This window comes from Bos mutus, chromosome 13 (assembly GCF_027580195.1).
Source record: "Bos mutus isolate GX-2022 chromosome 13, NWIPB_WYAK_1.1, whole genome shotgun sequence".
NCBI classification, from domain to species: Eukaryota; Metazoa; Chordata; class Mammalia; order Artiodactyla; family Bovidae; genus Bos; species Bos mutus.
The window spans coordinates 4,736,465-4,869,036 of record NC_091629.1 but is presented as its reverse complement, the minus strand read 5'-3'; the positions used below and the strand labels follow the sequence as shown (position 1 = coordinate 4,869,036).

Genomic DNA, 132,572 nt, shown 5'->3' with positions numbered 1-132,572 from the left:
TTAAAAAAGTGTGTGTGTGTGTGTGTGTGTACATAACAGAGTCAATTTGCTGTACATTAGAAACTAACACAACACTGTAAACCAGCTATACTTCGCTTTAAGAAAGGAACAATCTGAAATCTGGCTCTTGTTTTATATTTTGAAATACAGAGATACGGACACATTCTTTCAGAGTCTCTTATCTGCAAGGAGAATCCATTTCAGTACGTGTCTGTAAACAGGGGCAGTTGTGGGCCAGGATCTGTTAATGGGCAAAGCTGGACCTTTCCATCCAGTCTGTTTGAACTGATAAATCTCCCCTGAGCAGACACCAGAGCCACGAAGCGTCACAACAGGGAGTGAGACACTGTAGGCTCGTCAATCAGAAGCGACGGTGTCTCAGCCCCACGGCAGCAGTGGCTCTGCTCGCTTTGCGTGTCGGTGAGATTTTCATGAATCGTATGGGGCCCCAGGATGTGTTGTACAAGCTCTTTGGCAGGGCCTGCCTTCCTGTTTATCTGCCTCGGTGGGCTCTCCTAGAACACGTGATTCCAACCACAAGTGGACGTCTCGTCCATTACAGTGGGGGAAGGAGAGAGGAGGACGAATTGAGAGAGTGGCGTTGACATACTTACACTGCCCTGTGCAGAATAGATGGCCAGTGGGGTGCTGCCGTGCAGCACAGGGAACTCAGCTCAGTGCTGTGATGGCCTGGAGGGGTGGGCTGGCTGGGGCAGGGATGAAGGCTCTGGAAGGCGCAGGGGATGTGTCTATACTTGGAGCTGATTCACTTCATTGTACAGCAGGGACGGATGCTACATTGTAAAGCAACTATCATCTGATTAAAAACTAAAATAACAAACACAAAACCAGACATGACCAGAATATTTTAATTAGGGGGAAAATAAAGAGCACAGCAGCTCTGGAAGGTGTATTTCCCTAGCCCCTTTCCTCTGAAGGCTTCGATGTAGCACAGTGACGGGAAAACTCAGCCTCACCCCCCAAGAAAAGGGGGGATGTGAACCCAGCTACTTGGTGGTCCACTCCACCCCTCAAAGAAATGAAACCGCAAAGCTGTCCTTCACCAGATGCCCAGGCACTGACAGAGAACTGCATGACCAGAGTTTCATGGCCATCCCCTCGGGGTGTGATTTAAACCAAGAAATCTGTCGTTGGGAGGCAAGTGGGGACCTGCTCCAGGGACAGCTCAGAAATGGTGGCGAAGCATTTCTGTCTCCCTCTCAACCCTGTAAAACTAAGTGAAACTGATCTCCGACTGATTATTAAACACTTTCCATTAATAGCTGGGGGATATTCTGCTCGTTAAATCCATGATTTTCAGCAGAGCTATTTCTGCCAGATTTTATCATTTCGGGGGTGGTGGTGTGCGGGGAGGGAGTGACGGATAATGAGGAGGAAGTAGTGGTGTAGAGTTGGCAAAACTCCAGGGAAGTTTGAAAAAAACTTCTGTCAGTAACATCACCCGCAAAATGAATGCCATTCTTTTTGATGTTAAGGAACCAGGTGAACAAATACCAGTCAGCACCTTTCCTATGGAATGCAGTTCCTCACTAAGGGGTGCAGAATAGCCTGTGATGGAATTGTTTCCTTCTCAGAAGAGGCAGATATACAGGACAAAATTCCTCATTTACTTTATGTGGATTTTTTGGATTAATACTAATTAAGGTTAATGTGTTTCTCTTTGTTTTGGTTATCAATTATAATTATTTCTGGCATCATTTGTTTCTGCCTTTTAGAAGATTTTGCCCACATCAGTGCCTATACCATGATATTTAATATAAGGGCGGATCCCTTGGTTTCCTATAGCACAGATGTTGGGGCTCAGTAGTGAGAGTTTAGGTGTCAGCAGGATGCCTTTATTTTCTAGATGTGTTTTCTTTTCCATTCGCATGTTTTTTATTTTTTTCCCCCCACGTTACTTAAAATCACATCATCTTTTATCTATCTTGGGATAAAAGATAATTATCTTTTTGTTCAGAATCCACTAAACTAATACAGTTATTCTGCTGTTGCTAAGCAACAGAGCTGGGTTACCTAGAAGAACCTCACGCGGCGCTGTCAGACCTGTTTTCCCTTTTTGACAATTGACCAAGGAGAGAGTGTGCTGGTGGAAAGAAAGAGCTTGTCATCTAGAGGCTTGAGAAACTGAAAAAATTAACTGTCTCAAGTTTTACAAAAAAGAGCTTCAATCTTAGATAAACAAATTACAGTGTATTCATGCCGTGGGATGCGTGTGCATGTACATGCTAAGTCGCTTCAGTCGTGTCTAACTCTTCGTGACCCCACGGACCTTAGCGCACCAGGCTCCTCTGTCCATGGGATTCTCCAGGCAAGAATACTGGAGTGGGTAGCCATGCCCTCCTCCAGGGGATCTTCCTGACCCAGAGATCAAACCCATGTCTCTTACATCTCCTGCATTGGCAGGTGGGTTCTTTACCACTAGCGCCCCCTGGGAATCCCTCCTACTGTGGGACAGTCTTCAGTAATAAAAGGAACGGGCTATTGAGGCATGAAACAGCAACACACATTAAATGCATCAGAAGGAAGCCAGACACAAGAGTACATACTGTGTGTATGTCACTTTGTGTCTATGAAACTCTGGAAGAGACAAACCTAACGTGACAGAAAGTGGGCAGTGGTTACCTGGAGCTTCAGGTAGCAGTTGTCTGAGACGGAGCCCATTAGGTGTGATGGAAATGCCCGTTATCTTGATCGCACTAGAAGTTGCACAGATACAAATCAAATGAAGTTTAAATGGGTGTATTTTATTGTATGTATGTATTACCTCAACAAAGACACCATAGCTATTAGCATAGTTATTAAGCTTAGATTTAGTTGTGTTATTTTTGGCACTAGGAATATCTTTTTCTATTGAGACTCTTCTACAGGGGAAGGATATTCATGTCACATAAGGAAAGTGCAACTTAATTTAAGAAAGAGTTTTCATTTTTTAAAAACAATCTTTGCTTGAGAAGTATTATAATTAATATTTCTCCCCTGATGCTTTTTCCCTTTCATTTTTATTAAAGTTATGCATGTAAATAACTTGAAGAGTCTCCTGCTCCACACAAACAATGACTTTCAACAGTTTCTCTTAGAATTAATTTCGCATTTCCAGAAAAATCATGAAGCAGCAGTGTGAGCATTTTGCTTCTTGGCTTCTCTAAATGCTGGCTTAGAATCTTAGATCTGTACTTCTTTCTACCGAAGAGATACCTTCTACTTCCAGCTTGCAAATTCCCCCTCCATTGCCTCTCCTTCTGTTCTCCTTATCTGTGTGGATTTATATTTTATGATGATCGTTTGCTTTTTCATAACCTTCTTTGAGTTGCTTGAAGTTTTAGGAGAGACTAGAGATGCATGCTGGAGAAGGCAATGGCACCACACTCCAGTACTCTTGCATGGAAAATCCCATGGACGGAGGAGCCTGGTAGGCTCCAGTCTATGCGGTCGCTAAGAGTCGGGCACAACTGAGCGACTTCACTTTCACTTTTCACTTTCATGCATTGAAGAAGAAAATGGCAACCCACTCCAGTATTCTTGCTTGGAGAATCCCAGGGACAGAGGAGCCTAGTGGGCTGCCGTCTATGGGGTCGCACAGAGTTGGACACGACTGAAGCGACTTAGCAGCAGCAGCAGCAGCAGCAGCAGCAGCAGAGATACGTGCATGAAATTCACCTGCCATCTTTAACTAGAAAAAATAATTTTAAAAAAGGATTTTAGTTGTACATTTTGGATCAGTAATAGAACAAAAGGAGTTAGAAACAAGTACGTGTGGAGACAAGCTAGATATGGAAAAACACACAGATAGAAGGAGAAAAAGTTGACCAAGTAAGACATACAACAAAGCAGGACAGGGAGATCAATGAAAAGACAGAGACAAGGGACTCCCCTGGTGGTCCAGTGGTTAAGATTCCGTGCTTCCAATGCAGGAGGTACGGGTTTGATCCCTGGTCAGGGAACTGAAATCCCACATGCTGTGAAGCATGGCCAAAAAATAAAAAAAGAAAGCCACATTTACAAATATGAGATAGCAAGTGGTAGAATATTATTGCTGGTCATGTAATGTCCCAGTTCCATGACGGAGGATATCAGGGATGAAGATGAAGGTCTTTATGTAACTGACTCTAGCTATCAAACAGAGACCACGGTAGGATGATTCCTTGTTACACATAAGGACTGTGGACTTAAGCCTTCCATGTGATTGGCTTTGACCCCTAATAAGGTAACCCTTCTTGCTCCCACATGCTTGCCCCCCATAACCAAAGGGAAGAGACCCTGCTGGTTACCAAGAACGTGAAGTTCTAGGTCCAAAAGGCCCACAGGATCCAAGGTGACCCTGCTATCTTTGGGTTTTATTTCCTCTATTATATTTTCACATTCAAAAATAAAATATGGATAAACAGTGCTTAGGAAAAAATTTTAAAGACAGAAAGAAGGAAAAAAGGAGTCTGATCCACACAGAACTCATAAAAAATTACAAAACAAGTATTTACTGACGCAAAGATTAATAAATGAAAATTGGATTAATAAAGACCTCTTTCATTTTATATTTGAAGTGGAAAAATGTTAAGCACTTAATTGCATTTTCCCCCTTGAGGCAATGCAAGGTGGACCCTGCTGTCTTTGGACTGAAGAATTTATCAGCTATGAGATAGTTTGGTCTAAATATTACTTACAAAAATGAAATCACCCCAAACAATAAAATATCCAATATTGGAGGGACAACTTACAAGATGTTATATTTTTGCACTTTAGATCTTAAACTTCCCAACAAAACAGCAAGATTGATATTTGCATCACCATCTTAGAAATGACAAAACTAAGGCTCAAAGAGGTAAGGTGATTCTCCCAAAGACATTTAAATTTACTTCCCAAGTCAAGTACTTATTTCCTTATATCATGCTGCAAGAGACGTAAGGCACGCTGTTCGGACCTCCTCTTCTGGGAGTGTGTGTTTTTGTTCCTCGAGCTGATTTAAACTCAGCAGGAATGTCTTAATTATTACAAACCAGGGAAGCAAGAAATTGCCAGGTTCTAAAGCTTCACCAGCCAGCGAGAAGCATTTCAAACAGGCGAGGGGGCAGCTACTTAGAAAACCACTGAGCTGCTGACACTGTCAGAATTTCCAGGCCTGTGAGTTACAGAGGAAAATAGCACAAATCTATTGGCAAGTAGCCAATGGTTCTATCTGCCCTCCTAGCGCTAGATTTGCAGGACTCTGTGCCCTTGACTGATGGAAGCCCTGCAGAATACCTTCTATGTATCACTATTTTGGAACTTGAGAGGACTACAGAAAGAGTCAGAGGGTTCTTTCTCAAGCGAAGTTTCCAGATACCACAGAAAACATAAACGCCCAGATGCGGGGATTTCCTATTTAAAAAGTGTAGTGTGTAGCCTAGCTGAGGCTCAGTGAAAGAGACTTGTTTTCACAAGTTTGCTTTGAAATCAGCCTCGCATGAATGGAAACCAAGATGAGAGAGCCTACAGAAGACCTGGTCATTATCCTTCTGTGTTTCTGCAGCAAAGGCTGCAGTCTTCTGCAAACCACGTGAGCAGGCCTTTGAAGGAGAGCCCTCACTTTGCAGAAGATGAAAAAAAAATTAGCCGTCCTTTGCCAAGTTATCTGCATTATCAGTGATAAGCCAGAAATGAAGATTTCACAGCTTTATTTCACCACAATTCTAAAAATAAGTCACAGTGAAATGTAAGCTACTGAAAAATACATTATGAGGCCACCCTCTCACAGCCATGTGCTTTTAACCTGGAGACAAGGGAGGGAAACGGAAGGCCAAGATGTCCAGGATCTTGGAGCAGGAAAGGACCCAAAGATGATTGGCCCCCATTTCCTCATTTATTGAGACCTGGGCATAAAGATGCAAGTGACTTTCTGGTGTTAGAACTCAAATTCCGAAATTCTAGTTCTGAGTTCCATCCACTTTGCCAGGTTCTCTCTTTCTTTGTGGGGGGCTTTGTAACAGAGGGACTCCCTGTGGATCCACAGGACTGGACAACTGACTATGCATCTGCTCAGGGCAAGCCCTCCACGAATCCCGGGTTTTATTCGGTGGGTGAGGTAGGGACAGGGTGGTGACAAGTCTCAGAGAGACATCCAACACAGAAACGTTTTCTGAAGACCATGACCTTCCACGCAATCTTGCACAAGGTGGTAAATAGAAAAGGCCGTAAAAACAAGTCTTTATTTGTTACAGTAGTGCTTCTGTTTTATGTTTTGGTTTTTTGGGCCACAAAGCATGTGGGATCTAAGCTCCCCAACCATTGAAACAGCACCCCCTACATTGGAAGGCAAAGTCTTAACCAGTGGACCGCCAGAGAAGTCCAAGAAAGGCCCTTCTGAAGTAGCATTTTGGCTGTAAGGACCTTGATCTGTGGGCACAAGAAAACACTTCCTTGCAGCGTTATTACACACTCCTTTCTGGAGTCTTAGATCTCTAACCCTCACTGTCCCATGCGGAAGGTATGCCTGTGCCCTGGGGTCTGAGTGACTCCCTCTCCACGCAGGTGGATGGCAAAAGGGGCGTTTTGCAAAACAGCCAGCCCTGAGGATCCTCCTCCCGGCTACACCCCTCTCCTCATAGCCTTCACTATGACCCCACCCTGCAGCTGCAATAGTGAAGTGCTTTGGGACCATCTGGGGTCCCCTTACAAGCCCTCCTGTCTGTAGGCACCTCCAGCAACCTTGACATGTAAATGCAGAGTTCTGGTTTATCTTCCTTGGGAGGCCTGGTACTTTAAACCCAAATTCAGAAAATCGGTCTGTGAGTTTATTCTGAGTCCCAACTCAGACTTGGCTGTTGGCAACCATGTTCCCAAGTTGTAGGAGCTCTTGGCCAGATTTGCTTTAGGATTAGGGTGACAGTTGCGTGATAGCAGGATGGGCAGTGTTGGGGTGCTATTTCGCAAGTTTCCCTTGGTTCAAAGGATAAAGAACCTGTGGATGGTGAGAAAATGCTTGGACTTGCAGGATTCCATCAAAAGAAAGGGTTAAACCAAAAGCCTCCCTTCATCAAGTATTCTGAGTCCATCACTTGGTTTGTGATGTGAATGAAGAAACGGATGCTTGGAAAGTTTACTACAAAAAACCACAGACTCACAATCTCTGGGTCAGTCCATGATTTCCTCTTGAGAGAGGAGAGCTTTCCAGTTCGACCAGGATGAATAGATCTGATTACACTTGTTGTTGCAAGTGTTCACGTCTCTTGTTCTTAGTCCTGTGATTTTCTAGGTCAATAATATGACATCCCAAGCTGTGAATAAAAGCCAGCTTTTAAAAAATGGGATTGAATGCCTATGGCTTAATATACCCTATTCTACTGAATTATGGCTATTGAGTTCCATCTGAGAGAATGAGAAAAGTCAGAAGTGATTTTTGTTCTTTGCAGGCTGAATACATGGCAAATTATTGACCAGATCTCAGTCACGACTTTGCAAGATTAACTTGGTCTTAAGGTCTGAAATGGAAGGAAATGGTCCAATGATTAGAAGTTAACTCTGTCCTGTTATTTCTTCGGGGTGGGGGAGAGAAAGCTAGACTCCAGGGCCCCAGTAATGAGGCAAAAGCAAGAGGCTATAAATACTTGGGCTGACAGAGCAGCAGATGGTTGGGTTGGATGGGGATGGTGGGGAGGGAAATGTGCTAAGTAGGATTGGCATATGTTTCCTCAAGTCTTTGACCTGCTTGTTACTCTAAAGACGTTATTAAAGTCTTGAAATATAGATGGAAAGTTGTGACAGCAAAGGAAAGTTGGAAAAGAAAAGGGGGGGAGAAAAGAAAGATTCCCCGAGGCATGAGATGCTCTCTCCCCTAAGTGATTGATTTGTATTATAAGTAATTGTTTTATCCATTTTGAAAGATGTCAAAGCACCACCCCCCAATTTCCCCTCCCCCTCCCCGGGTCATCATCCCAGTGGCACTAGATTGCAAAGCAGAAAATCAAGAGAGCAGTTGGGCTGTAGACCTGCCTGAGGGCTGGTGCACAGCTGGTTTGCGCCCATAGGAATTTCCTGTTGACTGTTGCCTTGGGACCCTCCACGGGGTATCCTTAAGCAGCTCTGCCCTGTGGGTGAGAATGGCCCTTTAGTTCTGAGCCCTTTATTCAGTGAAGTAATTCAGTTCCAAAGTGTGATACCAGTTCTGCTCATGTTAGACCAAGACTTGGGTTTCTGTTTGTCTCAAGTCAGTGTTTCCTTTGACTGAGACGTTACCCATTGACCTTTTTTGTTTGTTTTTATTTTATATTGAATCATAGCTGATGAACAATATTGTGTTAGTTTCCATAACAATGTTGTGCTATGACTTACTCTTTTTTAAGAGTTTTTTTCATGTGGACCATTTTTAAAGTCTTACTGAATTTGTTACAATGTTTCTTCTGTTTTATGTTTTGGTGTTCTGGCCATAAAGCATGTGGGATCTTAGCTCTCTGACCAGGGATCAAACCCACCTCCCCTGCTTTGTAAGGCAATGTTTTAACCCCTGGACTGCCAGGGAAGTCCCCTATAATTTATCCTTGGTTCATTACATTGTCAAGTCTCTGAGGGCAGGACCTCCTCTTCCCTGCATGGAGCATCAGGCTTCTGGCTCAGGGCAGAAGATGCTCCTTCATCGTCCAATCACATTGTTTGTAAAAGTCTCACTAGATGACACATTCTCTGATGGCACAAGTCACGTCTTCTCTTGCTGTAAGGCTCCAGGGCAGCTGGCAAGGCTCGCTGTGCTCACATCCCACTAAATGTGGAATCGGATCATCTGTGGGGCATGAGGCATTCCCTGCTCTCCACCAGGGAAGAGAGGATGGAAGATGGGCAGTGCTGGATTCACTTGTACCTGCCCGGTATACCAGGCCCAGGGTGCAGAGGGTCAGACTGTGAAGCCCGTGTCCATCTCTCTGTAAGGCGCAGGTGGAGGAACCCTAACACCTGTACTCATGAGCCCGAGGCTGTGTGGAAATAAGAAGCCCACATCTCCTGAGCAGAGTCTCGGGGCCTGTGGGGCAGGTCAGGGTCCTCGGAGTCCGCAGGGTGCCAAAGACAGGAGTGAGGCAGTATAGGGACCCCGAGGAGTGATGAGATCCCCGTCTTCCTTCTCCAGGCCACTTGCCCCCACCCTGGAGGTTTGGTCCTACCTAGAAGAGCTGAGCTTTGGACCGGCTGCAGGATAAGAGAGCAACAGAGGATGAGACGGTTGGATAGCATCACCAACTCAGTGGACATGAATCTGAGCAAACTCTGGGAGATAATGAAGGACAGGGAACCCTGGCATGCTGCAGTCCATGGGGTTGCAGTTGGACGCAACTTAGCAACTGAACAACTGGAGTGTTGCTTTCGATATAAAGTGGGCATCTGAAGCCCCACTAGCAACACCCCAGGCCTCCTGTTGGTAGCCTTTGGGTGCTGAAAATCTGTGTCTTCCTTCGTGTTTATTTGTCATAGCCTTAGATTTTGTGGTGGTGTAAGGATCTCAGAGAAATTCAACCAGTAAAATCTGGCAATGAGAGAAGTTTGAGCTGCAAAATAGAAAATATAAGTACAAAAATATCTTGAAACAAAAATAAAAACATACACTGAAATTTACTGTACTGAGTGAATTTAAAGCAATTTTGTGCTAAGTCACTCAGTTGTGTCCGACATTTTATGACCCATTGGGCTTCTCTGTTCATGGGGATTCTCAAGGCAAGAATACTGGAGTGGGTGGTCATTTCCTCCTCCAGAGAATCTTCTCGACCCAGGAATCAAACCGTATCTCCTGCGTCTCCTGCATTACAGGCAGATTCTTTACCTGCTGAGCCATCAGGGAAGTCTTGTGTGTATATTTACATATGTATATATATGTGTATGTGTATATATACCAGGAAATTAACTCTTGCATTTCTTCATGTTTTTCTATTCTGCAGTAATGACATAAATTAGCACAATTATCATAGTATGTTAACATTTAAGTTTTCTCTTATTAGATGCCATTCATTTATTTATGAATTTTTAATAAGTTTGGTAGAGAATAGTGAACAAGACTGAGCTGGACTCCATTCTCAAAACCTGCTTAAAGGATGCTGCTAATATAAAAACGTATTTGAAATGGTTATCTCTTCAGACACCATGTCCAACAATTAAAAGCAAATGGTTTTCCCTCCTCTCCATTGTTGGCTGGGTGTTCAGCATGTCCCCAGACTGTTCAATACAATGTCTTGTTTCTTACTGCTGATAAATACACCTCTTTTTAAATATCATGTTATTAGAACCTTAGAGATCTCCACCATCAACAATGTAACTTGTTTTTTTCCCCCACTAGCCAGGGCCCAGATCAATAAAGTAAAAGCATAATGACTTTCCCTGCTTTATTTTAGTAGGTTATCTGATACTATTTGCTTTCTTAGTCTTAGTCAATATTGTTGTCTCCTGGGAGGCAGAGATGCTATCTGTTCACTCCACCCATTTTTCCACCATCCTAATAAGAAGCCAGACAGGACAATGGATACGGAATCGTGCTGGTAATTTTTTAAGTGATTCTCAAGCAAATGAGAGCTCAGCCTACTTTCTATCCTTTTCGTTTCCTTTGCTAAGACTGTGAGCCATGGTGGCCACGCCTTTCACCTTGAGTCCCTTTAAAGATCAAGGTTCGGGACTCTGTTTTGCAATAGGGCAGCGCGGCCACACAGCTCAGCGGAGGCGCTGTGCACATCACTGACCTCTCAGCAGCTCATTTCAGAGCTCAGGCACGACTGTGCTGCCTTACCCAACAGGAGGGAAGAAAGTCATCTCCTGCCCACAGTCCTGTTTTCTCAGGCTGTAGGGAGTTTAGAACACTGTGGGGGCACCTCTCCTCTCCTTTCTTTTCTTAAAGTGTTTATTTATTTGGCTGTGCTGAGCCTTAGTTGAGGCATGTGAGATCTAGTTCCCTGATCAGGAATCGAACCCAGGCCCCCTGCATTGGGAGCTGGGAATCTTAGCCTCTGGGCCACCAGGCAAGTCCTTCCCTCCTTGTTTCTTTTTTTTTTTTAGTTCCTATTTTTTTGTAATTTTATTTTATTTAACTTTACAATATTGTATTGGTTTTGCCATATATCAAAATGAATCTGCCACAGGTATACATGTGTTCCCCATCCTGAACCCTCCTCCCTCCTCCCTCCCCATACCATCCCTCTGGGTCGTCCCAGTGCACCAGCCCCAAGCATCCAGTATCGTGCATCGAACCTGGACTGGCAACTCGTTTCATATATGATATTATACATATTTCAATGCCATTCTCCCAAATCATCCCACCCTCTCCCTCTCCCACAGAGTCCAAAATACTGTTCTATACATTCTTCTCCTCCCTTCTGAGTGCTTTTATGGTTCCTTTCAAATGATTAACACCCTCAAAGACAAGATTTGGAGATGCCTGTTATGATTAAGAAAATGAGATTCTACACAGAATAATTATCTTCAGAGCCTCGGGCTTTTAAGCTTAATTCTGCCTCAAAGGAGCCACATTTGTGGGGCCATTTCTCCTTCCAAACTGAACTTTCATATCAACTGTGACCATGGTACCCAAGAGAACTGGTCAATAATTCCTCATCTAAAACGTGAAAAATTGCTCGCCAAGAAGCATCAGAGTATTTTTGTATACATTCACCTCATGCTGTAACTGTAGTACTTGTCTGGGCTCTCATTTTGTCTATGGGTAAAGTATGTTCAAGCTGGATTTGGAAAAGGGAGAGGAACCAGAGATCAAAATGCCAACATCCACTGGATCATCGAAAAAGCAAAAGAGTTCCAGGAAAACATCTACTTCTGCTTTATTGACTACACAAAGCCTTTGACTGTGTGGATCACAACAAACTAGGAAATTCTTCAAGAGATGGGAATACCAGACCACCTGACCTGCCTCTTGAGAGACCTGTATGCAGGTCAAGAAGCAACAGTTAGAACTCGATTAGTTCCAAAATGGGAAAGGAGTACGTCAAGGCTGTATATTGTCACTGTGCTTATTTAATTTATATCCAGAGTACATCATGAGAAACACTGGGCTGGGTGAAGCACAAGCTGGAATCAAGATTGCCAGGAGAAACATCAATAACCTCAGATATACAGATGACACCACCCTTATGGCAGAAAGCGAAGAAGAACTAAAGAGCCTCTTGATGAAAGCGAAGAGGAGAGTGAAAAAGTTGGCTTAAAACTCAACATTCAGAAAACTAAGATCACGGCATCTGGTCCCATCACTTCATGGCAAATAGATGGGGAAACAGTGGAAACAGTGAGAGACTTAATTTTGGGGGGCTCCAAAATTCCTGTAGATGATGACTGTAGCCATGAAATTAAAAGACGCTTGGTCCTAGGAAGAAAAGCTATGACCAACCTAGAAAGCATATTTAAAAGCAGAGACATTACTTTGCCAACAAAGGTCCGTTTAGTCAAAACTATGGTTTTTCCAGTAGTCAGATATGGATATGAGAGTTGGACCATAAAGAAAGCTGAACGCCAAAAATTGATGCTTTTGAACTGTGGTGTTGGAAAAGACTCTTGAGAGTCCCTTGGACTGCAAGGAGATCCAACCTGTCAATCCTAAAGGAAATCAGTCCTGAATGTTCATTGGAAGGACTGATGCTGAAGCTGAAATTCCAATACTTTGGCCACCTGATGGGAAGAACTGACTCATTGGAAAAGACCCTAATGCTGGGAAAGATTGAAGGCAGGAGGAGAAGGGGACGACAGAGGATAAGATGGTTGGATGGCATCACCAACTCTATGGACATGAGTTTGAGTAAGCCCCGGAAGTTGGTAATGGGCAGGGAAGCCTACAGTCCATGGGGTCACAAAGAGTTGGACATAACTGAGCTACTGAACTGAGCTGAGGCACAAAGCAATGAAGGGTTTTTTCAACTTTTATTGAAGTATAGTTTCTTTTCCATTATATAACATGTTATTACAAGCTATTGAGTATAGTTCCCTGTGCTACACAGTAGGACCTTGTTGGTTATCTATTTTAAATATAGTAGTCTGTATCTATTAATCCCAAACTCCTAATTTGTCCCTCCCCCCATCTTTTCCCCTTTGGTAACTGTAAGTTTGTTTTCTATATCTGTGAGTCTATTTCTGTTTAGTAAGTTATTTGCATCATATTTTCGATTCCACATATATGTTATATCATATGTTGTTCGCCTTTCTGTTTCTGACTTACTTAGTCTGACCATCTCTGGGTGGATCCATGTTGCTGCAAATGGCATTATTTCATTCTTTTTTTATAGCTGAGCAGTATTCCTCTGTACCATCCTTAGGCTCACAAAGAGTCGGAGATGGCTGAAGCTACATTGAGATGGCTGAAGCTACATTGTAATTTGTAACAGGGGAAAATATATAGGCTGAGGAGATTTGTAAGGAAAAAAGTGGGAGTCACCAGTAAACTGTAGCTCTTCAAACTTTATATTTCATGCCTTTCCTACGTGGGGAGTGTTACCCCTTGATTTGTCTCATATAAGGGATGAAGAGGGTCATTTTCTGAAGTTCCATTTTTTTTTTAAGCAATAGTGGTTCCAAATTTTCAAGCTGATTTTTCTAAAACATTGAGCATAAAGTGTTAAATTCAAAGCTGCTTAGTTTTCTCTTCAATGTTTATGAGATACATACTCCATTCATTTGTTCTGCTTCAAACATCAAATTATTTTATCCACTCAAAGATGAAAATTTTGCACACAAGTCCTAGAATAAATATATTGCATTAAATGCATTTTGCTTTGCATGAAACCTTACCACTCTTTATTTGTAATCAACTCCTGATATATTTTAAACAACAGAATGAAATATGAATTCCTTTGCTGTCTTCTTTCTGGATATTTCTTGATGAGCATTTTGTAACCTGGAGAGAATGGACTCCACTTAAGGAGCTTTCCCTTCAGAATAGTATAAAATGGTTCTAAATCCTCTGAATAGTGTTAAAAAGACTCCGTGTGTCTGTCTATGAAACTGAAAAAGTGAAAGTGTTAGTCACTCTTTGTGACCTCATGGACTGTATCCCCCAGGCTCTTCTATCTATGGAATTCTCCAGGCGAGAATACCGGAGTGGGCAGTCTTTCCCTTCTCCAGGGGATCTTCCCAACCCAGGAATCGAATCCAGGTCTCCTGCATTGCAGGCAGATTCTTTACTGTCTGAGCCATGTCTGTCTATACTTGTAACTTTTGTTAACCTGTGGGAAAATATCAGAGTTTTCATCTCATTATTAAAAGGAAGCCAGAATTCCAAAAGGATAAGAGTCACTGCACTAAATATTAATTTAAAAGATTTGACTTGTTGACAATATAAGAGTTTGTTTGTTTTTCCACTTTCTTAGCTGATAGTAGCTAGATGACTTGAATTAAACTAAGGCCTTCATTTGAAATAGTGAGCACCCAGGTTTTTAAAATACTCAAATTTCTGAACCGTCACCTTTGTAGATCAAAACCTCTACCAGTCTGATGTGCGCACTGCTATATTTTAAATGGACAATCACCTACTATATAGCACAGGAGACTCTGCTCAATGTTATGTGGCAGCCTGGATGGGAGGGGAGTTTGGGGGAGAATGGATATGTGTATATGTATGTACAGCTGAGTCCCTTTGCTGTCCACCTGAAACTATCACATTTTTTGTTATTTGGCTATACCCCAGTATAAAATAAAAAGTTAAAAAAAAATTTTCTACCAGTCTGGGGAGATGGAGACATCAACCTACCTGCTCTCTTCCTGAACATCTCTTTGTGACTCCTTCGGTACAGAATTAACATGCTACATTTATTGGTCTTAAGAAAATCCTTTTGTGAAATGAATTTACACATAATCATGAATATCCTGGGGCCTGCAATCTTTTAAAAATTGCTTCTCTTTGGGGAAGGTGATTATAGGTCTCTTTTTTTCTCTGTTATAAACCCTCTTTTTGCTCTACAAATAAAATCAGATGGACCTTATAAACCCTCTTTTTTTCCCTTTCTGTTCACCAGTTTTGAATCTTTTTTTTTTTTTCCAACTCAGGGCGCCTTTCTGGCCAGGCGTCAGCCCTGCTGACCCAGGAGCCAAGTCACCCCGCTGGGGACGCCTTGCGCCGGCAAATCAGGTGGACCTGCGTGCCAACCTTTCCGGGAAGACGCCGAACGGAGACCACCACACCTTGCTCCCCTTTTCCTCCTTTTTCCCTTTCTGTTCACCAGTTTTGAATCTTGACTGAGATTAAGTGTATAAAATGTCTCCAGGAAAAATACTGGCAGAAATTGAATAAATACAGAGATTGAGTACATCTGACCTGTAGAAAATAAGGCAAATTATAGTATATGCTGAAAAGTTTCCTTTTGTCTCCCCCATCTGCAAAATGAATCACATTACTATAGCTGCAGTAGTCACTGAATCATACCCAATTAAATGGACTCCAGCTGCACACGGCAATCTAAAGTAACAAATCCACAGGAAAAAAATCAAGGTCTTCTTGTAGTGGTAGAAACTTCAATCCTGTTTAATTAATGTATTTACTGGTCACCTCCTGAATGACCAATACTGGGGGAACATTTTGGCCAATCCTACAGTTTGGTGGTTCCTCAAAACATCAAAAATAGAACTACCACATGACCCTGCAAACCTATTTCCAGATACAGAGCCAAAAGAATTGAAAGCAATGTCTTCTTTTTCCTGATTCTCTTGCTAATTTTTTTTGATTGAAGTAGAGCTGATGTACAATGTTGTGTTCATTTCTGCTGTACAGCAAAGTAATTCATTTATGAATATATTTTCATTTATGAATTTATAAATTCATTTATGAATATATATTCTTTTTAATATTCTTTTCGATAAGGCTTATCACAGGATATTGAGTATGAAAACACAGTCTTGAACAGATATTTGTACACATTATCCAGGCAATAGATGGAAGCAACCCAGATGTCTGTCAACAGATAAATGGGTGGACAAAACGTGGTTTATCCATACCATGGAATATGATTCAGTCTTAGAAAGGAAAGAAGATCTGATACCTCTTACAACACAGATGAATCTTGAAATAAGTGAAATAAGACAGTGACAAGAACACAAAAACAAATGCTGCATGCTTCCATTCACATGCAGTTCCTAGCGCATCACCAATTCAATGGACATGAACTTGGCAAACTCCGGGAGATAGCGAAGGACAGGGAAGCCTGATCTGCTGCAGTCCATGGGGTCACAAAGAGTCAGACATGACTTGGTGATTGAAAACAACAACAGCAGAGTCAGCTTCAGAGACTGAAAGTACCATGGTGGTGGCCAGGGGCTGGGGAGGAGGATGAGGAGTTGTGTTTCAACGGGGAAGAGTTTCAGTTTTGCAAGGTGATAGCCTTCTTGAGAAGGATGGTGGTGATGACTGTACAACATGATGAATGTACTTATTGCCGCTGAAATAAGTCAAAAAAGGTTAAGATGGCAAATTTCCCGTTATGTCCATTTTACCACCATAAAAAACAACTGAAAGGAAAAAAAAAAGGTCTGGCCTAAAATGACTAATGTTGCCTGAAGCCCCACCGAGCAGAAGCACCCCCTTCCCGCCCCCCTCCCCCCCCCGTGCAGTCTCTCGGAGTCTGATTCCTGGACCAAGTAGCTCATCAGATGCCCTGGGAAGCAGTTAATTATTTCCCTTTGATACTGGCTTTTTCATCTTGATACAGCAGTTTTACGGTCTCTGATAATTACTGTGTCTTGATAACTCTTTTTAATCTAATGAGGTGTGGCCAGCTCTGCTTCACAAGGCGATGCGTCATTACCTTCTGTGTCATGCTGTGCCCTCCATCACTGCATCGCCAGTCAGGTGCTAACCGGCCACTTGCCATTGGCAGATCACTCAGCACTGGAGCTTAATCGCCTTCCAGGACCACTTACAATCCTGTATTTTATCCCACCCACAAACCAGGTTGAGGGAACCTCTCAGACAAATCCTTTTTCCACTAACCAGACAATAAGATCTTTAGGGGAGCTCCTGGGCTTCCCTGGTGGCTCAGACAGTAAAGAATCTGCCTGCAGTGCAGGAGACCCAGGTTCAATCCCTAGGTTGGGAAGATCCCCTGGAGAAGGGATTGGCTACCCACTCCAGTATTCTTGCCTGGAAAATCCCATGGACGGAGGAGCCTGGTAGGCTGCAGTCCATGGGGTTTCGAAGAGTCGGACACGACTGAGCGACTTCCCTTTCACTTTTCACTTTCATGCATTGGAGAAGGAAATGGAAACCCACTCCAGTGTTCTTGCCTGTAAAGTTTCATGGACAGAGGAGCCTGGCGGGCTATAGTCCGTTGGATCGAAAAGAGTCGGACATGACTGAGTGACTAACACTTTCAACTTTATCATGCTCTGCTCCCAGGAAGTATAATGTTTTATCTCAAAAGCCTCCGAAGGGTATTCCCTGGCAGTCAAGTGGTTAGGATTCTGTGCTCTCACTGCTGAGGGTGAGGAGCTCAGTGCCTGGACTAGGAACTAAGATCCCACTAGCTCTGAGGCGTGGCCAAAAAAAAAAAAAAGCCCCTGAAAGTAACAGGGAGAAGTCTTGCTGAGCTGGTGCCAAGTGACTTCAGGCAAACACTTTAACCTCTCTAATTCCTTATCCCGAATAACATACTGCTGTGGGTTGTCTCCAAAACTACATGAGTTCATCGGTACACATGTTGCCAAGCCACATCAGCCTGGAAGAAAAAAGTAAGATAGCTCCCTTCAGTCTACTTTTGAAATGAGTCAGGGCATAAATTCATAGAGTCGAGGTGCTATCAAAATCTACTTCTTTAGGTTGCCTTTCAGCCCCAGACCAAGCTTCCACTGTTATCACTGTCAAATCATCTGGGGGTGAGAAAGTGGGCCTTGGGGCTCTGTTTATTTATTCTCTTTGGAGCTCATTCTGAGTCTGCTTCTATAAATGAACTTCAGAGGCAACATCTCAGGCAAGACTTTCCATCTTGTCAGGGTTATTTCTGTGATTTGGAAATGAATCTCAGACACACACCTTGAATAGAAGGTCGATTTTCATCCGGGCACATGGATTTCTCTTATTTTCGGGAAGACACAAAAATCAAGTCATTGGTCACAGGTATTTTCCAAGTTATGGTCTTAGGAATTTGATCAGTTTATAATGTCAATAAAAACATGATGAACTCTGCTTCTGTGCTTCCAAGTCTGGAAAGACCACTGCACTGTTACTTTCAAAAATCCTTTCTTAGACCAAAGGAGAGACCACAGGGTCTGTGTCAGGAGCGTGGACCCTTTCTCTGCTCTCCAGCCTCCCACGTCCCCCGTGGTAATGATGGAGAAGGTTAGAATTGGCTGTTTCCTAGTTTTGTAACAAGTGGATTAAAGTCTACTGGAGCTATTCACGTCACCTTACTGAGACAACGGGCTGTACTGTGAGTCCTCGTCTTTTATGGAGAGAAGTTGTACCTATAAATGATCTGAAGAATATAACTGTACCTCAGAGAAATGAAATGGGAAATCTATTCACAGTGAAAAAATACAGCCATGAGTGTCATCTTCTGCCATGAGAGAAAATACATCATCCTTTCTTCCTCTTTGTTGGTTGTAGTTCAGTCGCTAAGCCGCATCCGACTTGTTGCGAACCCATGGACTGCAGCACTCCAGGCTTCCCTGTCCTTCACCATCTCCCAGAGCCTGCTCAAATTCATATCCATTGAGTTAGTGATGCCATCCAACCATCTCATCCTCTGTCACCCCTTTCTTCTCCTGCCTTCAATCTTTCCCAGCTTCAGGGTGTTTTCCAATGAGTCAGCTCTTTGCATCAGGTGGCTAAAGGAGTACAGCTTCAACTTCAGCATCATTCCTTCCAATAAATATTCAGGGTTCATTTATTTTTGGATTGACTGGTTTGATCTCCTTGCAGTCCAAGTAACTCTCAAGAATCTTCTCCAACACCACAGTTCAAAAGTATCAGTTCTTTGGTGCTCAACCTTCTTTATGATCCAACTCGCACATCCATACACGACTGCTGGAAAAACCATAGCTTTGACTATATGGACCTTTGTTGGCAAAGTGATGTCTCTGCTTTTTAATACACTGTCTAGGTTTGTCATAAATTTTCTTCTAAGGAGCAAGCATCTTTTAATTTCATGGCTGCGGTCACCATCAGCAGTGATCTTGGAGCCAAAGAAAATAGTCTGTCGCTACTTCCTCCTCTTATACTACATTTTTCCTTGGAGTCAGGGAGCCTCATGACAGTCATCCACTAGATGGCCCCATCCGTCTGTTTATCCAACAGCCTGCAGCCCTTCCAGGGGTTGAATCCAGTTTTGAGACTAGAAAGCTAGAGGGCAAGATTTCCTTAGAAACACTGTATTTATTAAAAAGTAAATTAAATAAAGATCACTTTGACTATAAAGTGCCTATGAAGGTCCCAATCTCCTAGCTGCAAGGCTCAGTGTGCTAAGCAACCGATATGAGGGGATTTTGTAACAAAGCCCAGACAATGCAAATGGACAGAAGGCACCAAGGAGGGGAAAGTGCGTGGGACATGGGACACTCTCTCTCATATTCAATAAATACTGCAGTTGCCTGTAAAGCGAGGCCTAGTGTTTACTTCCCCTCACTGCCCACGAGGCCTGCAGGGTTGGGTTCCCATGCTGGGTGAGAGCAGTGACTGCTCCTGTGAGCCTGTCCTCATCTGGAAGTCATCAAGCCACGTTGAGAAACATTTTATGTCTTGCCTGTGAACGGCGCTCACGTTTCCAGGTCTTTCGCTGGGTTTGAGCTCCGAGGGCACGTTGGCATGTGGAACAGACATTTCCATGCAGGGTGTCTTGGCAGCTCCAACAGCAGGCTGAGCTGGGCCTTCTGTCCGGTCCCCGCCTTGACCTTGGGTGCCCGGCTCTTGCCTCGCGTCTCTTTTGCTTCCTTCTGTCCCCTTCTCTAATTAGGCTCCGGTTTTTCTGTGACCAAGGACCAGAACAGTCTGCTACTTAATTTCTCTTTTTTTTCTTTTCAAAGTTTCATCTCACAGTTTTTTTTTAAATTTATTTTTAATTGAAGGATAATTGCTTTACAATGTGGGTTTGATTTCTGCCTAAAAGTTTATTATTAAAATAATGATCTGATTATTCCAGATTCACAAAGAACCAGACTTGTCCTTGGCGGGCTCTGATTACCTCTGAGCTCAGGACCACCTCTCCACCTGGAGGTGGGGGCGGGGGTCCCCGAGGTGGGGAGGGGGGCTCCCTGCTACTGGACCACCGGGCTGATGAGATGCGGGGCGACAGCTCTGCCCAGACCACCCCGTGGTGCGTCCACTTGCATTAACATCAACATTACGACCCGTCACCTCTTAGCTTCTCAGGAAGGCGCCTGGGACACATTTGGGGAAGAATTCAGACAAACAGGCCGCTGCCCCCGGCCCGTTCAGACTCACAGCGTTAGTCCGCTGCCTGGGGCTCCCTTCTCTGCTCCCCGCCTTCCTGCATCCAAGGTGCCTTTACCGTATTTGTTATTTGTTGGGCAGACTTGGTCCAAGCTGTCTAAATGCACTCATCCAGGGTGCTTTCCAAAACTGATTTAATTTTTGAAGTTGAAGGAGGGGGAAGGGTGTGGGGAGGTGGGGGTGAGATTTCTACCCTCTGTGGCATCATTGGAAGAGTTGACAGTGTCCATTTTATTTAACCAAAGAGGTGAAAAAGAGACAGGGAGAGAGAGAGATGATTGATATTAATAGATCAGGGAGGATCCCTGCAGGAGGGCATGGCACCCCACTGCAGTATTCTTGCCTGGAGAATCCCACAGACAGGAGAGCCTGAGGGGCTACAATCCACAGGGTTGCAAAAGAGTAGGAAACAAGTGAGCACACACACACAGCAGATTAGATGGATGGATGGACGGACTATGGACACAGAGATCAGGAGAGAGATGATAGATACGACTGGTGGGTGGGTAGATAAGCGGAAGACGGTTGCTGCTGCTAAGCTGCTAATTCGCCTCAGTCGTGTCCAACTCTGTGCGATCCCATAGACGGCAGCCCACCAGGCTCCTCTGTCCCTGGGATTCTCCAGGCAAGAACACTGGAGTGGGTTGCCATCTCCTTCTCCAATGCATGAAAGTGAAAGGTGAAAGTGAAGTCGCTCAGTAGTGTCCGATTCTTAGTGACCCCATGGACTGCAGCCTACCAGGCTCCTCCGTCCATGGGATTTTCCAAGCAAGAGTACTGGAGTGGGGTGCCATTGCCTTCTCCGGGAAGACGGTTAGACAGATTTTATACTTCAGTTTACTTTACCTTATTACAAAGGTAATCCAAAGGAAAGGCACAAGTAATTTTTTAATTGACATCATAGAGAAATCCTATTTGCATATTTTTGGTGAAGTGAGATGTGGATCCTCCTCTGGTTTGGGATGCCCTGGCTGGATACTGCAGAAACACATCAGAGTTTGGACAGCTGTGAGCTCCGTCCACAGAGAAGGTGGGCAGCATTGGGGGAGCAGGAGGGCCTTTCTCTGCAGCAACAAAGCCGAGTAAGAATTCAGAAGCACAAGAATAAACACAGTGCTTATCCTGCCTGGAAATGGCTGAGATCTTGGGGCACTTCCTCGGGGTGCGGAGCTGGTGTGGTCCTGTGAGCACTGTTCTCTGACCCAATCATGCTCTGCAGGGTGAACTCTTGGAGGAAGACAGGCTACTTTGATGGGAGGGCATAACTGATAGTGTTTTGGCCCTTCCATCCATAAATTAAAATATTCAACTTGAGGTCACAGTAGAAAATGCTCTTGTCTTCTCTAGAGGTCTTAGATATATAGTCAGTGACTTATGCAACCCTCAAGTCTGCCTAAGTGCCCTGAAGAAGCCACTTTAAAAATGAGAATGATTAATTAAGACCAGGTCCATCTAGTGCTTCTGCTTTTAAAAAAGATTCCACCAAACAACAGCTTTGTTGTTTTATGGACCGCTGTACATACAATGGGCTCGCTTGATTACAATGCCACATGCTTCAAATATTTTTGCTGAAACTGATCAGGCCCCAGGGGGACCCTCAGTGCCCGGGGAGGTTTATGCAAATACCCCTCGGGGGAGATGTGGAGATGGCTTCAAAGGTTTAGGTCTCATGATTGATAGCAATAAGAAAAAAGACTTCATACAGTTACAGGGTAGGCTCAGGTCTCTCTTTTTCATATCCTTGTTTACAACTTTTCCCATCTTGGTGAATCTGAAAATATTGTGGTGGAATTCTGATTTTTCTTCTGCCTTCACTTCTAGTGGAACACTTTAAGGAACCAAAGGATGAAAGACACTCTTGGAGATTCTGGTCTGATCTGACCACTTTTAATGTCTATCTAAAGAACGTGGAAGCTCCCAGTGCCCATAGAGTTTTCCCTAGTGTTAACTTGTCATCATGCTGCTTTTTTCTCCTGGATATTCCAAACAGGACCCATTTGGGGGTATTTTTTCTCAGTTTATATAATAACCTCCTGCACAAAATATGTTATTATTCCTTTTACCTACCACACATGAGAGTCAAATGAGATAAACCTAAACATTTACCCAAAAAGCATAAAATTACTTCAGAAATACATTTGACTTTCTTTAACTTCAGCTTATTTCGAAAACGCCATTGGTTTGGGTATACAGATGTTTTCTGGATTTCTTGTTTATCCAACTGATTAGTCTGAAGATGTTTCTTAAAGTCTCCATAATTTCCTCCTTATGCAAAAATCAAGTGGATACCTTATGGTCAGAGTTATTGTGAACATAAATAAAATATTAATGCTGTCACTTAATTCTTTCATTGAAGTAATTGGGGCAAACATTATAATGTATAAAGAACTGTAAATATTTGTATTTCATGTCCATCTCATTCATTTCTAAAATTCACCCACGTGAATAGCATAGAAGCAAATACATTTGCAAAGTACAGAGAAACAGTACAGAGTAGACTATAATCATACAATAAATGGTAACGCATAAAGAAACCTGTTCCTCTGTTCTGTGAAACATGAAAACAAATAATAGGAGCTTTTTTCATGTACCTCACCAACATCTCCCTGTGACATCTTGTAGAACAAGACCCTAATCTCTGTACCCATACAGGGTGCTCTAAAATGTGCCATTGTCTTTGCAACCGTAATTAACTGGATTTTGTCTACAAATAAATATGCATAACGCACGTAATCATCACAAATTGCTGCACACCTGAAATGGGCTCTGGTTGGCAATGAGCCATGCTGAGTGACTCTAGGATGGACATTGTTTTTCTGAGCCAATCAGGGCACTTTTTCGGCAGGAAAACCTGATGTCATGATGATGAGCGTCTCCTTTTCTTCCATCCTCGTTTCTTCTACTGATAGCATTTCATATTCAATGAACACGTCTTTGGGAAAACAGCTCAATTCATTTTTACTGGATAGGCTGCATCGCATTTTGCCTCTGATCTATGACAGTGGGTTGGTCAGTTTCTTTGAAAACTGTTGGAGAGACCGTGGTTGTCAGAAATGAGACAGGGTAGCACAGCAGCCCTTGATTGGACTGATCACTGCCTGGTGTCTATCACTGCCCACGAGACCCTGTGCTGGGGCTGGAGCCGAACAGACGTTCTTTAGTCTCTGCCCTTGGCTGACGGATTTCTGAGAAACACAGACAGCTGGATCTCCTGCCGTGTTGGACGCAAGCTCCCCTCCTTTTCTGTTTGTCCCTAAGCGTATCACTGGCTTGGCCCTCTCTCTTTTTAAGTGCATTCATTTATTCGCTTGTTTCTTTCGACACATCTCTCTCTGCCTAGTCTCTACCACGTGCAGGCACTGCGCCGGGGCCTGGGAATAGAAAAGAAAGAAAGAAAGTGAAGTCACTCAGTCGTGTCCGACTCTTTGCGACCCCATGGATAGTAGCCTGCACCAGGCTCCTCTGTCCACGGGATTTTCTAGGCAAGAGTACTGGAGTGGGTTGCCATAGAACAAGCTGCAATGCCCTCTCTGATTCCTGTTGGTGGAGCTCACACCTTATCAGGGAAGAACAATGTCCAGCAAAGAATCATCCACAAGGGCAGAGACCAAGCTTCTGTCACCTGGAAAGGGTGGTGTTTGTGTTTTTTAGCCAAAGAACTGTGGGAAAAAGCAGGATCATTTCAATAAAATGGGATTGCCATAGCAGAACTGGCCGTGGATATAAAGCCTTGGATTTTTTTTTAGGCCAGTGAAAGGAAAGCCGTGTTTCCCACCTATGGGCCTTTCGTGATGGTCAGCGCCTACAGAGTGGGCTTTAGCACCTCCTGTTTCCTTTCCTTTCCTCTTTGCTTAATTACCCAGTAAATTTTGTCTTAGGGGCCACTGTGGGAATGCAACTCATAGGGGCTAGAGTGAAATTAGTGTCCTGGCTAGTGGGATATCAGGATTATTCCTACTGACGTTTGGAGAACACAATGAGAAACAGAAGAAATCCAGCTCAGGAGGGTTTAGTCCCTGCAACAGAGAAAGAGACACTGGGGTCAGCTTGCTCTTTGCTCAGAGCTTCTTTTCTCTCCTACTGTGGGTCTTCACAGAAAGTTCTCTGTGGGATCCCTGAGACTCCAGTGTCCCATTAACAGCAGGAGTTTGGAGAGTTTCCACATTGGACAGGGTTCCCTGGCAAAGAACAAAGTATGCTCTGGTGAGTTTAAGCAGAGGGTTTATCACTAGGTTACATGACTCCCAGCATCCTCAATGGGACTGAAGAAATTGAAGAAGTTCTAGGCTGAACTGACATTGAAGAAACCCTAGGAACTTCTCCCAAAGTCACAGTGCAGAAATGACCACCGAGGCACTGCAGGGCTGTCATCATCAGAAAGCCACCTGCCATCTCGGCGGGGAGTCCGCGAGTTCAGCTCTGTCCACCATAGCACGAGGTGTGTGTTGCACCCTGCTCTCCCCCTACGTCAGCCTGGTCCTTCTTTGTGATAAGATTTGCACTAAGAGAGACGAATCTATTTTTAATTTTACTCCGTATGACGGGAGCACTTTTTAGACAGCATTTCCAGCTTTATCCCTGACCAGAGCTTGGCTAATTTGTGGTCGTCTCCCTGAGCTCAATGGATACCCACTCAGACTTTGTCACACTGGTTCAACTGGCTGTGAAAGTGGCCTTCTAGAAAGTTATAAAGACTTGGGAAAATGCCACACCACCTCCCCTGCCTTTCTGAAAGCTTGTGTACCCTCTCAATCACCGACAGACCCCTGCACAGACTTGCCTCGTGATAAGCTGATGCCCCCGTGTGTGCATGTACCTCTCAACGACATACACGCACTGTGGCACCTCTTACACTGAGGAACACAGAGCGGGCATGCAACAACTGGTCCTTGGCTAGATTATACATTTATTAGCTCACTCCAAAGTTGGTCTCCATGGGCTACACACGACATGGAAGAAAACCGCAGCCCCATGACCTATTGAAAAATGTGACATCTCGTCTGAGTGCTGGGTTGTTCTTCAAAGAAAGAAAACAAATGTTAAATTTGTCTTCTAGCTTCTCTGATTTTTGTGTTGTCCTGGCTTTGTACTTTGGGGGCTGGGAAGTCTGATGTTTCACGACTGCTTAGAATTAAGCATGAAAAGCGCTAGGCGTGTAATTCTGGGGGTGGTAGAAAGAAGCTGGGAGGGGTCAGAATTAATGGAATCTGGGGGCGGGTTGGGGGGGCAGCACTCCTCACTGACTCCCTTTGTGCAGGAGGAGACCAGATGGCGAGAGGGTGGAAGAAATGACTACTTCAAGTTGCTCCCAAAACTGGGAGTGGGTGGGATTCGAGTCACTGTCAGGTCACGTGCACGCTGGTTGGACTTGGGGAAGTCAGTGACGGTGAGCCTCGGCATTCTAAAGAGCCTTCTCCTTAGAAGTTTAAAATTCTTCCAGCAACATCCTCCAGCTCCACCTGAGGCCAAGCCTATGAACTTTCACAAGTAATTTCCAAGGACTTATTGAGGCTTAGTTTTTTCTACCAATGGGAGGCTATGCATCATTCTTAATCTGAAAGCCCAAGGGGAGAGAATTTATGTTTGTTCTCCTCCCATCTCTTTGCTTAATAACCCTGGTCCCAGCTGTCTTCAGTAACATTCTTGGCAGAGGGGCAGGCAGGACCGCCCTCCTTGGGACCCGGAGGGTGTGTCCTGGTTAGAAGTGAGATGTGTCTGTTTCTCCCATGATAGGCACCCTGGAGGCAAGAAGTTGGGGGTGGGGGCGTCTCGAATGAGTTGTATAGCATGGAGTGATCACGCTACTTACCCAACAGTGGATCGTCCACAATTCAGCTCTTTCTGGCTTGGAATATCCTGCGTTGCTTTTGTGTCGGTCGGTTCACTGTCCCGATCACTTGTTTAATCAGGACAAGTATTTGTCTAATTCCACAATGTCTCTGTATTGCCTGAAGCACATGCCAGTTTGCAGCAGGGAAATTTGTCCTGGAAGCACATTAGGTTCACAGATGATGCAAGTTTATACCAACTATCTATTCATGGATAGCATTTTTTTTTTTTTTTTTTTGCATCCTTAGTTGACAATTATCAGCTATGTGATTGATTAAACAGTGAGAAACTGTTTATGCTAGTAGGCTAGACAACCATTTCACTCCCTCTATATTTTTTAAAGCAAATATTGAAGTTCACTTTTGAGGATAACACCTGAGTGCTGAGACAGTTGCTCTCTTGGGAGAGACCCACATGGCGTGTCCTACGACCCCGTGCAAATAGTGTGTGCGTGGGTAGCTGGTGGTGAGCACTCAATAAGACCATATAGAAAGAACAGGATGAAAGTCTGACATAAATTCTCCCCCTTGTGTAAGGATAAAACTGTATATTATATTCAGATGCAGGCTGAACTGAATCAAGTCTTATTTCTTTGTGGCCCATGATTATCTCTGTAGATACGGCCCTTGGGGTTGCAGTTGTTCATCATCCAAAGGCCATGGAGACTTAATTCCTCCCTAAAATAAGATTGATTCTGAATATGGCTGGTCCTCTGCCCTCCTGTCTTAGACACACATCCTGCCGGCCACGGAGGCAGGCGTGGAGGATGCTGTCCATTCCGTTACCATGACACCAGGCAGTGTTTCCATAACACAGTCTTCCTGCTTTCTGGGCAAGCCGATTTGGATGGTTTTCCCTGCATGATGCTAGTCAGGCTGGAGAGGGCTCAAGGGCCCTTGGGGATTGCTATGCTGAGCTTTGTGTGTGAAAGTTTAACTCCGGCTCAAGCCAGGCTTGTACAGAAGCACAGGCTCAAGATCGAAAGGAGACGATCATGGAGAAAGACATGGGGTTGAACGGAAGGTATTGAATGCATTGACTCTCTCCCTTCTTTCCTTTTCTTTGTGGGGAGGGCTGAGTGTCTCAGCTGCAGGGGTTGCATGTCCATGAGATCCAGGCAGCTGCAGAGAGCAGGGTGAGAAAACGAAAGATGAGAAGCAGACAGGGAGCTGATGACTAGACGGCAGGCAATGGCTAACTTCCACAGCTCAAGGTCTGAGGCTTTTCTACCAAAGAACAAAAAAGATTTCAGGAACATAATTTGTTCTTTAATTTTATTACTGTTTCTATTCATTTAATTGGAGGATAATTGCTTTACAGTGTTGTGTTAACACCTGCTGTACAGCCACAGGAATCAGCTATATGTATACATATGTCTCCTCCGGCTTGAGCCTCCCTCCCACCCACCCTGATCCCACTTCTCTAGGTCATCACAGGGCACCAAGCTGTCCCACTAGCTATCTGTTTTACACAGGGAGGTATAAGGGAACATAATCCAAACTCAAGTTTAAGGAGAGCTTTCTGTTTCTTGGCAATGGCAAAACACCGCCATCTGAGGCTTGTCTATGTCACTGAAAAGAGGATTCCTCCTGTCGTAATTGGAGCATGGCGAGGCAGCTTGGAATCTGCATGTGGGCTCAGACCTTACTTAAATCACCAGTTTTATCAGAGTAGCAAGTATCCAGGCAACAAAACTCACTAACTGCATTTACTCAGAACCAGAAACAACATTGCCTTGGGCTGAGAGGGGCCTTCCTGCTGGTGACTCAGCAGACCAAGGGGCGTCTGTGAAGACAGGTCACCCCGCGGCCACTTCCCCGCTGCTCTCACGGGCTGTGCTTAGTCGCTCAGTCCTGTCCGACTCTTTGTGACCTCATGGACTGCAGGGCGCCAGGCTCCTCTGTCCATGGGATTCTCTAGGCCAGAATACTGAGTGGGTTGCCATGCCCTCCTCCAGGGGATCTTCCCGACCCAGGGATCAAACCCAGGTCTCCCGCATTGCAGGTGGATTCTTTACCAGCTGAGCCACCAAGGACAGGCACCCCCTTCTCAGGCTGTTTTTGAGGAGCCTCCATACTGTTTTTCGTAGAGGCTATTCCATATTGCCACACAACTCCGGGAGTTGGTGATGGACAGGGAGGCCTGGCGTGCTGCGATTCATGGGGTCGTAAAGAGTCGGACACGACTGAGCGACTGATCTGATCTGATACCATATTGCGTTCCCACTTGTGTGTGAGGGTCCAATCCTCCGCACCCCTGCCAACACTTGCTTTTTGTTGTGGTGGGGGTTGTTGTTTTGCTAATAGCCATCCCAATAAGTGTGAGACAGTCTCTCACTGTGGTTCTGTTTAAGATACTTTTTTAATTTGGATCCTTTTCTAAAGTCTTTAATGAATTTGTTGCGATACTGCTTCTGTTTTATGTTTTGGTTTTTTGGCTGTGATGCGTTTGGGATCTTATAGCTCCCTGACCAGGGAACAAACCCACACCCCCTGCATCGGAAGGCAAAGTCTTAACCACGGGACCGCCAGGAAGTCCCTGGATTTGCAACCATGTATGATGGACATGTTTTTGTTCTTTTGACATGGTGGCTTATTCCTGTGCCTTCAGGATATGTTTTGATAACCTGCAAATCCAATTCAGAAGAAATAGATTGTGAACATTCCCATTTTTCACAATAGTTTTTGAGATAAAATTCAATATCTTGATACCAAAAGGGCCAAGTCAGTAACTATTATCAGCAGTGAGTATTCTCCTACTTTCCTGAAAGTCTGAGCCCCCTGTCACCCCACTGCTCACTTCAGGGCCTTCAACGCTGAGATCCTACAAAGAGTTTTGCATTTCAGTCGCCATATCGCCTTTTATTAATTGAGGAAGGTTTATAAAGCTTAAAGGAAATCAGTCCTGAATATTCACTGGAAGGCCTGATGCTGAAGCTGAAGCTCCAATACTTTGACCATCTGATGAGAAGAGCCAGCCCTTTGGAAAAGACCCTGATGCCAGGAAAAGTTGAAGGCAAGAGGAGAAGGGGGCGACAGACAATGAGATGGTTGGATGGCATCACTGACTCAATGGACACGAGTTTGAGCAAGCTCTGGGCGATGGTGAAGGATAGGAAAGCCTGGCGTGCTGCCGTCCATGGGGTTGCAAAGAGTCGGTCTTGACTTAGCAACTGAGCAACAACAAGAATAAAGCTTAGAGGAGTGCTGTTGGTAATTCATAAAGTCCATCCACTCATTGCACTAAAGACTTCATTTATGCAAAATAAGTCTTTCTTCCTTGGTTTAGCACGATCTCAATTGCTTTTTAAGGATTGTTGGTGAAACTGGAGAGAAAGTTCCAGTGCCAGATTCCATTTCACTGAAGCAAAGAAAATCAGATTAAAATAATGAATGACACTCCAGGAACTGTGAGGCTTCCTGGGGCAGCGAGTGACTGTCCATAGGGTCTTAGCCTGAGACCCCTCTGTGGCATAAATAGGGGATGCATTTCATCGCAGCTAAGCGTCAGGAAATATGCTTTTAATTATCACTTAAGATGTAACCTGTCAGAGGTCTTAGTATCACTTGTTTTTAATGAGAATTGATTTTCAGATTGCATTACCCCGAAAGCCAAGGATAATGGAAACCCCTGGTTCTTTCCTGAGACCTTTAGTCACCACATGTTCCTCTGTCGATCTCGCCGGCATCGCCAGCCCCTAGACATCTGATCTGCCCACACGGGGCCCGGGCAGAGGGGCCAGCTTGTTAGCCTTAAAGTGATTCTGATGAATGAGATTCTACAAAGCTGAGCCTGGCTCACGAGTCTTGCTGCAAAGTGAGTGAGCCCCAGGGAAAACTAAAGAGGGGTTGAATTTTTCACTGTGGTCCACAGGCTGGCCTCGCTGATGCAAGATGCTGGGCAGAAATCATGTATTGATGGGGAACTTGTTCGTCTGAGTGAGGCCCACCTCTGCATAGACCTTCCCACTGGTATCCTAACCTTTTCGGAAATGGCTGAGCAAGCCCTGAAAGGCACACCAGGAGGATGTGCAGAAAGGCAGCAAGAGGAAGGACGAGATACCTGGTTATCTGGTTCCCAAACCTAAGTCATGCCCATAACATCTACCACCGTCCTGTTTTTCTTGCCATAAACTGGTACTGTCTTTACAATGATTTACTTAATGTTTTCCCTTAAGTTGACTCAGAAAACTTTATGGACTTAATTTGCGAAGAACATCAACATTGAAAACAGATTAGTCTTCCGCGTTTGGCAATAGAACTTTTTCAGCTACTAAAGGATATTATTGCCTGCTGTTGGTTTTCCTTGTGATGGTTGCTTGTGATTTCTTTGTTAACATGGATATTTGAGAGGTGTTAATGGCAGCGTAATGTGATCTAGTTCCTTCTCTTTTTCATTGTCAGAATCAAAAAGATTGGAAGAGAATCGGATGGGGAGTAACTTTCTCACCCTTCAACACTGCATTATTGCTTTATGTGTATAAGACCTAAAAGAATGGCGGCATGTGTCCGTCTGTTTGGGAAACGATGGTAGAATGCATTCATGATTATGTGCAGATCAGGTGGGAAGATGATGCGGAGGGAAACTGGAGGAAGGGCGGAAGAAAGGAGACAAAAAAAAGCAAAAGCAAGCAGGCTCTGGCTTCTTTCCACTAATGGAGAAAATAGTAATGAAAAGAAAAATGATCAGATTTAACATCAGTCTTACCCACAGTCTCTCTGTGTTCTTTCACTCAATCCATGTGTATTAATCACCTCCCACATACCGTAAGTCACCGTGCCGTGTACTCTGGAGCCATGAGGACAAAACCCGGTGTCATGCGGGATTCAGTTCCACAGAAAACAGGTGCGTGCAGAGCTGTGGCAGCTACTAGGAAGCCACCTGCCTCAGATTCTGGGGACCAGCAACAGCAATGGGGAGAAGGAGGTCCCTGGCATGTCGCCCTGATGGAGTATTCTAACATCGAGGGGTAGAGAAAGTAATCCCAGCCAAACCAGAGCATTTGGGAAAATAGAATGCAATGCCACGGCCGCTTAGGCCTCCTGACTTTCTGGGTCAGTGGGAAGGTATTGTTCCTGCTGCACTGTGGTTTGCTGACTGTAGAAGGGGGAATATCGGTGTTGAACACCAGGTGGCACTGGCCATTAAATTTCCAAAGCTCAGAAGCAGTGATGGCTCAGTCATCTGCAGAGACGTGGATGGACTTAGAAACTGTCATACAGAATGAAATAAGTCAAGAAGACAAAAACAAATTCGTATATTAGCGCATAGAGTCGGACACGACTGAGCGACTGAACTGAACTGAATGGAAACTAAAAAAATGGTATAGATGAACCTATTTGCAAAGCAGAAATAGAGATACAGAGAACAAACGAATGGACAACAACAGGGGAGGGGTGGGATGAACTGGGAGACTGGGATGACACATACTGGTTATTGTTCAGTAGCTCAGTCGTGTCCGACTCTTTGCGACCCCATGAACAGCATCACACCAGGCCTCCCTGTCCATCACCAACTCCTGGAGTTCACCCAAACTCACGTCCATTGAGTCGGTGATGCCATCCATCCATCTCATCCTCTGTCATCCCCTTCTCCTCCTGCCTGCAATCTTTTCCAGCATCAGGTTCTTGTCCAATGAGTCAGCTCTTTGCATCAGGTGGCCAAAGTATTGGAGGTTCAGCTTCAGCATCAGTCCTTCCAATGAACACCCAGGACTGATCTCCTTTAGGATGGACTGGCTGGATCTCCTTGCAGTCCAAGGGACTCTCAAGAGTCTTCTCCAACACCACAACTCAAAAACTCAATTCTTCAGCGTTCAGTCTTTTGACAACATGTGGTCCACTGGAGAAGGGAATGGCAAACCACTTCAGTATTCTTGCCTTGCGAACGCCATGAACAGTATGAAAAGGCAAAAAGGTACGACACTACAGACACTATGTATAAAATAGATAACTAATGAGAACACAGTGTATAACACAGGGAACTCTACTCGACACTTCGTGGTGATCTACATGGGAAGGACACCCAGAAAAGAGGGAATGTATAGGGAATATATGTGCACATATATTAATAGCTAATTCACGTCACTGAACAGCAGGAACTAACACAGTATTGTAAAGCAACTGTACTCCAATTTAAAAAAGAAAAAGTTGAACTTAGGACTCACCAAAAGTTTTGCTGAACAGCCTGCCCAGTGTGATTCCTGCGGATGTCTCCTGGGTGGGTATTAGTGGCTCCCGTTGGGCTCATCCTGTCCTTCAGGTGACTCTCTCTGAGCCAGGCTTGCTGACCGTGGTGTCTGAGCAGGTGGCCACCAGCCTGGTTCTACTCTTCCTGGGCTGGACCAAGGTAAGAATTTGGGGGACATTCCTGGCAGTTCTGTGGGGGTGCTGTTCACAGGAGTGGCGAGGTCAGGAGCCAGGGTCAGGTTTTGGTCTGGCCAACTCTAGGCTGTTCAAGAACTGATGATAGTTGTCCAACCTGCCTCTCACACCTGAGCCATTTCTCTGGTCCTCCAGGGGAACAGAACCTGGCCCTCTGCTTGCATCTTAAAACAGCTTTGGCCAAACACTTATTGGGCAGAAAATAAACCTCAGCAGAGTCCCCTTGAGGCTGGGAGGATTTTACAGATTCATGACTTAGCTCTGTGATCTCCACTTGAAAAATTGAGAGTTGATTTCAAGCAACTGTCCCCAGAGTGTCCCTCCTCCCTTGGCCATATATTATTGTGTGTATGTGCTCAGTCATGTCCAATTATTTGCGACCCCATGAACTGTAGCCTGTAGCCAGGCTCCTCTGTCCATGGGGATTTTCCAGGCAAGGACACTGGAGTGGGTTGCCATGCCCTCCTCCAGGGGATCTTCCCAACCCAGGAATCAAACCGGAGTCTCCTGCATTCCAGGCTGACTCTTTACCATCTGAGCTACCAGGGAAGCCCATATAATTGTCAACCATATGCTAATAATGATTTTTCCTTCATGTTTCCCAATAGTGAGGAAACACAAGTGGGTCTCCAGTGTTCAGGAGCTGCCCAAACTAAGTTCACAGCTCTGCGGGAAAAGCCAGGTCACCTTGATGCTCATTTCCTGGCTCTTGACCAAGGCTTGCTTAGAGTTCTGACCACTTCATAAGGTACTCCCCCAGGTGACTCAGTACTAGAGTCCAGTGCAAGAAACGAAGAAGATGAGGGTTTGATCCCTGGGGTGGGAAGATCCCTGGAGAAGGAAATGGCAACCCACTCCAATATTCTTACTTGGGAAATTCCATGGACAAAGGAGACTGGCAGGCTACAGTCCATGGGGTTGTAAAGAGTCAGATATGACTGAGCATGTACGCATCCCTCTTAACAAACAGGGTCAAACCTTAACAGTGTTGTCAGCTTGTAGAACTCTTAAAACATTAATTGCTGCACTAGTGGTATCCATCCAAGGTTAAGGAAATCTAGTGGAACCTGTGTCTAAGACCTGCCTAAAGGTTTTCTAGTTTTTGTGGACAAGACAGGAACCCAAGCTTCCTCATTCTTTCCTGAAGACTTTCTTCCCATGGTTAGTTGCCTAGAATGTTGTCTGATTACCTTTTCATTAATGGCATGGATCTAGGAATGTAGACACTAAGTTATAACAACATGCAATAGACTCAATTGTGTCTGCACAGATTTCCAGTGCTGAAGCCCTCACCTCCAGCCTCTGAAGTAAAAAAGGATTTCATGTCATGAGGCTGGAGCCTTGATTTAATTGGATTAACGCCCTAAAAAGGGTGACACCAGAGAGGTCTCTCTCACTCTCTGTCCTTCATATGAAGACATAGCAACGAGGTTGCAGTCTGCAAGCCAGGAAGTGGGTGTTCACTAGGGTCCAAATTGGCCAGCATCTAGATCTGGGAGCCCCAGCCTCCAGAACTGTGAGAAATAAGTGCCTGCTGGTTAAGCCCCTTAGTCTACTGTAGTTTGTAATGATGGCCAGAGCTGTCAAAGACACCATACAACAAAATCAGGAAGTCTCAGGGCTGCATATGAGAAATAAGCAGGGGTTTTGTGGAGGCATTACAACTATAAGAACAGGGACTTCCCTGGTGGCTCAGGGGTAAAGAATCCCACTCCAATATTCTTACCTGGGAAATCTCATGGACAGAGGAGCCTGGCAGGCTACAGTCCATGGGGTCTCAAAAGAATTGGACACAACTCAGCGACTAAATCACCAGCACCATAAGAACAAAACCGAGACAGATGTTCAGTGTCGTTGCTTATATGATAGAAAGGGTGAGGTCAGTGGCAAGTTCAGCGCAGGTAGCAGGGGTCCTATCCATTCCACTCTTGTCAGTTACAGCGTCAGAGGGGATTGGTTTCAGCCGCCGATTAGCAGACAAAGGGTCAGCTCAGTCCTGTTAACCGCACTCTTGTTTTCTCCGGCTGGCAGGAGTCGCCTTTTGAACAATGTGTGGGGATAAAGTGTCTGCCCTAGAATTCAGGGCAGGAGTGCAGTATTCACTCTCATCCTTGGAGAGGCGCCTTCTAACTCTCTGGCATATAGTCCAGGGCATTGCACACTTTTTACTCCCAGCAGAGCAGAAAGATAGAAACATGATGAGATTTCCCACATACCCTGCAAAGCCCAAGAGTCTCATGGCAACCAGGCAGGCTCATGGCATCAGAAGCCAAGTAAACAGGAAAAAAAAGATCACTTAGGAGACAGCTGGCCACTCCCTGTGTGTGTGTTAGTCCCTCAGTCATGTCCAACTCTTTGCGACCCCATGAACTGTAGCCTGCCAGGCTCCTCTGTCCATGGGATTCTCCAGTCAAGAACACTGGAGTGGATTGCCATTCCCTTCTCCAGAGGATCTTCCCGACCTAGGGATTGAACCCTGGTCTCCTGAATCACAGGCAGATTTTTTACCATTTGAGCTACAGAGAAGTCCTAACTGTCCTAAGGCCACTTCTTGGGTAAACCCAAGTCTTTCTTGTCTTATTTATAAAAACTAGTGTCAGAACCAGTATTCTAACTTTGTTGTCATTGTTCAGTCACTAAGTCGTGTCTGACATTTTGCAACCCCATGAACTGCAGCATGCCAGGCTCCCATGTCCTTCATCATCTCCCAGAGTTTGCTCAAATTCATGTTTATTGAGTCAGTGATGATATTCTAACCATTTCATCCTCTGTCGTCCCCTTGTCCTCCCGCCCTCAGTCTTTCCCAGCATCTGGGTCTTTTCCGATGAGTTGGTGCTTTGCATCAGGTGGCCAAAATATCGGAGCTTCAGCATCATAATTTCAAGGGGGGTTGCTTTGTAGAAAAATCCAGTTTCTTGGCTATCTATTGGATATGTAACTATCTTTTTTGAATATTTAGTATATGCCGCCTACAGCCCCAGATTCTCTCTGTGCATCAGCTCCTTGACTCTTCTCAACCACTGGGAGGCAGTCACTAAGATCTCCATTTTACCCAGGAGGAAACTTTAGAGGATCTTTGTGGATCTTCCTGAGGCCACGTGGTCAGTTACAGCCCAGAGGTCTTTTGGTGTGCACTGATTGCTCTTCTCAATTTGTCACCTCGTCTTTCTTGAGGGTCAGAGAGACATTCATAGAAGAGGGACAGGATCCCTCCCACACTTTGTCACAACCAAAAAAATCCAATAATACAGGACTATGGAGACCCAATCCTTTTTCTCAATTTTGGCTAAAGAGCCTGAATCTTACTTCAGATAATACACTTTCCTGTTGTTTACTGGCATGGCTTACCTAAAGTGTCAGAAGAGGTGTTTTATTCCTTCTAGATAAACTCCTGGGAAAAAAATCTCTTTTGAAAGTATTTTCCCCTTAAAGGACCCCAAAAAGATTTTAAAAATCAAAAAGAAATGGATCCTTTGTGGTCTTATTTTCCAAGGTATTCTCTCTTCTTTTCTTTTTTTAACAGTGAATGTGTATTATTTTGCAATCAGATAACAGTTGTGCTTTGTTTGTAATTGAAAATGGAGGACTTCCAGCCCAAAGGCCAATGGGAACACAGAGGGGCATTTTGCACTATGTCCTCTCAAATCTCTCCCCCATCCCATTCCTCCTCTTGGAGAACTTGTATCATGGAATGTTCCTTTCGATGCTCTTCCAGTGAGGAAGTTAATGCAATGTCTCCCAAAGAACAAAGCACTTTTACATGCATTATCTATTGCCAGCTACCCACAAGTGAAGCAAAGTCCTTCTCAACAGTTGGCAACTTTAATAAAAGACTAGAAAGCTGAATATATTTGCATTTATTTTATTTTGTTTATGGGCCATATCATGCAGCATGTAGGATCTTAGTTCCCTGACTAGGAATCTAACTCATGCCCTCTGGACTGGAAGCTCGGAGTCTTAGCCACTGGACAACCAGGGATGTCCCTTGCAATAATTTTAGAAGTAATTTTGGAGTGTTCTACTACTTATCTCACAAACCCACCTCAACCTAGTAACTTCCTCCTTCTTTGAAAAAAAAAAATGATGTAAAATTGTTGAAGCAATGGTATGAACAGTGGTCCATTTTGATTACTTTGAATTACAATAAATTCTGGTCATTTTAAAAAGGTTTCTGTCTTCAGGGTTTACCTTTGCCGTGAGAGAGGCCAGTAAGTGTCCTGGGTGTGTAGATGGGAAAAGGAGGTGATGGACACAGCGCCTGCCTTGCGTCAACACAGTCCATCCTGCGATCAGTCACATGCTCCCTGGAGTGTGTCAACCTGAGCATGTCTTCAGGTAGGAAATTAAATATATGTGTGTATATATTTAATTTATATATGTGCTGTATGGCTTATGTATAAACACTTTTGTGACATGAAACATGGGAGCAGATATAAAGGATGCATGTGGTGAATAGCAGGAGGAGGAGAAGAAGAGGTAGAAGAAGGAGGAAGAGGGAAGGAAAAAAGGAGGGAAGAGAGAGGAATCAGTTGACCACATCCCACCCTACAGAGAAGCTAGGTGTTTCTTTTTATAATTAAAACTAACATATTTTAGGCTCTGAATTCCATTTGTGCTTTTTCTCTTCGCTTCCTTCTTTTCAAGAATCTTTTCGTTGGTACCCAACCCTCTTGTTGGTGCCGAAGGCTCCTGTCCTGAGGGACATGGGCTACCTTTTCACCTGCAGATATTTGCCAGTGATTGGCTGAGCTAAACCCTGAGTCACAGACATCTAGGAGCCTGTGAGCCCCCGGGCCTCACCCCGTCCCCAGCCGGCTGTGCCGCTAACCAGGATCCAGCGCATCCTGGCGCCCGTCTGGGACGTCCCACAGTCGTGGCCTGGCCTTGATGCCCAGCCGGCCTCCCCTCTTTGGAGCCCCACAGGGTTTTGTTCTTCAGGTTGGAAAGTAAACCACTCAAGGCTGGTTTTTTTTTAATTGTGGTAAAGTACAGAGAACGTAACATTTACCATTTGGTTTGTATGTTATTCTTTTAACGTAGTTAGAGTCTCTTAGCCAACATTATTGAAAAGTTTTACATCCATGTCCACAAATGTTTTGTCTACAATTCTCTCATTGGGCAATTTGTCAGGTTTTTCTATCAATGTTGTGCTCACTATTTTTTTTTTAATTGCAGCAAAAACGACGCAGCACTTTGGGTGACGATATTTGGTGAGGGGTCATCAGTTGTAACAAGTGTCCCGCTCTGGTGGGGGCGCTGATTGGTGGGGGAGGCGATGGTATAGGGGGCAGCAAGTCTGTGGGGAAACCCTGAACCTTCTCTCCACTTGGCTGTGAACCTAAAATTGCTCTAAGTCTAGCCTATTAAAAAAACACATGACATGAAATTGGCCACATTAGTCACCTTTAAGTGTGCAGTTCCGCGCCGTTGAATACAGGTCAGTGTTGTGATGCCTATCTCCAGGGCTTTCTGTACACACTAGGACACTCTGGACGCATTAAACAGCAGTCCCCGCCCCTCTTCCCCTTTCCCAGACCCTGGTAATCACCAAGCTACTTTCTCTTCCTATGATTTTATTTTCCATACGTCATATAAGTGGACTCTACAGTATTTGTCTTCTCGTGGCTGTTTTATTTCACTCGGCCTAAGGTCCTCAATGGCAACCCACTCCAGTACTCTTGCCTGGAAAATGCCATGGACCGAGGAGCTGGGTAGGCTGCAGTCCATGGGGTCGCTAAGAGTCAGATACGACTGAGCGACTTCCCTTTCACTTTTCACTTTCATGCACTGGAGAAGGAAATGGCAACCCACTCCAGTGTTCTTGTCTGGAGAGTCCCAGGGACGGGGGAGCCTGGAGGGCTGCCGTCTATGGGTCGCACAGAGTCGGACACGACTGAAGCGACTTAGCAGCAGCAGCAGCAGGGTCCTCAAGGTTCATCCCTGTTGCAGCCAGTATCAGGATGTCCTTTTCAAAGGCTGAATCTTATTCTAGGAAATGGGCGGGCCACTCATCCATTCATCCATCAATGAACACTCTGGTGGCTGCCATCTCTGGTTTATTGTAAATAATGCTTTAGAGTACTAATATCTCTTCAGGTCTCTGTTTTGATCACTTTTTAGCACAAATTTTACTTTTCAGCAAATTTCAATTATATGATACAATGTTATCAACTATAGTCACCATTTTACACATTAGATCCTCAGACTTTATTCATCTTATAGCTGAAAATTTGTACCTTTACCAAACTTTCCCAATTTCCTGCCTCCGGCCCCCAGCTACCTCTGTCCCTGGCAACCACTTTTCTACTTTCTGTTTCTATGAAAACTTTTTTTTCGATTCCACATGTAAATAATACCATGCAGTATTTGTCTTTCTTTGCCTGGCTCATTTCACTTAGCTCTCCAGGTTTGACCATGTTGTTGCAAATACAAGATTTCCTTCTTGTTCAGGGCAGAAGAATAATCCTGTGTGTGTGTGTGTGTGTGTGTGAGTACCACATTTTATTTATCTATTCACCACTACAAACCCAGAAGTGGGATTTCTGGATAACTTGGTAGTTCTTCTACATTTGCCCATTTTTAAATGTATAATTCAGTGGTATTAGGTACAGTCACCTTGTTGTGCATGGATACTGAAGACTTGGGGATCAAGCACACAAGTACTGCTTTTACCCAGCAGGGCGGCGCCCCATCTCCAGGCCTAGAAAAAGAACCCTGGGGTGTTTCTTAGGCGGGCTTCTCACTGGCCTCCCTTCCAGCCTCTGGTCACCTACTGTGGTTCCAGCGCAGCCCTTCTGGACTCCGGCCCTTCTGCTCCCCCTCCAGCAGGGTCCCTCCTGGCCATGCGCTCTCCCCACACCCCCACCAGCCCCGCAGACCCCATTTGTCACCAGACCAGCGCTGAGCAGCCTGACCTGAGCACAGTCAGCCTCTCGCTGCCCCTCTGGAAGTGCAGAAAGCCCCTCCCTGGACCCCCAGCAGCCTGCCTCGCCCATCCCTCCGGCTGTCTGCTCTCCCTGTGATGCTAAAGTTTCCGGGCCAGGCGGGGAGCAGGCGGGGGTGGGGAAAGTGCCCGGGGTTTATCAGGGTTCATCTGACTGTCTCACAGCAGGCGCCGCGCTGCCAGCATCCGTGCGACTTGGGTTTCAACCGTTTGCTCCGCTGGACACCTCGCCACCCCCTCGTCTCCGCGCATAATAAGCCTCATTCTTTCCACAGCAGCGGCCCCCGGGACCTCCCGCGCGGGGACCCCGGCTCTGCGGGACCTGCTCGCGGCTCTTCTCGCCTTTCTGCAGTCAGTTCAGCGGAAACCCGAGCCGTCGGGCAGGGGAGCCCAGCCTGGCTCCTGCCGGGGGTGAGAACGCCGCCGGGCCTCCCAGACTCTGTGGCCAAGGGCGGGTCGGCGGGTCTCAGCTTCCACCGTGACCCCAGAAGCAAGAAAGAACAGGCTCCCCTCTCTTGACCTTGCAGAGAGGGCTTGGGAACCTTTAGTCTAAATGTGAAAGTCCCACGGAGGAAAGGAGTTGCAGAGCTGGTGGGAAAACACAATTCTAAGTATTTTTCTTTGTTTGTTTTTGTTTTTTTTCTTTGATATTTTTATTTATTCAATTTATTTTTAGCCAGTTATGACATTAGCAAGGAGATCAAACCAGTCCGTCCTAAAGGAAATCAACCCTGAATATTCACTGGAAGGACTGATGCTGAAGCTGAAGCTCCAATAGTTGGGCCACCTGATGCGAAGATCCAACTCATTGGAAAAGGCCCTGATGCTGGGAAGGATTGAAGGCAGGAGGAGAAGGGGGCAACAGAGGATGAGATGGTTGGATGGCATCAGTGAGTCAGTGGACATGAGTTTGAGCAAGCTCTGGGAGGTAGTGAAGGACAGGGAAGCTTGGCGTGCTGCAGTTCATGGGGTGGCAGAGTCGGAGATGACTTAGCGACTGAACAACAACTTAACATTGTAGATAAAAGAGAATACAACAAAAGGGTCTGTAAGTACAATTTGACATTCAAAATCCTTAATATCCATTATTTATCAGTCTCTTCAATGCCCACCCCCGCCCACAGCAGGGGTTTGTCATACTGGCGCATCTTGGCTCAATATTAACTCCGACTAATAAACAGTAACTGCTGTTAACCAGAAAAATGAAAGACTTTTCATAATATAAAAATTGGATTTTGTGATTCAAAACTTATATTGTCTCCTTTGAGCATCAGTAGTTATATTTGATACTTTTTTTTTCTCTAGAATTAAGCACTGCTCCCTCAAAGGGACCGGCAGTTGGGAGCAGACCAGGGTAGGGAGGGTCATTTAAGGACCCGTCCTGGATGAATCAGGGTGAAATCAGAGCACCAGGCACTCAGGCTTGACTGGAGTTTGACACTTGCACGTGACTGCAAGCGGCCTTCTGCTTTGAAGAGCTTTAGTAAAACATTAACCTAGAAGTGAGCTTCTTTTTTTTTGGAGAGGGGGAGGGAAACAGATTTCATATTTTATTTTTCCTATTTGATCACGTGCTCAGAAGTGCCCTTGACTCCAAAGATGTTAAACATGAAGGTGTTGTGATCTGTAGGCTTATTCTGTACAGGCTATTGATCCACTTAGTTTTTAATTGCATGTATGTTAGACAGCTTTCTATGTGAATATACATGACATAATACATCACTTGTTTCATTAATAACAGCTGTAAACTGAGGTATTAATTAATATGCCCTTGGTGGCTGTTTTCTTTTTTTAGGTCTTTTTTTTTCCCCCAATGTGGACCATTTTAAAAGTCTGTATTGAATTTCTTACAGTATTGCTTGTTTTATGTTTTGGTTTTTGACCTCGAGGCATGTGGGATCTTAGCTTCCCGACCAGGGATTGAACCCGTACCCTCTGCACTGAAAAGCAAAGTCTCAAGCCACTGAAAGTCCTCTGATGGTCCTTTGCTGCTGCTGCTACTGCTAAGTTGCTTCAGTCGTGTCCGACTCTGCGCAACCCCATAGATGGCAGCCCACCAGGCTCCCCCGTCCGTGGGATTCTCCAGGCAAGAACACTGGAGTGGGTTGCCATTTCCTTCTCCAATGCATGAAAGTGAAAAGTGAAAGTGAAGTCGCTCAGTCGTGTCCGACTCTTCTCGACCCCATGGACTGCAGCCTACCAGGCTCCTCCGTCCATGATGGTTCTTTAGTAGTATCTAAAGAAAAGATGGCCAGTTCTTAGTATCTATTGTTATTAGTAACAATAGATATTGTTACTAATAATCTATTGTACTATGTATTATCTATTGTTACTAATTATCTATTGTTATTAGTAACAATATATTGTTACTAATTATCTATTGTTTCTTAGTATCTTTATTGTTATTAGAAAGCGGTAACATCCTGTACATGCAACTTCGAATTTCTGTGAATGCTGCTGCTGCTGCTGCTAAGTCGCATTACTCGTGTCCAACTCTGTGCGACCCCATAGACGGCAGCCCACCAGGCTCCCCATCCCTGGGATTCTCCAGGCAAGAACACTGGAGTGGGTTGCCATTTTCTTAAATTCATAAAAGTAAAATGAAAGAAAAATCTAGCTGTTGTGACCTGTCAAGAGGCTTTTGGTTCTCTAATGAGTGGCAAGTTGCAGCCACACTTCTCCAGCCTTTCCCCACTCGTCCTCCTGACTCTAGGACAGAGGTGCCCGTAGCAGAAACAGCTATGGGTGACGATGGGCACAGGCAAGCGGATCAGGCAGTGGCGATAGGACCTAAATGCCCTCATGGGTCTCAGGCCGTGTGGTGGGGGTGGGGGGGAGTAACCCAGGCAACGGGCAGAGAAGCAAGAGGGGCGAGGTGGAAAGAGAAGCCAGCGCTTGCCAGCAGGACCTGCGGAGAGCCTCATCCAATTGTGCATGGCCCACGTGATCCGCCCAATGAAGGATGTGCACGTGAGGTTGGGCAGGGACCTGGGAGACTTCCTTCCCAGGTCTTTGACCTCCGGGCTGGGGGAGTACTCCCAGCAGAGCACCTCCCACAGTCCGCTTCTCCAGCCACAGACTCTGATCTGAGTCTGTGTCGGCTCTTTGGTTTCTTCCTCTCTGCGTGTCAGCCTTGCTTATCGCCTCTGTGGGCATGCCGCTGAGTGTCTGACAGAGAAAAGGGAGGTTTCCGGTGCTTCCACCGCCTCAGCCTGAGTCTCTGTCCACCAGGTGCGGCCAGAGGCTCATTAATCACGTCAAGGGCTGCATTGTCTGCGCCTCTCCCAAGGAAGACGAGTGACATTTAACAGCCACCAGATGTATACATGAGTCCTGTCTCCATTTCTGTCAATTTAAGTGGCTGGGGGGTGGGGTGGGACCCCCTCTCCAGAGGGCTCTCCTCGCCCCAACTCCCCAGATGTGTGTCTATGACCTTCCCACAGAGGGCAATTTGTTTCAGGGAGCTACTTGACTGCGAGATATTTTCTAAGATGTCGTTTCTAAAGAACAGAGAGAAAGATGAACTTGGAGCAACCCTGTATCTCCAGCCCATATAATTCCCAGCCCACTTCAAGCCCAGACCGGCGGCAAAAGCCGTGAAAAGCCCTTTCCATGAAAGGGACCCTGGCTTTTAGAGAGAAAAAGCAATCTTGAAACCAGTGCATTCAGAGACATGTAGAAGAGCCCCCCTTCCCCAGCCTTACTTCTTGCCCTGTGATGCTCAGCCGATACACACAGGTGGGATCCTGCTCCCGTGGTCCAGCATCCCGGCGGTCTGTGGAAGCTGCTCCCGATTGGTCCAGAGCATCTCAGGATCATGAGAAGAGCAGAGTTCCTGCATCCAGACTAAGCCCAGATATTAGCACTGTGATGAGGGCTGGTCAGGCCATCTCCCTGAAATTTTAGTTCCTTTACACAATTTATTTCCTTGCCTTTATAATGTTTTTATTATGAATGTTATTGTATAAAATACTCCTAGACGTTTCCCCCTTCTTTCCTCACCTGTTCTGTACAACCCAGATCGAATGCCAGCACCTCTTCTACCCAGGTGTCTTCTTTTTAAAACCCCTTCCCACCCGCATTTTTTCCCTGAATCTTTTAAGGGCAGACTGCTGCCTGTGTTTGTAACTAATTACATACAAAGTTATCTCTAGGGCAGGCTAGGGAGGGTCCTCTGTCCCCTCCATATGGTTAGCGCCCACTTCCATGAGTCCAACGAATGAATAAGTGAATGTACTTGCTTTGAAGCATTTTCTCTTCTGGGAAATTTTCAGGAACAATTTAAAGTGTTATTGTCTTTCAATAATATACACAATTTTATCCTATATTTTCACCACAAGGTCTTAAAGTCTTATTAAATTTTCTAGGCCAGGCCAATGAAGAGAGCAAAAGGATAAATAGTTACTTCCAACTTAGGAGAACATTTAGTTTATAGAATATTCCTAGAATCCAGCCTTTTCCAAAAGCAAATACACTTTAGGTTGGAGCTGAGCCTTCAGACATACTGTTTCTGCTTTCCCCTGGAAAGTTTGTTTCCTTTATAACATTCCATAACAGGTAGATGGGTTATGTTATCTTCAGGAGGAAGGATCCTAGCGCCTGAGAAGACTTTGGGCAGGAAATGTCCCAGATGGAGCAGTGTGTGTCTACCATACAGACATTTATTCACACTCAAGTTATCTGCAATGCTGTATTTTCTACATCACCCCATACATTTCAAACAAAGTGTATTCATCTCAAAAAATCATACACATTTAGGATGCATTTTATACTTATACTACAATGAATTGACTTAATTGATGCACTGATAAACTTAGGACCTGCGATTTTCATCTTTTTATATGTAGACATTCCCAGTGAGCAATCAGGACATGGAGTCTTCTCTTACACAAACACAGCTGTTGTTTTGAAAAAATAATATGGTTAACAGAGAATTTTCAGGAAGAACTCTGTGTCAATAAAAATAAATGTTGAATTGGTCTAGGAAATGTACCAAAGACACACACACACACACACACACACATGAACACACATAGACCTTTCCACCTTTATTTGCAACAATCAAAATTTAAAAATATTGTGCCAGAACTTCTTCCCGTCCTTCCAAATCTCAAATCTCTCTAATATATATACAGACACTTTGAATATGGCTTCCTTGATGGCCCAGTTGGTAAAGAATCTGCCTGCAATGCAGATGTGGGTTCAATCTCTGGGTTGGGAAGCTCCCTTGGAGGAGGAAATGGCAACCCACTCAAGTATTCTTGCCTGGGAAATCCCATGGACGGAGGAGCCTGGTGAGCTACAGTCCATCATGTTGAAAAGAGTCAGATAAGACTTAGTGACTAAACCACCAACCACTTTGAACATGGAAAGTTTGTTTTTACTCCTGAATTTGAGCTGATGCCAGAATAACAGAAGGGAAGTGTTCTCAATTTCCACGTCAGGTCAGATGCTGAGACCAAGAAGTGAGACTGTGAAGGGGGAGTGGGGACTATAAAGGACCAGTATGGGGACTTGCCTGGTGGTCCTGGGGTTAGGACTCTGCACGTCCACTGCAGGGCCACTGCACAGGGTCTGATTGCTGGTCAGAGAAAGCCACATGGCTTGGCCAAAAAACAGAAAAAAAAATTAAAAAGGACCAGTATGACCTTGGGGAACATCCACAGGTTGGTAGGAGGAAAGACAAGTAGCAAAGGAGACTAGGAAGAAATTCTAATCAGCTAAGAGGAACAATGGGATCTAACATTTTAAAAAAGAGGAAGAGGTCGACATGGTCACATGGTAGAGTCTGGAGATACCCATCACAGGAACTGGACATCAGAAGCAGTAACGTGACATGTAAGACAAGGTTTAATGAATGTGGTGAAGACAGAAGCTAAATTTGATGACAAGCAACAGACTGCTGCTGCTGCTGCTAAGTCGCTTCAGTCGTGTCCAAATCTGTGCGACCCCAGAGATGGCAGCCCACCAGGCTCCCCCGTCCCTGGGATTCTCCAGGCAAGAACACTGGAGTGGGTTGCCATTTCCTTCTCCGATGCATGAAAGTGAAAAGTGAAAGGGAACTCCAGGAGGTGTAAAAACGAGGGTTCAGGACTTCCCAGTGGTCCAATGGTTAAGACCTCGTCTTCCAACACAGGGGTGCAGGTTGGATCCCTGGTCGGAGGGCTAAGATCCCACAATGCCTCGTGGCCAAAAAACCAAAACACAAAACAGAAGTAATATTGTAACAAATTAAAAAAAAATCTTAATAAAAGAGGATTCAAACACTGACCTCTAGCACAAGCTTGACAGTGAAATAAGAGACCAGCAGGAAGCCCCGCGGAGCCCGGCCAGCGACAAGCACTGGAGGAGACTTCTGGAAGGGTGCCCAAGAGGGAAGAGCCTCTGGGAGTAAGAGTCTAGAGATTCTAGAAAGACAAGGAGTCACTGAGACAAGTGCGCGGAGGGAGCGAGAAGAATGGAGCCCAGAAGAAGGCGGACCATTACACGGGGAGATGGAGATGTGATGAGACACAGCAATAACGGAGGGAGCGCCTGCTACAGTTTCCTTGGCATAAAAGGGGGCAAATTTCTGTGGAGAACTGTGGAGTGAGGAAGTCTAGAAAGCTGAAGCAGAACACAGGAGCCATGGAGGCCGATGCGCTTCAAGGAAAACAGATTAAGTTTTGCTAAAGGCCAGCAGGAACCGGCTGGTTGAAGGGACCTATGGCAGAACTCTGTGATTTCCCGGTGCATCGATACCTGGGGCCACAAGTGAAGGATGCGGGGCTGGAGACAGACCCAGTCGGGGTGCAGGGAGAGAGGAGTCTGCAGGTTCACCCAGCATCATCCACCATGGGGTCTCAGTAACCCCCGAATCTACAGGGCACCAGTCAAAACTGACTGAAACTGAACGGAGTATGAAGATGACTTCAGGTCATAAGCTGTCCCCAGCTGCTTAACATTACAGAAGAGATATTTCCTGTGGGAGCCTCTGAATATGCACTTCTTCCTTGCGGCTGAATACACTCCATCTTTGGAATGTTTTCCCCACCTCCTTCCTCCCTTCACAACTGGGCCTCTGCAGAGTTCTCTGGCAGGATTTCCAAGCCGTCAGAAGATAAAGATTATGGGATCTGAGCATGTTACCTTGTTCAGTCCCTTCATTAGAGACGAAGCCGGAGCCAAAGCCGGGAGAGGTTGATTTCATGCGCTTGAGATAAGGAGTTGGCTGGTTTTCTGTTTAACACAGCCTCCCAGTGATGTCTCACTCCTTCGGTAGGTCTGCTCTGGTTCTGATTCAGAATCTAACATCTAAGCAAGATCTGGCAGGACCTCAGGAACTGGAGGTAGCAATGCCAGAACCACAATCGACAAATGCCCTGAGCCAGTGTTAGAAGTACTGAGCAAGGTGATGGGCAATTTGGGCAGGCGAATGACCCAAGAAGGCGATAAAAGGGTTGGGATGCCCACACCCCTAGAAGGTAAGGGACTGACGCTTAAGGCACTTCTCTATGAATTTGACTGTTTTATAAAAGGTCAGAGATGGCTGATATACATTGGCTGTTCCATATAGCAGGTTGCCCTGTTTCCACATGATTCTTCCAGCGTCAAGTCACTTGCTCGATTTACATATATTTCTATGGAATTCAGAAATTCTTACAAACAGTGTGGTTAGAATCAACAAGTTTTATTCTCTCTAGTCATTTCCCCTCAAAACAAATACACCAGGGTGTTGTTTGTTTTTAGATGTTATAATTTTACAAATTTTTTGTGGAAGGAAAATGCTTCTTGAAGGTGAACTAGCTCGTGCCCTACTTGTTATTTCAAACTGAACAGAATAAATATTTAAAGTCACAATTCTAAGTGTTTGCTTAGCTGTGTTATTTTATTTGCTGTTTACTTTAGTTGGATCGTGCATGAATGGTTCCAAGAGTCCTGTGGATTTAGTAATAACATTGTTTGTATACATTCAGGGCAGCTTGAAGGAAAGAAAAGGAATTCGCATCTTAAATGAGTCAGCGTCTCAGTCAGCTCAGGTTGCTCTATCAAGAACACCATAGGGGCTTCCCTAGTGGTTGAAGATCCACCTGCCAATGCAGGTGACACGGTCCGATCCCCGAGCTGGGAAGATCCCACATGCCTCAGAGCAACGAAGCCCATGCACCGAAACTACTGAGCCTGTGCTCTAGAGCTCCCAAGCTGCAGCTACTGAAGCCCACACGCCCCAGACCCTGTGCTCCGCAACAAGAGAAACCACCACGGTGAGAAGCCCGCACACCACAGTGAAGGGAGACCCCGCTTGCCACAGCTAGAGAAAGCCTGCTCGCAGCAATGAAGAACATGCACAGCCAAAAATAAACAAATACATCTTAAAAAAAAAAAAAAAAGAATGCCATAGACAATGTGGCTTAGACAACTGACATTTATTTCTCCCAATTTTGGAGGCTGGGAAATCCAAGATCAAGGTGCCAGCTGACTCGGTGTCTGATGAGAGCCCAGTTCTTGATTTTAGAAGGTGTTCCTTCTAGTGCTCACAGGGTGGAGAACAGAAAAATCATCTCATGTCTCACTAATCCCGTCACAAAGGGCTTCCCTGGTGGCTCTGGTAAAAAATCTGTCTTCAATGCAAGAGACTCAGGTTCGATCCCTGGCCCGGGAAGATCCCCTGGAGAAGGAAATGGCAACCCACTCCAGTACCCTTGGCTGGAGAATCCCATGGACAGAGGAGCCTGGTGGGCTACAGTCCATGGGATCACAAGGGTCGGGCGCAACTGAGAGACTAAACCACCAGCCACCAATCCCATCACAAGGGCCCCGTCCTCCCGCCCTCCAGCATCTCCCCTTCCTTCCCCAGCACCCCACCTCCTAGTGCCATCACCCTGGGGTTTGATTTAGGCTTCAGCATATGAATTTAGAGGGACACAGACTTTCTGCCCATAGCATTCAGCACAGTCAAGATTCAAATGTAAAGAAAACGAAACCTGTCCCTAGTCCACCTGCGGGGACACATGATTCAACTAAGGATCTAATGTTTCATCTGATAGAAACAGAGATGATCTCTCCCATTCCAGAGACCAGCACTAACACTCCCCAGGGTGATGGAGGTTCAGGAAGGGTTGTCCTCCTGACACATATGCCCTGGATCCTAAACTAGTAAACCAGCGAAAAGGCAAACAGAAGAAAAAGCATCTAATGAGTACAGAACTTCAGTCCGTTTTATTCAGGGAATGTGAAACTACATCTACTACTACTACTAAGTCGCTTCAGTCGTGTCCGACTCTGTGCGACCCCAAGGACTGCAGCCTACCAGGCTTCTCCATCCATGAGATTCTCCAGGCAAGAATACTGGAGTGGGTTGCCATTTCCTTCTCCAATGCAAGTGGAAAGTGAAAGTGAAGTCACTCAGTCGTGTTCGACTCTTAGCGACCCCATGGACTGCAGCCTACCAGACTCCTCCATCCATGGGATTTTTCGGGCAACAGTACTGGAGACCCTTAAAGACAACACATGGAGATGCCTCTCTTTTTCAGATGAGGGTGGGGATTAGGAACCCAGGGGTGGATACTTTCTAGAGAGCCCAGCCTAGCAACAGTTAGAACTCATGGACATTAGTGATGTCGTAACTTGAGGTTTAAACCCTCATTATCACAACAGACTTCTCAAGCTCATTGAACTGCTCATTGAGTATCCCTGACCCCAACTTATTTTTACATGCTCAAGGACAATAAATGATTGTCCATACAACGATATTGTGTCAAAGCTAATGAATGCATTCTGGAGACTCAGCCTGGTCCTGCTCTAGGTCTTGTATGATGTGGGGGAAACCGCCCACCTGCCTCCATGTCCCCCCCCAGAACAGAATCCCTCCTTGCCACTGCATTTACAGTAAGTCCTCTACATACAGACCTGCAAGTTATGAGCTTGTGTGCCTTCAAAGATTCACACGTGCTTCTGTATGCCAGCTGTACTACTGTGCTTTTCGAGGTACTATTCTGTAAGATTAAAAATGTCTCATTTCTTTAAAAATTAGTTTTAAAATTAATTTTATTGGAGTATAGTTGCTTTATTTTTTGTGTTTGTTTTTTATGTATTATTTGCATGAAAAGCATTATAAATCTATTACAGTACAGTCCTATACAGCCGACTATGTAGGTTGGGTACCTGGGCTAACTTTGTTGGACTCACCTGGACTGATGAACAAACTGGACTTACAAATGCCCTCTCAGGATGGAACTCGTTTGTACATAGGGGGCTTAAGTTTATTTGAAAAGATCTTGCTCTTCACGACACACCTGACCAACAGAAAATATGACATTTTTTCAATCAAGTTTAAAAGAAAAAAAAACCTGAAGTATGACTTTGGTGTGGAGTTTGGGGCCCACAAATCTCATAGTCTCTGGCTGAAACAGAAAATGTCCTGGTACATACTTTTTGCAAAAAAAAAAAAAAAAATATACAATGGAAGAGAAGAAAGAAAAGTGGGATGTGTCTAAAGTAAAAATGTTAAAATGAAAGTTTAACCTAATACTTTTACAAAATGGATTTTTTTCCCCCTGAATAGGAGAGTAAGGGAGGGGCGTCTCACTGTAGTAGCTAGTCCTGTAGGAATAGCTTCTCGTCTTGTCTGCAGCTGAGGCCACGCCTGGAACACAGAGCCTGGAACACAACCCCGGGGCCACAGGGTCGTCTGCCCAGCTGGGGCTGAGGTCTACAGAACAGGAAGGACCCTGCAGAGCCTGCCCAGGCCCCTGCTGGCCCGCCTCCTGCTCCTTCTCTCCCTGTGAAATATGGAATCAGCTGTCGGCAGCCTGGACTGGTGCGCTCACACCGCGGACACGACAATAGGCAGCTGAGTTGAGTCAAAAATAACAGCTGCCTGCTCTGGTCTGGTGGGTTCCCAGAGTGGAGAGGCACGGAGACTCTGAGACACAACCGACCACCGCCCCCAGCCCCCAGCCCCCGGCTCAGCCCGGCACTACCTTCACCTCCTGCAGTCGCCTGGTCCACAGAAACACGGGCAGGTCAATTTGCTGCTCACATGTTTCCCACGGGAGGGCCAAGATGATAAACAATTTTCTTAACTCTGATTTCTCTCCAAGTGCTTCCGGCTTCCACATGGCACGGAAGTTCTAGAGTCACTCCCTCCTGGACAGGACCTCCATGAAACCAGCACAAAAGCCTTTATTCTATTCAGTCTGCCATTAAGATATTCCATTTCTCTGACCCAAGTCTTTCCTCCCTCGCTGTTGGCTGGCGGGCCCTCTGTGTCCATGTGTGCTCCAACTGCTGTGAGGGTCAGACTTACAGGATGACCTCTGTGGTCCAGAGAAGACCAAGCAGAGCACAAGCTGGGGGCAAGAAAAGAGATCCCAAGACCACTACCCACCTCCCAGCCCCTTGATGACGCAGCAGGCTTCACAGCTCCCCTGAGGAGGGTGACGTCACTGACTTCTGAGATCACCCCCGACCCCTGATTGTAACCTGTCCTGACAGAATCAGATCTGTCCCCAGCCCCTCGCTCATACTGACTTCCAGCCTCTCGGTCTGGGATGTGGGCCCCTTAGATCTGTAAGTCCATCGTCCATGCTTCCTGCTGAGAGGTTGATCCCTGTAGGTCGGCTCTGTGCTGATCCAATCCCTCCCCCTCCCAGTTCTGCCGGAGCCTGCCTCATCACCTCCTGGGGACCTCGAGCGAACCAGGCTGGAAGCAGGACCAGGCTGGAAGAGCCAAGTGGAAGATTCATCATGCAGCTGGCCGGCACTCCAGCTCTGAGATGGGCCAGTGAAATACTCCCACGTGGGCTGCGCTGTGTATTATCAGCTTTCCGGAATAAATAGAATCTCACCAGCAAAAGACAAGGGGTTTACAGAGCCTGTTAGAGGAATGTTGGTATCTGGAATGCAGCGTTTCTATTTTGAATTGATTTTTTTTTTAAATGAAAACAAATTTTCAAGAGCAAGACATCACGGCAGAAGAAAATCCTCTGCTAAAGCCAGGTCAAGTGGTTTACAATGATTCGGTCTGCGTGCTGTGTGCAATACCAGGGGGTGGTGAGGCCAGGGAAAGGCTCCCCTGAGGCAGAGGTTGGCCACATGTCTGGAGGATGCAGCCAGGCTAGGAGGAGAGATCCCTAAGCATTAGTATGAGGCGCAGAGAAGAATGCCCGAACTTGGCCATTTCCACAAAGAAAACAGACCAGACCTTCCTTCATCAGTCACCTTAGGGTCAGCGGTGAGATGGACAAGCCAGCTGGGACAAGACAGAGACTTGCTTTTAGCTGTGACTGGTCCCTTGGTGCCACCATCTTTCACTACTGGAGATGAGGGAGGGGGAGGAGAGGGGGAAAATCCCATCCTCCCTTCAAGGTCCTGACCCCACTCTCATTTCAAGCAGACGGCAGACCTCCCCGCCACTAGGGCTGAGGTCAGGGTGCTGGCTACCAGCCAAGAACCAGACCACGGGGTCCCCTGCCATGCACTCCTGCGTCACGGCTGCTGCTGTCAGAGTCCCCGGGAGAGGCCCGGGCCGAAGGCGGTCTCGGAGTCGAAAGGATGGGCCGCCAGGTAGCCCTTGTACTCCCCGTCGATCAGGCCGGCAGCGTTGTTCCGGGCAAACCAGCAGTCCACCTGCTCCTCCCGTTGTAGATCCTCCTCTGCTTCCAGACCACCGGGACCTGGCGACCTTTCACCTCAAGGACGGCCTCAGACCTCTCTCCTGCCTCGGGAACCGGAGGATGGGCAGGGCTCTTGCTGAGCCCTATGAGTCTGGCCTCCTGGTTCAGGAATTGACCTGAGAGGGCACAAAAGACATCAGGTCTAGGTCAAGCGCAAGCAATGCGGTTGAACAACATCTAATTTCGATTTGGGGGCTGGTGACCGACATATGCCCAGGTGTGACCCAGAGGAAGGAGATTATGACATCATTGTCAAGGTGATGCCTGCGATCCTGGGCTGGACCCCCCCAGAGGCACCTGCACCAGTGTCCGGAGGGGTGTAGGGAGGAGAGACCTGAGGCTCATCTCAGCCTCCACTTCTGGGAGCCAACACAGGAAAGATGCCCCGCCTGCAAACAGATTCCCGGGGGGCGGGGGGCATCCCTGGAGGTCTAGCAGCTAAGACTCCGCACTCCCAATGCAGGGAGCCTGGGTTCGATCCCTGGTCAGGGAACTAGATCCCAAATGCTGCCATTAAGACCTGGTGCAGCTAAATAAATATTTAAATAAACAAAACCAGGGGCTTCCCTGGTGGCTCAGTGGTAAAGAATCCGCCTGCCGATGCAGGAGACATTGGTTTAATCCCGGATCCAGGAAGATCCCACATACCTCGGACCAAGTAAGCCTGTGCTCCACAACTATTGAGCCTGTGCTCTAAAGCCTGGGAGCCGCAACTCCCGTAGCCCACTCTCCCTACAGCCTGTGCTCGGCCACAAGGGAAACCATTGCAATCAGAAGCCTGAGCACTGCAACTAGTGAGTAGCCCCTGCTCACTGTAACTAGAGAAAAGCCCAAGCAGCAACGAAGACCCAACGCAGCCAAAAATAAACATTTAAAAATTATAAAATAAAAACACAGATATCCAGTCTCCTACTGAGGCAGGAGGACGAGATGGGGGTGAACAAATAGAGAAGGAGGGTCCAGTCTTCCCCGCCCTCCTCCCGCCTGGGGACCTCATCTGTGCGTGCACTTAGTGGGTGTGGGAAGCAGTGTCAGAATTCTCCAGGTTAAGCTAGGACATCACAAAGGCCGAGGGACCCGAGCTCTGCGTCCATGAGAGGAGCTCACACTTGGCAGGCAGGCTGCACTGAGACACCCAGCTCGAGCGCCAGGAAATCCTGCTTTCTAAACCCAGCCCTGGCAGCGGCTCCCTCCTTACTTGTGGGCAAAGGGCCCACATGAAATGGCACGTGGAGGGAAGCCAGGCAGAGCGGGCCCACCGGGTGCTGGGCCGTGGGCTGCCCTGTGTTTGCATGGTCTCCCTGAGAGTAAAGAACCAGAGAAGGATGAAGAGAAGGATGCCCCATTTCTTTGCTCCTTTTCCCTGAAGGTGCGTGAAAATTAGTAAAGTTCATTCCTACTCTAGAAAGTAGTCATGAAGCAAGAAATGCACTTTTCACACTAATTTGAAGAGATACGTGCACCCCAAAGTTCACAGCAGTACTATTTACAACTGCCAAGATAGAGAAGCAGCCTGAGTGTCCATCACCTGATGGATGGATAAAGAAGATGTATGTATAATAGAATGGGGTGTATATACAATGGAATGCTACTCAGCCATGAAAAAGAACGAAATTTTGCCATTTGCGGCAACTCTGTCCATGGAATTCTCCAGGTGAGACTACTGGAGTGGGAAGCCACTGCCTTCTCCAGGGGATCTTCTCAATCCAGGGACTGAACCTGGGTCTCCTGCATTGCAGGCAGATTCTTTACTGTCTGAGCCACCAGGCAAGTCACAAAAAAACTGTTAAAAAAAAAAAAAAAGAGAGAGAGAAAGAAATAGGCTTTTCATAAGCTACATAAAGACCACATTCCTGGACTTCCCTAGCGCTCCAGCGGTTAAAAATCCTCCTGCCAACGCAGGCGACACGGGTTTGATCCGTGGTCTGGGAAGATCCCACACGCCTCGGTGCAACCAAGTCCATGTGCGACAACTACTGAAGCCCACGTGCCCAGGGCCCGTGCTCCACGGTGAGGGAAGTCACCACAGTGAGAAGCCTGAGCAACGCCGCAACTGGAGAGCAGCGTCCGCTTGCCACTAGAGAAAAGCCCAAAGACCCAGCACAGCCAAAATATAAATTTAAAAAGGAGACCACATTTCTGTGGAATTTCTCAGCCAAGTCAAGGCGTGGACAGCATCAGGTTCACCTTGGGAAACCGAACTGTGACGGGCATGGGAATCAGCCACCTACCTAACAGGCCATGGCAGTTGCTGGAGAGGCCTTGGCCGTTGGCGATGTAGAAGCCCAGGTGGTTGCGCTGGTAAGGGGCTGGCTTTTTGTAGAGGTGGAGGAGGACGACAAAGGTCACGGTGCCCTGGATGCTGACGGTGACACTGGCATTGGCAGACACGGACACCTCCAGCCCCCGGCGCCCCACAACCGCGCTCTGGTTGCAGGGGAGGACCAGCCTGTCCCCACCATCCACAATGACCCTGCTGGGTGTGATCTCCAGGTAAGATCTCTCCGGCTTGTTGACGAGGATGGTGATGGTACGGAAGTACGTGCGCTGTTTCTTGTGGCCGTTTGGAGGAGCAGGGGCCCCAGTCAACTCTCCGTTCACCGTCACACCTCAAAGGCAGAGGGGAAGAGAGCAGCGGTTAGACAAACTGCCCCCCACTGCCACATGAAGGGATCTAGTTAGAATTTCCTTCTCCTGTGTTTCTAGAACCAAGAACTTCTGCTCTCATGCAGGGACCACTCAGTGCGTAGTGAATGAATGAACACATGCATGAAGGTGTAACTGATTTTTGACCAATGTCCTGGGTAGAAGAAGCTGATGTAAAATATACACACTACTATATATAAAACAGATAATCAACAAGGACCTATTGCAGAGCACAGGGACAGGGAACTTTGCTCAATAATCTGTAATGACCTATATGGGAAACAGAAGCCCAAAGTAGGCTAGGCACCAAAGAATTGATGCTTTTGAACTGTGGTGCTGGAGAAGACTCTTGAGAGTCCCTTGGACTGCAAGGAGATCCAACCAGTCAAACAGAAAGCAGATCAACCCTGAATATTCATCGGAAGGACTGCTACTAAAGCTGAAGCTCCAATACTTTGGCCACCTGATGGGAAGAGCTGACTCATTGGAAAAGGCCCTGATGCTGGGAAAGATTGAGGGCAGGAGGAGAAGGGGATGACAGAGGATGAGATGGTTGGATGGCGTTACCAACTCAGTGAATATGAGTTTGAGCAAGCTCTGGGAGATAATGAAGGACAGGCACGACTTAGTGACTGAACAACAAAATATGGGAAAAGCATCTAAAAGAGAAAAAGAGTGGATATATGTATATGTAGAACTGATTCATGTTGCTGTACACTTGAAACTAAAACAGCATTGTAAATCAACTATACTCTGATAAAAATTTAAAAGTGAAAAAAAAGTTAAAAAATAGAAAATAAAAGGGGGTTGACATGTTTGTCCGCTTTTGTTCCAAAAACTCTCATGTGGCCCTGACACAGTATTTCTGATCCACTAGTTTCCACTACTCCTGATTTGAAGACCCCGGGACACCATGAGCAGTGGGGTAAAATGCAAAGATTCGGTTCAGTTCAGTCACTCAGTCGTGTCCGACTCTTTGCGACTGCATGGACTGCAGCATGCCAGGCCTCCCTGTCCATCACCAACTCCCAGAGTTTACTCAAACTCATGTTCATTGAGTCAGTGATGCCATCCAACCATCTCATCCTCTGTCGTCCCCTTCTCCTCCTGCCCTCAATCTTTCCCAGCATCAGGGTCTTTTCCAATGAGTCGGCTCTTCCCATCAGGTGGCCAAAGTATTGGAGTTTCAGCTTCAGCATCAGTCCTTCCAATGAATATTCAGGACTCAATTCCTTTAGGATGGACTGGTTTTATCTCCTTGCCGTCCAAGGGACTCTCAAGAGTCTTCTCCAACACCACAGTTCAAAAGCATCAATTCTTTGGTGCTCAGCTTTCTTTATAGTCCAATTCTCGCATCCATACATGGCTACTGGAAAAACCATAGCTTTGACTAGACAGACCTTTGTTGGCAAAATAACGTCTCTGCTTTTTAATATACTGTCTTGGTTGGTCGTAGCTTTTCTTCCAAGGAGCAAGCGTCTTTTAATTTCATGGCCACAGTCACCAGCTGTGGTGATTTGGGAGCCCCCAAACAAAGTTTGTCACTGTTTCCACTGTTTCCCCATGTATTTGCCATGAAGTGATGGGACCAGATGCCATGACACCATGAGGAGTGGGGTAAAATGCAAATATTAGGATTTATTTATTTCTAGCCCACAAACGCAAGATCTTCTACTTTCTAGGCAGAACTCACCAGAGTCCGCGTGATCGGAGACCAGCCTCAGGATGTGCCCGGGTCCTCCATCGATGTTGAAACAGACGGTGAGGTTGCTCAAGGGGAAATCCACGACAAAGTGGGGGTCTCCATCCGCTGCCAGGCCAGGGCAAGAACGGGAGAGAAAAAGAAAGAAGAGACATTTATTGGGCACCTTCCCTGTGTAAGCATTCTTTTCGTATTTTCTCTTGTGTTGTTGACTTACTCCGTGTCAACACGAGGAAGATGCCTGGGAGATGAAGCGATGCAGCGGTTACACAGGTAGCTTGTGGAAAGTAAATATTTGAATGCAGGTCCCCTAAATTCAAATCCAACGCTCCTGTGATGACACTGCAGTCAACTGAGCTGCAGGGGTAAGCGGGGCCTCAGCCTACACCCCCACGACGACTGAGTCCACATTCTTCAATTCCCTCTGTGGCTGCTCCTAACCCCTTCTGTCACGCTTAGGCCAGCCTAGTTAAGTGATGTGGATAAGAACTTCCTGTCCTGTCTCTGGAGAGCCACGGCCCTAGAGACGTTCCCAGCGCCAGTCGGACACAGCCCTTGCGTGAGTGGCAATGACTGAGCCCAGTTTAGAGCTGGAGACAAGTGAAGGGCACAGTCAGCAGGAGGCCAGTCAGCAGTGACCATGCCAACTCCTCCTCTGGGTCCCACTGACTTTACTGCTCTCAAAATTCTGTCCACAGATAAGACCACAAAGCTTGGCTGGCCCTTGCTCCTCGCCTGTTCCCCTCATTTTCACCTCTGCTAAAGACGGACGGTCTTGCCTCTCACTGTACAAACTATTTCCCAAGAGTCTACATCAGTTCTCTTTTCCCACAAGAGTGGAGGGTTCGTTTCTCTCTCTACACCAAACACAACACGTTTCCAAATTCCCCTCTACTTCACGTGTACACGCGTATGCATGTACAGGACTGAGTTTCCTGTATACGTATATATTCCACCATTCGTATATGGTGAGGGGTGGTGGACCAGGATTTCAGTGTTTTCAAGCTATGAGCCAGTTAAGGGTCTTGGAGGAGCTGCTGAGAAACCCCTTCTGTTCCCAGCCTGACTTAGAGGGGCCTCTGAAAGAATCTGGTTGATCTCACTGTAAACTGCCTTAAGCATCGAGTGAAGGACAATGTAATAAAGACATACAAGGTACTGGTCTTCTGTAGATGAGAAGATGACAACCAGTGGAGATAAAAGTGCATACTTTTGGTGCTCTGTGGGCACGCATATAACTACGTGACAGTTCTCTGAGAGCGTCTTGTGCTCACACCACATCATTTGTACTCAAATCTTCCAAATTCCTTTACAAGGGAAGATGTTGCTTGCTCCAAAAGAAGAGAGGAGAGGTCTGGAAGTCATTACTCTGCTCAGTATCCAAGAGGAAAGTTTTCTTGCATTCCATAACGCGTGTGTGCTCAAAGGAATGACACCCTACCCACCGGGGACGATGTGTTTCCTCTACCCAGAGCTAATCTCCAGACTCCCTCGCTCTGCGAACCTGCATGCCCAGTACATCAGCAGCAAGGCAATAAGGAAGGCTTACAAAGGCAGATGTGTACATTTGAAGAATAAAACCCAGCCAGTGGGTCATTATTCCATCCAGATTTTTATTATAATCCCAGAAAGCTGGCCAAGGGAAATTTTATGGTATCGTTATCTGCTCTTCCCTTCTAAAGCCAAGGATTATGAAAATAATAGAATAATAATGTTTAAAAAGTGTGCACTGTGGCAGATAACTGTAACACCAGAAGCTGGAAGCGAGCATACTTCAGATCTCTAAAAACAAATGTCTTTTCAACTCAGTCATGATGAACACGTGCCTCTGTCCAATCCATCCTTCTACCAGGGCTCCTGCTAGGGTCCTAAGGACTGTGTTATCTGTGAAGTTTAGGTGATGGTGTAATGACAATTGGGATTTTGAGAACTGCCCCAAGGCTGCAGACTTGACCTATAAATATAGGTCCTCACATCTTGTTCTATGAGCTGATCTAACTGGCTTCAGGGAATTCCTGGTCATCTTAGTCCTAAATATCTCAACTCTCAATCACACACAAGCTTATTCTTTCCTTTACCTGATGTTTTGGAGATTTTAATCCTTGGGTTGTATGGTTTCTTGACAGCAGGTCCTAGAGAGGAGAAAGAAGAGACCCACCATTGTTATTTATTAAAGAGGAGGAAGTGAGAGGTATAGAGAGTTGAGATGAGTCAAATACAACTTTCAGATACATTTGTGACCATTTAAAAACATTGGTTTTACAGGAGGAGCTTGGCCTCCCAACACAGAGGGAAGGTGTAACATAAGGAGGGGAAACTATTTTATTTCTTTATAAATTAAATAATATTCTTCTTGCCTGTGATTTCTGTGCATATGATAGGAAAAAAATGCAGAAAATATTCTATAGTTATGGGGGAAGGGGAAAGTAGAATTGTTTAATGAGGACAGAGTTTTAGATTTGCAAGATGAAAAAGTTCTGGAGATCTGTCTCACAATGATGTGAATATACTGGACACTACTGAGCTGTACACTTAAAAATGGTTACAATGTAGAGGCCAGAATGGGGGGTGCCAAGAGGGAGGGGGTCGGGGGAGGGATGGTGGGAGGTTGGGGTCAGCAAATGTAAGCTTTTACAAATAAAATGGAAAAGCAACAAGGCTCTACCGAATAGCACAGAGAACTATATTCAATATCCTATAATAAACCATCACGGAAAAGACTAAAAATAAAGAATGTATATGTGCGACTGAACTGGATTGAACTATGTGTAACCGAATCACTTTGCTGTTCAGCAGAAAGCAACCCCACATTGTAAATCAAATACACTTCAATTTAAAAAAAGAATGGAAAAATGGTTATGATGGTAACTTTTATTTAACTTTTTTTTTTTTTTATAAAATAGCACTTTACAACAACCAAAAGGATACAAAAATGTAAAAGAAAAAGATATCATGGCAATCCAGGTCTAGAGCCGTGAGTGTAAACACAATTCACAAAGCAGCAGCAAAAATAAATATTAAAAAATAACCCAAAAGTAAATTACTTTCTGTCAACAAAATAAAATTAATATCTTGTTTCAAGCTGTCTGTATTAACAAGATTATGCTCCTCTGATGCTTGTGTTTCATTGATCTTTGCACCCAGAAAATGAAGATCACAGTATCTGAATGTTTCTAAGCGCTCCCTTCTCTAACTGACCCCTCATAAGCAGGACATGGGCAGAATCAGGTCAACCACACGGGAGAAATGACATCTCAGTCTGGATGCCTGCTTTGGGAGCCTTAAACTGTCATGGACACTCAAAAAAAATCTTAAAATTAAAAAATCATCAGAGCTTTAAACAAAAGGAGGAAATTGTCTGAGTACTAACTGATGCTTCAGGAAAATTTTACATCTAACGAGCCTTTTGCTCAATCAGTTGGTTATTCCTCATCTGTGTTCTTGGCTCTCTGAGTCCTGTGTCGTTTATGAGTTTGCTATCTCCCGAAGCTGCAGAAATTTGGGTTACTAACGTCAAATCAAGATGTTACTCAAACCCATTTTCCCTGGATGTGGCACAGATCTTGAGGCATGAACTCACAGCACCATGCAACCTACTTATTCATCCTTTTCACCAGAATGAATATTGTCCTAGGTTTGCCAAGACAAGCTCCACTCTTTCTAAAAACGCAATGCAGCATTTTTCACTTCTACATCAGGCTCTGCGCTTTTCGATAAATTTCTAGTTCTGCACTCCTCATGGGAGAGGGTATCTAACAAGTGTAGAACCCTCATTCTGTACTTAAGATGCTGCACATTAATCCTTGCAACAGCCCTTCAGGAAAGACACCACTATCTACATTTTACAGGTGAGAGAACAGAAGCTCAGAGAGGTTCAGAAGCCTGCCCCAGGCCACAACTGGCGAGGAGGAGCCACGAGCTGAAATGGTCTGGATCCTAAGGTTGTGCTCTCTCCACGACGCCCAGGTGATTCTCAGAGTTTAGAATCTGAGGATCGCGCGAGGCCGGGTTCACGTCAGTTCCCTCACCTCAGGACATGTGAACCTGGCAGGAAGCTAATAAAAACGTCACATATGAAAAGAGTGCTGTTTTCCACAAGCAGATATTACTGAAATATAACCCTTTGCTTTGGTTGAATTACTTTTCCTGCCGTTTTCCCATTCTTTTTTTTTTTTTGGCTGCACCTCGAGGCATGTTGGAATCTTAGTTTCCTGATCAGGGATTGAACCTGTGCTCTTCGCATGGAAAGCGGATTTTTAATCACTGGAGCACCAGGGAAGTCCCTCTCGTTCTTGTTTCTACTAATTTCCCCTGAAAAATGGCACTGGGACAGATAATAAAAAATTTCTGTTTCAACTCTGGATTCTCTTATACAGAAGAACTTAATTTCTCCTGTATAATTTAAATAATATCTATAATAAAATAAAATTTCATTTATTTCATTGTAAACAAAATCATTAAAATTTTAAAAATACAATTTTAATAAAAACATGAGAAGTAACATTCATAAAATATACAAGACACGGGCTATGATAAACCTAGACAATGTATTAAAAAGCAGACTTCACTTTGTTGAAAAAGGTCTGTATAGTCAAAGCTATTGTTTTTCCAGTAGTTGTGTATAGGTGAGAGAGTTGGACCATAAAGAAGGCTGAGTGCCAAAGAATTGATGCTTTCAAATTGTGGTGTTGGAGAAGACTCTTGAGAGTCCCCTGGACAGCAAAGAGATCAAACCAGTCAATCCTAAAGGAAATCAACCCTGAACATTCATTGGAAGGACTGATGCTGAAGCTCCAATACTTTGGCCACCTGATAAGAAGAGCTGACTCATTGGAAAAGACCCTGATGCTGGGAAAGATTGAGGGCAGGAGGAGAAGGGGTGGCAGAGGATGAGATGGTTGGCTGGCATCACCGGCTCAATGAACATGAGTTTGAGCAAACTCTGGGAGATAGTGAAGGACAGGGAAGCCTGGCATGCTGCAGTCTATGGGCTCACAAAGAGCTGGGCACAACTGAGTGACTAAACAATAAAATACAATATATAGTAAAATTTCATTTTATTTTACCTATAAAATTTTATCATACAACTTATTTTTATCTATATAAAATCAAGCATATGCATCAAATTACATAACTGAAGTATTTAAAAATATAGAAAGGTGGGCTTCCCTGGTGGTCCCCTGGATAAAAATTAGACTTGAAATGCAGGGGAAACCGCTTTGAGCCCTGATTGGGAAGGATCCCCCAGGCCGTGGAGCAACTAAGTTCATGTGCTAAACTCCTGAGCCTGTGCTCCAGAGCCCAGGAGCCACAACTACTGAGCCCACGTGTGGCAAGTACTGAAGGCTATGTGCCCTAGAGCCTGTGCTCCCCAAGAGAAACCACTGCAAACAAGCCTGCACGCTGCAGCTGGAGAGGAGCCCCCACTCTCCCCAACTAGAGAAAACCCACGTGCAGCAATGGTTTTCTGGGAAAACCCAGAAGAAGTTGTGGTGGGAAGACCCACCACAGCCCAAAAAATAAAATAAATAAAATCTTTTAAAAATATATAGAAAGGCACTTAAAAATGAATATTTGTTTACTTGTCTGTTCCTTCCTGTAGGCACTCAATATTGATGATTTATCGATAGACTGACTTTACCTTCTTGAATTCTATAGTGATCCACGGTTTATAACAACACACACACAAGCTAATCCACTGTTGGCTAGGAGCTGCAGGAATAGAACATTGTTTATAAAAATTACGACACAAGAAAATAAAAGAGATGACCTTGGCCTGAAAAAGCAGCCAGAAAGGGCCATGCGGGTCCCCACACTGAGCCCCACATGCGCTCACCTGGCTGCAGGTGTGTGCCCCGCAGGCTCTGCATCACCGTTTCGGGTCCAGTGGCCATGGACGTGCTGGACATGCCGTAAGCGGCCTCTGGGGCCTCTGTCCGCGGTGCTGACTTTAGTGTCATGGATGTGAAAGGGATGAGGAAGTGGTGGTTCACGGCCAGAGCCTGGGCCTCCTGCCTCAGCCGCTCCCTTTCTGGCTCCTCAATGCTCTGCAGCCAGGCACTCAGCAGCTCCTTCAGGGTCAGGTAGCTCCAGAGACGTTCCAGGTGGTTGGGCTCCTCCTGGCCGCGCCCCCTGGGCCTGGGGCTCTGCGGGACGTCGATCCCCACCTTCCGGGGCTCCACGGGCACGTCCTTCTTGAGCACCACAAACTTCTTACTGTTGCTGGCCGTGACCTCCACGTGCAGCCGGTCCATTGCCCTGTCCACCAGCTTCCCTGCGATTACGATCTCCGAGCCGTTGAAATAGTTGGGGAACAGTGTCCTGGTGGCATGCTCCACCAAGCTGGGAGGATAATCCACGCGGATGTCGGAGAGGAGTGGGGTCCTGATCTCATCGTAGAACCTGGAGAGGAGGAATGGAGGGGGAGAATCAGGGACTGCCCAGGCGGCAAGCAGGACAGGGCTTAGAGGAAACCATGGGCTGTTGGGGAGGCAGTTCTGATCTTAGAAGCAGCCAAGTCCAACATTCCACCCAGAACATTTCAGACAGGAGGCCATGCAGCAGAGGCTTGAATACCACTGGTGATGGGGAACTCACTACTCCACAAGCTCCTTCGTCTCTTGTCCACTGCTCTGAGGAGGACCAGGGAGCTTCTGGCAGTAAACCACAATTTTCCTTTCTGCAAGTTCCACCCACTGGTCTCAGTTTTGCTTCTGGAGTAACACAGTGTGAATGAGGGTAATCCACCTTCAGTATTTAGATGCTGGAAGACACTGACCTTCAGACGGGTATAGACACTGCTGCATATTCCGTGAATATGCATACTCCTTACCTAGCCTAATCCATCTTAACAAGTCTCCACAGAATATAATTTTAAGAATCCCTAACAGTCCTGCCAATACGTCACGTGGTTTTTCTCATTAAATTCTATCATCCGGCCAGAATCCTCCTGTCACAGGAGAGAAGGCTGAGGCACAGAGGGTCTTAAGGCCTGAAGTCATGAGGCAGGGCCAGAATGTGAACCCAGATCAGCCTGATTTTAAGACGCATAGATCAGATTCGGGGTCCAGCCTCACGTCCAGGCCTCCCGCTGAGCCTACCCCTGCCCTCCCCTCGCCCTGAGGACACAGGCAGACCACGGACCCGATGAGCTGGGCGCGGGCGTCGTGGTCTTCGTGGACTCGCCGCGTGAGCCCGCAGTTCTCCAGGGACAGCTTCTCCAGCAGCTTGAAGTCCACGTCGGCCCCAATGCCCACGGTGAAGATGCAGACCCGGCCCCGGGCGGCCTCCCGGGTGTTGTTGAGGATCTTGAGGGTGTGGGTCTCCCCGACGGTGGGCTTCCCGTCCGTCAGGAAGACCACGAGGGACACACTGCGGTCCTCGATGTCGTTGTGGGCCACGTAGTCGTTGAGCAGCTGGATGCCCCTCTGCAGGGCCCCGTTGATGTCCGTGCCTGCGGGACACAGAACACGATGCTGGAGGCTCGCTGCCTCCCTCACCTGGACACATCTTCACACCCCTCCCATGCACCTGCAGGGCTGACAGGTGGGGACAGCAGCCCCCTGCACTGACTCCAGGCCACACAGGCAGCCTAGAAACTCCGCAGATGCACAGGAAAGGTGCAGAGTTATATAACCTCGTCCTGAAGGTGTCTGATGGGCGTCCCAGGTGGCTCAGTGGGTAAAGAATCCGCCTGCACACTCTTTATAATAGCCGGGACACGGAAGCAACCTAGATGTCCATCAGCAGACAAATGGATAAGAAAGCTGTGGTACATATACACCATGGAATATTACTCAGCCATTAAAAAGAATGCATTTGAATCAGTTCTAATGAGGTGGATGAAACTGGAGCCTATTATACAGAGTGAAGTAAGTCAGAAAGAAAAATACCAAGACAGTATATTAACACATATTTATGGAATTTAGAAAGATGGTAATGATGACCCTATACATGAAACAGCAAAGAGACACAGATGTAAAGAACAGACTTTTGGACTCTGTGGGAGAAAGCGAGGGTGGGATGATTTGAGAGAGTGGCACTGAAACATGTATATTATAATATGTGAAACAGATCGCCAGTCCAGGTTCGATGCATGAGACAGGGTGCTCAGGGCCGGTGCACTGAGATTACCCTGACGGGTGGGACGGGGAGAGAGGTGGGAGGGGGGTTCAGGATGGGGAACACATGTACACCCATGGCTGATTCATGTCGGTGTATGGCAAAACCACTACAATATTGTAGAGTAATTAGCCTCCAATTAAAATTAAAAAAAAAAAAAAGAATCTGCCTGCAATGCAGGAGACATGGGTTTGATCCCTGATTCAGGAAGATCCCCTAAAGGAGGAAACGGCAACCCACTCCAGTATTCTTGCCTGGAGAACTCCATGGAAAGAGGAGCCTGGTGGGCTACAGTCCACGGGGTCACAGAGCAGGACAAAGACTGAGTGACTGAGCACACATGAGGGTCTCTGATGGTGCCTCAGCTTAGGGGTCTCCATTCCCTTAGCATGGCCGACCTGCACCTCTTTCGGAGAATTGCTTTGCAAAGGCAGGAGGGTGTTGGGTGCAGGGACTTGGAGAAAGAATGCACCCCAGAGGGAAGCAGGGAGCACCGAGTGTGGAGGTGGGAATACGGAGACATTCGCGGGGATGTCACGTATGGCCTGGGGCTGGAGGACGAGGATTAGAGGACTCACTCATTTTTTTCTTATTGCTGGCATCGCCTTTCTGGCTTTCTGCCTCTTCAGGGTCTCCCCTGTCCACAAGGACCCCACCAAGCGAAGGCTGTCCAGTTTATGCCTCCCACCACCGCTGCCATTTCTAATTCAGACATGCTTGTCACTAGCAGCTCTGATTAAAGTCAGGGGACACTGCCTGCAGCGGGTGCTGGACAGGTTTTTTGCTTGGGGTAAGGTGAGATGGATGGCGTGTGGAAGTTAAATCTCCCAGCCAACACGAAGCTTCTAGATCCTAAGAGTTTCGTTCAACTCTGTTGCAGCTGCTCTATTATTACCAAGAAAAGTCGAGAGTTCTGATAGCAGACATGAACACCCATTTCCTTTTTCTGACCCCAGGGGTTAGTTTTTTAAGTGGTCTTCTTGACAGACCAAATATTTCACTCATTTTCAGTACACAGTTAATGATTTTTAGTAAATGTATAAAGCTGTGTACCCATTACCACCATCCTGCCACCTGACTGGCGTGCTTTTTAATCTCCCTGCAAAATCTCCCGTATTTGATTGAACCAGAAAATTTCCCCCATTGCTTCACATCCTCCAGAATTTCTGGCTAAAAATATAGATGTCTGTGACTGTGCAAACGCATCACTAATTCGTTCTAAGATGCACACATGGTCCACACGTAAGGGAAACTTACAGCTGAGACAGCACGCAGCACTTCTCTGGGTTCGGCCGCTTGCCTCTCTGGATGCCTCATCTAGCTTCATTGCCTCTGAAGGTGTGCACGTGGACCAGAACGCAGGTGTTTATTTCCTCTTTGATCCAGAACTTAAGCGAGGATGCCAAATCTCTCATTGCACTTTAAAGCCAGGGACAGCCCCAGGCAAAGGATGTGCTTAGCTTTTCTCACGCCAGGCACAGCAGGGCTTGGCATCGAATCTCTGTTAAGCTGAGGCATCTCCTGCACACTTAACAGCGGGGGTGGGCAGCGGGGGCTGGGCCTTCCCAGCGGTCCACAGGCTAAGACTCCAGGCTCCCGAGGCAGGAGGCCCGCTTAAATCTCTGGTTGGTGAACTAGATCCCACGCCAACACCAAGAGTTGGCATACCACAACTAAACGATGCCTCGTGATGCAAGTAAGTCCTGGTGCAGCCAAATAAAAACAAAAAGTGAAAAAACAACGGGAGAGTTCCCATGGAGCCGCCCCAACCATCCCACTGAGAGCTCCCCCAGGGATATTAAAGGGCCACAGTGCACCAGCAAGAGGGACTATTTGGGTAAAAATGGCCATGTGTGTGTGTGCTTAGTCGCTCAGTCGTGTCCAGCTCTTTGCAAAACCTGCCAGACTGTCCATGGGGATTCTCCAGGCAGGAATGCTGGAGTGGGCTGCCATGCCCTCCTCGGGGGGAATCTTCCCAACCCAGGGATCGAACTCAGGTCTCCCACATTGCAGGCGGATCCTTTACCAGCTGAGCTACCAGGGAAGCCCCAAAATGGCCATATCTGACAGCTAGAGAAGACCTCCTGTGTGAGGCCACTGTTCTAAGTACTTTAAATATTTTAACTCATCCTAAAAAAAAAGTCCATTATCCTCATTATACAGATGAAGAAAAGGAGGTAGAGAGAGATTAAATGCCTCATAGCTGGTGGGGCTGGATTTAAATCCAGGCAGTCTGGCTTCAGAAATCCATGCTTATCTCCTGATGAGGAGAGAACACTAATTTTCTGTTCATCTGCAGAGGGTTGGGTTAATGAAATGCTGAGACAAAAAAAAAAAAAAAAAGAAACCAGTGTGGTTTCTAAGATTTAGATTCCAAAAGGGCATAATACGCATTACCTGTTTTCTAAAGCTTTATCCTGCTCTCCCCAGCACACACATAGCATTCTAATAGTAAGCAGCATCTTTAAAATAAACTCCTTTTAATGCATATTCTTTAAGTGGGTGCTGTATGTCAGGAGCTATGCCAAGTTGTTGCTCAGTCGCTAAGTCGTGTCCAGCTCCTTGCAATCCCAGGGACTGCAGCACGCCAGGCTTCCCTGTCCTTCACCATCTCCTGGAGTTTGCTCAGACTCATGTCCTTTGAGTCGGTGATGCCATGCACCATATGATCCTGTCGTCCCCTTCTCCTCCCGCCTTCAATCTTTCCCAGCATCAGGGTCTTTTCCATTGAGTTGGCTCCAGGAACTACAGGCTAAACAAAGATTAAGGGAAGTCTTCTTCCTCAGAGACTTCCCAACTTCCTTCCAAGGATCATTACTAAAATATTAACTCTAAACTTTCATTTCTCGCTTCAACCAGTAAAACAATTCCTAGATCACACTGTTGTGGAAACTGGTAGGAAATCCCATTGTATCCATAAATCAAAATTCCATTCACACAAGATCAAGTTCCAAACAAAGGTCATTTGGGAAACCGGAGCTTTGCCTTGGAGGGAAAATAACCAACATGAGTGATGAGAAACTCAGACGGAAGAGGATGGACAGAACTGGGTGTTTTCTGTCTCCAGATCTCGAAAGCAGAATCACCTGAATCCCCCAGGAGACAGTGTCTCTATGGGCCTCTAGGAAGGATGGTAAAGGTCCAGTCAACATGCCGATACTGAGCTTCGGCCAGGCGCCCACTGTCCTCAGGACGAGTTGACAGCGGGAGTAAGATCTGGGCCCAGGGTTGACGGCACTGATAGCCAGCACAGGTGGTAACACACTGTCCTGAGTCTCAGATCATCTCAGAGCTCTTTCTGGCCTTTCCCCTCACCTGCGCCCTTACCTTGGCACCGCCCCCCAGGCGAGGGTGCAAAGGCTCCACTGCCTTTCCACCTAGAGCATCTCCCCGGCCACCCGTAGTCCAGGAGGACCGACAGCTCAGGGGGGCGGCTCCATCTGCTGCCTTAAGGTTCTCACACTCAAGCACACAAAGCACTGAATCAGCCACTTGGCTTTCACTCCTGGCCCCGAAAATCGGTTTACAAAATGAGCTGCATTGTTTGGGATCCGTGAGATAAACCAGGAAAGGCTCCAAAACCTATCAGGTATTTCCCCTGTAACTTATTTGACCATCTTAGTTCGGTGCCCAGAAAAGGAGAAGCAAGCTCCTGGGGAAAGTGCTCACCTGTTATCTCCTTTCCTGTGATCAGCGTCAACTTTCAAATCCCTGTATCGTGTCTCAGCAAACAGGCAAAGCAGGACGTACTTACCTCCGCTCGGCGACATGTGGTGGATGTAGACTTTGCCATCTCTGATGCTATTGGGAGTAACTGACACCAAATGGTCCTTCCAAACTTTGATCCGGTTGGAAAACCCAACGATATTGAAATGGTCCTGGGGTCGCAGGTCATGCAGAATTGTGAAAAGGGCATCCTTGGTCTAGGCAAACACAAAAGCAAGGCCAGTCATGTCCCATTGCATGAGTCTACACATCCCCTGGCTTGGAAACTGCACGCTGGGGACAATCCCAGGGTTATAATGGAGTGCCTGCTCTGTAAAGGGACTTGGATAAATGTCAAGGAACTTTATCACCTCAGTTCAGTTCAGTTCAGTTCAGTCCTCAGTCATGTCCGACTCTTTGCGACCCCATGAATCGCAGCACGCCAGGCCTCCCTGTCCATCACCAACTCCCGGAGTTCACTCAGACTCACGTCCATCGAGTCAGTGATGCCATCCAGCCATCTCATCCTCTGTCGTCCCCTTCTCCTCCTGCCCCCAATCCCTCCCAGCGTCAGAGTCTTTTCCAATGAGTCAACTCTTCGCATGAGGTGGCCAAAGTACTGGAGTTTCAGCTTTAGCATCATTCCTTCCAAAGAAATCCCAGGGCTGATGTCCTTCAGAATGGACTGGTTGGATCTCCTTGCAGTCCAGTGGCTCAGTGGGAAAGAATTTGCCTGCAGTGCAGGAGATTTGAGTTTGATCCCTGGATTGGGAAGATCTCCTGGAAGAAGAAATGGCAACCCACTCCAGTATTCTTGCCTCGAGAATCCCATGGACAGAGGAGCCTGGCGTGCTACGATTCATTGGGTCACAAATGAGTCGGCCAAGACTGAGCAACTAAACAACAACGTGTTTTACAACTTTATATAAAACACGAATGTTTTTCATATACGAAATGTCCTGTCTGCTCTGATCCACATACATCAAGCCTTAAGCCTCTGGAACATCACGACTGCTGTTCTCGAGACCTGGGGTGTTCTTCCCTGCTGCCTTATGCCCCTGTTTCATCTGACAAGTCCTTAGTCATTCTTCAAAACCCAGCTAATGCGCTATATTCTGTTTTGAAACATTTTCTGGCTCCTCTAAAGAGAGTGGACCTTCTGCCCTCTAGGCTAGCAGTGCCCTCAACGTACTTATAGAGTAAGTGCGTCCCTGTCTCAACTGTAGTCCACTCCATGTCTCTTTCCCTTCCTCCAGTGAAGGCAGGTTCCATCTATTATTTTTTTTGGTTGTGCTGGGTCTTCATTGAGGCACTTGGGCTTTCTACAGTTGAGGAGCAAGGACCTGGTTGCCCTGAAGCACGTGGGATCCCAGTTCCCTGAACAGGGATTGAACATGTGCCCCCTGCATTGGCAGGTGGACTCTTATCCACTGGACCACCAGGGACGTCCCTCCATCTATTTTCTTATCACCCAGGGCAGAGAACTCCTGACACACCCTAGAGAGAAGTTCAGAAGATGAAAGAACACAAGGACGATTCGTGAATGACAGAGGAAGGGTGCGAATCAGAACTACTGCTGGATTTTAAGAGAGAACGAAGCACCGTGGGCTGCAGTGACGTGAGAAGGCGTTTCAGAGAACAGAGGGGATCTGAGGAAGAGGCCCGAAGGACCTGGGTAACTTGAAATACAAGGGAGGACATCCTGGAAAGAAGCCAAGAAGGTCATATGTTACCACATGTAACATAGATCGCCAGTGGGAATTTGTTGTATCCAACACAGGGAACCCAAAGCCAGTCCCCTGGGACAATCAAGAGGGGTGGGATGGGGTGGGAGGTGGGCTCTAGAGGGAGGGGACATGCCTCTGGCTTATCCATGTGGATGCACAGCAGAAACCATCACAATATTGCAATCACCCTCCGATCAAAAACAAAATACAATTTAAATAAATATTTAAAAAACATTACACTGCACACCTTAAACCTACAGTGCTGTATATCAACTGTACCTCAGTACAACTCGGGGGAAAGCAAGTGACAAAAAAAAAGACACAACAGCCCCCTTCTCTGAGATCCTCTTTCACGTGGCACACACACACTTTTCTGGCACTCATGACACGGCAGTGTCGTCATTTCTTCCAGCCCTTGCCCTTGCCAGGACCTCTGCATCTGCCATTCCCTTGATGGATGCTCTGTCCCACAGTAGGCGTGCCTGCTGCCCCCTCCTCGTCCTTCCGTCCTGGGTTCACTCGCTCCTCTGTCCTTTCAAGCTGGCACCCCGACCCCTGCCTTCCCAGCGTCGACAGAGAGAATGTGATGACATATTTGTGCATTCACTGGACGGTCCAACTCAGCCCCACGTCTCTGAAAAAGCTCTGCAGGAGCTTTTTCTGTTCCGTCACTCTTGGGTCATACCCAGCTAAGCCTGCCCGCGTGGCAGATTCTTGAAACAGGCTTGCAGATAAAAGTGAGTGCTGGGAAGACTGTCCATCTGTGACACCAGACTCCTCAAAACAGCTGCCCCCTTGTTTCCTCCCTGCCCTCCCAACACAACAGTTGGCACATTGTGGGCTGTCAGTAAATAGCTGCTGAATGAGTAATTGAGAGAAAAAGAGGGAGAGAGAGGGAGAATTCTACTGAGTGAACACAAAGGGAGGAGGAGAGACACAGCCCCCATCCCTGAGAAGCTAAGACAGAACATTGAGAAGGGTGATGTGCAGGAAACACAGCTGAAGGACGGACAGCATTAAAGCAAGAATGAATAGATCAGATCGCGACAATAAACAGATGTGGGTGGAGGGCCCTGAGCGCGTCGCTGACGGAACTCCAGGAAGCTGGCCCCACCTTGACCCCTCACCCTTCCAGCCGCTCAGAGCCAGCACGACCCCAGTGTGAGCAAAGATGGGCTCAGCATCGTTCCCCATCCGAGAGGCTGGACCTCTGGGAAGCCTGAAGGTCCACAGCTGGGTGGTGACAGACAGGACTCACAAGCCGAGGCAGTCCCTGGGACGGTACAGTCGGGGGCCCGCTGCTAAGGCAGCCACTAGGATATGTTCCCGCTGCTGGGGCTCAGAGCTGGCAGGGCCCCCCAGGGTGCAGGCTGAGGCCTGGGGAATCTCCTCAGAAGGCTGCTGTTTGTTTAGTGGCTGGCATCCCTAGGGATCCTTAAATAGCGAGCTCAAGCCCTCAAGAGGGGCTGGCCTGGCTTCTTGGCTGCTGTTTTCCCGCATTGTAAAGGATTCTCTGCTTTAGGAGCAGTCCTTAAGTCTCTCCACCCTCCTCCCCTGAGCTCAGCAATGAAGGGCTTCTGATGACCTTGTAAGGGCACAGCTCTGACTTGTCCTCAGGAACACTGGGGCAGGCAGACCTGCTGGCTCCGGGGAGTTCCACTTTCAGTTGCCTCGGGACCTTTGCGCTGGTCTCTGCGTCCTTATTCCAAGGGGCGGGGCGGACACTGCCTGGAGCCACCACCACTCATTAACCCTTCCTGAGCTCCGACCGGCGAGGTCTGGGGTGCTCTGCGTTCTGCAGAAGGCTGAACAGGCAGGAGGAAGGTGGTTGCCCAGACAGAAGAGGGAATGTGAGGTGGCTTCAGCTGGTGTTTCTGCACCCTGTGTTTATATGCTGAAGACAGACAGAAACCTGGGCAGGCTTTTCCCAAGAGTATACCCTAGAGACCAAGGTAAGCATATTCTAGAAAGATCAGAAAGGAAAGGAAAGGAAAGTGAAGTTGTTCAGTCGTGTCCGACTCTTTGCGACCCCATAGACTGTAGCCTATCAGGCTCCTCCGTCCATGGGATTTTCCAGGCAAGAATGCTGGAGTGGATTGCCATTTCCTTCTCCAGGGGATCTTCCCGATCCAGAAATCGAACCCGGGTCTCCTGCATTGCAGGCAGATGCTTTACCATCTGAGCCACCAGGGAAGCCTCAAGAATGATCAGAGGAAGCCCAGAAAGATAAGAATGGACGGTGCAAGCTGGTTCAAAGGCCTGAGCTACCCTGGAGGCACTGACTGGTCATATCCACTCCTTGGTGACCCCGAAGGGCACTCGGCAAACACCAGCCTCTACACGTCATCAGAAGGGCTCCTTACGACGTTCCAAGTTGTGTCTGAACTGAAGGGAGATACGAAAGGCACACAAATACAATGGAGAGAGGGAAAGGAAATACTTCTCATTATTCAGACAGTAAAGAAGCACCCTGGCCTGCACGAAGCATTCAGACAAGATTCCCTTTAATCTGAGCCTCGTAGAAACAAAGAGAATCGGGATGACTGGCTCCTTGAAACAGCTCGCTAGTGAGGAATCCTTCTGCTTGTAGGTATGTCCCTCGGGTTGAAAGGAGGGGGGAAAGTATTTCCTCTGAAAACAATGTCTTAGAAGTTAATTCCAGCTCTGCCTCTGGTTTATTATTAAGTAAGCCTTTTCATCTCTGTCCACTTAAGTTCTTTTAGGAGCAAGGAGAATGTAAATAAATAAAAAGGAGCTCGCGGTTTCAGATTCTCTGTTCATCCAACTTGGCTGGCGATGGTCCCTCTTGGTCTAGTGGGTCTTCAGGAAAAGGAACTGTGCAACCTTCCCTGGTGGTGTCTGTCAGGAAAGGGGCAGGGCTGGGCCCCGGGATGTGCAGCCCCTTTTACACGCTTACTGTCTCCCTGTTAGGGCTGCTCCCAGGGCGGGGAGTTTCTGGGAACTGCTCTGTCTGGCGGGCTCAGAGCCCCTGTGTTAAGCCAGCCTAGAGACAAGATGGACCTTCCTTTCCCTTCCCTACAAAACTGAGCCCGAGCAGCTGCAGGCTCTTGGCTCAGCCCTCGAGGGGGTGAGTGTTCCAGCTACACACGTTTTGAATCACTCACTCTGAGACGTTCCCCAAGGAGAGAAGACCATTAGGGTGACCCATCAGTGGAGCCCATGGAAAACCCAGCTGCCCACCCACTCCATCGGGGTACCCGCTGACTCTCCTCAAATCTTTCTGTGTCCCTGCGGAACCGCCCACACCAGGAACCAAATCTGACACAAAAGGTTTTTGTACCCCAGTCCCTGAGTGGTTACGAGCCCATGACATCATAGAGGAAATCCAAGGTCAAGGGTCTTAGACACCAGATATGCCAAGCTTTCAGCAGAACGGCCCTGCTGTACTCCGAAGCAGTCCTCTCGCTCACCCCATTCTAAAATGTTTGCTGAGGAGCTGACATTTTCCCTTTCCACACATTCCTTCTGGATGAACCCAAGAGAAAATCCTCTGTGAGTCTTCTCATCAAAAGCAAAAGAAAGCTAAGAACTTCTAAAAGTCTGGCTCGAGCCACGACAGAGAATTGTGCTCAACAGAGAAGTACCCTAGAACCCCCTAAGTTTCTGAGAGGTAATACCAGGAAGGGGACATACACCCATTGGCAACTGGACACAAGTGGGCCTTCTCCCTTCGCAGGTGGGTGGAGATAAGGGACCCAGGTGGGGACCAGAAAGAGATGTGTGACTGTCCTCCTGTGCAGTGCAGTCCCTCTTGTGGCCAGCAGGGGGAGCGCTCCATCCCCAGGACTGGCAATGGAGTCCCGCTACTGGAAGGACAGACAAGAGTCAGTGATCCCATCAAATTTTGCAATGTCAGGCCCTCCCTGCAACCTCAAACTACCTGTCTAAGCCGTCACTGAGAAGGATGGAGATGTCCAGCACCTCGGCGTCTCTCTGCACCCTCCACAGACATCCACCCACGTCACCCTGCAGTCACCGTCACGGCTAAAACCAGGGCAGCCATACTGAGCCAGCCAGTTGCTGCGGGGCCCTGGGCACCGATGACGCTTCAGTGGGAGTATTCCAAGACTGGCATTTCAAGGGCACAAGCATGGATTCCATAAAAGGCAGCGTAACCATACTTGGACATGCTACAGGCCTTTCAATGGTTTGAAGTTTTTTGAAATCATATCCAGACTGACCCACCAAGTAATTTTTTTTAAATCCCATCTTTACCAGCAAGGCAATAAATTGAGTGAGAAAGACCATTTCTCCATAATATATTCGTGTCCATATCATTATGTGTTCCAGAAAAATCTAGCAACAGATTGGTTTCAGAGAAGAACCTCAAACATTAAAAAACATCACCCTAGTGATGACAAAGTAAGCACAGTCCAAGAGGTTACAAGGACTCATAAAGGAAAACACTGATTACACAAAGCCTGGTGCCCTGCTGTCGCCTATGTCGTGACTCCCAAAGTGAAACACATTATATAATTTACATTAAAAATAAAAAGTGAAACCTGTAATACAAGAAACATAAAACGTCAAAAGGTGTCTATGACCAATACAAGGAACTGGTTGAAAAAAAAAAAAACTATTTTTCTACTGGCCAAAGTATTCTTTTTAGAGAAAGAGCAGAAATTCAGAAGCTTTCTTTGCATCATTGGAAAACTGGGGCTAGAAGTCATCATATCTTCCAATATTTTAAAACAGTTTGCATGCACCCTTACGGCAGAAAGCGAAGAAGAACTAAAGAGCCTCTTGATGACAGTGAAAGAGGAGAGTGAAAAAGCTGACTTAAAACTCAACATTCAAAAATCTAAGATCGTGGTATCCCGTCCCATCACTTCCTGGCAAATTGGGGAAACAATGGAAACCGTAACAGATTTTATTCTGGGGGGCTCCCAAATCACTGCAGATGGTGACTGCAGCCATGAAATTAAAAGACACTTGCTTCATGAAAGAAAAGTTATGACCAACCTAGACAGCATATTCAAAAGCAGAGACATTACTTTGCCAACAAAGGTCCATCTAGTCAAAGCTATGGTTTTTCCAGTAGTCATTTATGGATGTGAGAGTTGGACTATAAAGAAAGCTGAGTGCCAAAGAATTGATGCTTTTGAACTGTGGTGTTGAAGACTCTTGAGAGTCCCTTGGACTGCAAGGAGATCAAACCAGTCCATCCTAAAGGAAATCTGTCCTGAATATTCATTGGAAGGACTGATGCTGAAGCTGAAACTTCAATACTTTGGCTACCTGATGCGACAAACTGACTCCTTAGAGAAGACCCTAATGCTGGGAAAGATTGATGATGGGAGGAGAAGGGGAAGACAGAGGATGAGATGATTGGATTGCTGGATGTCCACCGACTCTATGGACATGAGTTTGAACAGGCTCTGGGAGTTGGTGATGGACAGGAAAGCCTGGCATGCAAAGAGTCAGACACAACTGAGCGACTGTGAAATGAACTGGGCATGTGTGTGTGTGCTAAGTTGCTTCAGTTGTGTCCAACTGTTTGTGATCCCATGGACTGTAACCTACCAGGCTCCTCTGTCCATGGGATTCTTCAGGCAAGAACACTGGAGTGTGTTGCCATTTCCTTCTCCAATGCAAGAAAGTGAAGTCGCTCAGTAGTGTCTGACTCTTAGTGACCCCATGGACTGCTGCCTACCAGGCTCCTCTGTCCATGGGATTTTCCAGGCAAGAGTACTGGAGTGGGGTGCCATTGCCTTCTCCGTTAGGACTGGTTCTAAAAGAGAATAATTTCTAACTAAATTCTGGCTAAATAAAAAAGTCTGAATATATTTAGATGTTACATTATCTTTTGCAATATAAACATAACTATACTTTATTAGTCTGTGTTTGGATTAATGTTATTCTAACTTGAGAAGCAAAGTCTCTCTCATATGAAGGCTCTGGTTATTGTTACAATCCATCACCAAATGTTTTGACTTTGCTCTGACAAATGTACCAAGTATTTACCTAATAATGTCATGGTACATGTTTGTAAAAAGTTCTTTGCCAACAATATTTCTTTGATTCTTTATCATGTATTAAGGACATCGATTTCTCTTGCTTGATGTAGAAATAACTCAAGACTTGAAAGAGATGATATTTTCCACTTCTCTTCACATGGGAGGTTTGCAGTTATCAGGATCTGCTCACAAGGCTGATGCCAAATCTCTTATTCTGGGAAAGAACTTAGTCTCACCACCTGCATCCAGGTGGTCATGGGCTACAGATAGTCATCCCCAGGTGCGGCTTCCTGCTCAAACAGTCAGTGGACAAGAGGATGCTGATCAAGACAAGGTTCCCCCAGGCCACGGACCCTTGCAGCTGGCGTGCTTCGCCCGCGTGCTCACATGCTGCTGCCTGACAGCATGGAGCTTGGTCCCCAGTGCTGTCCAGGGTCTGAAATCTACATTGCCTAACTGCATGCCTGGATTCTGGAGCCCTGCCCGTTTCAGTCTACAGATTTTTGGGGTATCTGACTCTCTTACCGCCCCTCGCCCCATTCAACTTTCCCTTATATGTGAGTTCTCGTGACTCCTGTGTTCCTGGCAGAGGTCCACCTAGGCTACTCATTGCAAACCCCCAGGGATGTGCCTTGATGAACATAAAGGACAAGACACAAAGATTTGGGGAGGCTCTGAACGAGCCACGGTCAGAGTGAAACAATGGAATGGTTACGGAAGAACAACACACGGCACTTCAGCATGGGAGGATCATACATACAGGGAAAGAGAGGGGCTTCCTTGGCGGTCTGGAGGCTAGGGGTCCACCTCTAACCTGCTTATTATAAAAATATTAAAAATATATTCTCCTGCTTTCACTGCAGGAGACACAGGTTCGTTCCCTACTAAGATCCCGCATGCTGAAGGGTGGCCAAAACAAGAATGTTCTCGGTCTCCGTTCTTGCCCCATCCATTGAATTAATTTCGGAAAGACTCACTTACTCTCCCCTCCCCTAGGAAGCCCTGGTTGCCCCTGCTCCACCCTGAGAAATCTGACCAGCACCCCGGTTACTCTGTGACCGGATCCTACATTCACGTCTATCCCAGGGAGCACCTTGCATACAGTTTTCTCCATGACTTTTTCTTTTTCTCTGGACCGCTTGGGGAAAAAGGCTCTGTCTTGTTCATCTTTGCATCCCCCCCGCCTTGTACCTCTCCCACAGGACATAATCAACGTGATGTTCAACTTTGGAGAATTGAAGTCCGGAGTCAAAGCCAGGATGCCAGCCTGGGGGAGCGTGGGGTCCTAAGCAAGAGAGCGAGGTGGCTGTTACGTCAGGCCCAGGCAGCTCTTAGGAACTGCACCCTCTTTGCAGCTTCCAGCAGCCACCAAACAGATGCAATCCAACAATAACAACACTCGAAGGCACTCTGATAACCACTTCCACATTTCTCATCTCATTCAATCCTCTTTGATCGACAGAGGTTATCTCATTTTGACTTGTAGCATATACTTCTAGCCCTTTACAGAGAAAGTTGGCTGATGGCAATGCCCACTGGAGAAACTTATGGGCAAGGTCAGGACACCAGGAAGGGCAAGTAAGGCTCTTGGTTATGGGATGACCATGCTTCCTGATGCCGTCTGCCAGGCCTGCACTCTGAACAGACAATGCAAGAGAACTCAAAGCTCTGTATTGTTCCTTTTTCCTTCCCATGATAACCACACAGTACCTTCATTTAGAGATCCTCAAAACTCATTTTTATTTTTAACTGCGCTGGGTTCGCTGCTGTGTGTGGGCTTTCTCTAGTTGCAGGCAGAGGGGGCTACTCTCTACTTGAGATGCACAGGCTTCTCACTGCTATGGCTTCTCTTGTTGCAGAGCACAGGCTCTAGAAGTTGGCTCAATAGTTGTGGCTCATGGGCTTAGTTGCTCCACAAATGTGGGTTCTTCCCCGACCAGGGATTGAACCCATGTCCCCTACATTGGCAGGCAGATTCTTTACCACTGAGCCACCAGGGAAGTGCCCCTCAAAAGTTTTTAAACATGACCTCATTTGGCTCAATCTTCACTGTTTCAACATTTTTAAAAAATGTGCTTAGTTGCTCAGTCTTGTCCAACTCTTTGTGATCCATGGACTGTAGCCTACCAGGCTCCTTTATCCATGGGGATTCTCCAAATACTGGAGATAGCTGTCCCCTTCTCCAGGGGATCTTCCCAACCCAGGGATCGAACCCAGGTCTCCCGCATTGCAGGCAGATTCTTTACCAGCTGAGCCACCAGGGAAGCCCAAGAATATTGGAGTGGATAGCTGTTCCCTTCTCCAGGAGATCTTCCCAACCCAGGAATCGAACCAGGGTCTCCTACATTGCAGGTGGATTCTTTACCAGCTACCAGGGAAGCCCTTTTTAAAAATGGGTACCTCCAATTTTTTTTAACATTTTCTTTATGATTTTGTTGAAGAGCAAATTTTTTTTTTGGAAACAAGAAGTCCAAGTTTTCATGAGTGGCCCAGGGTAAAAATATTTTGCCCTTTATCCATCATTTATTTTCTCATTTTTCTGAGTTTGAGCCAAAAGACACCAGATTTCCCCGCTGCCTTCTGTCCATGGCCCCAAGGCCCAGACTTCTGTTTTGCAATATATTTCTAAGTCACATGCTTTCTAGAGGTACTGTTTGGACAAGGGCAGCTCAGGGGATGAGAATACATAGTATTTATAAACTGAAACAGTATTTCTAGCCAGCACCAATTAGCCGTCACTATAGCCAGGAGTCCACCAGCCACGGCCTGGGGGCCAAATCCAGGCTGCTCTCTGTTTTTAATAAGTGTTGTTTTATGGGAACAGGACACACCCATGTCTTTGCACATTGCAGCAGCTGCCTTTGTGCTACAACAGCAGGGTTGAGTCATCACGACAGGCTGCAAAGCTTAACATTCACTGACCTGTCATTTTTTAGAAAATGTTTGCTGACCCCTGTCCTGGAAAACTGGAAAGAGGGAAGCTGGACACTGTGTTAGGAACTGAAGCTATGCTTTCAGAGGCAGGAGGATCCAAACCTTATATTGTCCATTTTTCATCTGCAAGACAGCCACACAGTGCCTGCTCCTGAGACTCTACAAGTTTCTTAGACGAGATCTCCTCTGGCGCGTGTGCTTGCCTCCCTCCTTTGTGCCGCCCCGCCTGCATTTGTGCAGGGAGTTCTCTCTTCCAACCGTGTCACCGGCGGTGCGCAGCATTCAAGAGATCTCCTCACTTGGCATAAGAACAGGTACTATAGGGACTTCCCTGGTGGTCCAGTGGCCACGACTCTGTGCTCCCAATGCAGGGGGCTCAAGTTTGATCCCTGGTCAGGGAACTAGGCCCCACATGCCTCAACTAAGAGTTCGCATGCTGCAACTAAAGATCCCATGTGCCACAACTAAGATTCAGCACAGCCAAATCAACAAATAAAAGCAACAGGTACTATAAATAAAAGAATCAATAAGGACAGGGAACTACACTCAGTATTTTGTAATAACCTTAAAGGCAAAAGAATCTGAGGAAAAATAAATATATATGTGTATACGTGTATTTGTGCATGCACGTGTGCTCAGTAGCTCAGTCATGTCCAACTCTTTGCAACCCCATGGGTTGTAGTTCACCAGGCTCCTCTGTCCATGGGATTCTCCAGGCAAGAATACTGGAGTGGGTTGCCATTCCCTTCTCCAGTGTATGTGTGGGTGTAACTGAATTACTTTGCTGTACACCTGAAACTAAGACAACATTGCAAATGAACTATAATTTATAAAAAGAAGAAAGGAAGAGAACAGGTAAAGCTTAAAAGCTTGAGAGCTGGTCTGAGGTTATATCTGATGATGCAGTGAAGAATGTTTGGTGAAGAGCTTCAGAGTGGGGTGGACTGAGCTCGACTCCAAACTTTTCTACTTGAAACTTGATGTATTTTGGTGCACTATTATCACTGCAGATAGTGACTGCAGCCATGAAATTAAAAGACACTTACTTCTTGGAAGGAAAGTTATGACCAACCTAGACAGCATATTCAAAAGCAGAGACATTACTTTGCCAACAAAGGTCCGTCTAGTCAGGGCTATGGCTTTTCCTGTGGTCATGTATGGATGTGAGAGTTGGACTGTGAAGAAGACTGAGCGCCAAAGAATTGATGCTTTTGAACTGTGGTGTTGGAGAAGACTCTTGAGAGTCCCTTGGACTGCAAGGACATCCAACCAGTCCATTCTGAAGGAGATCAGTCCTGGGATTTCTTTGGAGGGAATGATGCTGAAGCTGAAACTCCAGTACTTTGGCCACCTCATGTGAAGAGTTGACTCACTGGCAAAGACTCTGATGCTGGGAGGGATTGGGGGCAGGAGGAGAAGGGGAAGGCAGAGGATGAGATGGCTGGATGGCATCACTGACTCGATGGATGTGAGTCTGAGTGAACTCCAGGAGTTTGTGATGGACAGGGAGGCTTGGAGTGCTGCGATTCATGGGGTTGCAAAGAGTCGGACACGACTGAGTGACTGAACTGAACTGATTATCACCTTCCTGCCCCTCATCATCTCATCTATGAAGCAGGGATAACCATGACTATTCCGCTGGCTGGCAGCTGAAATGAACAGATTTGTATGCAAAATCCTTAGAGTGCTGGGTATGTGCTGGTCACTCAGGGGCTAAAGCTACTGTGCCTTTAAAAAGTTACAGTTCATAATTTATGGGCTCGTGGGTTTTTCGGCAAAAATCATTACCAGGTACAGTGCTAGGAGCTGGAAATGTGTACTTTAATGATCAAAACCAAGATGGTTCCCAAATTCATGGAGCTCATGGACTACTTGCCTGTAAGGTTACACATAAAATGTTCAAACAGCACTTGGAAACCCAATTTTGCACAGAGAAGAAGAAAGTGAGGTTTTGGAGGGTGAAGTAAGCCCATGAAGGAAGTGCAAATGAAATTCAGATGCTGGTTCTCCAATCCACTAGCTTACATTTGCCCTCATTTTACTTTGAGAATTACAGATAAGAAACACTGTGCTTGTCCTGGGAGTTTGGGGTTGGTAGATGCAGACTATTACATTGAGAAGGGATAAACAACACGGTCCTACTGTGTAGCACAGGGAGCTATCGTCAATATCCTGTGATAAGCCATGATGGAAAAGAGTATAAGAAACGTCTACATGTGTATAACTGAGTTGCTTTGCGGTAGAGCAGAGATCGGCACAACATTGTAAACCAACTATGCTTCAATAAAAAAAGAACCCCTATGCTTGTTCTTTACCCTCTAAACTGTTGACTACATTAAGCAGAAAAAGGATGACAAGCTTCCAAAGCCACACTGGAGTCGAGGATTGGCACAGAATGGCACCGATTACGGGAATAAACCTGGGAACAGGTCCGCAGAAAGTTGCATCGTGAAAGACATCTGGAAACTGATATATTAGCCACTGCTTGGTCACCAAGGCGGGTCCCTTAGCCAACGGCAAATGTGAGGGCAAAAGTGATAGAAATTATACTGAACGTCCCAAGTGCTCAGTTCCGTCTGCCTCTTTGCAACCCTGTGGACTGTAGCCCACCAGGCTCCTCTGTCCATGGGATTTCCCAGGCAAGAATACTGGAGTGGGTTGTCATTTCCTACCCCAGGGGATCTTCCCAATCCAGCGATTGAAGCTGCATCTCTTGTGTCTCCTGTATTACAGGTGGATTCTTTACCTGCTGAGCCATTGGGGAAATTATATAGATTAGGGGAAAGAAAGGAAAGAATGTATAGACCTTGTCAATGGAAACTGTATTTAACAGACATCTATTAGCTGTAAGAAATTTCAATAACCTCAGATATGCAGATGATACCCCCCCTCCTCAATGGCAGAAAACAAAGAAGAAATAAAGTGCCTCTTGATGAATGTGAAAGAGGAGAGTGAAAAAGTTAGCTTAAAACTCAACATTCAAAAAACTAAGGTCATGGCATCCGGTTCCATCACTTCATGGCAAATAGATGGGGAAAAAAAGGAAACAGTGACAGATTTTATTTTCTTGGGCTGATGGTGACTGAAGCCATGAAATTAAAAGACACTTGTTCCTTGGAAGAAAACCTATGACAAACCTGGGCAGCGTATTAAAAAGCAGAGACATCACTTAAAGGTCCATCTAGTCAAAGCTATGGTTTTCCAGTACTCATGTATGGATGTGAGAGTTGGACCATAAAGAAGGCTGAGAGCCAAAAAATTGATGCTTTCAAATTGTAGCACGGGAGAAGACTCTTGAGAGTCCCTTGGACTCAAGATCAAACCAGTCAATCCTAAAGGAAATCAACCCTGAATATTCATTGGAAGGACTGATTCTGAAGGTGAAGTTTCAATACTTTGGTCACCTGATGCAAAGAACTGAGTCACTGGAAAAGACCCTGATGCTGGGAAAGATTGAAGGCGGGAGGAGAAGGGGATGACAGGATGAGACGGTTGGATGGCATCACCCACTCGATGTACATGAGTTTGAGCAAGCTCTGGGAGTGGGTGATGGACAGGGAGGCCCGGTGTGCTGCAGCCCATGGGGTCACAGAGAGTCAGAAGTGACTGAGAGACTGAACAACGAGCCTTCAAACTCCCAAGCACACGTATGTTTGCTTGTGTCAGTGTCTTTAGCAGGCAACTAGAAAGAATCAAAAAAGATTTACCCTGCTCACCGTTTTTTTGTTTCTCTTCAGACCTCCTGTCTCACTAAGTTTTACAGACTCAAGCTGGGAGGCAGAAACCCTGCCTGACTCAGCAGAAGAGCACGTGGAGAGAACATGGAGCTGACCCCGGCATCAACGGCTGCAGTGTATGCTGAAGCTGCCCCCAGGCTTCTAGGCTCACACTCCTACCAGGATCAGGACAGAACCGGAAGATGCCAAATGCACACAGCTTTGGTTGCTCCAGGTTACTGATAGACCCTTGAGTAAGAACACATTTTCAGGGGACTTCCCAGATAGTCCAGTGGTAAAGAATCTGCCTTCCATTGTAGGGGACGCTGGTTCAATCCCTGTTCGGGGAACTAAGATCCCACATGCCATGGGGCAACTAACCAAGACCTGATGCAACCAAATAAATTTTTTTAAAAATTGAAAAAAAAAAAAGAACACATTTTCAACTCAAATGATCCTTACAATTCCTTACAGATCAATTGTTCAAGTACTTACTCAGTAGCAACTATGTGCCTGAGATTGTGATAATTACAGTGAAACATCTCAGGCCCATCAAAGATGAAGGGAGCCAAGAACATTTGGATAAGAATGCAAGAAAGACGCTTCATGGTCTTCACAGCATTCAAGGGACCCATTCCAAATGTCTGGTGTTGCCAAGCCTGTAGACACATCATGAAAGCCCTTTGCTTGGGGCAAATTTTCCTCTTCCAGGGAATGTGATACTGTGTACAGACTCCACTCAGAGCCAGCTAAGCTGCTCACTCAGGGCTGTGGCCTTAGAGAAGCTGAGAGCTGCTCAAAGACTCAATGGTTTTCAAAACCACTTAAGGTAGCCACAGGCTTTAGAAATTTCCTGGAGGCTTCTGACATGTGTTTGCTGGTCTAGGGTGGTTCTCCCTGGAAAGAGGCCATGCTGTGGTTTAAAAGCCAGCAAGAGTGCAGGCCAGATGCTCAGTGCCTCGCAAGGAATGGAGTTTCCTACCCCAGAATGAAGCCCCACTGCAGTGTTCTTGCCTGGAAAATGCCATGGACAGAGGAGCCTGGTAGGCTACAGTCCCCTGGGTCGCAGAGTCAGACACAACTTAGTGACGAAACAATGACGAATCCAAGAACGAAGTGGGAGGGGAGGATAACAAACAGGGTGACATCTATCCTTGCTCTGCTCTTGGCAAGGAAATCCCTCCTCCTGAGATGCAGCCTCTGCCATGGAGTCTTGAAACATCAAGGCATTGACCTTGTAGGCACCTGCACGCCGTTGACTGCCCACGAGGATATTGCTTCATCACTGTGTTACTCGCTCTGAGACTCCACAGTATCTTGGTTTGATTCATGGCCTTCAGGGTCAGACCTGGCTTGAAAGCCTGGACCTGCCATGTACCAGCTGTGTTATCTGCCCCTGCAAAGCCCCAGTCTCTCCATCAGTAAAATGGGGATGACAACCAAATTATCATAAAGATTAAACATCCCTTAATTCAACAATCCATGTAATACCCTTAGTGAAATGCCTCAGCATACTGAAGATGCTCTAGGGACTTCCCTGGTGGTTCAGTGGAGAAGCATCTGCCTGCCAGTGCAGGGGACACAGCTGTGGTCCCTGCTCCGGGAAGACAGAACATGCTGCAGAGCAATGAAGACCACGGGCCCCAACTGCTGAGCCTGTGCTCTGTAACAAGAGAAGCTGCTGCAATGAGAAGCCCACACACCACAACAAAGAGCAGCCTCCATCACCGCATCTAGAAAAAACCCGAGCGTAGCAACGAAGACCCAGCACAGGCAAAAAAAAAAAAAAAGGAGACGAAGGAGTTGGCAGGCTGACTACAAGAATGCAATGCTGAAGAATGACGAAAATCTGGCTTAGAGAGTATCGTCCACTAATGCCAGTTAGAAATTATACTTATCTATCCTTCAAAAAAAAAAAAAGGGCTAAAGCAAATCCTTGCATCAGATTTTGGAATGTAGTTTTCACTATATTGCTGCTGCTAAGTCACTTCAGTCGTGCCCGACTCTATGCAGCCCCAGAGATGGCAGCCCACCAGGCTCCTCCATCCCTGGGATTCTCCAGGCAAGAACACTGGAGTGGGGTGCCATTGCCTTCTTCATTCACTATATTGGGGTGGGGCAAAATCAGACATCATGGAAAAAAGATCAGTATGTTATAGTGGGAATTCCTTGGTGGTCCAGTGGTTAAGACTCTGGGCTTCCAATTCAGGGGACCCAGGTTCAATCTGCGTCTGGAGAACTAAGATCTGAACAACCATGCAGCACATTGAAACAAAGTGCATATATATACATATATGAGACGTTAAAAAATGTGTAAACTAAATATTTATATAGAAATGGCCAAAGTAACTACAAAGCTGATAACTGAGAGAAAATATTTGCAAGGGTTTATGAGCTAAGATCAAGTTCAATTCTATGTAGAGGGGCACTTAAAGGGGAAAACAGGGGGGACAGAGGGTCTGTAGGAGGTATGAGATGCTGTTTTACTCATCAGACCACATATTTATTGTTAATTGATAAAAACGGATAATGAATTGAGAAAGAAAATCTAAGAGGCCTAATTTTTTGTTGACCATTGAGATATTTGTTGGTATGGCAACCTGCAGTTCTTTCTGTTTTCCACTCTGTAAGTTGGAAATATAAATGCAAATTTATGACATTTCTGATATCAGAGTAGGACAAGGAATAGCCTTTTCCTGTGGTTTGTGAAAAAAAATGTAAATGGCTACATTCAGGTGATAACTTAATTTTTCAGCATAGACTACATGTCCCCTTAATGTCCTCCATCCCTAGAATGTTAAGATTCTTCCTAAGTACTGTGAGAATATGAGTCCTGAATTGTGCTGTGCTGTACTTAGTCACTCAGTCATGTCCAACTCTTTGTGACCCCATGGACTGTAGCCCGCCAGGCTCCTCTGTCCATGGGGATTCTCCAGGTAAGAATACTAGAGTGGGTTGTCATGCCCTCCTCCAGGGGATCTTCCCAACCCAGGGATCGAACCCAGGTCTTCCACATTGCAGGTGGATTCTTTTACTGTCTGAGCCATCAGGAAAGCCCAAGAATACTGGAGTGGGTATACCGCCTATCCCTTCTCCAAGGGATCTTCCCGACCCAGGAATCAAACCAGGGTCTCCTGCATTGCAGGAGGATTCTTTACCAGCTAAGCTACCAGGGAGTCCTGAATTATTGAGATACAGGTCTTTGGTTCTAATCATAGGCCAAGGGGCTGCCAATGACTTTATTTTGTTATTCTCAATGGACACCATCACTGAACAGAATTATTCCATCCACAATGGTGCTATTCAGTGGCCTCCTCATTGTATTCTTATCTCACTCGCATTATCCCCCAGTTCCCTTTATTTCAAGGTGTTTCTGCAGCCCTCTGCTCTCCTAAAACCCCCATGCTGAAATGACAGTTCATGTCAGTGGCTTCCCTGAACCTGTTCAGGAATGTTCCCCACAGGCAGGGACAGATGAATGGTAAAGCAGACATTTTGTGTCAGTTGAATCCTGTTCACCGAGAACATCGCTGTCCTGGACGAAGGTGAAAGAGGAAAAAGAAGCCTGGACTCACCTGGCGGAGTTTGGTTCCCACCATGGAGGCACTGCTGTCAAGCACAAACACCACGTTCTTAGGTAAAGGCGGAAGGTCTTTGGGGGCAAAATAGTGCACAAAATAGCCGTCTAGAACCTGGTGGAGGGAAGAGAAAGCAAAACGGATAGTGCCCAGGTTAGGTAGCAAAACAAACCAAAATGGAGATTCCACGGAACGTCTAAAAGTCAAAGACAGCATGAAACAGAGTCTCGGGCCAGACGCCAGAGCAAAAGCATCCATGGTCCTGATTCCTCCAACTACTTGCTAATTTAATTTGGATAAGGGTAAAATCATTCCTTAAAAATATATCAATTACACTGACTCAACTTAAATCATTCATCTCTTCTAGACCCTTGTCACTCAAGAATCCTGCTTCCTGCATGATCTGTTTTTTTCCTAAGCATCTTTCATGTTCCGACATAAAGATTGCCTGCATGCTGGATGCACGTTAATACATTTTGATAATCCTACCCTGTCTCTGGACAAATATGACTTACAGGAAATTGAGTCATGGGCCAGTTTCTCTAAATTAAAAAGACAGACTAAGTTCTAATTTCATCTAAAGCACCTCAGGGAAAATTAGGTTATAGGTTTCATTTGCCTCCAGATTACTGAAGCAGGAAATAGATATCCCCAGCCTCTAGCAAGAGAACATCCCTGGTGGACTCGGAGACACATTTGGTGTTAAAACAGATTTCCTAAGAGTCGGTAGTTCTCACTCTCTCAGGTGAGTACTGAAATCCCTCATTCTGGGTCTAACTAAAAGTGTCATGGAACCAATGAGAAACAGCAACAACAAACCCATTACCTGGATGTCCCCAATGCTCTGTTCCCTATTGACATCATATCTAACGATGAAATCTCCCAAAATGCCATTCTGGGCGATCTTGGCTTGCTGGACCACACTAGGCTTAAAAACAACTTTGGCAAAAGTTTCATTTTGGTTGATAACAGTAGAAGGAGGTGGCCCAGAATCATCTGTAGGCAAGATAGAAACATAATGAATAACTGAACCTATAACTTTTCTGAAAAGAAACAAGATCTATTTTGCATGGACACAGAAAGTTAGCCTTTATTTCAGGTCTGCATTTCAGATGAACTCCCAAAACTTTGTACTGATAATATATCTCAATGCATGAGATATGTTAACTTGCATTTCATCTCTATGTCTTCTTCTAAATCCTTTCTTACAAGAGTTTTAAAAACACACAAAAGGAGAGAAAATAGTAAAGTGAACTCTCATGGAACCATCATCCGACCCAACAATTATCAACATTTCACCAGTTTTATTTTATCTGTTTTTATGGATCCTCTCACCATTTGTTTTTAATCCTTTGGATGTGCCACATGGCATGTGGGATCTTAGTTCCCTGACCAGGGATGGAACCTGCGCCCCCTGTATTGGCAACACAGAGTCTTAAGTCAGTGGACTACCAGGGAAATCTCCCTCTCACCATTTTTTTGCTAGAATTTTAAAACAAATATGAGGCATCATACTTCAGCCATAAATGCTTCTTTGTGCGTGAGTGCATTTGTGAAGCACAAAAATACTTCAGCCGTGTCTGACTCTTTGTGACCCAATGGACTATAGCCCACCAGGCTCCTCTGTCCATGGGATTCTCCAGGCAAGAATACTGGAGCGGGTTGCCATTTCCTCCTCCAGGGGGTCTTCCTGACCCAGCGACTGAACCCACATCTCTTAAGTCTCCTGCATTGGCAGATGGGTTCTTTACCACGAGGGCCACCTGGGAAGCCCCAAATACTTCTTTATGTATCTCTACAAGAACTTTTTTCAGCGTAACCACAAAACTGGTATCAAATGTAACAAAGTTAATGCTTTGTGCTTTAATATCATCAGATACTCAGCTTGTATTTAAAGTTTCCTGATTCTCTGGAAAATGTCCTAGAATGGCAGCTTTGTTTGACTCAGGATCATAAGAAAGTCCCTACATCACATTTGACTGATATTTCTGAAATCTCTCTTAATCCACAAATGTCCTCTCTCTACCCTTTTACTAGTGCTACACACACATCTTGTAAAACGCCGGTTCTGTCTTCCGTGGAGCTTCTCACGTTCTGTACGTCATGACGGTTTTTCTGTCCTGTCTTTTGGTCCCCTGCTCTCCTGGTCCCCAACTCTGGCTTGAACGTAGTGTCACAGCGAGCAGAAAACGTGCCAATGCCCAGGCCAAGAGCTCATTTAACTGTTCTGGGACACAGTCGGGGTGTCGGGTCTTTCCAATTCCCCCCATGATCTAATGCTCAATCAAGCTTGAGGCTCAAGCTCAGTCCCCTGCATCTCCTTGTGTTCGGAGGGTAGAGCTGGAGGCTGGTTAGATTCAGGTTCAGTGCTGTGGACAAGAACACTCCTGGTGACGCTGAGTCCTTACTTCTTTACCACATCAGGTAGTACGCAATATTGAGTTGTCCACTTTTAGTTTCAGTAAGAGCGCTGGACGGTTCTGATCGCCCATGATGAAATTCCTCATCAGTCTTTCCCTTAACAGATTTATCAGTCACCGATGATGTTTGTTCAGTGTTTCATCAGAGTCGCAAAACGGCGGTTTCTGATTCTCTCATTCCTTCCATACGCAATTCTTCCATAAGGGGTGCTTTTCCTCCATCAATCATTTGGCGCTCATCACGTGCTGCTTGTCCAGAAGGTTTATGACTCTTTTAAAAAAACACTGCCCAAAGCCTTCCCAGCACAAAACTTAGGATGTAAATTAAAATTCCAGAAAGAGGAAGAGATAAATGATTTTTTTCTGTGATTTAAGAAAAATGAGTGAGATGATATACTAAGTAAAGAACAATCTCGTTTTCCTCCTAACTTTCATTTCTTTCAGTAAGACACACTATGGAGAATTATTTCACAGACTACCCACCTTTGTAAATCCAATCAAAACTGTGTCTATATGTTGAGCAACTAGCTTTTTGAGATTTGCATGCATTATGAAGAATAGGAAAATGAGGAATTCCTAAACATTAGTATGTGGAGACTTTTAATCCAGATACTGAATCAAAGGCTGGCTTGAAATTGCTGCAAAGCATCAGATTCTCTTTTTAAGTCTATTCAAGTTGATACCATGGAGTAAGCTGACCAACAATTTTCCATCCTTAATTAGCAAAACAAAAAAGGAAATGAGGCATCATTTGCCCATGGTAATTTGTGTCTAAGAATAAACTTCCTTCTGCTAAGGACTTATTAGACAAAAGTCAAAGGAACTTTAAACATTTCCTTCACCAAAAGAGACAATTAATTTTAAGACACCATTTAGGTGTAACCTTACCAGGAACCACAAGGCAGAACTGATTCTTCTATTTTTAATACTTACCAAGGGCAGGAATTTCAGGACTGACCAGAGAGGTAGTAAACAGGGAAGTCTGTTCTTGCAGAAAGTCAGTTGTAGGTAAGAGAATACTTCCAACAGAACTGCTCATGAGAAAAAGGTGCTGGGAAACTCTCCAGGGGACCATGAAGAGTACCAGCCTGTGTTCTCTGGAGTCGTCTCTCACGGATGATTACTGGTCAGGCACCAAGAGTGAGAGGTATGAAAATACCCTAGCTAAGCACTTGAGATCACAGGAGGGTCACACGGACCTGCACTTGATACCGGGTCCACCTGTTCTCTATGAGATTTGGGGCAGGTTACTGAGCCCTAGTTATCTCATCTGTACAATGGATTTGTGGTCTACCAAACTCACTCTTGACATGGTGGTGATGTGATGTACTTAGCACCATTCTGATTCATGGGGAGCAGTCATGCTTGCTAACATTATCATCAACCAGAAACAGGTACAAAATCGAAGTGACAGTGAATAGACGTGAACAGACATGAAATAATACATCGTGTCACACTTGGGACACTCTATGCAAGGAAGAGGAAAGGACAACTGCTACTGGCAACATGGTTGAATCAGAGTCATTTTGAGTGAAAACATAAGATACAGAAGAAAGTATTCACTATTCCCACTTACACGAAGCTCAGGAGCAGGCAAAACTCACAGCGGTCGAAAGAGCATACTGGGGCCTCTCTCCGCGGGTGGGAGCCTTGCCAACCCCTCCCTCAGGGACCGTCGCAGCCAGCCAGCCCCTGCTTCTTGGTGACCCAAAGGCCATGATCAAGAATGCTGACATGTCAGAGGAGATGCGACAGGACTCGGAGGACTTGCTACTCAGGCACTGGAGACATATAATATGCAGAAGGGCATCGCGGCTCGTATCAAGAAGGAGTGTGGCAAGAAGCACACCCCCACCTGGCACTGCATCGTGGGGAGGAACGAGTTATGTGACACGTGACACCGAACACTTCACTTCTACCCGGGCCAAGTGGCCGTTCTGTTCAAATCTGGTTAAAAGCATGGACTGTACCACACACCCAGTGGTCCATCCAAAAACCGGGACTGCAGCCTCAACTCCAAATTCCAGAGACTGCAGTCTTCAGCCCTGCCTAAGGGAACCCCTCCATCTCTGACCCTTTATTGTGTTCTGTACTGGGCATTCTCTGTACTAGTGTGCTGGGATTATAAAGCAATGGGCAGAACAGCTTACATCTATTTCATGCCTGTCTGCCCCATGGTTTTTCTTTTCAAAATCCATTCCTTGAAAGAAATAAATCTGTTGGAGGAAAAAAAAAAGGAAGTGCATACTGGTTCCTTTGGGGAGGGTAAACACTGACTGGGAAAGAGGATAAGGGGACCTTGTGGGGTGCTGAAAATACTCTACATGTTGACTTGAAAGTAACTGCTAGGTGTGTGTGTGTATATATATGTGTATATATATATATGTGTGTGTGTGTGTGTGTGTGTGTATATATATGTAAAACTTCCTTAAGCTACACACATAAGGTTTATACACTTTATTCTATGCATACCCCAATTTTTTAAAAAAAATTTAAACTTGCTGAAAGTTGCATAGCACAAGAGACTGAATAGTAACTCCCAGGATGGAACATAGTATTATTTGTCAAGTGGACCTCTGCCTTAGGGTGAATCTTTTTGTGTGGCCGTTTATACACTCAGGGTAATACTTGGTGGCATTACACAGTGTACTAGCTGGCAGAACAGGACCAGGGACAGAGGACCAGGGAAACATTTCCTTGTGCAGCGTCCCTAAGTGTGCATGCTCAGTTGTGTCCGACTTTGTGACCCCATGGACTGTAGCCACCAGGCTCCTCAGTCCATGGAATTTTCCAGGCAACTCACTGGGGTGAGTTGCCATTTTCTTCTCTGGGGAATTGGACTGAGTCCAACTCCAGTGAGTTGCTATTTTCTTCTCCGGGGAATCTTTCTGACGCAGGGATCTGAACCCAGGTCTCCTGCACTGCAGGCAGTCTGCTGCTTGGCAGGCAGATTCTTTACCAACTGAGCCACCAGGGAAGCCCTCCACATCCCTCAGCTCTAAGAAAGATGTCCTGTTGGCAGAGGCAGTTTCACAACTCGTCTCTCTAGCAGTGCTCCAGCAAACCCTAGATGAGTTCATCATCTGCCAGGTGATACAGACCAGCTCTACTGTGGTTTTGGACCAGCAGCCATCACCTGGGAACTTGCTAGAAAAACAAGTTCTTGGGCTCGTCCCAGAAACCCTGCAGGTGGGACCCAGGGATCCGTATTTTCACAAGGCTTCCCAAGCGATTCTGGCTCCTGCACAGACAATGGTGGTGTGCCTTTGACGTATGTGAGTGGGTGGCACTAGATTCTCTCTAACCTTCAAAGTTGACACAAATGAGATTTTATTCTCTTTACACTGTGAAGGGGAACAAACCAATCAATTGTAAAGGAAATCAACCCTGAATGTTCACTGGAAGGACTGATGCTGAAGCTGAAGCTCTAATACTTTGGCCACCTGATGCAAAGAGCCAACTCATTAGAAAAGATCCTGACACTGGAAACACTGAAGGCGGAAGAAGGGGGCGATAGAGGATGAGATAGTTAGATGGTATCATTGACTCGATGCACGTGAGTTTGAGCAAGCTCCAGGAGATGGTGAAGGACAGGGAAGCCTGGCACGCACAGTCCATGGGGTGGCAAAGAGTCGGACACAACTGAGTGACTGAACAACAACACTGTCAGGATGTACCTACCATTTCATGTTCCAAGTCTTTCTTGTTGAAATGGTCTTTACAATTACCCTGAATTAATACCATTCATAGTTGAATGAAAGCACCAAGGATTAAAAAGTATAATTTCTCTCTTCATAATCAATTTGACTAGCCTCTTTGATATAAGCCATGAGAAAGGATAGTGTATTATCATTTCAGTTTCCTACTGACCTCTGATGTTTGCTAGTGTGTGATGAAAATTCATGAGATTCCTATAAATGGGCTTCTTTTATGTGCTCAAAGAGTGGGTTGATCCCCAACCGGGTTATTCACCAAGAAGCCCAGTTCCTGAGGTTGACCTCCACCCACTAAGTATCAGACAGTCAATGTGACCCAAAGAATTTTCCACTACCTATCAAAAAAAAATATAAAGGCCCACTGGGAAAAATTCCAGAGAAGTATTTGTAGAACATAAAATCCTCTTTTTATTAGAGAGAGAAAAAAATCAATGAGGCTGCCCTAATGACTGACCAAGATCGAAAAGCAGAATAATACTATTTAGCTTTTCTTCCGCGTGAACAGGGGTCCTGCTGCCTGCCACAAAATCGGAAGCACAATGAGCTAATTTATTAGCAGGGCCCTCAGCAATCATGGGATGTGTCCTAAACATAATGAAGAGTGCAAGGAAACAGGTTGGGAGCAGACCAAGAGAATGAGAACCCGACCCACTTTTCTCATGAGAACCCACATATCCTGGCTTGCCCTTCTTCACACCCACTTGGTCAGGGCTAGCAGTGAACTTCGTGATTACTTTGAATTGGAGGAAGCTGTGTCTTCTCATGCCATCTCCCTGTTTTCAGCCAAGCAAGAGTGGTCTCCTGCAAGGTGACCTTCACGGGCACAGGACTGCCTCTAGGGCAGCCCCTGAAGATGCACCGACTGGTCTGTCTCCACCCACTCTGCCCTGCTTCTCAGGTCATCAGCATCCCCACAAGGCCTTCTTCCTGTCTGAAGTCCCATATTTTTTAACTGGAAAATATTTTTTAGAACCCATACAATAAACTGGAAAATGTTTTTTAGAACCCATACAATATCAAGGGAAGTGGGCTCCAGGGTTTGATAGACTCAAAAGACTGACTTATCATCTCTGAGCCTTAGTTCCACGCCTTTCAAATCCACTTCGTAGAATCATGGTCAGAATTAAATGACATCACATCTAAAAGGAACTAAGGATGGTGCTGTTGCTAAGTCGTGTCAGACTCTTTGCAACCCCCTGGACTGTAGCCTGCCAGGGGGTTTCTGTCCATGGGGTTTCCCAGGCAAGAATACTGGAGCGAGTTGCCATTCCCTTCTCCACGGGATCTTCCTGACTCAAAGATCGAACCCGTGGCTCCTGCATTGCAGGTGAATTCTTTACTGTCTGAGCCACCAAGAAAGTCCCACCAGACACACAATGAATGCTCAATACATACTAGCCCCCACCCTCTTTCCCTCAAGAAGCACTTTGTTATTCTGTCTAGGATGAAAGGCAACTCACGAGAAAAAAAAGACATTTTGGTAACATATAGTTTACATTTTCCAATAGCAGGTTTCTCTATACCACTGAAAACTTAGTAAAAAAATATTCATTATTGGGAGGAAAAAAAGGCACATCATGTGGAACATTCATAACAGGGAATTCAACAATGTCTGGCTTCGTTGGTAAAGAATCTGCCTGCAATGTAGGAGACCCTGGGTTCGATTCCTAGGTTGGAAAGATCCCCTGGAGAAGGGATAGGCTACCCACTCCAGTATTCTTGGGCTTCCTTTGTGGCTCAGCTGGTAAAGAATCTGCCTGCAATGTGGGAGACCTTGGTTTGACCCCTGGGTTGGAAAGATCCCCTAGAGAAGGGAAAGGCTGCCCACTCCAGTATTCTGGCCTGGAAAATTCCATGGACACATACACGACTGAGCGACTTTCACTTCACATATAGGGAATAACCTTTATAAAGGTTGTGGAGGTAGTGGTTTCTCAAGAGTTCCCTGAAATTACATACAGAATTTGGCATGAAACGGTACATGTATACTTTTTTCGGGACAGATGTCTGTAGCTTTCACCAGATTCTCCAAGGAGCCCTCTTAAGGTATAGAACCACACATACAAGTGGTATGAAGTATTCCTATTCTTGGGACTTCCCTGGCGGCCCAGTGACGAAGACTCCCAACGCATGGGACCTGGGGTTCGAGTCCTGGTCGGGGAACTGGATCCCACATGCCACAGCCAAGAGTCTGAGAGCTGCAGCTAAAGATTCCACGTGACACGACTAAGACCCAGCACAGCCACATAAACAAATAATTTTTAAAAACTCCTATTTTCCCCACCGATTCTATCTTGTACTGATAAGACATTGTTTATTTTGCATAAAGGGTGAAAAGAACAGGATGTTATTTACAGACAAACATTCCCCTCCTAGACGACCACATGGGGGGAAAGGAAAGCCAGTTGCTATGTACAGTGTCTAAAGGTGTAAAGCAAGAACCACAGTCAAGGGCATCAGTTGAACGCTACTCCCCTTTCGGTCAACTGATGGGGGATTTCCTGGCCTCTGTTTCCTGTGGGCCTTGGGTTCGCCCACTGTCAGGGAAAAGCAGCCAACACCCGGGGATTTTACAAAAGCATTTCCAAACATCTCATTTCCCCTTGGAAAAGACGTCAAACTGCCTGTGTTTGTTTATGTCACCTGCTCACCTGGGCTCCAGTGGGGAGATTTCTTCAACAAAGGGAATGAAGAATTGGGCAACTACCCTCCTTCATCGAAAAAAGACAAATTCAGGCCAATCGGCAGAGTGTTAACAGAAAAGGTGATGGGGATATAATTACGCCATGGTGACTAAGGTTAATAATACAGTGGTGCTCTTGCCTGGAAAATCCCAGGGACGGGGGAGCCTGATGGGCTGCCGTCTCTGGGGTCGCACAGAGTCGGACACGACTGAAGCGACTTAGCAGCAGCAGCAGCAGCAGCAAGGGAGCCAATCTTAAAAGTTCTCATCTCACACATACACACAAATTCTGTAACTGTGAGGGATGTCACCTAGGTTTACTGTGATCGTCATTTTGCATCATATACAAATATCAAATCAGACATAGAAAACAAATTTATGGTTACCAAAGAGGAACGGGGAGAGGGATAAATCAGGCTTTTGAGATTAACATATATACTATAAAATGGGGTGTCTCCGACGGCTCAACAGTAAAGAATTTGCTTGCAATGCAGGAGATGCAAGTTTGATCCCTGGTTCAGGAAGCTTCCCCTGGAGGAGGAAATAGCAACCCACTCCAATATTCTTGCCTGGAAAATCCCACAGACAGAGGAGCCTGGCGGGCTACAGTCCACAGGGTTGCAAAAGAGTTAAATGCGACTTAATGACTAAATAGCAACAATATATATAAAATAATAATCAAAAAGGATCTCTGCTTAATATTCGGTAATAAACTATATGGAAAAGAATCTGGAAAAGAAGGTTCCGTGCATGCTAAGTCACTTCAGTTATGTCCGACTCTTTGTGACCCCATGGACCGTAGCCTGCCAGGCTCCTCTGTCCACAGCAAGGATACTGGAGTGGGTTGCCATGTCCTCCTCCAGGGGATCTTCCCGACTCGGGGATCAGACCCATATCTCCTATGGTTCCTGCATGACAGGTGGATTCTTTACCAGTGAGCCACTGGGGAAGTCCCTGAAAAAGAACAGATACGTGTATACGTAAACTGAATCACTTCGTCGTACACCTGAAACTAACTCAGCGTTGCAAATCAAATGCATGTCAATGAAAGAAAAACACTTTTGTGAATTTTTAAAAACTGCCCACTCTAAGTTATTCAAGGGCCATGACAAGGGCCGTGGACATCGTAGCACAGAGCAGGAACATGGTGAGGACTCGCTGTGAGCTCTTGGAACGTTTAACGTGGACACGGCTCAACACGTCAGCACATACTCGGGCAGGTGGACGGAGGGGCCCTTCAAGAGGACCATCTTGAAAGTGTTTTGATGGGTGTGGCAGTGCTCTAGTCAAGTCATGGCACATGCTTCCACCTCTGGTTTCAGTCACACCTGTGGCAGACAGTGCCATTTGCCCAGACAACATCCCACCTCGTATAGCAAACTAACACAGCAGGGAAAAGGAAGAAGCAGAGTGAGGCATCCTGAAGAAGAGGAGGATGCTTACAAGTATTAAGTGAAAGAGAAGGTCACCCTCCCGGGTGGCTCCAAGCCATCCTGTTCACAGCTGACCCCCACCCAGCTACAGCCGACGACCAGACGAGATAGCGTGGGTCCTCCTATTAGCATTAAAAACAAAACAAAACAGACCCGACTTGGAGCCAAATGATTCATACATCAGTGATTTCTGCACCGAACAATGTTGGAAACCCTCACGTAACAGCCAGATTGCTTCCTGGCAAAGGTACAGAGGCCAAGCGGGGCCATACCCTTCCAGCTGCAGCCTGGAGACTGGATCCCGGGGAGGGACATACGGCAGCAGGGAACCGGAGCTGGGGGTGAACCGTTAGTCACAATGCAGGCTTTAATAGCGCAGGGAGGCCAGATTTAGCAAAGAAAAAGAATGCCCTATCACATCTGAATTTCAGATACACCACCAGTGACTTTCTAGGATAAGCATGTCTCAGATACTGCATGGGACACGTTGTTTACTTGGAGTTTCAAATTTAAACCCAGCATCCCCTCTTTTATCTGGCAATTCTGGAAACAAGTCTTCTGGAACCAAACTCTGCCTCCGAATCCCTCCTTCACAACAGAATAAGAGCCATACCCAAGATCTGGAGAACTTAACCAACTTAAACCAGGCAGGGGGTGACAGAGGATGAGGTGGTTGGATGGCATCACTGACTCAAGGAACATGAGTCTGAGCAATCTCCAAGAGGTAGTAAAGGACAGAGAAGCTTGGCATGCTATATACAGTCAGTCCATGGGGTCGCAAAGAGTCGGACACAACTTAGCAACTGAGCAACAACAAACCAGGAAGGTGTTGAAACCCCAATGGCATCTACATTGTTGACAGTTATTTATTCTTAAATTCTCTTAACAAATACTTACTGAGCACCCATTCTATGGCAGGCACCATGCTAGTTGCCTCCATTACAATCCCGAGAGCCATTACAGCAAACGGCAGGGTCAGGAGGTTACCAGACCAAGCAAAGGAAAAGAAAAATATGATTTTTAAACAGATTCAACCAACTCCTCACTGGTGTCTACGGATACACAAGACACTGTAGATACACACAAGTCTAGCCGGCAGTCAAAGGTGACTTGAGCTTGCAGGACTCAAGACTGGTCATTAATTTATCCTCAAAGACCCCCGCAGAGTCAACAATCTCATCTTCCAACATCAAAGGTAATGAAACTGTATTTCTAGTGCTTCTCTTCTTTCTAATGAAGCTTTCTTGGTTCTTAGGATTATTTTATGGGAACCTGACCTAGGAGTGATACAATTAAAAAGCACACTGTAGGCTGAGTTCCTGGGCAGGTAAAGGGTAATGAGCACACATTCCTTGCAGAGCACTTGGTGGGGGCGGGGGCGGGGTGGGTGGGGGTGGCACGGGTATGGGTTCTAAAAACCTAAAGCATAATTTTTTTTTTTTTTTCAGAAAAGATACAAGTTAACTTACATACAAACCAGAAATACACCCACAGACATGGAAAACAAATTTAGGGTTACCAAAGCGGGGAAGGTGGGGTAAGGGAAGAAATAAATTAGGAGTTTGGGATTAACATATACTACTATATATGGGCTTCCCTGGTGGCTCAGACAGTAAAAAATTTGCCAGCAATACAGGAGACCCCAGTTTGATCCCTGGGTCAGGGAGATCTCCTGGAGAAGGGAATGGCAACCCATTCCAGTGTTATCTCCTGGAGAATTCAATGGACAGAGAAGCCTGGCTAGCTAAAGTCCATGGGGTCGCAAAGAGTCAGACACGAGTGAGCGGCTAAGCACAGACAGTACATAAGGGGAAAGGATCTGAAGAAATAGATACACATGTACATATAACTGAATCGCTTTGTTGTACACCTGAAAGTGACACGACACTGTAAATTAACTATACTTCAACTTTTAAAATGGTTAAAGATAAATGAATAAAATAATTCATCTAAAAAAAGCTGCTTCTATGGGTCAGGATCCTAATAGAGTTCATGTCCATACATTCTGCCGGGAGGTCCAAAGTAAGGCTCCTAACATTTACCAACTGTCAAAACCACCTGGGGTGCTTTGAAAAATGCAGCTGTCTGAAAAGAGAGACAGAAAGTGGATTAGTGTTTGCCTGGGGCTGAGGCTGGAACAGGGAGTGACTGCAAAGACGCACAAACAGCTTTTCGGGGTGATAGGAATGTTCTAAACTTGGATTGGGCTGATGGTTGCGCAACTTTGCAAGTGTACAAAAATTACTGAGTTAGAAGACTTAAAATGAGTAAATTTTATGCTATGCAAACTTAGCCTCAATAAAACTGCTTTTTTAAAAAAAGCAAAGAACAGGACTTCCCTGGTGGTCCAGTGGTTAAGAATTTGCCTGCCAATGCAGGGAACAAAGGTTCAATCCCTGGTTTGGGAAGATCCCACATGCCCTGGAACGACTAAGCCGGTGAGCCGCAGCTACTGAAGCCCGATGCCTAAAGCCCGTGCTCCACAGCAGGAGAAGCCACAGCAACGAGAAACCCGGACACTCCCACTAGGGAGCACACCCCATCCACCACAACTAGAGACAGCCAGACGCAGCAATGAAGATCTAGCAAAGCCAAAAGTAAATAAATAAAAATTTTAAAAAGAAATGAGCAAAGAATATAAAGGATAAACTATGCAAGTCACAGAGCCATATCTGTTTAATGGTAGGAAAAATTTTGAGCATTATTCTTGAGCATTACAAATAAATAAATTAAAAGCACTCATAAAATTTTCAGTTTCTCATGGAATAGACTCAGAATATCACACCTCAAAATACAGTTATCGAGGCCTTAACCTGGGTAAATTCTAATTCAAGTGTTTGAATGAGGACTCAGTCATCTGTTTTTTTTTTTAACCTCTCCAGATGACTCTAGGGTATAGCCAGGTTTGAGCATCACTGATATAAAGCCAAAGGAGATGAAAAAGGCCCTTAGGTACCTTATTTCTAATATTGTTTATCTCATTTTATTTTACTCCGAGCCATCAGGGATCTGATCATAAAAGAAAATTTTATGGCCCCAACCAGTTTTTTGTTTTGCTTTTTTTTTTTTTTTGAATCATGGAAAGGACAATAGGTGCCACAGGACCACAAGAAGTTTGAGATTTTAACCTAGAGAGTGAAGTAACCAGCTTTAAACCAATCACATAGATGGAATATTTATCCAGGTTATGACTTAAGATCGTCAGACATCCAGGGATGCTCCAGAAAAGAATGAATTTCAAATACTCTTGTTCCATTGAGCCCCCAAATCATCAAGTTACTGAGGGAGAAGGAAGCAGGGTGAAGGAAGAGAGAGGGAGTGTGGTCTTGCACTGAACACCAATTTGTAACCTGTTAGAGTTTGAACCACACACACAAGTTAACTGTTTTAATAATCCAGAAAGTAGAATGCTTTGACTTGCAAATTACGTCTCACAGCATTGGCTTTCACATTGAGACAAAGTTCATTCATTTATGGTTCAATAGCCATGGGCTGAACACATCAGACAAGGAAACTGAGGCAAAAGTAGGTTCCACAGCTTTTAGGCTTTCTCTTCTTTTTATGGACCTAGGGGGAGACATGGAATCTGAACTCACACCCTAAGTATTTTACAAAAGCTCCCAGGGAGGGCTGTCCTAGAAGTCTGGTGTGCACAAGCCGAGTCTAGTAGCTAGCACACAGTCATTCTTATCTAGAACTGCTTCTCTAACAATATCAGAGGGTCCAGTGGATAGAGATTTGCTCAGAGAACATCCAGAAGTCTGATCTCAGCGGCCCGCACTGGCTCCAGTCCACATTCACACGCTCGCAGCCCACGTCCGGGTCTCAGTTCTATTCTAGCTGCATCTCTGCCCGGGTGCTTTTGGAACACATGCAACAACATCCAGGCACAATCACAGCATCCTGTGCCTCTGGCTCCTTCCTGCAGCGGCTGTTTTGCAGGAACAGCAGCAGCTGAGCTCTGGACCAGACTGAAGAGCAAAAAGGGCCCCAGTCCACCGCACCTGGCCCAGGGAACGGCCCGTGAGATCTCTCGCTCTGCAAGGCCAGATATCTGGTCTGGTGCAAAGAGCCAGGAAAACAATTTTCTTAAAAATAAACAAATTCCCAGGAGATCAATGGTCTGGAAACATTCCTCAGAGATTCCCACAGGCCCTGCTGATAAGCAGTGAGCAACTTTACAAACAACCATCAGGATTCAGACCTAGCCCTTACAGGATGACCCACACACCACCACACAGACACATCTTGGAAGAGTCATGGTGGTTCTGAACCCGGCAGGGCACACAGGCACTTCATTTCTAGAGCAGGATAACCATCCTTCCCATGTGGGATAATTTCCTGATAAATTATGATTAGGAAAAAATGAAATTTTAAAACATTCTTTGTTATTAGTTTAGGTGTGTATTTTTTTCATTTCTTTTTTCCCTTTTCTTCTCTACTTTGCAGACACCTAATCAGCTATCTACTCTTTAAAAGGCACAGTGTTTGATACCGTACGGAGGGGCTTTCCTGGTGGTCCAGTGGCTAAGACTCCATGCTCCCAACATAGGCAGTCTCGGTTCCATCCCTGGTCAGGGAACTAAGATCCCACATGCCACAATTAAGACTGGATGAAGCTAAATAAATAAATGATAATTTTTTTTAAAAAAACTAATACAAGATGACAAAGGTTAATCTGACAAAGTCTTGTTTCAAAATCATTTATGATCTAATAGGAGAGATAAGATTTGGAGAGGAAAAACTAAATAGAAGGTAATTGTAATAATGATGATGATTAAGATTTTACTTGGCATGAAAGCTTCTCAATGACCCTGAGAGACGGTTATAATCCCTATTTACAGATGTGTAAGCTGATCTCACAGGGCCCAAGTCATTTTTTTCAAGGATATTAACTCTTAACTGATCACAAATCCATTAACCCCACCTATGGTGACCTCAATGATCTAAGAATGATGTCTTTTATCTCATATCATTTCTGAATGTCAGGTCTCTTGACAATATCTTTAACTTTTGATGAGATCTGGACGGACTGCAAACTCAGTGCTTGGAGTTAACTTCTAACAAAGACCTGCATCCATGCTCCAGTCTTTGAGAGCAAACTACCTCTCTCATCCAGAGTCGTTCACTGAACTGCGTGCTGGGGGCACAACTAGGTTCCATACCGTTTACTCTTCCCACTAACAGCTCCAGGTCTTCACTATTTTCCCCTCAAGTAAGATTAACAACATTCTCTTATTCCTCATGTCAAGGCATTTCTCTTGTCTCCTTACAAACTCATCCCTAAATATTCTCGTATGAGAAGGCTTCTTGGGCGACTCTGCACCCTCCTTGCAGTCACAGGGGTTGAATTCAGGTTCTGTATTTTCTGCGATCTCTTATCACTCAGCCTTTCCCTGACCTCAGGGTCACAGGTACCCAAAGCCTTGTCATTTTAACCCTGGTGCAATTTTGGGGGCACATCTGTATCGTTATCCAACTTGACGTTAGACCTTACAGATATATTTAGGATAAGGCCGAATGCAAGTGAATATTAAATATAAACTATTAGTTGATGTTAATATAGCAATTAAATTAGATTGAATTTTTCATGATCATCTCAGCAAAGAGTGCTACTTAAAAAATTAAAATATAAGGGGACTTCCTTGGTGGTGCAGTGGTTAAGAACCCGCCTGCCAACCCAGAGGACATGAGTTCAACGCCTGGACCCGGAATGAAGATTCTACATTCTCTGGGGCAACTAAACCTCAAGGAACAACTACTGAAGTCCGCTCGCCCTAGAGTTTACCATCTACAAGAGAAATCCAAGTACCACAACTACATAGAGCCCACACGAAGCAATGAAGACCTAGCACAGTCCAAAATTAATCAATTAGTTAACTTTAAAAAAATTAAAATCTGAGAAAAACTCAAATTAAGTGATCCTGCTGATGAACACAAATGTCTGGGTCTAAATCAAATTTCCAGTACATATCTTTCTCTAATTTTAGAAAGAATATAGCACATTAGTTAGATGTTTCTGTTAATGTTAAATGTTTGTTTTGATAACACAGTATTTAAAAATAAGGTAAAATAAAACAGTATTAGAAAATGACCCCATCATCCCTCACCCATAAATGATTATTTTATATGACTTCCTAGTCTTTGGTCAGCTTCACAGTTACGATATTTAACATTAAAGCGTACATACAAATGTGTCTCTTTTTTCTTTATCATATGATGAATTGTTTTTACAACCCCAATTTACTAATCACATCCATGTACTTGAATATTTAGGATGAAGGAGTGCTTTTGCTACTACAAACATTATCAAACACGTCCATATATATAATCATCCCAACATTTTAGATGCCTCACCAAGGGTGGAGTCCCAGAAGCGACACAAGAGTGAGAGATGATGAGAACATTGTAAAGTCTCCTGATAGAGCACGGCTTTAACAAAAGGCATTGCTGGGACTTTACTGGTGATCCAATGGTAAAGTGTCTGCCTGGTCAGGGAACTAAGACCCCACATGCCTCGGGACAACTAGAGTCTGTGCCACAGCAAAAGATCCCCTGAACTGTAAACCAGACCCAATGCAGCCAAATAAATAAATTTTCTCTAAAAATGCACAGGGCACTGTCTTTGCTTGGCTGTTGTCCTTCAGATCCTTGCTTCACCCTGGGCCTGGACGGCAGGGGCACCATCGGCTTTAACGCCGGGACACCTGAACACACCTGCTGGCACCTCTCACCTGGCCCCCGGCCGCTGCCCCTCTGCCGGCTGTTCTGCAGCCCCAGCACCTCCAGCTCCGCGATGCCTGGCCTCTCCAGCACAGTCACCTCCACCGTCAGCCGCCCCACCAGCTGCTGGGGTCGCACGCTGACCACGTGCTCGTACTTCCCCAGCCGTCTCTGCAGGAGCTCCTCGTAACTCAGGAGGAAGGCAGCCTTGTCCTTGCTGGGAAGCACCGCAGAAGCTCTGAATGTCTCCGTTCCCTTCTCCCTGGAAGGAAGAGAAAAGGCAATGGGGGATCAGAGAAAGCCAGGCACCCTCAAGTCCAGGATGGTCCCAGCCAAGCGCTCTCAGTGAGAACCCTCAGCATTCCCTACCAACAAGCCACCAGCCACTGCAGCCATCCCCACGATGCACCCTGAAGGGCTTCAGGATGGGGGAAATAGGAGCCTGACCTATAGTTAATTATAGGTTATAGTTAGAGGTAGCTAAGGTGCATACCTAAGGACTCATTTCAAAGAGCCCAGACTCTTGCACCTTCCCATACACAGAAAAGCACTAAAACCATTCACCTGAGACATCTGGATTTTTTTCTGATTAGTAGGCATGTTCTGATATTCAACTACATTTATTTTTTCAGTAGAACCTCCTCCATATCCTAGTCCTCCCTTACTTCTCTGGAACAGTCCCTCAGAGCTACCTGAGAGATGGTCTCCAGGGCTATGGTCCTCAAAAATGCCCCCAAGAAAACATAATCCTCGACCTCCAGGTTGCGCGTAACTTTTTCAGTCGATATTAGAAAGAAAAACTAGAATTTAGCTTTGGGAAGAGAAGCAAACGCCTGCATTAAAGGAACGTTATACGGGTTCGAGGAATCCTGAAGAGCAGAGAGTTCAAAGACCACGGAAACCTTCTACTTCTTTCTCCCTGACGCAGACCCGAGGGGGCAAAGGGGAAGACGACTGACACAGGTGACCCCAAGGAAAAACACACAGGGCCCTCCCCGGTGGTCCAGTGGTTAATACTCCACACTGCCAACGCAGGGCTGCCAGTTTGATCCCTGGTCTGGGAACAGAGATCCCACATACCAGACGAGGCATGGCCAAAATAAATTAATGAATAAAGTAACATTTTTTTTAAAAAAAGGAAAGCAGATACATGCTGTGATCCAACTGAACAGAACTGTGGCATGATTCTGAACAATTTGTGAAATGTAAAAAAAATTAATAATAATCCTCATAAAGCCCACACTATTTTCTCTAGATCCTGTGATCGTTTTTCTTCAAAAGGAAGAGATACTTTTTTCAACTGGGCTAGCAGAGAAGGAAACAAATCTCAGTATACTAGGTGGCTCTGCAGTTAATGTTATTTACAGTCATTCAAAGTGAATTGACTTATTGGTCTTCAATGTTTGGATTCAGTTTATAGACAAATAATTCAAATACCATGACAGATCAGAATTTAAATATTGATAATTCTGACAAAGCAAAAGTAAATGATTAAGTAGGAAAAGAAAAGGGTGACATGCAGGAGAGAGAATACTACCATTGAAGATATCAGGGCTCATCTAGGATGGTATAACTCTGCTTATACTGAAGAAGAAAAAGAAATAATACAAAAATTTGGAATGCAGAGAGGAAGTGGGAGTATTATAAATCTGCTGAATCCTCTTTCTTCACAGCAGAGAATCAATAATCAATATCTGATTTTTATCAAGAAATTTTTTAAAAAGCAAGACTATAGTCAAAGTTATGGTTTTTCCAATAGTCATGTACAGATGTGAGAGTTGGACCATAAAGAAGGCTGAGTGCTGAAGAATTGATGCTTTCAAATTGTGGTGATGGGGAAGAGTCTTGAGAGTCCCTCAGAGAGTAGGGAGATCAAAACAGACAATACTAAAGGAAATACTCATTGAAAAGACTTTTATGCTGAAGATAAAGCTCTAATACTTTGGTCACCTGGTGAGAAGAGCTGACTCACTGGAAAAGACCCTGATGCTGGCAAAGATTGAGGGCAAGAGGAGAAGGGGGCAGCAGAGGATGAGATGGTTGAATGGCACCACCGACTCAATGAACATGAGTCTGAGCAAAGTCTGGGAGATAGTGAAGGACAGGGAAGCTTGGTGTGCTGAAGTTCATGGGGTCGCAAAGAGTTGGACATGACTTAAGTGACTGAACAAGAACAACAATCATAATATTTAGAATAAGGGAGGTAACTACCATAAAACTACAGAAATATCAGAAGTGGATCTTTCTAGGGCATGAGAACTGGGGGATGGGGGTGAGTGGGTTTTTGATCATAAACCTTCAGCTACTATATTGTTAACCAGTTATATTATATATTCTTAATATGGTAAAAATAAAAAGATAAATCCTTGAAACAGGGTGAAAACAAGATGAGAAGTCAAAGAGGTAGAAAACTTGACACTTGGCTGTAGTGGACTTTTAATTCTTGAATTCAATGGTACTTACCCATTATCTTCTATGGTTTTATTCCTCTTCTCTTTCACCTTATCACCATTTCTCTTTTCTCTCTCTGTAATTTCTCCCTGATACACCTTGTCTCCAATAAGCCTGAAACACAAGAGACAGCTGTGTTGACTTAAGAGAACGAACTTATGGATGTCGGGGGGAGGGATGGGAGGAGGAATAGTTGAGTTTGGAGGGGACATGTACATGCTGCTGTATTTAAACTGGAGAACCAACAAGGACCTAGTGTGTAGCACAGCGGACTCTGCTCAATGTTACGTCGCAGCCTGGAAGGGAGGAGAGTTTGGGGGAGAATGGATACTTGTATATGTATGGCTGAGTCCCTTCACTGTTCTCCTGAAACTATCACAGCATTGTTTATCGGCTATACCGCAATACAAAGTAAAATCTTTAATTGAAAAGAAAAAAAGAGAGACAGCTGTGCTGCCAGCTTGCCAAGACAAACTCAAGCATGGAGCTCATAACCATGACAACCCTAGAAAATATTTTTGTTTGCCTCCTGGATATGCACTGAGAATGCATTCCAGACTAGGGCACTACCCTTGCATCACTCATTTCGTTCTAGGGCAAATTTCAACAGGTCCATGTGTTAAGAGCCAACCCATGGTGCCTCTGATTCTCCAGGAGGGACACAGAAGACCTGCTCAAACAAACTTCCAAGAAGATGCACCAACTAGAATCCTGCCCAGACCTAAAATTAAACCCACACACCTATTTTGCATCTCTTTACCTCTTAGTTCAGGTGAAGAGAAGAAATATATGGTATCTAGTTATCAAAGGTTTATCATGCTGGCTGGTCCTTCAGATGTCAGCTTCAAAACTGACTCCTCTGAGCCACCTCTCCAACTCCCCGACCTAAAAGAGCCCCCTCAATCCTACCTGTCATCTCTATAGCACTCACTACTGTCTGAAGGCAATCTCATTATTCATCTGTTTGCTTATTTGTTTCTCCCCAGAGGAATTTCTAGAGCAGAACAACACTCATCTTTTTCAAAGAAGTAGACCAATCACCCAAGTGTGCCTGGCCCGGGGTGGGGAGACATTTGTTGGAGAGAAAGAAAGAGGAAATGAAGGGGACGAAAGAAGAGATAATAAAAAGGAGGCAGGGGGAAATGGGGATGGAAAGAAGAAGGCAGAGTGGAGGGAATCAACCTTCTTTCCCATGGACAGTCCTTTGGGTTGAGAATTTATATATTCTCAGGGTCAAAGGCTGTGGTCCTCACAGCATCTCAGGCTCCCCCTGACCACTCTACAGAGAAATCTTCATTCCAGGGTTCACCTACGCAGTGAAGTTAGTGATGAAAGCTGCAGCTGGAATCTGCATCTGAAACGTGACTTCCTGGTCCTCAGAGCCTCTGTTGAGCATCCTACAGGCAACTGTGGTGAAGGCATAACGGGAGATGATGGTAGACTTCACTGAAAACTCCGTCATCAAGGGTTTCGTTTTCTGTTGGAATCAAAACACACAGTATGCTGTGCACTTGAAAGAATCACAACACTGTAAATCAGCTATACTTCAATTTTTAAAAAACACAGTATTTTCCACACACATAGCCCACAAAAGCATGATTCAACCATTTGGGGGTAGCGATGGTCTTTTTTTCTGTAAGAGAAAATCATCTTCAATTTGGGAGTCCTTGAACTTGTGATTGATTTCTTTCTTTGTCTTGTCCTGAGTTCCTGTGATTTCCCCCTTCACTTGTAAGAAAACCACAGCTGAACAAGCACACGACAGAGAAACAACCCGCTTAGCCCAGCTTTAAGAAATGAACCCAGTAGGATGGATAAATTAGAGACTGGGATTAACATATACATGAAAATGAAAGTGAAAGTTGCTCAGCCATGTCCGACTCTGCGAACCCATGAACTATACAGTCCATGGAACTCTCCAGGCCAGCATACTGAAGTGGGCAGCCTTTCCCTTCTCCAGGGGGACCTTCCCAACCCAGGGATTGGATCCAGGTCTCCCGCATTGCAGGCGGATTCTTTACCAGCTGAGCCACCAGGGAAACCCAACATATACACACTACTATGTATAAAATAGGGATTCCCAGGCGGCACTAGTGGTAAGGAACCTGCCAGCCGACGCAGGAGACCTGGGTTCGATCCTGGGGTCGGGAAGATTTTCTCGGAGGAGGGCATGCAACCCACTCCAGTATTTTTGCCTAGAGAATCCCATGGACAGAGAAGCCTGAAGGGCTACAGTCCATGGGGTCACAAAGAGTCGGACACGACTGAGCGCCTTAGCACACACACACATGTGTAAAACAGATAATCAACAAGGACCTACCGTAGAGTACAGGGAACTCTACTCAATACTCTCTAATAATCTATATGGGAAAAGAATCTGAGAAAGAACGGATATATGCATGTATGTAACTGAATCACTTTGCTGTATACCTGTAACTAACACAACATGGTAAATCTACTTCAAAAAACGCTTTTTTAACTGTAAAAAAAAAAAAAAAAAAACAGACACATGCAAGTTTTCCAATTTAACAGAGTTAACTTTGCTTAAAGAATTTAATACATTATTGGGATTTTATAAATATGTGAAGCACATAACACTTTTATAAATTTTTAGATCACATTTCTAGGATCACTGAATTGATCACAAGATCACAGCATGCCTAAAGAAATTCTCATACTTCCAAATTAATTTCAATATCCACTTAGAGAAATGATACTGTGGGGTTTTTCCGTTCAGATGACAATCCCACTATTATACAATGAAATCAACACTGAGCTCAAGAAAGTATTTGGGGAATTGGAACCCCCAAAAAGGAAAGTGTATGCTAATTACATTTATCCCTAAAGCTTCTGATAAAGGGCAGTGGCTAGAAAGTGCAAATTTAAAGGCTGGTTAAAATTATTCACTGATCTCTGTGCATCCATAATACGTGTATATGCTTCTATCTCTTTGTATTATAATTTCAGCAAAGTGTCTTCATCACAAGCATTGAGCCAAGCCAGAGTAGGGGTGGGGTTGAAGGCAGAGTTTTGGAGACTATTCATCCGGTGGCTGAACTTAAAGTAGAAAAAAAAAATTAACCGCATTTGAAAGATTTTCACCTAAAAAGAAAAGAAGTTCTCTCATTTGGTCTGAGAAGGAATTATTTCAAAACAATGGTTCTCAAGATATGGTCCACAGATCAGCAACAACAGTATTACCCAGAAACTTTTGTTAAAAATGCAGAAACTTTAACACATATATGTGGAATCTATAAAAATGGTACTGATGACCTATCTGCAGGGCAGGAATGGAGATGCAGACACAGAGAAGGGACTTGTGGACACAGTGGGTAAAGGGGAAGGCGGGATGAACTGAGAGATTAGCATTGACCTATATACTGTACCGGGCTTCCCTGGTGGCTCAGCTGTAAAGAATCTGCCTGCCAGTGCAGGAGACCCAGGAGAAGCAAGTTTGATCCCTGGGTTGGGAAGATCCCTTGGAGGAGGAAATGGCAGTCGACTCCAGTATTCTTGCCTGGAGAATCCCCATGGACAGAAGAGCCTGGTGGGCTACAGTCCATAGGGTCCCAAAGAGTCGGACACGACTGAAGCGACTTAGCCTGCACATTTACACTACCACGAGTGAAACAGACAGCTAGTGGGAGCTGCTGAATAGCACACGATGCTCAGCTTGGTGCTCTGTGATGAGAAGAGGGGTGGGCCGGGAGGGTCGGAGGGAGTCTCAAGAGGGAGGGGATATATGTATACATACAGCTGATTCACGTTCTTGTACAGCAGAAACTAACACTGTAAAGCAATTATCCTCTGATTAAAATATAAAAAATTTTAGAAGAAGAAATGTAGTTTCTCGGACTCCACCCCAAACTCACAGAGCAAGAATCTCAGGGGCCAGGCCAGCAATCTATGTTTCAACATGCCCTCTAAGGGACTCTGATGTTTGAGAAACACTTTTTAAAATTAATATTGCTAGATGACACTTCATGTATTTCTGCTATAGTTTTATAATATCTCTAAATTGAGAGGGTTTCCCAGGTGGCTCGGTAGTAAAGAAACTGCCTGTCAAGAATGAGACACGGGTTCAACCACTGGGTCGAGAAGATCCCCTGGAGAAGGAAATGGCAACCCACTCCAGTAGTCTTGCCTGGGAAATCCCGTGGATGGAGGAGCCTGGTGGGCTATAGTCCATGGGGTTGCAAAGAGTTGGACACGACCTAGCAACTAAACAACAATATAAATTGAGAGGGCTTGAATAAATCACCAAAATTATGTCTTCTTTTGAGATCCAAGAATATAAAGCAAAGCCAAAAGTAAGGAATAAAGCTTTGGATTTTAAGAAATTATTCCTGAAATCAGGAATAACTGATGACAAAATATTCTTTATGTACATCTGGTCTCTTTAGGACAAAATCTGCTGCATGACGCCACGGTGTCTGGAGAGAAATTAATACAACAGTAAAAACTGCACACCCTCTTCGTCTCTTTAGATGTTTGAGTTTACAACCCTGCTTTAGTTGGGAGTTGCCCTTGAGCTGCATTTAGATATTGGGTTAATTATTCCAAACTCTACGCTCTGTCTCATCATGACACATTTTACTGCTTTTGTTTTGGGAACTAGACTTCTGCATATTAGAAACACCCCTGAAATGAAGAAGTTATAGTGTAAGCTGCAAAGACAAATATGAAGAAAAAAAGAAGAAACTCAAGTCCAATCCCATCGCTTAACCAACGTAAGATCAGGATAGGGTACTTGCCTCCAGTCACACAGGGGGAGCTAAGAAATCCAGAGTAAAAAGAAATGAGCTATCAAGCCATAAAAAGACACAGAAGAACCATAAATGCATATTCCTAAATGAGAGAAGTCCATATGAAAAGGCTACGTACTGTATGACTCCAACCCTATAACGTTCTGGAGACGGCAAAAGTACAACTATTGCAGGGAGGGGCAGTCTGTGAACACTCGAGTCCAGGATTTCTAGGGCAGTGAAGATACTCAGTTTTGTTGTTGTTGTTCAGTTGCTACGTCATGTCCCAACTCTTTGTGACCCCGTGGATTAGAGCCCACCAGTCTCCTCTGTCCATGGAACTCTCCAGGCAAGAATACTGGAATGGGGAGCCACTCCCTTCTCCAGGGAATCTTCCCAAGCCAGGGATCGAACCCTGGTCTCCTTCATTGTAGGTGGATGGATTCTTTACCATCTGAGCCACCAGGGAATCTCAAATTCATGTCCATTGAGTCAGTGATGCTATATAACCATCTCATTCTCTACGGCCCCCTTCTCCTCTGATATGATAATGATGGATGCATGCTAAGTCGTTTAAGTTGTGTCCGACTCTGTTCGACCCTGTGGACTGTAGACCACCAGTCTCCTCTGTCCATGGGATACTCCAGGCAAGAATACCAGAGAGGGTTGCCGTGCCCTCCTCCAGGGGATCTTCCCAACCCAGGGATCGAACCTACATCTCCCTCGTCTCCTGCATTGGCAGGTGGGTTCTTTACCACTAGGGCCACTTGGGAAGCTCCAATAATGATGGATATATGTCACTGAACACTTGCTCAATCCCATAGAATGTACACCACCAAGAGTGAACCCTGAGGTAAACTATAAACTTTGAGTGATTATGATGGGCCAATACAGGTTCATCTTGGTTAAAAATGTCCCATTCTAGAGAATGATGTTGACGATAGCAGAGGTGATGCCTGTGTCAGGGTAGGAGTATATAGGAAATCTGCGCTTTTCTCTCAACTTTGGTTTAAACCTGAAACTGCTCTAAAAAATAAAGTCAAAGTCTTAACGATACTTTAAACAAAACCCAGCGTAAGAATCGGGAGTCCCTAACTTCCAATCCTGCCTCTTCTGTTAAAGGATTGCAGAAGCTGGCCGCTCAAGGCTTTCACAGCGGTCACTGTTAGACAGCCAGTAAAATACAAAACTGCCAAAACATCGTAAATACAACGCTGATTTAAAAGCTACCTGTGAACCTCAGAGTTATCATCCCATCAGATCATGAGCACTCCAGACAGGGCAGGGACCTGAATGCCTTCTGCACTGGTGTCATCTTCTGACATTTCCAGCCCCCCCCCCATTTTTTTCTTATCAATTTATCACTTCTTTACACAAAAGTTGAGTACTAACATAGAAAAAAACCTTGTTAAGTTTACGTCTTTGATAAGCAGAGGACAGTTCTAGCATTCCGAACAAAGCTGAGCTTCTTTTGTAGAGGGTCTCTGCCCTGTACTGTTTCTGATGTAATGAAAGATCGGCTACACTCGGTACCCTTGAGACTTATCTTTGATGTCACACTGATTTGTTCTCATTTATGAGATAATGATCAGTTAGAATTTCACTGCGACTAAAATGTGACAAAGCACAGTTCATGGCTCATGGCCCCAAGAGATGAGCTGAAAAAAGTTTCAAGAAACTATTTTAGTGTTTCTGCGCCTGCCTTGTTACTGGTTTCCCACAGGAGGCTGTGTTATTGACACAAATACCCCTTGTCTGGCCGTGATGGCACTGTCTGCTGAAAATCCATTAACATCAATTATGCACTCCTGTATCCCCATCCCCGAAAGCTTGCCCTGCCCCTCTTGGACTGCAAACACGTGGAAAAGAGGGCTCGTGACCTTTTTCTTTTTTTTTTTTTTCATGCACAGCTCTCAGCATGGAGTCAAAATCAAAACCAATTACAAAACTGAATTTTCTGAATCTCGAACAATTAAAGAAAAATATATATCCCCCCAACAGGAAATGGTAAGAAGTAGTATTTAGTTAAGTGCAACTCTACATTCTAGGATGGATCGGGAAGAAATATTAACATACAATCTGTTCTCTCAAGGCGCGGGGGGAAGAAAGCGCAAAAAAATAGGAAGAAACACAGGAAGATACAAGGAGGCATATGTATTTATTTATTGGCTAGAAGACTTTCCACAGTCCAGAAGGAAAAGAAAAACGGTGAAGACCGTAGGAGTAAGAAAAAGCTTTTTAAAGAGATATAGAATTTGTATGGAGTGAAAGAGAACAAAAAGAAATTCTAGAAATGTAAAAGACGTAGAAACAAGAGAAAACCAGAGCCCATTCCTGGCATAAGAATAGAGCAGTTTAGTTAGAGAGGAGGGCGCGTGGGGTGAAGAATATTGGCCAGGTACATAAAATTGTGAAGGGGTGAACCACCCCAAAGACAAGCACAGAACCTGGAATGGCAGAGGTTTACAAAAATGTGTCGTAGAAGAAAGGATATAAAACAGTGGCCTCAACCTCTGCCAAAGCACAGTGCTTAAAAATCCAACATGCTTTCCATATTTGTATTCGACTCAGTATTTTGTTTAGGGATGTGGGCAGAAACCAAGCCTTCCTGTGACATAATTATTTCTTCATTATTTTTTCCTACAAAAGCTAAACAGATGGAAAAGTGTTTTGAGGCAGGGAGGGTCTTAATTAGTCAGGGATCAGAGGTTTCCGTGTGACTCATGTGAGCCGTTTAAGATTAAGCCACACAGAAGACATCCCAAATCACCCACGATGCCATTGGAAAGGTGACCAGGGAGTGTCTGCCACGGGCAGTGCCAGAAGCCAGGCCGCTTCCCAAGAGGATAATCCTCCTGCTGTTTTATTCTGGGCTAACAATTCTTCCTCAACCACTAGAATAAATCATCTCAGAGGTGGAAAGAACCTCAGAAACCACCTCATCCGCTCCCCTCACTTGATGGAGCTTGGCAGTTGGCTGGTTCCAAGTCCAGAGAGGAAACTGAAGTTGCTCAGCCGTTTTTGACTCTTTTCGACCCTGTGGACTGTAGCCTGCCAGGCTCCTCTGTCCATGGAATTCTCCAGGCAAGAATACTGGAGTGGGTTGCCATTTCCTTCTCCAGGGGATCTTCCCAGCCCAGGGATTGAATCTGGGTCTCCCGCATTGCAGGCAGACTCTTTACCATCTGAGCCACCAGGGAATCCCCAAGTCCAGAGATCTTAACTATTAATAAACCTCAATGCTGCTGCTTCTTTTTTTTTAATGCTTCTTCTTATCTAGAAAAAGTTCATGCTGCTATTACATGAAGCAGAAGACCTCCAGACACGGCACCTCCCTGAGGACTGTATTTACCACCTTGGGGAAATAATTTCCCCTCTGTAGACAGAGGATGTCATCAGCTCTGAATTGCCTATTTGCAGTAATACATTCTATGGCGTGATATTTCATTTTATTTAGAGACGAAACACAACAGGCAATTATCACCTTTGTTCAGAAAAAAAAAAATTCTATAATCTCTTAAGATAAACCATGATGGAACTCCTTTGGCGGTCTGGTGGTTAAGACTCTGACCTTCTGGTGCAGGGGATGAGGTTTCAGTCCCTGATCGGGGACTAAGATTCTGCATGCCCACGTGAGTCGTTTAAAAACATAAATGACTCACTCATGTTTTTGTGGCCAAAAAATAAAAAAAAAAAATTTTAAAGATGAACCAAGATGGCCAGTGTTGGGAGTAGGGAGACAGATACATACATTACTAGCTCTCAGCGAAGTAAAAGTGCCAGAACCATGCTACCTGCTCAATTGACTGTATTTTCTTCTTTTCTATATCCCTTTTTTTTTAACACCAAGAAAAATAGTAATGTTTTAATACTTAGAAATACTACAGAAAAATTAAATTACTGAAAACTGGGATTGTAGTCAGCACACAAATATTAGTATATAGGTCACTTTTATAGATTATAAAGTGCTTGTTACTACATTTTATTAGCTGTGTATACTGACATAGTTGCTGTTGTTGTTTAGCCACTAAGTTGTGTCTGACTCTTTGCGACCCCGTGGACTATAGCCCACTAGGCTCCTCTGTCCATGGGATTCTCCAGGCAAGAATACTGGAGTGGGTTGCCATCTCCTTCTCCAAGGGAGCTTGTTGGCCCAGGGATCAAATCCACATCGCCTGCATTGCAGGCAGATTCTTACCACTTGGCCATCAGGGAAGCCCTATATTGACATTACCTTCTAAAGAAAAAAAGTGAATGTTTAGGCTGAGTGTAATTTTAAAGATTAATAAGACAAGGACTTCCCTGGTGGTCCAGTGGTTAAGAATTCGCCTTCCAACGCAGGGGATGTGGGTTCAATCCCTGGTCAGGGAACTAAGATCCCACATGCCTAGGGGCAACTGAGCCTGTGCACTGCAATGAAAAATCCCAGGTGCCAACACAGCCAAATAAATAAATATTTTTTTAAAAACTTAATACAATAGAAGAGGTAGGGGTTTCTGCTGAGTATGTTATGAGTTATGCTGGTGGCAGTAGGGGTGGGGGTGGGTCCGTTGTATGTCCTTTCCATTTGTCTTCTGGGGTAGCAGTAGGGATTGTGTGCCTGATTCACAGGACATCAATTTTACGTTGTTATAGTATTTTCTATATTCCTGATGCTCCGGCATTTGGGGATTTGATCTTGGAGAGGTTACTCCGCCCCTCCCAGGGTCAGCTGATTCCTGGAGATAGCAAACGTTGCCCTGTGAGCACAGCTTCAAGATACAACCAATCAGTAACAGCACGACCCCCATCCCAGCCACCTACTTTGCCAAGCCCTTGCACACCAGCTGATATTCCCCCTGCGCCAAATCACCCCATGGCCAGATGCTGTAGCCCAGAGATTGCCAAAATTATTTTAGCTACCCAGTCCTACAGTCCATGGGGTCACAAAGAGCTGGACACAATGAGTGACTAAACCAGCACCCAGTCCTACGGTTACTCAGCACCCCTAACCTGACTCATCAATTCCTTCCTGCAAAAACCCCAATAAAGGCTCCTGGCCATGCTCTCCCCTCTGACCCTGCTGCCCCGAGAGACCTGGTGCTTCTCCACGTGGCCCTGCATGCCACTCGTCCCTGGGGACCTGTGAATGTAAACCTCCTCCTTCCTGATGGTCATTTCTGTGTCTGCGTGTCTCACCACATCCGCTCAAAACAAATCTTTGCTGCAAATTTTAGAATCTCTGCTACAAAGGGGATGCCAAGACATGAATCTGCCATTGGGAGGTTAAAGTATGACAGCGAATTATTCTAGGAAAACCAGGCCAGTAGTTGCGAAGCACCAAGGAGACTCCAACAAAAAGATACTCCTGCTTTTCAAAAGGTAAACACTGTTGGTATCTGTGATAGCAGAGCGCTTCCTTAAAAGGGTATCTAATTAATTCAGAATAAAATCAAAGCATGTCCCAGGGCGGGGGGGGTGGGGGGGGGTCCATGAGCTGGCAGTGATAGGACATTCCCAGCTGTTGCCACCACATCCTCTTCATTAATCAGAGTAGAGAACGTTCAGATTAGTGTGGCACAGCTAGAACATGAAATACAAGGAAACTTTGGGTAAACTAAGGCTACAGAGCCAGGCAGGAGCCAGATCACGGAGCGGGGGTTGGGTGGGGGGTGGGCTTAGACGTCTTTATAGTTAATCCTACACATGATACAAAGTCACTGATTTTTTTGCTTTCATTTTAGTCACTAAGTCATGTCCAACTGTTTTGCGACCCTATGGCCTGTAGCCTGCCAGGTTCCTCTGTCCGTGGAATTTTCCAGGCAGGAATACTGGAGTGGGTTGCCATTTCCTCTTCCAGGGGATGTTCCTGACCCAGGGGATCAAACCCAAGTTCCCTGCATTGGCAGGCGGCTTCTTTACCCCTGAGCCGCCAGGGAAGCCACAAAGCCACTGAAGACGTTTGTAAAAGAGAGTGATGCACCAGACCCATGCTGGAAAGATCATTCTGGTACTGTCTGGATGGGTAAATGAAGTCAACATTAACAAACTTATATGATACTTGTTAAAGAGAGGCTTTCAACATTCCTAGATTTCTAGAGAAAAATCTGAGAGATTATATGAAAGTCAAAGGGTCAAGAAAATCTTTGTAACTACGAATGAAAATAAGAAAAGATAAACTTATTTATTACTCAGGAACTTAAAGCCTTTATAACGACAAATATTTCATAAACAAAGTTAATAGACGAATGACAGATTTAGGGAAGAACTCTTCCAATTCAGAATACAGAGTATCCAAACACACAGAGATCGCCCACATACTGACAAGTGCGTGCGTGCGTGCCAAGTCATTTCAGTCATGTCCGACTCTGCGACTCTATAGACTGTAGCCTGCTAGGCTCCTTCCTCTGTCCACAGGATTTCTCAGGCAAGAATATTGGAATGGGTTGCCATGCCCTCCTCCAGGGAATCTTCCCGACCCGGGATCAAACCTATTTCTCTTTGTCTCCTGCCTTGGCAGATGGGTTCTTTACCACTAACGCCACTTGGGAAGCCCATACTGACAATCAGGACATAAAAATCACAAAAGAGGGCTTCTCTGGTGGGTTAGCCATAAAGAATCCGCCTACCAATGCAGGATACACGGGTTCTACTCCTGGGCATGAAGATCCCTTGGAGAAGGAAATGGCAACCCATTCCAGTATTCTTACCTAGGAAATCCCATGGACAGAGGAGCCTGGTGGGCTACAGTGCAGGCAGTTGCAAAGAATCGGATGTGACTTAGGGACTAAGCAATAAGAAAAATTTGAAAAGAAATCACAGTAGAAAAATGGCTGCAGGACCTGAAAAACAATTCATGGAAGAACGACTCTGTATGGAGAAAAATCCAAACTCATACGTCAGGGGAGTACACGCTGAAGGACTGATATCACTTTGTATTTCAGAGACTGACAAATCAAAGAGAGTAATTCTATTGTTGCTGGCGGAAATGTGCATGTTCGTCATTGCTGATAGAAATGGAATTAAGACAGAAAGTACTAGGAGTATTCAAAAACTAGTCTGACTACATCTACCAAATTTTTAAAAATGTATGTACATTTTGATCCAGCAACCCTCCTATTGAAAATCTTGGCCACAGAATTAAAAGCATCTACTTACGACAAAAAGCAAAAAGGTTCTTGCAGCAGCATTTACAGAGGCCAAAAAAATTGAAACCATACTGAAAGCTCGAGAGTAGAATGCTTGATAAGCTATGGTGTGCCAACGATATGGTATATTTTTCATCATTAGAAGAAGGGACAGATCTAGGCCAGCTGAGGCAGTGCTGAGTGAGAATAAGAAGAAACAAATGCATTCAGGTGAGAAGGCAGTTGGGTGTATTAGTGATGAGCACAAACTCAGAAGCCAGGCTGTTGGGACTCAAAACTCATGTTCGATCACCTCTTATGGAAAGTGTAATCCTGGATAAGTGACTCTGTTTTCTTGTCTGTAAAATGTGTCTGTATTTGGCTGAGCTAGGACATAAGAGATACTCAGGACAACACCTGGCCTGTGGTCAGCATGCAGGGAACAGCAGCTGTATTTACACGGTCTGATAGCAAATATGAAAAATCTCAAAATATATACAAGGGTCCCCATCTTCCTCTGCTGTTTTTTTTTTCTCAGTGGTACTTATCCTCTCCATTCCTAACACATTTAACCATTTATTTATAGACTTTGCCTATCTCTGCCCTCTTTAGAATTCAAGCTCTATGAAAGATAGTGTCTTTTGCCTGTTTGTCCATTGCTGGATTCCCAATGCCTTGAACAGTGCTGGGCAGACAGTGAGGACTCAACAAAATCCTTGAATGAATGAATATGTGCATCTATGTCTTTCTTGGAGCAAGGGCTCCTCCCTGTTTTATGAATTTTTACTGAAGAATTGATGCTTTTGAACTGTGGTGTTGGAGAAGACTCTTGAGACTCCCTTGGACTGCAAGGAGATCTGACCAGTCAATCCTAAAGGAAATCAGTCCTGAATATTCATTGGAAGAACTGATGCTGAAGCTCTAATACTTTGGCCACCTGATGTAAAGACCTGACTCATTTGAAAAGATCCTGATGCTAGAAAAGATTGAAGGCAGGAGGAGAAGGGGACGACAGAGAATGAGATGGTTGGATGGCATCACCAACTTGATGGACATGAGTTTGAGCAAGTTCCGGGAGTTGGTGATGGACAGGGAAGCCTGGCATGCTGTAGTCCATGGGGTTGCAGAGTCAGACGTGACTGAGCGACTGAGCTGAATGGAAGTATGGTTGATTCACAATGATGTGCTAGTTTCTGCTGTTATATACATACATATATCCACTCTTTTTTAGATGCTATTCCCATATAGGTCATTATAGAGTATTGAGTTCCCTGTGCTCAAAAAGGCAGCAGTCTCCAACCTTTTTGGCACCAGGAACCCATTTCATGGTAGACAATTCTTCCATGGACCAGGAGGCTGAGGGATGGTTTCAGGATGATTCAAGTGCATTATATTTATTGTGCACTTTATTTCTATTATTATTGTATCGGCTCCACCTCAGATCATCAGACATTAGATCCTAGAGGTTGGCGACCCCCTCAGTATTCAGCACCCCTCTTGTGGTCAAACCAACCAGGTACCAGGTGTGTAGGTGTCGCCTGGCCCCCCATTTATGTTCACATATTGAAGGAGTCTTTGGGCCTAGAAAAGAAAACAACAGTCTCAAAGGCCCTTGCTGAATCATCTAACTTTGGAGAAAACAAAACCGAACTTTAGGTTCCGCCCTGAGGCTCCAAGCCAGTTGTATCTATCAGGGACTTATCACCCTCTGTCCAGAAACCTTCCACCTCCTACACCTGCCCAGAAGACTTATCACCCCTGCCCAACTACAAATGCCATCTCAACTAAAGAATACCCAAAACATCCCGCCTGACTAATGTTTTCCTTATTGCTTCCCCAAACCTCCCTATAAATATGGAGCCTCCCTGATCTCTCTGGGCGCTCAGCCTGGTTGTTAGGCTGACTGTCGCCCCTCCTTGCCTAAATAAAGGTAACCTACTTGCGTTGAGGTTGTCTCTCCTTCTTTTCTGCCTCAGCCCGAACTATACCTTACACATATGTCTGCCTATGATTATGTGAACATGCAGAGAAACAGAAAAAGACCGAGGGTAATAAATTTGGGGAGGCAGGATTGGGAGGATGGGGGTGGGCAGGGAAAAGGAAGCCATGCAGAAAATGATGAGAATACAAAGTCCCAGTCCAAATAAAGGTGGGAATGATTTTGACATTGATCATGAGCAATTCAGCAGGAATTCAGACACCAGCCAGGAGCAGGGAGTAAACAGCTTGGGCTTATGGCTTATCCCTGAGGGTGTGCAGAGGATTCCGTATCCTCAGAGCCTGAAGACGTGTCCCCACACTTGGATACATCACTGTACACACCGTGGGAAGGAAGGACTGAGGTCATTTCAAATAAACACTTAGAATCCTGAACGTCTTCCCAAGTTCCATCTGGGAGCCTGCATCATACACTGAGAGCCTGGCCCAACCTCCATCACACAAAGCTTCAGTCTACAAATGGGAATACTCTGCTTTCACTGTTTATTTCCTAACACCATCTTTATTTCTTGTGTAAGAACATTATTAAAAAAAAGGAAAGGTTCACTTAGCTGTTAGCTTTTTTCTAAGAAGGTCTTTGAAAATTTCATGCTTTGTCCTTATACTTTTACTGGAATAATCAGGTCTCTTTTCAGAAAAACATCCACTTAAAGAAAAAGTTTATCAAAGAAAGGTTTATAAAAGCTACACTGGGGACTTCGTGGTGGTCAACGGGATAAGACTCCATGCTTCCAATGCAAGGGGTGAGGGTTCAATCCCTGGTCAGAGAACTAGGATCCCCCATGTTATGAAGCCAAAAAAAAAAAAGAACATGACAATATCATCATAATAAAGATTTTTTAAAAAGCTATGCTGTTTCACTCTCAATTTCTTCTACATGCAACTGTAAGGTTTGGAGTAGCTGCGAGCATAGCTGTTACCTGGTTCCAAATCCACAGACTCGTGAGGGGTACAGACTTTTAAGAGAATTTATGTGAATATACATACCAGCCTTTGCAACAGCCTGACTTGTCTTGGGATCCTGAGTCCAACCTAGAAGGAAGAAAGAGACGTGAAATACGATTGTGAGATCATTCTCATGTGAGTTAGTTAAACGAAGAGGGTTAAGGCCCATGAAGGCACACGAAGGATTATCCACCACCTGAGAAGCAGTTTTGACTTTGAACCAGGAAGCACCCAGAACAAGATTAGAACTCATGCTTCTCAGACCTGGCTGGCTGCTTAACCCACAGTATCACACCACCTTCTCATCTGAGGGTTCTTATATCTGTTAGGGGAGCAGATGAAATGATCAGAACAGAGTTCACTAGAATATCTGTATTCAGGGACTTCCCTGGCCATCCAGTGGGCAAGACTTCACCTTCCAATGCAGGGAGCTGGGGTTCAATCCCGGGTGGGGGAGCTGGGTTCCATATGCCTTGCAGCCAAAAAAGCAAAACATAAATCAGAAACAATACTGTAACAAATTCAACAAAGGCCTGAAAAACGGTCCACATCAAAAGAAAAATCTTTAAAAAAAAAAGAGTATTTGTATTTGGTTTTCATTTATTTTTGGCTTGAAAATCAACTCTTTGCTGTTGTGTCTGTTACAATGAGTAAACATGTCCGCTTGCCTCTGATGGGTTCATTCATTCCGCTCAAAACCCCAGGAAGTTCTGCAGGCAAAACTGAACTTGCCTTGAACTTTCTTACTGTGTTTTTTCTGGATGATTTGCTATACTTTCCCACAGGCACAGGAGGGGCATGGGGAGGTGATAGCATCCTTAGTTTTAAAATTCATCTAATAATTAACCAGCCCCTCCGGACTCATGTAGAAGTCCTAGCTGGTTGCCAACCATTTCTCAAGATAAATCACTGTTTAAAGAACAGAAGTGTGGACTCCACTGCTGTGAGTAATAAGTTGGCGTTCCTGGAGGGCAGTATGACAATGTCGATCCAAACCTTGGAAAATATGCTTAGACTTTACACAAACCTTTTTAAACAGCTTCGTAAGGTATAACTTACAAACAATAAAAGTCGCTCTTTTAACGTGCACAATTCAATTTTTTAAAATATATTCACAGAGCTGGGCAAACCATTACCACAATCAATTTAGAACATTTTTATCCCCAAAGAAACCCTGTTTTACCTGTCATTTCCCAACCCCAGCCTTTCCCTGGTCCTAGGTACCAGTTAATCTACTTTGTCTCTATGTATTTAGTCATCCTGGGCATTTCGTATAAATGGAATCATACAATATGTGGTCATTTTTAATTGGCCCTTTCCACTTAGCATAATCTTGTAGATTTATTAGCACTTCATTCTTTTTTACGTCTGAATAATAGTCTATTGTGTGCATACATCACATTGTGTTTATCCACTTCCCAGTTGTCCGACTCTATGGTTATTTCCACCTTTTGGCTATTATTTATACTGTGGAACTTGCGTGGATATTCACATAGATGTCTGTGTTTTTATTTCCTTTATAAGTGGAATTCCTGGGTCATATCGTAAATTTAACTTTTGGGAAATAGATACACCAGTTTGCAAAGTAGCTAGCTGTAATATTTTATATTCCCACCAGTATGCAGGTCTTTTAATTTAGAAATCCTACTTTCAGAAAAGTTATCAATTGGGAGGGAGGGGAATATCAATACCAAAAAAAATGAAAGCATGAAAAGACTTCTTTGCAACTTTTAAAACAATTGTTGATCCTTGGAAAGAGCCTAACATATCCTTTAAAAGTGGTTTGGTTAAATGTATTATGATATAGTGATTAATCAGAATACAGCTATTACAAATAATGGTATGAACCTATATTTATTGACATCAAATGTTAGTTTTACCTGACTTCTGAGCTGTTCACTAAATATTTCTCTAGCTATCTGCTGGAAGGATTGCACTTCCTGGCCCTTGGTGGGAAGACAGAGCCACATGACTGGTTCTGGCCAATAACTTATGAATGTAAGTGGCCTCTGTCACTTCTCCACCAAGGACTCGATGGAAGGTATGAGATTCTCCAGAACTGCCTTTTCTCACCTGCACAGTAAGTAGTAACATTTGAGAGGTTGCTGCTCCATCAAGCCTAAGGTCACACTTGCTCCACTGACACCCCAAGATGGACGTCATACAAGCAAGAAACAAACGTTCGTCTAATTTATGGTTGCCAGGGAGAAGGATGGAGAGAAGGGATGGTTAGAGCCTTTGGGGTAGATATGTACACACTGCTGTATTTAAAATGGAGAACCAACAAGGACCTACTGTATAGCACAGGGGACTCTGCTCAATGTCATGTGGCAGCCTGGATGGGAGGGGGGTCTTGGGGAGGATGGATACCTGTATATGCATGGCTGTGTCCCTTTGCTGTCCACCTGAAACTACTACAACATTGTTCATCGGCCATGCTGCTGCTGCTAAGTCGCTTCAGTCGTGTCTGACTCTGTGCAACCCCAGAGACGGCAGCCCACCAGGCTCCCCCGTCCCTGGGATTCTCCAGGCAAGAACACTGGAGTGGGTTGCCATTTCCTTCTCCAATGCATGAAAGTGAAAAGTCAAAGTGAAGTCACTCAGTCATGTCTGACTCTTCAAGATCCCATGGACTGCAGCCTACCAGGCTCCTCCGTCCATGGGATTTTCCAAGCAAGAGTACTGGAGTGGGGTGCCATTGCCTTCTCCGTAATCGGCTATACTCCAATACAAAACAAAAAGTTTTTTAAAAAAGAAATAAATGTTTGTCATTTAAATCATTGCAGTTTGGGGGTTCTTACCCCAGTTCAGCCTGGCCTGGCCTCACTGATACAGTCAGACACACTTTGAATGATTAAATCAGGTAACAAAATGCTGTCATTAACGATCTCATTTTTTAAGTATAAGTGTCTGTATGTGTAGAATGCATCCAAATTTTAATGGCAATTACCTCTGGATGTCTGAATTTTTTTTCTTTAAACCCTTCTGTAGTACCTTAGTTTTGTATCACTTGCAAATAGAAAAAACAATAAAGCTATTTCCATTCTGTAAACTAAAAAACTGGTTTAATCATGATCCTCTTCTGATCCCTTCTGAAAATAGATATGTGCTACTGTAAATTACAATTGTAAGCCATCGTAGAGTCTCCTATGCTACAGAACGTGGAATAGGAAGAATTAGTAAAGGATTTCAGTTGACATATGCTCTGACGCCAAATGAGAACCAGTCACTAGGAGGCCGCTGGCTTCTATTTCTAAAATGAGGTGGAATGATATGAATGGTCCAAAGGAAACCAGAATCAGTGTCCTGGGCAAGGTCTCCACCAGTTCTGCAGGTTCGTCTCAGGCCTCTCCCTTCCAAAAATTGTGGAATCGGCTGGGGACCACTTAAAATAACTAACCATGGTCAGAAGGGAAGCCTGGCCCTGCTCAGGTATTATGTTCTCTGGTTGATCTAAAGTATTCTCTTTGAAGTCTCCTCCTTTGAAGAATAGGTTTTCCAAGAAAATAAACAAGTATTCAGGAGAACAAGAGAAGTTGGTTTTTCATTTTTGAGGTGGCTATCTGATAGCTCAGGGGATCACCATGGCAACACTTGAGTCCAGATTTAGACACGGACCAAACCAGAATCAAAACTTCCTGGTACACAGAGACTCCTGGTGCCAGCTAGGATTAGAAGTGGAAATGACACTCATGTCATCTTCATTGTTTTTAGTTAGGAATTCCTGACCCCTTTTATTGTTTGAGAGCTTTCCTGTTCCCCTATAAGAACCTGGAAGTGGGGTTTAAGGACAGGTAACCGAATCCAGCTTAAAGTCAAGGAGTGTTCTGAATAATAAATAACCTCAGAGCATGGGCCCCAAATCACAGACTTATGAGATGGCTCAGATAAGACTTTCTACTTCTTCCAGGCTGAGCTTACTTCTCCAGCACCAGAACAGATGTCCAGACCACAGTATTTAATAACAAGTATCAGCCACAATCTTTGCCATGAAGGACCGACCATACTACCTAACTTCAAAGAAAATACACTCAGGGAAACTTACCAGATAAGGTAATTTTTATAAGTTACAAAGAAAATGGGGAAAAAAAGAAGAGTTCACTACACTCTCAAGTGACCACAAGAGGCTCTATGATGGAGGGATGGCTTGAAGTTGGTGTGTAGGATGTTGGTTGGAGTGGAATAAAGGGGGAAGACAAATTTAAAGAGAATCAGGTTCAACATGAGAACCATGCTGAGAAATCATTCATTATCTGCCTCTTCAACTCACATGGACCAAGCAGCATTTACTACCAGAACGTGCATGGGTGGCTGAAGACTGCCTTTGCACCAAGAATGTAGCAATAACCCCATCAGAGCTGGGGGGCTGGAATCCCCATCTATCCCACCATCAGACTGTCCAACCACAGGTGAAAAACAACTTAATGTTCATCATCTGGATAAAAGAGATGGTATTTTCCCCCCAGGATCAATCACAGGGTTGGATCAGGATCAGGAAGGAAGAGAAAGCATTCCAGAAAGTCCACAGATGGGGAAGAGCGTGGGAAGGGAGGAGAGGAGTGAGGGGTATTTGAAATACGAACAATACACACATTCCCTTTAGGGATGGGTGCTTTCATGACCTGGGTCCACTGAACAAGAGACAGAAAGGCCAGATTCAAGCCCTCATTCCTTCCGAGCTCTGCCACCAGCTCTGTCGCTCTAGGTTCCATCACAGAGCCAGGAGTGGCTGCATTGAGGCCAGTCTCAGCCACGCACCATCAAATGGCTGAAGACATGAGCTCCTAGCGGGCTGTGTGCCAGGAATTTATCTACCATTGGCCTGCATCTCCCGAGGACATTCTGAAGCCAAGACCAGGAACCTCAGCTGCCTCAGAGACCTGGCCAGGACCTGACACTGATCCCAGGGTAACAGGCTGGACAGCACGGGAGACACTACCCATCACCTGGGCTCAGGACAGATAGTCTTCGAAGAGCCCCATTCCGGGAATTCTCTATCACCGGCACAAAAGTTTTCTTTGGGAGAAATGGGGCTGCATGTTGTTCAGCTACGTGCCACGCGCCATGTGCGCTGCCCATAACCTCAGCAATGGAAGAAGAAACTTCATCTGGGGTTGGGTGGGCTGAAATTTCAAACAATTTCCAGGCATCCGGGATAACAATAACAAAACCCAAACCAACCAGCCTTAGGTGAATCACCCTGTTGCTTTCAATCTGTGAGAAACAAGGGACGTGGACCTGGCTTGTGGGAAGATAATGAAGAGGTCGGGGACCCTCCCAGCAGGAAAAAAAAAAAAAGCTCAGGTCTCCATCCAATGGCTCCATCTTCCTAAACCGATCATCTGTTCCTTAGATACTGAAAGCTTCCAGGGGACTTCCCCGGTGGTCCAGGGGTTAAGACCTCCAATGCAGGAGGTGTGGGTTCAATTCCTGGTTGGGGAGCTGAGATCCCACGTGCCTCATTGCCAAAAAACCAAAACATAAAACAGAAGCAATATGGTAATAAAGTCAATAAAAACTTAAAAAGAGAAAGCTTGCAGGACTTCCAGCTGGACCTCTGACAGCATGTGGGCAGGGCTCCTTTACATTAGAGCATCCAGGACTTTGGGAGAGTGTGTGTTAGGAACACAAGGTCACACAGGACTCATTGCTCAGCTTTTAGGACTCCCCCCTCTTCTCCCCAGTCCCACCCCCAGAGAAACCAGACACGGCTAGTTCAAAAGTGAGCCAATCTCTGGAATCTCTCCCACAATATCCTTCTTTCCCATCCAGCCTTACAACTCCACTGAAACAATCACAGCCATGCACATAAAGGAGATATGATTGAGTGGACTGGGGCTCACAAGATCTTACCTTGACTTTATTTTTCAAAGAATTAAAAAAAAATTGTCTTGATTTTCTGTGTTTTTCCAAATGCAAAGTGGTAGATTACAAAAGTTAAAAGTGCAGAAATGCTCAGTTCAGGGACTTACAAACAGATCACCACAATGAATGTGTTACAGGAAGCAGAGGCTCAACACTATCTGTGTGCCAGGAGATAAAAGTTAAAGTCGTTCTTAAACAGACCACATCGAGTTGTAAATATGAAAGTGCTGCAGTCTTTGGAGGAGTCACTGAGAGCCGAGCTTGGCATTCAGGGCACTTGGGTTCTAATTCAGGCTCTGAAATATCCCCTTGGGCGCATCACTCCCCCTGGGGGGATTTCCAAGGTTCTCCTGGAGAGGAAGCTTGCTGAGGCTTTCCTTGCAGTGGTAAAGATTCAACCAGGCTGTTCATAAATAATAAAAATGGCTCATGAGACCTGAGTGTTACTATATATATAAGTGCTTTACCTGACAGAGTGGGTTGATTATTTTTTATTTAGTAGTTTATTATTACTTAGAAGCTGATGAAAGGTAAGCGTCAGGATCCCTCACTTGCACAGTCCCTTAACAATGATGATACTGGGCTTCCTTAGTGGCTCAGTGGAGAAGGCAATGGCACCCCACTCCAGTACTCTTGCCTGGAAAATCCCATGGATAGAGGAGCCTGGTAGGTTGCAGTCCATGGGGTCGTGAAGAGTCAGACACAACTGAGCGACTTCACTTTGACTTCTCACTTTCATGCATTGGAGAAGGCAATGGCAACCCACTCCAGTGTTCTTGCCTGGAGAATCCCAGGGACGGGGGAGCCTGGTGGCCTGCCGTCTATGGAGTCACACAGAGTTGGACACGACTGATGCGACTTAGCAGCAGCAGCAGCAGTGGCTCATTAGCAAAGAATCTGCCTGCCAGTGCAGGAGACACAGGTTCGATCCCTGGTCTAGGAAAATCCCACGTGCCCCCGCAACTAAGCCAGTTCGCTACCACTACTGAGCCTGTTCTCTGGAGCCCATGCTCTGCAGCAAGAGAAGCCACTGCAGTGAGAAGCCCTCACACCAAACTAGAGAAAAGCCTGAGCAGCAATGAAGACCCATAAATAAATAAATTACAAAAAAAAAAAGTCTGAGAAAAACAATTCTAAAATTATGTTGCTTGTCAGAATGTGTCATTTGTTGTGATTTATCATTCTAAACAACTGTTCAAGGTCACTCAAAGCCGGTACACTGGGACAATCCTGAGGGACGGGATGGGGAGGGAGGTGGGAGGGGCGTTAAGGATGGGGGACAGATGTACACCCATGGCTGCTTCATGTCAGTGGATGGCAAAACCACTACAATATTGTAAAGTAATTAGCCTCCAATTAAAATTAATTAATTAAAAAATAAATAACTGTTCATTTTAGCACAGAATTTTGTCGAGAAGGCTTTGCCAATTATGTAAACTTGATTCCCCTCTCAAAAATTTAGATCCACCCCTGCCTATGAGGTAGGAACCATTAACAATGCTATCCTGCAGATGATGAAACAGACCCAGAGATGTTAAGTTACTTGCCCAAGTACACACAGCCAGTAGGCAGTGGGATCCAGATTTGAACCCAAGCAGCCTGGTTCCACTTGGAATGTTGTTAACTATATACTTTATTACTTCTTATAATTTTTACATAGAGCTCCTAGAAAACTCTCCGTAACACTCAATACCTGGTAGCTACTATTACTCTGTAAATTAAAAACTGTTTTTGCAATAATGGGAATGCAGCCCCATCCTTATTTAAATAAAGCATATCAATTTGAAAGAAGATGGATTTTATACAAGACATTTGTTTTTTTAAAAAAATGTAGCTAATTTTATTTTAAAAAATTATTTATGGTTGCGCTGGGTCTTCATTGCCGCACAAGCTTTTTTCTCTAGTTTCAGCAAGCAGGGGCGACTCTAGTTGCGGTACGCAGGCTTCTCATTGTGTTGGCTTCTCTAGTGGTAGAGCATGGGCTCTAGGGAGTGTGGGCTTCACTAGTTCCAGAACATGGGCTCAGTGGTTGTAACTTTCAGGCTGTAGAGCACACGCTCAACAGTTGTGGCCCAAAGCATGTGGGATCTTCCCGGATCAGGGGTGGAACCCTCATCTCCTGCACTGGCAGGTGGATTCTTTACCACTGAGTCACCAGGGAAGACCAAGACTTGCTTTTTAATATTAATTTCCTGAAAGATGCTCTCAAAGCTGTATCAGTCTCAATGTGGTCCATGCATTGCCCGCATCAGGACCATCGGGGTCCCATCCAAACCTAGTGGATGGACACTGATGGGAGTAAGGCTCAGGAATCTGAATATTAAAGAGCCCCTGAGTGTCCTTCTGCAAGATAAAGTTTGAAAACCACTGCAGATAATGGGTTTATTACACTATGGGTAATACTGTTTATAGATGAGGCGTGGGGGAAGAAGCATCTTGAATCTAGCATACATTAGTAATATTTTCAGTTAAAGATAAGTAATAGGAATTACAATACAGGCTAACAGGCAAATTCAGGTACATTAAAATTCACAAGTTCACTGACATCTAAAAATTGTTTGTGCTCAGTTGCTCAGTCATGTCTGACTCTGCGATCCCATGGACTGTAGCTCAACAGGCTCCTCTGTCCATGGGACTCTTCAGGCAAGAATACTGGAGTGGGTTGCCATTCCTACCATTTCTTACTCCAAGGGATCTTCCCAATTCAGGGATCGAACCCGAGTCTCCTGCATCTCCTACTTTGGCAGGCAGATTCTTTACCATCGAGCCACCTGAAAAGCTCTGACAGCTGTTCACCAAATACCACATGTGTAATTAAAATATGACAAATGCACTTGTCTATATGAAACACCAACAGAGTCAGGGATATAGAGAATAGACTGATGGTTGCCAAGGAGGAGGGGGGTGGGAGAGGGTTGGATTGGGAGTTTGGGGTTAGCAGATGCGAACTATTAGCTATAGAATGTATACACAACGGGTCTTACTGCATAGCACAGGGATTGTATTCAATACCCCATAACAAACCATAATGGAAAAGAATATGGAAGAAGAATATGGGATTTCCTTGGCAGTCCAGAGGTTAAGACTGTGTTGCCAATGCAGGCGGTGTGGGTTCGATCCCCTGGTTGTGGAGCTAGGATCCTTGTGGTGTGGCCAAAAGATTAAAAAAAAAAAAAAAAGTAAAATACAAATAAGTCACAGTACAGTGACCCAATCAAATTAAAGAATGTACATATATATAACTGAATCACTTTGCTATACAGCAGAAACTAATACAACTACAACTGTATTGTAATTCAACTACAATTCAATAAAAACAAATTTTAAAAAATGGTTCACATATAATTTTGAAGGCCATAATGATTGAGACCACAGCATTAACTGCATTGCCAGGCACTGTTCAAAGCATATTAATTACTCTTCAAAATCCTTTAATTAAGTAATCGAGTCACCCCCATCCTCAAGATGGGTAAATAGAGGCTCGATGTGAATTAGGGCTTCCCAGGTGGCGTTAGTGATAAAGAAACTGCCTGACAATGCAGGAGACACAGGTTCGATCCCTGGTTTGGAGAGCATGGCAACTCACTCCACTATGCAAACCTGAAGAAGCCCATGGACTGAGAAGCCTGGTGGTTTACGAACCATAGGGTCGCAGAGTCAGACATGACCGAAGTGACTTAGCACTCACACAGATGTGAACTAACGCTCCAGTAAGCACAGAGACAGGGTTCGAACCCAGAAGTCTGGTTCTGGAGGCTGTGCTCTCAAGTCCTACATCTTATACACATAATTTTTTTTTTTTAAGAGGATAGGGATAAGAAGGTAAAATCACAAATTTTCACAAAAACTTTTATATTCAGAGTTTTCTCCTGATTTAGTCATTTTCCAGAAGAATAAACGGTGCCTTGGGCTGATGACAGCATGAAATCACTAACATGGGCCAAACCAATGTTCTTATAAGCAGGAAAGTTCAGTGTTAAGCCTACTTGGACTTGCAGATGTCAGAGCTTTAATCCCTCCTCTTAGCTCATAAACAGAATCTTTGTTTCAGTGCTTCCCACATCTTCTCCCTCTGCCCCGTAAAAAGTTTTCGGATCTTTACCCTAGATTCCTTCCCTCAGCACTTCAGCTGCCCAAGCCTAACAGCGGGCTCCAACATCAAGTGCTGACCATCCCCAGCACTTTTGATGTATTACCTACCCAACCCTCATAACTCTGTTCTTTCCCACTTTGTACAAAATTGGAGACTGAAGCACTCAGGACTATGCTCAGCATTACGGAGCTGAAAAGCGCCTGAATCAGGAATTGAGCCCCGGTAGCCGGCATCAAGTCCCTGTCCTTAACCAAAACATCTGCCATTTCATATACCACAGTACACGAGGTCCTTTACACAAACTAGCAGCTGGATCCTGTAGTATGCTCAGGAGGAGGTGTGTGCCCTGCTGTAAGGGACAGGAAAAGAAGGCATAGAGAGGCACAGAGGAGCTTGTCCAGGCCACACAGCTGTAAAGGGCAAAGGAGAGACCAGCCTTGCTCTCTGTATGCCAAGCTTGCACATTCCTCCTCCACCACACAGCCTCCTGGAATTTTTATGGGTTATTCCTCATGGCAGTCCTACAAGAGAAGAATCGTTCCATTTTGTAGATAAGCACATCCTTAAGGCAGAGTTGACGTGAAAGTAACCATGGGATGTTTAGGCAGATTCTGTTTTCCAGATCTGCCTTCAAACCAAGGCGCTGGGAAAGGGGTCTTATCTCTTCTTCTCATCCTGCAAAAGCATGCTTTCAGCTAAACAATTTAAATACATGTGTGCAAACAGCACCAGAAGATGCAGAAATACACCGTCTACGTTTACCAGGACAGAGCCCTTTCTCCCTATAAGGTCTATGCATTGATATTTGTGGGAACCTGTTCTATATTCTTTCAAGAGCCTTCCTATCCATCAGACATTGTATTGAGAGTTCATATTCGCAGGTTTCATTCACTTGTGAGGTTAAGCCATTTAAAAAATCCTGGCAGATACACAGAGTATTAACCAGGGGAACTGAGACCCTTTGGTTCTTCGTCCTCCGCCCATCATTTGGCCATCTTTAAGCTACTAAAGCAATAAGATATGAAAACTGTGTTCTCCCGGTTTTCAGATGAGAAAAGTGGAAGCTTCCACGAGTTTAGAACATTTCCTAGACGTGCTCTCTCTCTGGAACAACTGGAAACCAACAGCAACCTGCCAACACTCTACCCCACAGGCGCATCTGAAAGAACCTTGCAGTTAACTTAGGGTTCTGGTTCAGAAATGAACAAAACCAGCAGAAACCCGCGCAGGTAACAGGAGCCGAAGAGGTTTGGTTCCGCAGGACTTTAAAGTGCAGACACAATTCTGCAAGAAACTTCGTCATCCAGACTCTCTCCTCGAGGGAACAGTAGATGGGGAAGCTCCCAAGCAGAAGACCAGGGACGGAGAGAAGAAGAGGGGACGATGTGCCAGGACATGGGGGTGATCCCACCCTCCCTCGCGTCCAGTAGCCTGTCCCGCAGCCACGCGCCCGAAGGCGGCGGTGGGAAGACACTGAAGCCGGCGCCCGGGGCCCACCTGGGGCCCCCTAGAACTCCACTTACTTGATCCGATGTGTCCTCCCAGCTCCTCGCCTCTTCCAGCAACCCGGCGCAGAGCGGCAGCGCAAAGCACAGCCCGAGCAGCGGGAACATGGTGAGGCTGGGCGGCTGCACCAAGACGCTGCGGTACGCGCGGTTACAGCGCGGGACTCAGGGCTGCGCTCCGAACTGCAGACGCGCGCGGCCCCGCCTCGCGCCCCGCCCCGCCCCCTGAGCCCTCCGGCCACGCCCCTGAGCCCTCCGGCCACGCCCCTGAGCCCTCAGGCCACGCCCCCACGCCTATTCGGGTCCCGCCCCTGCTCCTTCCGGCCCCGCCCCCTGAACCCTCCGGCCGCCCCTTAGCCCCTTCTGCTCCGCCCCCACGACTATTCGGTCCCGCCCCTTCTGGCCCTGCCCCTTAGCCCCTCCGGCCCCTGCGCCCCTCCTGCCCTGCCCCTGGCGCCCTGTCGCGGCTCCTCACCCCTCGCGGGTTCAGACTCTTCACTCCCGCGAGGCCAGCGCTGGGTCCGCTGCATCCACGCCGGGTGCCCCCAGCCCAGAGTGCACGGTTCGCCCCCCATCGCTCTT

At 45.5% G+C, this 132,572-nt stretch overlaps 1 protein-coding gene and 1 long non-coding RNA gene across 3 annotated transcripts; one reads left to right on the top strand and one right to left on the bottom strand.

Annotated features, from left to right (window-relative positions):
• Window positions 1-27,110: 27,110 nt before the first annotated feature.
• On the top strand, window positions 27,111-40,629 carry LOC138990496 (uncharacterized). Of its 2 annotated transcripts, XR_011466639.1 has the most exons (4): window positions 27,111-27,241; window positions 36,783-36,936; window positions 39,820-39,955; window positions 40,221-40,629. It is a non-coding gene; the product is annotated as an uncharacterized lncRNA (long non-coding RNA). The 2 variants fall into 2 exon arrangements; XR_011466638.1 differs by having other exon boundaries at window positions 39,820-40,629.
• A 7,301-nt stretch (window positions 40,630-47,930) lies between these two features.
• Window positions 47,931-132,180, bottom strand: ITIH5 (inter-alpha-trypsin inhibitor heavy chain 5). The gene is given in 15 exon segments (XM_070380907.1): window positions 47,931-52,161; window positions 52,164-52,316; window positions 54,432-54,809; window positions 56,540-56,656; window positions 58,627-58,680; window positions 62,385-62,950; window positions 63,692-64,001; window positions 68,424-68,592; window positions 86,305-86,421; window positions 87,134-87,303; window positions 103,294-103,544; window positions 105,746-105,847; window positions 107,047-107,210; window positions 120,570-120,614; window positions 132,009-132,180. Coding segments are annotated over 15 exon segments (2,820 nt in total). The 5' UTR covers window positions 132,099-132,180; the 3' UTR covers window positions 47,931-52,027.
• Window positions 132,181-132,572: the final 392 nt, after the last annotated feature.